At 42.6% G+C, this 107454-nt stretch overlaps 1 protein-coding gene across 1 annotated transcript; it reads right to left on the reverse strand.

Moving 5' to 3' along the window:
* Positions 1–1490: 1490 nt before the first annotated feature.
* On the reverse strand, positions 1491–92511 carry TNFSF13B (TNF superfamily member 13b). Its single transcript, XM_063950759.1, has 12 exons — positions 92497–92511; positions 92253–92414; positions 90835–90970; positions 90521–90625; positions 87301–87307; positions 47001–47352; positions 34943–34968; positions 30782–30813; positions 17735–17791; positions 4254–4369; positions 2962–3112; positions 1491–1603 (listed from the first exon to the last, which is right to left on the reverse strand). Exons 1-12 carry the CDS (start codon positions 92509–92511, stop codon positions 1491–1493), a joined length of 1272 nt encoding a protein of 423 aa, XP_063806829.1.
* Positions 92512–107454: the final 14943 nt, after the last annotated feature.

Here is a 107454-nt window from a genome sequence, read left to right on the forward strand (position 1 = left end):
TTCCGGTATGAATGGTCGACCATGTTATGGTCGACAGTCATTAGGTCGACCACTATTGGTCGACATTGACATGGTCGACATGGACACATGGTCGACACATGAAAATGGTCGACACATGAAAGGTCGACACATGAAAAGGACGACATGAGTTTTGTAACTTTTTTTTTGTGTCTTTTTTGCGTAAAGTGACTGGGAACCCCAATTAGTGCACCGCGTCCCCTCGCATGGCTCGCTTCGCTCGCCATGCTTCGGGCATGGTGCCTTCGCTCCGCTACCGCTTCGCTCGGCACAGATTACCGTTCCAATCGTAGTCCATGTGGATTGTAAAGTATGGAAAAGTTCCCCAAAAGAAAAAAAAGTAAAAAAAAAAATCATGTCGACCTTTTCATGTGTCGACCTTTCATGTGTCGACCATTTTCACGTGTCGACCATGTGCCCATGTCGACCATGTCAATGTCGACCAAAAGTGGTCGACCTAATGACTGTCGACCATAACATGGTCGACCATGTGAACGGATACCCTTCAGGGGCATGGTATCATTATTTCAGCTTGCTACCCCCGAAGTAGGGAGGCACCCAAACCTTTACACAGCTAAACCTGATCACTATGGGCGCAATATGCGCGATAACGGAGATCATTTTAGAAAGGAAATTGGGCGTGATATATCATTTGAATCCCACCCATTGACTGCATGCTGTAACTCAAGAGAAACAATTCAGTGAGACATATTGACTGCATGCTGTAACTCAAGAGAGACAATTCAGTGAGGGATACAGTTACCTCATACTGCTTTCAAATATAGGTCATTTGTGAGACATATTACTTGCAATTGAGATTGCCTGCAGCAACTCATTAGAATCTAATTTAAGTATTCGGATGCATCACCAGGAGGCTCTTTTGACACTAGGGGGTAAATAAACTAAGCAGTATTTTTGCTGGGTGTAGAAACCCCTGCAAATCGATGGCAGACTGAACCACCAAACCACTGAATTTAATATGTGTGTGTATTTTTAAAAGAGTAGCAAGAGATATCTATTTTTTGTTTATGCTAATGATGCAGACCAGATACATAATCCCATACATACTGTAGATTATTATGATTTTCCATTGAACGCAATTATTCTCTAGTGCTTAAACACTCACAATAAAAATGCATTTGAATTATTTTCTATTGATAAATTACTAGCGGTAACAAAAAATTTGAAATATCTAGTTGTATTTGAAGAATTTTCTTTTTCTCAAACTTACAATGATTTGATAATTCCAAGAAGAGTCATCCGCACAAAGAAATCATTATTCCAATAACGTCTGTAACTGTTATTTCTGCTGTTACTGTATTTCTTAAAATAACCAATTTTTCTGGTAATTCACAGGACATTACACTTATTTCCTGTTTTACGTGTCACTATTTGGTAGGTTGTGAACATGTTGCAATGATGTTTGGGAATGGAAAAAAAAGTTTTTCTTTTTCTTTTGGTTTGTTTCCATTTTACAAAAGTTTAATTGCTCCAAAGAATGTACCATCTCCACTCAAAGATATTTTAGCTTTGCCTCTTGGTATTATAAGGTGGAGTTCGTCGCCTTCTTCTAGTTTTGCAACGCCTAGAAAAAAGAATACAGTAGCAAGGAAAGAGCTAATACTGTTTGCAACATTACGATATAATCTGTTTTTTATTTAATAAACATTATGCACAATGCTCCACACATATGTAACATCATGATGTGTGACATCACATAGGGGTGGAGCTTTGTTGCAGAGTCTTTTTTTTTTTTTTTTTGCGAGGGGGGGGGGGGGGGATCTCTATTTTTTCAGTCCCGCGCCCCACAATGTCTGATGGCAGCCCTGGCCACACGTGTTGTCATATCAGCAGCATATCATTGAATCAGCCTGAAATTGCAGCATGTGGACCCAAAATTAACCCTTATTAGTAATTTAATCAAAATAAGATAAAAAAAAATTAATAAGGGCAACTCTGATGTAATTCTAACATTTTTATTTAAAAAGCTCTGTCTTGCCACACAAAATCAGGAGTGCATTTAGATTTGCCTTATGCCCATCCCATGTACAGTAGTTTATTTTAAATACTGTATCTGCATAAATCAGACAACAAAGCAGCTCTGCCAGTGTAGCCCAAATCTTTGTGCTTCCTGTGCTCACTTATTATTATAGATTTACTCTTCTGTATAATGTCATAGGGATTTTAGAGGATATACTGTACTAGCAAAAGTGGCATGATCATTGTAGGGTACAAAGTAATAAATAACTTATAAAACTAATTAAACTAAACATTTGGAAAATGGTCTTGAGTATAAATGTTGAAGACTTACTGATGAAGAGATAATGTAAATTCAATGTTTTTGTTCTTTTTTAATTGATACACCCAAGCATGGCATTTTGTCAGACATGAATATAAACCAAATGCAACCTGATATCATGAAATTCAAATATGAAAATACATATTGCAATAAAAAGAAAAAAAATGTTTTGCAAGCTGATTTGTGTTACTTCCATAAAAACTTCTGGATACTAATATGACTGTTTCATTGTCAGGATACAGTGTATGCCTAGTCAAAAGTCTAAAGAAACTGTAAAATGTATATATATGTAATGGCACTGTACTTCAAATTACCCACCAGATCTATACACAATACAAACAACTTGTGGAATAATTGTGGTACTTACAGTAGTAATATGGAGTAGATGTGGCTGCAAGAGACACAACTCTCACTTTTCCCTCTCTTTCTCTCTCTCTCTACATAGATAGATGATTAATACATATAAATATGTATAATTAATAACCCTTTGTTGTCATGTTATAATCCAATATTTATTTTGTTTGATAGCTGTGGAGGTTAACTTAATTTATAAAGTCTATTCTATTTTTAAAGCACTGACTAAAATGTATTGTACTGCAAAATTCTTTCCATTAGGTTGCTCTTCATCTCATTGTATCACTTACCAGCTGTGAAACATGAGTTATTTGAGTCAGACTGTGGCATATTCTGTATACACCTAAACAAAGTAACCAAGCCTGGATCATTTCCCACCAATTGTGCCTTTTTCCGTTGGATGAGATGGCCCATTGCAAAAACTGTATCTGTGTACCAAACCTACAACAACAAAATAATATCAATATTTATTAAATATATGAAATGTCAATGATTTCATTGTTTTTCTGTTATTTGATAAAGTAAATAAATATATTTTATTTTACAGATGTTGCAAGGCAGCCTTTATTTTCCACCCCAAAGTATTTTCCAGGTATTTAGGGGGACATTTACTAAGCAGTTATAAAAGTGGAGAAGTGAGCCAGTGGAGAAGTTGCCCATGGCAACCTATCAGCATTGACATAACATTTAAAATTTGCATACTATAAAAGTATACAGAGCAGCTGATTGGTGGCCATGAGCAACTTCTCCACTGGCTCACTTCTCCACTTTTATCACTGCTTAGTAAATGTCCCCCTTAGTTTGTTTGTTATTCCTTTTTCTACTCCTTTTTAGACAGAAACATTTGTCACATTGTTATACATTGAATTTTGTAAATATAGCCTTCCCCTATAAATTTGACAATCTGTATTGTGCTACCCTGTTAGAAAATTAAATACAATTTATTGTTCTTGTATAAAACAATGTAATATTGATGTAAGCAGTAGATAACATACACATACCTGGATTTTGTTCTAAGACTTTTATCCCGCTGTTTTAATGACTTTTAATTAAATATTTCATGGTGTTTTTTCCATGGGGTTTCAACTTTATTCTTCAAGTAACCCAAAAGGTCATGTTTTCAGGATTTCCTTAAACATGCTCATGTAATTTTCCCTATTTTGCTGGGACATTAACTATCCCTCGTTTCCTTAGACAGAAATCCTGAAAACATGCCCAGATATTGTTACTTGAAGACTGGAGATGAAAACACTTGTGTTATTTTATAAGAAAACTAAAGGACAATATTTTGGGGGGCTTACTTTATTTGGCAGGGTCAATACCTCTTACAGTCATCTTCAGTGTCTGCTTGTGTTATTGAAAGCTGGATGAGGGACCCTCCCCAAAGTACTTTTGTATGAATGGGAGAGGGATTGGTAAAGTCAGTATTAACGTGGGAAAATACTGTAAAGTCTCCTGAATGCTAACTAAATTTTATTTGTTGAAATGTGTCATTTTTTAATGAAACATATAATTTTTTAGCATATCTCTAAAAATGAAGATAAACTGAGCACATGCACTTTCATTAGATCAAACATCTTACCTGGCCATATACAAAAAATAAACCACTTTCTTTTATCAATATTTTATTTTGTTTATCATCAAAAGCAGTCCCTTGTTTAAAACTGGGGAGCCAAGGAATTATGGTATTGTCATCATCTAAAGAAAAACAAATGAAATGATAACATCACCAACACTTACTGAAAGCCACTACACATAGGGGGTAATTCAGACCTGATCGCTCGCTAGATGTTTTTTGCAGTCCTGCGTTCACATAGTCGCCGCCCACTGGGGAGTGTATTTTAGCTGTGCAAGTGTGCGATCGCATGTGCAGCCGAGCGATACAAAAACATTTTGTGCAGTTTCTGAGTAGCCCAGGACTTACTCAGCTGCTGCGATCACTTCAGCCTATCCGGGACCGGAATTGACGTCAGACACCTGCCCTGCAAACACTTGGACACGTCTGCGTTTTTCCAACCACTCCCAGAAAACGGTCAGTTAACACCCACAAACGCCTTCTTCCTATCAATCACCTTGCGATCGCCTGTGCGAATGGATTCTTCGCACAAACCCATTGCAGAGCAACGAACAGCTTTGTACCTGTGCGACGCGCCTGCGCATTGCGGTGCATACGCATGCGCAGTTCTGACCTGATTGCAGCGCTGCAAAAAACGTTAGCGAGCGATCAGTTCTGAATTACCCCCATAGTTCAGTAAATTAACAGCAGCAACTCTTCGAACTTTTAAAATTTTATGTAAATGTATGCATAATTTAAACACAAAATTATAGACAAAAAAAAAATAAGAATTTACTCACCGGTAATTCTATTTTTCGTAGTCCGTAGTGGATGCTGGGAACTCCGTAAGGACCATGGGGAATAGACGGCTCCGCAGGAGACTGGGCACATCTAATGAAAGAATTAGGACTATCTGGTGTGCACTGGCTCCTCCCCCTATGACCCTCCTCCAAGCCTCAGTTAGGACACTGTGCCCGGAAGAGCTGACACAATAAGGAAGGATTTTGAATCCCGGGTAAGACTCATACCAGCCACACCAATCACACCGTATAACTCGTGATAGGAACCCCGGTTAACAGTATGATAACAAAAGGAGCCTCTGAACAGATGGCTCGCAATAATAACCCGATTTGTGTAACAATAACTATTTACAAGTATTGCAGACAATCCGCACTTGGGATGGGCGCCCAGCATCCACTACGGACTACGAGAAATAGAATTACCGGTGAGTAAATTCTTATTTTCTCTGACGTCCTAGTGGATGCTGGGAACTCCGTAAGGACCATGGGGATTATACCAAAGCTCCCAAACGGACGGGAGAGTGCGGACGACTCTGCAACACCGAATGAGAGAACTCCAGGTCCTCCTCAGCCAGGGTATCAAATTTGTAGAATTTTGCAAACGTGTTTGCCCCTGACCAAGTAGCAGCTCGGCAAAGTTGTAAAGCCGAGACCCCTCGGGCAGCCGCCCAAGATGAGCCCACCTTCCTTGTGGAATGGGCTTTTACAGATTTAGGCTGCGGTAGTCCTACCGCAGAATGCGCCAGCTGAATAGTGCTACAAATCCAGCGCGCAATAGTCTGCTTAGAAGCAGGAGCACCCAGTTTGTTGGGTGCATACAGGATAAACAGCGAGTCAGTTTTCCTGACTCCAGCCGTCCTGGAAACACAAATTTTCAGGGCCCTGACTACGTCCAGTAACTTGGAATCCTCCAAGTTCCCAGTAGCCGCAGGCACCACAATAGGCTGGTTCAAGTGAAACGCTGATACCACCTTCGGGAGAAACTGAGGACGAGTCCTCAATTCTGCCCTATCCATATGGAAAATCAGATAAGGGCATTTATAGGACAAAGCCGCCAATTCTGACACACGCCTGGCCGAAGCCAGGGCCAACAGCATGACCACTTTCCACGTGAGATATTTCAAATCCACAGTCTTAAGTGGTTCAAACCAATGTGATTTCAGGAACTCCAAAACCACATTGAGATCCCAAGGTGCCACTGGGGGCACAAAAGGAGGCTGAATATGCAGAACTCCCTTGACAAAAGTCTGAACTTCAGGCAGGGAAGCCAGTTCTTTCTGGAAGAAAATCGACAGGGCCGAAATCTGGACCTTAATGGACCCCAATTTGAGGCCCAACGTCACCCCTGTTTGCAGGAAATGCAGGAATCGACCCAGTTGAAATTCCTCTGTTGGGGCCTTCCTGGCCTCACACCAAGCAACATATTTTCGCCAAATGCGGTGATAATGGTTTGCGGTGACATCCTTCCTGGCTTTGATCAGGGTAGGAATTACTTCCTCCGGAATACCCTTTTCCTTCAGGATCCGGTGTTCAACCGCCATGCCGTCAAACGCAGCCGCGGTAAGTCTTGGAACAGACAGGGCCCCTGCTGCAGCAGGTCCTGTCTGAGCGGCAGAGGCCAAGGGTCCTCTGAAAGCATCTCTTGAAGTTCCGGGTACCAAGCTCTTCTTGGCCAATCCGGAACCACGCGTATAGTTTTCACTCCTCACCTTCGTATTATTCTCAGTACCTTGGGAATGAGAGGCAGAGGAGGAAACACATAAACCGACTGGTACACCCACGGTGTTACTAGAGCGTCCACAGCGATCGCCTGAGGGTCCCTTGACCTGGCGCAATATCTTTTTAGCTTTTTGTTGAGGCGGGACGCCATCATGTCCACCTGTGGTCTTTCCCACCGGTTTACCAGCATTTGGAAGACTTCTGGATGAAGTCCCCATTCTCCCGGGTGGAGGTCGTGCCTGCTGAGGAAGTCTGCTTCCCAGTTGTCCACTCCCGGAATGAACACTGCTGTCAGTGCTAACACATGATTTTCCGCCCATCGGAGTATCCTTGTGGCTTCTGCCATTGCCCTCCTGCTTCTTGTGCCGCCCTGTCTGTTTACATGGGCGACCGCCGTGATGTTGTCTGATTGGATCAGTACCGACTGGTTCTGAAGCAGGGGCCTTGCTTGGCTTAGGGCATTGTAAATGGCCCTTAGCTCCAGAATATTTATGTGAAGCGAAATCTCCTGATCTGACCACAGTCCTTGGAAATTTCTTCCCTGTGTGACTGCCCCCCAGCCCCGAAGGCTGGCATCCGTGGTCACCAGGACCCAGTCCTGTATTCCGAATCTGCGGCCCTCTAGTAGATGAGCCCTCTGCAGCCACCACAGCAGCGACACCCTGGTCCTTGCCGACAGGGTTATCCGCTGTTGCATCTGGAGATGGGACCCGGACCATTTGTCCAACAGGTCCCACTGGAAAGTCCTTGCGTGGAACCTTCCGAATGGAATTGCTTCGTACGAAGCTACCATTTTTCCCAGGACTCGTGTGCATTGATGTACCGACACCTGTCCCGGTTTTAGGAGGTCCCTGACTAGAGATGACAACTCCTCGGCTTTTTCCACTGGAAGAAACACTTTTTTCTGGTCTGTGTCCAGAATCATTCCCAGGAACAGAAGACGTGTCGTCGGGACCAGCTGTGACTTTGGAATATTGAGAATCCAGCCGTGCTGTTGTAGCACTTCCCGAGAAAGTGCTACCCCCACTACCAACTGCTCTTTGGACCTCGCCTTTATCAGGAGATCGTCCAAGTACGGGATAATTAAAACTCCCTTCTTGCGAAGGAGTATCATCATTTCGGCCATTACCTTGGTAAAGACCCTAGGTGCCGTGGATAACCCAAACGGCAACGTCTGGAACTGATAGTGACAGTCCTGTACCACAAATCTGAGGTACTCCTGGTGAGGGGGGTAAATGGGGACATGTAGGTACGCATCCTTGATGTCCAGGGAGACCATGTAATCCCCCTCGTCCAGGCTCGCAATAACCGCCCTGAGCGATTCCATCTTGAACTTGAACCTTTTGATATAAGTGTTCAAGGCTTTTAAATTTAAGGTGGGTCTCACCGAACCGTCCGGTTTCGGTACCACAAACATTGTGGAATAGTAACCCTTTCCTTGCTGAAGGAGGGGTACCTTGACAATCACTTGCTGTGAATACAGTTTTTGGATAGCCACCAACACTGCCTCCCTGGCAGAGGGAGTTGCTGGTAAGGCAGATTTTAGAAAACGGCGGGGGGGGGGGGGGACGTCTCGAATTCCAGCCTGTACCCCTGAGATACTACTTGAAGGGTCCAGGGATCCACCTGTGAGAGAGCCCACTGTGTGCTGAAATTTCTGAGACGGGCCCCCACCGTACCCGGGTCCGCCTGTGAAGCCCCAGCGTCATGCTGTGGACTTACCGGACGCGGGGGAGGACTTTTGCTCTTGGGAACTGGCTGTATGCTGCAGCTTTTTCCCTCTACCTTTGCCTCTCGGCAGAAAGGACGCGCCTCGAGCCCTCTTGTGTTTTTGGGGCCGAAAGGACTGTACTTGATAATACGGTGCTTTCTTTTGCTGTGGGGTAGCTTGTGGCCAAAATGTCGATTTCCCAGCCGTAGCTGTGGAAACGAGGTCTGAAAGACCATCCCCAAACAGTTCCACCCCCTTATAAGGCAAAACTTCCATGTGCCTTTTTGAATCGGCATCACCTGACCACTGCCGAGTCCATAACCCCCTTCTGGCGGCAATGGACATTGCACTTATTTTTGATGCCAGCCGGCAAATATCCCTCTGTGCATCACGCATGTATAAGACAGCGTCTTTTATATGCTCTACTGTCAGCAAAATATTGTCCCTATCCAGGGTATCAATATTATCCAACAGGGAATCTGACCACGCAGCAGCAGCACTGCACATCCATGCTGATGCAATCGCTGGTCGCAATATAATGCCCGTGTGTGTATATATATAGCTTTTAGGGTAGCTTCCTGCTTTCTATCGGCAGGATCCTTTAGGGCGGCCGTATCCGGAGACGGTAGTGCCACCTGTTTTGATAAACGTGTAAGCGCTTTATCTACCCTAGGGGATGTTTCCCAACGTGACCTATCCTCTGGCGGGAAAGGGTACGCTGCCAATAACCGTTTTGAAGTTATCAATTTCTTATCGGGGAAGTCCAGGCTTCCGCACACACCTCATTTAATTCCTCAGATGCAGGAAAAACTACTGGGAGTTTTTTCTCACCGAACATAATACCCTTTTTTGTGGTACCTGGGGTACTATCAGAAATGTGTAATACATTTTTCATTGCCTCAATCATGTAACGGGTGGACCTATTGGAGGGTACATTAGTCTCATCGTCGTCGACACTGGAGTCGGTATTTGTGTCGACATCTGTGTCTGCCATCTGAGGTAGCGGGCGTTTTAAAGCCCCTGATGACATTTGAGACGCTGGAACAGTCACAAGCTGAGTAGCCGGCTGTCCTATGTCGTCAAACCTTTTATGTAAGGAGCTGACACTGTCACGTAATTCCTTCCATAAGTCCATCCACACAGGTGTCGACCCTTCAGGGGGTGACAACACACTTACAGGCATTTGCTCTGCCTCCACATCATTTTCCTCATCATACATGTCGACACAGCGGTACCGACACACAGCACACACACAGGGAATGCTCTGACAGAGGACAGGACCCCACAAAGCCCTTTGGGGAGACAGAGGGAGAGTATGCCAGCACACACCAGAGCGCTATATACCACAGTGATATCACCTATAAAGTGTGTTTTCCCCTTATAGCTGCATATATATTATACTGTGCCTAAATTTGTGCCCCCCCTCTCTTTTTTACCCTTTCTGTAGTGCAGGACTGCAGGGGAGAGCCAGGGAGCGATCCTTCCAGCGGAGCTGTGAGGGAAAATGGCGCCAGTGTGCTGAGGGAGATGGCTCCGCCCCTTTTTCGGCTGGCTTTCTCCCGCAATTTTAAGATTTCTGGCAGGGGTTAATATACACCTATATAGCCTCTGGGGCTATATATGGTGTCAGTTTGCCAGCCAAGGTGTTATTTATTGCTGCTCAGGGCGCCCCCCCCCAGCGCCCTGCACCCATCAGTGACCGCAGTGTGTGGTGTGCATGAGGAGCAATGGCGCACAGCTGCAGTGCTGTGCGCTACCTTGGAGAAGACAGAAGTCTTCAGCCGCCGATTTTCCGGACCTTCTTGCTTCTGGCTCTGTAAGGGGGACGGCGGCGCGGCTCCGGGAACGGACGACGAGGTCGGGTCCTGTGTGCGATCCCTCTGGAGCTAATGGTGTCCAGTAGCCTAAGAAGCCCAAGCTACCACCACTTAGGTAGGTTCGCTTCTTCTCCCCTTAGTCCCTCGGTGCAGTGAGCCTGTTGCCAGCAGGTCTCACTGTAAAATAAAAAACCTAAATTATACTTTCTTTCTAGGAGCTCAGGAGAGCCCCTAGTGTGCATCCAGCTCAGCCGGGCACAGAAATCTAACTGAGGCTTGGAGGAGGGTCATAGGGGGAGGAGCCAGTGCACACCAGATAGTCCTAATTCTTTCTTTAGATGTGCCCAGTCTCCTGCGGAGCCGTCTATTCCCCATGGTCCTTACGGAGTTCCCAGCATCCACTAGGACGTCAGAGAAATAGGGGGATATTCTGAGTGGCGCTTAATGATGCATAATCATAAAAAAATTAAAGAAACAATTTATTTTAAAAAACAACAATAGACGTCATTATATCACAGAAAACATAAACCACTAAAAACACAATACACTAAAGGGGGGTACTCACGGAGCGATATTCTAAGCAATCTGACTAGATTGCTTAGAATATCGGCAGGATCGCTCCGTGTGTAGCCCCCTCGGCGATAGCGATGCGCGGCCCCGCACATCGCTATCGCCGCTGCTAGATTGGCCTGCATGCAGGCCAATCTAGCGGGTCGCTCACTTCACCCGCTGGGTGAAGTGAGCGGCCCCCCGTCTCCCCCCGCACGCTCAGCACAGATCGCGCTGTGCTGAGCGGCAGGAGAGATGTGTGCTGAGCGGTTCGCTCAGCACGCATCTCTCCTTGATCGGCCCGTGAGTACTGGGCTTAACAGTTTCAAACTGACAAGTAACAATTACAACAACTAGTGTGCACACTAGAATAATTAATCCAATGTTCCTGCACCGGACAATGGTTGAAATGACTTGTGGGTGACTTTCTGTTCTTAGGAGTGTGACACCTGGTTATGACATCTTTGTCAAGCACCATACTCTCGGCCCATTAGTAACATGGAAAAGCAACACATTGCAGTTTCGCGGGTTAGAAGCTGCTTCATGTTACTGGAAGACATCCAGTGAGGGTTGCCAAGGTGACAGTTAACACACTGAGTAAGTGACATTACTGTATGTTGCTCATTCAAGGATTTAGATGCCCCTGGCACCCTAGGTTTGCCTACTGGCAGCGGCAGCTTCCTGGCTATCTTAATAAACGTTACCCTGTTTACATAACCAAATTTTTCTAAAAGTATTGTCACATTTGCATGACATCTTAATAGCTTGCTGTATATTCCTTTAATTAGAAACGATTACATATTTTGGCTATCTAACATGATCCAATGCTATATATGATCAATCACTTTATTTCCTTAAGTCTGAAAAGCCAGACAGACATTACCAAGAGCTACTGTGTGCAATAATTATCTGTGTTCTCATTTATACATACCCTTCATACTTGCTATTTTACTGGGGTTCCTGTGTTATACAGAATGTAACAGGGCTAAAGTACATTCATTGGTTGCTAAAATCCTCAATATTCAGCATGCTCAAATTGAAAAAAGAATACAAGAACAACCACATACACACATCAGTCATAAAGCAGCATAAGAGATAATCCAACAAAGCACTCCAATATAATAATTTAATATAATGTATCCTACACAGAGTTAATTTAATTTATTAGTGCACATATTTTATTTAATGGGCACAAATAAATCTCAAAATAATAACCTTGCAGCATGGTTTTACTAAGCCATAAAGTACCTAGCTTTATTTAACTTAAGCTGCCAATGATATATTGCAAAAGCAAATGTTATTGTTTTAAGTATTTTAAGCATGGATTTCATGACCATTTACAAATAAATGAAATGAGAATCTGGACATGATCTCACAATACCAACACTTATTTCACCTGTCTGAAACAATCTAAAACTAGCAGTTAAAAAGTTATACTGTATATAGCTATTGATAACAGAAGGTGCATAAACAACATTTAGCAGGTTTAAGCCCGACAAGTTACTATTTATATACATATAAAAAAACAGTTTGATAAATATGTAGGGATTGTACAGCCATTGATGATTCTAGAGTTACAGTATTTATATTCATCGCCTGCCACTACTCATTGTACTCTAAGGATTGGACATCACAACTAAGACAGACAAGTGTTTTTTTTAATTATCATTCTCACATTATTATCACCTTTTATTTTCATTCCTTCTCACACTCTTGGTGGTCTTTCAAGGGAGGGCCATTTTAACACACTACTTTTATCCAGTTTTTAGCACTGGGGCCTTTTGGGGTAGATCCGGAGTGTTTTAAATAGACTGCTCTCACTTCAGTTGAAGCACATATTCCAGGTTCCTTATATTTCTATATGCCTGATAAATATACATGTTGGGCAAATGGGCCATTCCTCTATCATGTACAGAACATTTGTACTAGTTTTAACATATCATTTTTGTTCAAATTTAATACAAGGAAGTTATTATTATTATTATTATTATTTTTTTTTTTTTTTAAATGGATGTAATATGATAGTGCTTAACTAGGCGTATGTTTCAGGTAGAAAAAAAAAATGTCTCCATTATACCCTACATGATATAACAAAATGTCGCTGACATTACAGGACAAGTCAAGTCCACCATCATTTCATAAAGGAAACCTACTTGATAACTCATCTAAACTCTTTGTATTAAGAGCCTGTGTTATTTTTTATGAAAACACATGAGAAAGATCTATAATTTAACTTTACAGATTTTTATTAGAGTGTCAAGTATGAGACATTTTTACTCAGTTTCATGGAATGGTCCAAATACTAAACAGGAGCCAACTAATGAGATAAAAGAGGAACTGGTAGCTGGCATATAATAAGAATTATTGTTTAAAGCAGTTTTTCACCTTCAGATGACTATAAACAGAACAAATTGAATAAGATTGTAGCATTTGTGGAGGAATAGACGTTCGCAGAGATAACATGAGGAATTGAGCAGGGTAAAGGCCATTTTTACAAAACCAAGACTCCAGGAGGGGCCAACAATGTCAAAGGTGCAGAGGGAGGGTCCACACGGCATTGCAAAGTGGAGGACAAAGCCATGATGATTCAATCACATCATTAAACCCCTGGGCTGTCCACTTCCCTTGGGAAGTGAACGGCAGGCTGGCCCATTGTCTCAGAAGTCCAGGAGAGCCCCCCAAAATTCACGACTCACTCAGACATTCAAAAAGAGGGTTTCTAAGTATAGTACAGACATTGATAATTTTGCAGAGCACTGAAGAAACATTCCATTTTGCAAAAAAATATTATTGTAATGATCCTCAAGTTAATTGGCAAGCAGTCACAACCATCATGGGAAAATGTGACTGGCTGATTGATGTAGGCATCATGGGGCCCTATTGAAGAAACTGCATTGGGGACCCCATCCTCTGATTGTCTGTGCAAAAAATGCCATCTTTTCTAAAGCAGAACTGTATTATGCAATCTGTTACCCTCGAACTGTTAGGGTACTACTAGTCACAGCATACAGACATCCTGGAGCTTGCACTGAAAGGCCAAAGATTGCATAATACTAGTCAGCTTAAACATTCAGTGTAAAATAAAACATTAGTCTCAAATTAAAGAACATACGGCTTTTAATTTCCAGATCAAAGACAGATAGACTAGGGGTTTGAATTTTTTTTGGCATGCAGGGCAGGTGAGCTAGGGGGTGTAGACATAATGTCGGCACCATAATGTTGACAGTTATGATATTGACATATTTTAAAAAGTCGACAGGGAACATATCGTCATCTGCAGAATGTTGACGTGTTCACAATGTCAACATGTGAAGTGTCAACATTCTGCATAGACTGATAGCCAGGCCCGGCCCGACACATACGCCGGCTATGCAGTGGCGTAGAGCGACGGGCCACTGAGGGCGCTGCTGAAATTAGCATCACTCTCTCTGCCGCCCGCCGCCAGCCCCTCACCGCCCGCCCTGCACAATAACACAGTTCACCGGCCGCACTGCACAATAACACCGCCCGCCGCCTGCCCTGCACAATAACAGCCAGGCTCCTCTGACAAGCGCACAGAGGAGACCTGGAACTGCCTGTTCTGCCTATCGAATGACTGCTCTGTCTCCACAGCCCTCCCCTGATGCCAGGGAACAGGGGGAGGGAGACAGTGCAGCATCTACTAATGAGGGGGAGCTGGAGCTATGACCTACAGATGGAAGGTATGTTCATGGTAGAGAAAACTCCCCCTGTACAATGTGTATGTGTTTCACTGTGCCCCTGGTCCTTTACAGTGTGTGTGTGTGTGTGTGTGTGTGTGTGTGTGTGTGTGTGTCAGTGTGCCCCTTATACAATCTATGTAATGTGTATAAGCATCTCTTCTGTGGTGTAACATTTGTAAGTGTCTCCTCTTTGGTGTAACATGTATAAGTGTCTCCTCTGTGGTGTAATGTGTATAAGCGTCTCCTCTGTGGTGTAACATGTATAAGCGTCTCCTCTGTGGCGTAATGTGTATAAGCATCTCCTCTGTGGCATAATGTGTATAAGCGTCTCCTCTGTGGTGTAACATGTATAAGGGTCTCCTCTGTGGTGCAATGTGTATAAGCGTCTCCTCTGTAGTGTAATGTGTATAAGCGTCTCTACTGGGGTGTGACCTATATAAGCAGTTCTACTGTGCTGTGTATTGTGAATTAATGCTATTCTGTGACCACACCCCTTTCCCATGAAGCCACACCCCTATATATTCTACTAAGGGGTGCCAAAATATATATTTGCTTACAAAAGAATAAGGCTCGGGCCGGCTCTACCGATAGCACAGGGTTAGAGTTGAGCCATGGGAGGGAAGGGCTAGGGATAAGCAATAGGGCGAGGTTTAGGGGTTAGGGTTAATCATACTTAGGGGTCTATTCATGTAAGAATGCGATGTTTATGTTTAACTTTTCACTAAACATCACATTCTTATTTCAGGGTTTTTTTCAGATTTCTAACGCAATTCATTAATACTTACCTGTTCCGTGATGCGATGCGGTATCCGGCTGTTCCGCGATCCCAGCTTCTCCAGTCGTCTCTCTTCATACCGCGGCTGGGGTCTTCTGCACATGCGCAGTGTCCCCCCCCTGCCTCCAGGTGTCATCTGCGCATGCGCCGGGGAAACAAGATCTCCAGCGGCGGGCAAGGGCAGCAAGGAGGAGGTGACCCGGCATATGCAAATACATATGCCCTGGGCTCCTCTGATTGGCTCTTGTCGCGGAAGGGGGCAGGGAGAAGGCAGGAGACGGACGTCTTCATTGCTCTTCTCCTGTACAAGCCTCCCCATCGCCTGTCTGAGATGGCGATGGGGTTTTGCGAAGGGTAACGGCAAGCTGGGCTTTCCGTTCCTACATGAATTGCAGTCACCATACAAACGTATGGTGATGCGATTCAGCCACAGAGCGGGGGTGCCGCTGGGGAAGTTAGGGACTTCTCCACGGTAACCCACTCTGTGAATTGCGGTAAGCAGAGAAAAGCCCTATTTAACGCAAAACAGGGCTTTTCTCTGCTGCATGAATAGACTCCTAAATGCCAAAAGCACCACGGGATCCATCTGAAGTCATCACCTTTTCAGTCTTCCTACAAAGAAAGTTTACTGTTCCTCCTTATGTGGAATACAACACTGTCTGCTGATATCAACTGGAGTCCTCAACAGAGTACTTGTGAAATGGCACTATCTAAAGGGGAAAGGTTTCCCTAAAGTTGGCGACCCCTATAAATTGACTGATTTAGTCATGTTTATATAACATTTTATGTAGTTACAGAGGATCTGTCCGGTTTGGAAAGTGTAACTGACATAAATGTGTACAATATAATTGTTGTTGGCTGCTGATACTTTATCAAATACAACAAATTTTTGGAAGGTATACCACCCTGGGCGCTTGGATTAAATAGTGAAAAAAACAATATAGTGCAGTCACTTATTCAAAAGACTTCAGTGTCGTTCCATCTGTTGACAGTATGCTTGATTTCAATTCAGAAGGATGCAGTGCATGAAATAAAGAAAAAATATAGTGTAACACAGTTTTAAGTGAACAAAACAAACGCTTATTCATTTTAAATTTGAGATATTGATTCTAAGTACGTTATTTTATAGTCATTGTGCATCCCATATGGTTTTGAAAACTCTACTACACATTGGGAAATTTGTTCTTGTTTGTTTTAGGTATACGTGGATCAAAACAATCTGGGTCGGAAGACAAGTCCCAAATCCCACAAGAAAGATACCTTGATGAGCTTCAAGCCATTCATGACATTGTGAGTGGGGTACGCCATTCTTCATTGATTAAAGATACCTTGATGTGCTTATTTTGCATCATTCACATAGTGAGTGGGGTACGCCTTGGCTAATATTGGATATAACATCACATACAGAGTTATATTACGTTATAATAATCACGAGGATTTTTTTTTGTTCACTTAAAACTGTGTTACACTATATATATTTTTTCTTTATTTCATGCACTGCATCCTTCTGAATTAAAATCAAGCATACTGTCAACAGATGGAACGACACTGAAGTCTTTTGAATAAGTGACTGCACTATATTGTTTTTTTCACTATTTAATACAAGCGCCCAGGGTGGTATACCTTCCAAAAATTTGTTGTATTTGTTTATGTATTTAAGATTTTTGGTGACATGTAGGGTGGTAAACCATCTAGGGCAGCTCTGACTTGTTTAGCGCCACATAGCAGGGATTCTCTGCTTTTTTTGTCTCATGCTGATACTTTATGTATGTTGATTCCCAATGATACTTTTTTGTTTAATATTAGCTCCAGACACAAGCTTTAGTACTTCCAGAGTTATCATTGTAATGATGGAACTGTACTGAGCCACAAGCACCATGTTCTCTTTTAAAGCAGAAACGTTTCTGATAACGTAGAGACACAGGAGGAATGATCGGTTTGCAAAAAGTAGTGACGTGTCTGTAACAATATAGTACTACATTGCTTGTTTTAGTGGGACATCCCAATACAGCTTGAACATGCCTCCCAACATGACCCTCTCCAGGAGGGACACAATGCTCTGCTTCTGGACTTTCCTCTTAATTTGTGATTGCCAGCACCTGTTTTGAACAGGTTAATGGATAAGAAAGGTGTTTCATCACAGGTGATGGCAATCATAAATTAAGAGCGAAGTCCAGGAGCAGAGCATTCTGTCCATCCAGGAGAGGGTCATGATGGGAGGTACGGCTTGAATGTAGATTACAAGTTAACTCTCATGTACAGCATGACACAGACTGTATCCTGCCAGGCTCTTTTTATGTGTCAGTAAAAACATATCCCTAGAACCTAGCTCTCTCATTACAGTGCTTTACTTGAACATTGTAACTGGAAACACCAATTTTATGTTTTCCAGGAAAACCTTGTTTTGAATAAAAGAAAAAATCCAGCATTACAAACCTTCATCTTCAACATTTCTTGATCTGTCTGCAATTAGTTGCATGCAGGAATGGAGAACTGAAAGTAAAAAAAAATACATATAAAAAAAATCAGGATTTTGGTACTTACCGATAAATCCCTTTCTCCGATTCCACAGGGGCCACTGGAGCGTAGTTACAATGGGGAAATAGTAGGCAGTAATTGGGAGCTGGCACTTTAAAATTCTCACACTGTGGCTAGCTCCTCCCCTACTATCTCCCCTCCAAGCCAGTCTACGTAAAACTGTGCCCGAGGAGAGCTGTAATAAACAAACCGTAAGGTAGAGGAGGTTAATGACGCCCTGTAACCCAGGATAACACAAACCCAACCTGGAACAGAACCTAACAAACAACCGGCTAGCCCGAACTCAACAAGCAGTCATATGGTGATCTGCAAACCATTAAGCAAAAAACAAGGAGGAACAGCGCTGGGCGGGCGTCCAGTGGCCCCTGTGGAATCGGAGAAAGGGATTTATCGGTAAGTACCAAAATCCTGATTTCTCCTTCATCCACTAGGGGCCACTGGAGCGTAGTTACAATGGGGACGTCCCAGAGCTCCCAAAACGGGTGGGAGAGCGCTGAGAGTCCTGTAAAACCGCTCGGCCAAAGTGAGATGCAGAGGCCGCAAAAGTGTCAAACTTGTAGAATTTGACAAAACGAATGTCGGTCTGACCAAGTAGCCGCGCGACATAAAGTATTCATGGAGACCCCACGGGCAGCTGCCCACGAAGGTCCCACCACGCACGTAAAGTGCGCTGAAATGGAAAACGGAGGCTCCCGAGCAACCGCCAAGAAGACTGTATCCAACAGCCCAGCATATGCTGGGACCCTGGCTATTTAGTACGGGAGCATCGTACAGAATAAAGAAGAAAAAACCCTTCGTCGAATAGCCTAAGACCTCTGTAGAGAAAGTCAGCGAGCCCTGACAACAGTCAAAGAGGACTGAAAAACACTAGTGTCAGATTTATATGAAAAACGGACATGCCCTTTGGGAGAAACGACCGCTGAGGCCGAAGCTCAGCCGGGGGAGTTGCTAATAGAGTACTCCCTGAAAGAGAGCCCGAACTTACGGGCGCCAGGCTAATTTCTTTTGGAAGAAAACCGAAAAAGGCAGGGACCGAAAATTCAGGTCAATGTGGTTTGAAGCGCAGCGGAGCAAAACCTCCCAGAGAAACCAAAGATTACGGCTGAATGGTAACTGAAAGAAGGGGAAAACCCCATTTTATCCTTATTATGTCCCATACAGCTTTCCAAAAGTGGCAAAAGCGAGAAGAGGTAACAGACTTCTGAAATCGGGGCCTAGTAGGCCTAACCGAACTAGGGAACTCCTCCCTTCTGAGGGCTCGTGAACAGTCACATGGTTAAATGAAACCAGTGTAAGATTGAACAAAGAAAAGGACCCTGTTGAAGTAGACAGTCCAGTCGAGGTAGGAGCCAAGGCTCCTCTACCGACAACAGTTGTAGCCGTATCTTCAAGTCATGGGTGGCCCAACCAGAGCCACCGAGAGGACTAGCACGCATATTCTCCTCCTGTGTTACCGAAAGTGAGGTAGAAATAGAAAAGGAGGCAGGATAGAATAACCAGAAACTCCCAGGAGCCCTAAGGGCATCCTCGGCTACTGCCACCAGAGCTCACGTCGGTGAGTAGTAAAGGGTTAAAGAGTCAGTCAGAACGCCCTGAGGTCGATTCGAAATCTCCGCCCACAGCAGACCAGCTGACAAAACTCCGGGGAATGTTCCCTCACCCAGGAGTCTGACCTGGTGGCCTGATCTGGAAAGAAGATTGTTGTCCCCCGCTCAGAGGGGAATGTAGGCGACCACTCATTGCGTCGCAGCTTGACTGAAGAAATAGAGTACCTGGTACCGAGGAAGGAAAAATCCTCCGACGGACCCTGTTGAGAAAACGTTTATGAGGAGCATAAATCGGATCTTCAGAAGCCACGTAATGTACAGAGTGGGATAGTAGCAGTAGATTGTCCCATTAGGGAACCAACGTCAACCCCTTGAAAAAGAGTTATTCTGTGATCTTCCTGAACCCTGTGGGAGCGGAAGAGAGACCGAAAGAAAAGGACTTACAGTGAAAATGAGAATCCTGTAATGCGACTGAGTAAAGCCCGATGAGGAAACCCAACGGAAATCAGTAAACAGGCATCCCTGAAGACAAGGGATGCGTAAAACTCCCTTTCTTGTTCAACTAGCAATCACAGACTGAAAGGATTCTAAGGCCAGAATAGGCCTGGCCGAGCCAACTGGCTTCGGAACGTGAAAAGAAAACAAAGGCCTGAGAACTGTCCCGATTCAAATGATATGTAAAAAACAGGGATCAACACCCTTTGCGGTTACAAGCATATGGAGCGCCGCCTGCATTATGACTCTCTTGTCATCGTAAATCGGTCGACCCCTGCCGAGTGACTCCCGAGACGGTTGTACTCCCAAATCTAGTCTGTAACCGCCCAAGCCTTCTTCCACCGACCTGCGCCTACCCTGGGACCCTCCAGGTGGTAGGAAAGTCTGACCTTTAGTGTGTGTATAGGATGATGTAAAATCAGACTGGACCGAGGATGCTGAACCTCTGCTTCAGCTTTTTTTTTTTTTTCTGAGATCCCCTGGCGACAGAGATATCGCCCGTGTGGAATCGGAAGCCTGAAAGGGCATGGTAAAAATCTAAAGGAAAGACCGGTAAAGGTCTGTCTTGGAGCTGGGGCAGAAGTAGGAGAAAGCAAAGTGGACTTACCTCCAATGGTTCAAGAAATCCTGCAGAAAGTTCCTTCCCCTGAACCATCTGCCCCGTAGGATTTCATGTTCACCTGTCACTGTCGCAGCCCCAGAGGTCGTCGGGTTAAGACAGCCCAAAGCGAAAATGCAGGTTCCGAGACTGCAGACGTGGAGACCTCCAAAGAACATAAAGCAGAATCGTGATTCTGACCCGTACCAAAGTATCAATTGATCCGGATGCGAAACATCCTGTAACCTAGAGGACAATTGTTCCACAACCTACCTGCTCCGGACAAGGTAGAACCCTGCTGCCGTATATGTCTTCGATGGATCCCTGAGCAAGGTTGCCTCAGGAAAATGGCAGCTTGTTGGACCGGCGATACATCGAGGGGTATACCCTGGAGAGGTTCTGATACCCTTTCCTGCCGTCTGCGGGGAAAGGATAGGAAAACAAACATTGTTTGATACCTGAAATTGTGTATTCGGGTGTCTGCCGGCCGTCTACCGGAGCCTGCCCAGCTCTTCCGAAACTGGGCCAGTCGCTGTCATTTCGTCATCGGCGTCGAACCCTGATGGACTTGACATGTCCGCCTCCTTTACCTGCAGTCTCAGACGAACTGCTGTATAATGCACCTGGATATTCTGAGACACAGGTTCAGACTCCACAGAAAACAGACATCATCAGTATTGTAACATGGAAGGTTAACAAGGTTCCTTTAGAAACCTGGAGAGGTGAAATGACGTACAAGGTCTCTGGTTACAAGTGACATTACCTGTATAATCTGAGCTGTTCAAACAGGAGTGTCCTGCAGGTGCGTGGAGGGCTCTGCAGATGGCTCCACCGCATACTTCACACCTAAGAGGGAATTCTTTGACTATCCCAGGTGAGACAAACGAAAGGAGAAAAGGTGGGTTAAATAAACACAGCCCTATGTAAGGTCTGCACTATAATGTGTAGTGACCGACACGATTCAAATAAACTTTCTGGAGCAGCGGAGACCTGAACCAGTAACGCTGCGCTGTGGGACAGGAGTCTTAGCCCTAGGCTATAGGAGCTCTCCTTAAAGTTTTGTTTGGATTCAAACCCCTGTTCAGATACCCGCTACTAGCGTACTGAGCCACAGCGCTATTTGTCTGATGCCTTACACACATTCCCCAATTACAAATAGCATTAGTAACTAGTGACACCAAGGAATAATAAAGGGAAGGCAACACCCCGCACTGTATGTAGTGTACCGCTAATTAAGGTGCACCCGATGTTTCTCGGAGGTTCCGCTGGCTTTACAAAATGGTGACCAGCCTGTGAGAACAGATGGGTGAAAATGTTATGTGGCAAGGTGGGGTATTCGGTTTCTAGAAAACATTGCGGAAGTGTTTGTTTTATCCCCTATATATGGTATTGTATGGATATATCTATATACATACCCACACACTTAAATATATATATACAAACATATCTATATATATCTATATACACACACCACAGTGAACCCATGCACCTAATAGGGCAGATAAATACTGTGCACCTAATAGGGTAGATAATTACTGTGCACCTAATAGGGTAGATAAATACTGTGTATTTGTAGGGTAAAGAAATACTGCACAGTAGATTTTTAATTATCCCTGCTCCTGTAATAGAGCAGGTTTCCTGATCTAAATGTCTGAAATGGGGCAGAGGACTCCCCTGCAGGAGGAATGTAGCCAAAGCAAGATGTTACAATATTTCTGCAGCACACTGCACAGAAAAGCTACAAACTCCAGAGACAGGTGTGTTGCCTAGAGACAATGAGAGCTGGGAGCCTCCACCGGGGGGAATAAGCTTCACCCCCCTTCCCCCCTCATACCTTATACATGTAAAGAATCCTCCCTGCACAGCCAGGAGAGGAAAGGAGCTTTCAGTGGCCCGGGGAGCGGGGGACTGTGGAGCGGCGTCTCGTCATGCTGCAGCGGCTGGGGAGCGGAGAAAGCCCGCCGTACAGAGCGGGAGTTAGCTCCGCCCCGGCGCCAAATTCAAATCCGCTGTATAGTACGCGGAAAGCGCCCATGCATCCCCCGGCCGCCTGTATGCTGCGGCCGGGGAGCGATGTGCGGCCGGGGAGCGGAAAGCCTGAGCCCGCCGAACGGAGCGGGAGTTAGCTCCGCCCCCCTGCTCCGGTCACTTTCAAATTAAAACCGCACTATCATCCGGCTGCCTGTGTCACAACTGAGGGCCTGAGCTGACGGGAGGCAGCCTCAGTTGTAGGGGCTGAGATGTACCGGAACCTGGGAGGTTGTATCAGACCCCTGGACATGTAAGTAACATGAATAATAACTGCCCGAAGGCGTGACCACGACAACTTGGATAAAAGTCAATGATGTTTATTATGACAACTCCGCAACACAGCAGCAGTAAAAGAAAACGTAAAAGTCAGCAAAGAATAAATACAGTTCCTGGGTACTACAGGATGGCAGGAGCCACAGGGCACTGGTAGTGTGAGATAGTTCTTATGATCTTCTAGATGGAAAGTCTTTACCAGGCCCGACTGTAGCAATGGAGATAACCCAGGATTGTGCCAGCTGGTGTTCCAGGAAAAGCTGGGTTGCTGAAGATAAAACAGCTGCTGTGGATACTGGCTGGAACCAGACTGTTGTTAGCACGGAGTGGATACTGGCTGGAACCAGTTAAATAATAAATGAACTTGGGAGCGATGAAATATGAACTGAAATGTAGAACTTGAGAGCGGAGAAATAATAATACCGGTGGAGAGTGGTAAAGTGTAGAAAGGACACCGGCCCTTTAAGGGAAGCTGTACTCTGCTGGAAGCTGAGCTGGAAGCAGGTAATGTTGTAGCTGGAAACAGATGAATCCACAATGGATTGGAGAGTCAGGCTACACCGCAGGTGGAATGCTGGTGCGGGTCTCTATGGTGGAAGTCTTGAGACAGGAGCTGGAACCTGGAAGACAATCACAGGAGAGAGACAAACAGGAACTAGGTTTGACAACCAAAGCACTGACGCCTTCCTTGCTCAGGCACAGTGTATTTATACCTGCAGCAAGGAAGGGATTGGCTAGGCAATTATGCAGATTATCAATACTGAGAACAGATTGGTGGAAATGATCAGCTGACAGAATCCAAGATGGCTGCGCCCATGCAGACACTTGGAGGGAAGTTTGGTTTGTAATCCATGTGGTAATGAAAACAGTAATGGCGGCGCCGGCCACCGGAGACAGGAGGCGCCAGGCTGACAGATGCACATCCAACCACGCGGACACAGCGGAGGCCGCGGCTGACGTAATCGCCACTCTGACACTCTGCATGCAGAAGCTCAGGGACGGCGGCGGAGGCCGCGGGAGACGCCATGCCAGATGTAATAAGGCGTTACTGTGACAGCGTCTCAGAGAGACAGGAGAGGATGCAGGAATGTGAACATTAGGATAACAGATGGGATCCGGTCCTGGAGCGCTGAGCCAGCCTTAGGAGGCATCTGATGGGTAAGAAATGGCGTCCAGATACCCGGATCGTGACAGCACCCCCCCCTTTAGGAGTGGCCCCAGGACACTTCTTTGGCTTTTGAGGAAACTTGGAATGGAATCTCCGGACCAAGGCAGGAGCATGGACATCAGAAGCATTGGTCCATGAACGTTCCTCAGGACCATAACCCTTCCAGTCAATAAGATATTGTAGTTGACCGTAACGGTGACGTGAGTCCAGGATCTTGGCCACTTCATACTCAACGCCTCGTTGAGTTTGGACTTTCGGAGTTGGAGGAAGTGAGGAATGAAACCGATTCAAGATCAGCGGTTTCAACAGGGAAACATGGAATGTCCTGGGTATTTTTAAGAAGGGAGGCAACTGGAGACTGTAAGCAACAGGATTGATGACTTGTTCAATCTTGAAAGGACCGATATAGCGAGGTGCAAACTTCATACTGGGAACTCTTAACCTCAAATTCTTCGTGGATAACCATACCCGATCACCCACCTTGAGAGCAGGAACTGCTCGACGCTTCTTATCCGCAAACTTCTTGTACCTGAACGATGCCTTGAGCAGAGCTGATCGTACGCTCTTCCAGATATTGGCAAACTGATGCAAGGTGATATCCACTGCGGGAACAGAAGTTGCTGGAAGCGGTTGGAACTCAGGGACTTTAGGATGGAATCCAATGTTAGTGAAGAATGGTGTTGAAGCAGATGAAGAATGATACTGGTTGTTATGACAGAACTCGGCCCAGGGAAGTAATTGAACCCAGTCATCTTGAGAGGAGGACACATAGATGCGGAGGAAGGCCTCCAAGTCCTGATTCACCCTCTCGGTTTGACCATTGGTCTGAGGATGGTAAGCCGTGGAAAACTTTAGCTTGACTTGGAGGACTTGACATAAACTTCGCCAGAATTTGGCTGTGAATTGAACTCCTCGATCTGATATAATTTCTTCAGGAAGACCGTGGAGTCGGAAGATCTCTTGTATGAATACTTGAGCCAACTTGGAAGCTGACGGAAGACCGGTGAGAGGAATGAAGTGTGCCATCTTGGTGAACCGGTCAACTACCACCCAGATGGTATTGAACTTGTTGCACATGGGTAAGTCTGTAATGAAATCCATCGACAAGTGGGTCCATGGTCGACGGGGAACGGATAGTGGAACCAGTTGCCCCGCAGGCGACTGGCGGGATACTTTATGTTGGGCACACTTTGGGCAAGATGCAATAAACTCCAAGACGTCCTTTTTCAGAGTTGGCCACCAATAGGACCTAGAGATAAACTCCAGGGTTTTTTGGATACCTGTATGTCCGGCAAAACGGGAAGCATGGGTCCAATGCATGAGCTTCTTCCTTAGCATCGGCTTCACAAAACTTTTCCCTGATGGGGGCGTAGAGTCCATCCCTACCGTGGAGAATGCCAACGGATTTATAATAGGATGCTTGTCTGAAGACTCTGACTCATTTTCTTGCTCCCATGAGCGGGAAAGGGCATCGGCCTTGCGATTCTGAGAGCCCGGACAGAACTGGAGTTTAAAGTCGAACCTGGAAAAGAAAAGTGCCCATCTGGCCTGACGAGGGTTGAGACATTGTGCGCCCTTCAGGTATAAAAGGTTCTTGTGGTCTGTAAGTATGGTGATTGAATGAGAAGCTCCCTCCAACAGATACCTCCACTCTTCTAGAGCGAGCTTGATGGCTAGCAACTCCTGGTCGCCAATGGCATAGTTGCGCTCAGCTGGGGAGAACTTCCGGGAGAAGAAACTGCAAGGGTGTAAATGGCCATCTTTAGCCCTCTGAGATAACACCGCTCCTACTCCAACGGAGGAGGCATCCACCTCTAAGATGAAAGGAGAGTCGATGTCAGGCTGTTTCAGAACAGGCGCAGAGATGAACCTTTGTTTTAAAAGATGAAATGCTTGCATGGCTTCTTCAGACCACTTGGACGGGTTAGCACCCTTCTTAGTGAAAGCAGTAATAGGCGCCACAATGGTGGAAAAGTCTCGTATAAACTTTCGGTAATAGTTGGCGAACCCTAAGAACCTCTGGACCCCTTTGAGGGTTAAGGGTACGGGCCAATTTTGGATTGCTTGTAGTTTCTCAGGATCCATCTCTAGTCCGGAACCGGACACAATGTACCCTAGAAACGGAATGGACTTGACTTCAAAGACGCATTTTTCTAATTTGCAATAGAGATGATTGACACGGAGACGGGACAGAACCTCTTTAACCCAAAAACGATGTTCCTCTAAATCGTTGGCAAAAATGAGGATATCGTCTAGATAGACCACGACATGACGGTATAGAATGTCTCTGAAGATCTCATTGACAAAATGCTGGAAGACAGCTGGAGCATTGCTCAATCCGAAGGGCATGACGAGGTACTCATAATGTCCGTCACGGGTGTTAAAGGCGGTCTTCCACTCGTCACCCTCACGGATCCGGATGAGATTGTATGCACCTCGCAAGTCCAGCTTTGTAAAGATGGTAGCTCCGCTAACTCTGTCAAAGAGCTCAGTAATCAGGGGTAAAGGATAACGGTTCTTGATGGTAATGTCGTTCAAACCTCTGTAGTCGATGCACGGCCGCAGACCACCATCTTTCTTTTTTACAAAAAAGAAGCCTGCGCCGGCTGGAGAAGAAGAAGGTCGAATGAACCCCTTTGCTAGGTTCTCTTTAATATATTCCTCCATAGAATGCGTCTCAGGCAGAGACAACGGATAAGTTCGGCCTCGAGGTGGAACCTTCCCTGGAACGAGATCAATCGGACAGTCCCATTCTCTATGAGGAGGAAGGATATCAGCAGAAGCTTTACTGAACACATCCGTGAAATCTTGATATGGAGGAGGTGGAACATCAGACGACCTGGGGGAGGAAGAACAGACAGGCAATACTTTAAACAAACATGTCTCAGCACAGGAGGAACCCCATGCCAGGATTTGCGTAGTCATCCAATCAATTGTAGGATTGTGAAGACGGAGCCATGGAAGGCCCAGGACCACAGGATGTGTGGCTCTTGGAATCACTAAAAAAGAAATAAGTTCGGAATGAAGAACTCCCACTCTCAGAGGAACTGGTAGAGTCCTTAAAGAAATAACTGCATCAAAAATTTTGCTGCCATCCACGGCAGTTAAAGAAATGGACGAAGGAAGTCTCTCGGTGGGTAGGGACCACCGTTTAACATAGGCTTCGGTAATAAAGTTCCCAGCTGCTCCGGAATCAAGGAGGGCAATGACGTTCCGATAACGTTGAGCAACTTGAAGCGAGACTGGGAGATTACAATCTTGAGGAGATGGAGAGGAGATCATTACTCCTAGCCGGCCCTCTCCTTGGCCAGCTAGGATTTGGAGTTTCCCGGACGTTTGGGACAGGCATTAATGGTGTGAGACGGAGCTGCACAATAGAGACAGAGAGACTCGGAGAGGCGTCTTCGGCGCTCAGCAGGAGTTAAATGGGAACGGCCAAGTTGCATGGGCTCATCTTTAGATGGTGACAGTTGACGAGGAGGAGCAGAAGATTTTGGAGCAGATGATCTTCCACGCTCAGTTGCTCTCTCTCTGAAACGTAAATCAACTTTCGTGCAGAGTGAGATTAGCTCATCTAACTTAGAAGGTAAGTCTCTGGTAGCTAACTCGTCTTTAATACGCTCAGATAAGCCATGCCAGAATGCAGCATACAGGGCCTCGTCGTTCCATGCCAGTTCGGATGCCAGGATCTGGAACTGTATCAGATATTGTCCTACAGTACGTGACCCCTGGCGTAAACGGAGAATCTCGGATGAAGCTGAGGTTACCCGGCCTGGCTCGTCGAAGATGCGCCTGAATGTTGACACGAAGGCAGTGTAGGAAGATAGCAGGGTGTCAGACCTCTCCCATAACGGTGATGCCCAATCAAGGGCTGAGCCACTGAGAAGAGAAATAATGTAGGCAATTTTTGTACGGTCACTGGGAAAATTGCCAGGTTGTAGCTCAAACTGAATCTCACACTGGTTGAGAAATCCCCTGCAGAATCTTGGAGATCCGTCAAATTTTGCTGGCGTTGGAAGATGAAGACGTGGAGCAGAAATGGGTAAGGTGGGTGGGGTTATAGCTGGAGTCACTGTGGTTGACGCACCAGACGCGCCTGATCCACGGAGAGTTGTCTGAATCCCATCCAGCCGAGTAGAGAGATCCTGGAGACAGCGGATGATGTGGCCCTGTGCAGCCTCCTGATGTTCTAGTCGGGCTGCCAGTTCTTGCATCGGCCTGGCCGCTTGATCCTGGTCTCCGGCTGGATTCATTAGGTCAGTGCTTACTGTCACAACTGAGGGCCTGAGCTGACGGGAGGCAGCCTCAGTTGTAGGGGCTGAGATGTACCGGAACCTGGGAGGTTGTATCAGACCCCTGGACATGTAAGTAACATGAATAATAACTGCCCGAAGGCGTGACCACGACAACTTGGATAAAAGTCAATGATGTTTATTATGACAACTCCGCAACACAGCAGCAGTAAAAGAAAACGTAAAAGTCAGCAAAGAATAAATACAGTTCCTGGGTACTACAGGATGGCAGGAGCCACAGGGCACTGGTAGTGTGAGATAGTTCTTATGATCTTCTAGATGGAAAGTCTTTACCAGGCCCGACTGTAGCAATGGAGATAACCCAGGATTGTGCCAGCTGGTGTTCCAGGAAAAGCTGGGTTGCTGAAGATAAAACAGCTGGTGTGGATACTGGCTGGAACCAGACTGTTGTTAGCACGGAGTGGATACTGGCTGGAACCAGTTAAATAATAAATGAACTTGGGAGCGATGAAATATGAACTGAAATGTAGAACTTGAGAGCGGAGAAATAATAATACCGGTGGAGAGTGGTAAAGTGTAGAAAGGACACCGGCCCTTTAAGGGAAGCTGTACTCTGCTGGAAGCTGAGCTGGAAGCAGGTAATGTTGTAGCTGGAAACAGATGAATCCACAATGGATTGGAGAGTCAGGCTACACCGCAGGTGGAATGCTGGTGCGGGTCTCTATGGTGGAAGTCTTGAGACAGGAGCTGGAACCTGGAAGACAATCACAGGAGAGAGACAAACAGGAACTAGGTTTGACAACCAAAGCACTGACGCCTTCCTTGCTCAGGCACAGTGTATTTATACCTGCAGCAAGGAAGGGATTGGCTAGGCAATTATGCAGATTATCAATACTGAGAACAGATTGGTGGAAATGATCAGCTGACAGAATCCAAGATGGCTGCGCCCATGCAGACACTTGGAGGGAAGTTTGGTTTGTAATCCATGTGGTAATGAAAACAGTAATGGCGGCGCCGGCCACCGGAGACAGGAGGCGCCAGGCTGACAGATGCACATCCAACCACGCGGACACAGCGGAGGCCGCGGCTGACGTAATCGCCACTCTGACACTCTGCATGCAGAAGCTCAGGGACGGCGGCGGAGGCCGCGGGAGACGCCATGCCAGATGTAATAAGGCGTTACTGTGACAGCGTCTCAGAGAGACAGGAGAGGATGCAGGAATGTGAACATTAGGATAACAGATGGGATCCGGTCCTGGAGCGCTGAGCCAGCCTTAGGAGGCATCTGATGGGTAAGAAATGGCGTCCAGATACCCGGATCGTGACAGCCTGTAAGTGTGTATGCTGCGGCCGGGGAGAGTGTGTCCTTTGCTGGAATCGAACCCTAGCTCGTGGGCATCGTAACCATAGGTGTTACCACTCTGCCATGAGAGCTATGCTAATTATTACACAGATATATGATATATGTAAATGTATCACCCGGCTGCCTGTATGCTGCAGCCGGGGAGTGAAGAGCGCTGAGCCCGCTTACAGAGCGGGCTGAAGCTCCGCCCCCCCACATAATGGCGCCAATTTCAAGTTAGTAAGCCTTTTATGCACTCCAGCCTGTCTGACTGGAGAGTATAGGGGAGCCTGTCCATCCATGTATTAAAACACTGAAACTGAAAAATGTAAAAACATACATCAGTCTGGAGGGGGAGGGGGGGAGATTGTACTCACCGCTTCCTTCCGTCAGGCGTTTCGACCCAGCGGCCCCAACACGCGCCGCACGCAGCGGTGTCCGGCCATTTTTGATACTCACCGTTGCCATGCTGCCGGAATCTTCTGCTGGATAGAGTGGCCCCGACACACGCCGCACGCAGCGGTGTCCGGCCAACTCAGGAGAGCTCAGTGTCTCCCTCAGCCGGGGCCCATCCCGAGCCGCACGCAGCTGCGATGGGACCCCGCCGGCAGCTCCCGCGGTGCAGACTGGCAGTGGCAGAGCTGCCAGTCTGTGAGTGTGTGAAAGAAAAATAAAATAATAAAGAAAAAAGAAAAAATTCTTCAGCTAAACCCAAGTGAACCAGCTACCTCGGGCACTAAACTGGCTAAAGACTGGCTTGGAGGGGAGATAGTAGGGGAGGAGCTAGCCACAGTGTGAGAATTTTAAAGTGCCAGCTCCCAATTACTGCCTACTATTTCCCCATTGTAACTACGCTCCAGTGGCCCCTAGTGGATGAAGGAGAAAAATGGATTCTTGATAAGAACCTTTAACTGAGTAAAATATTGTTCCTGACATTTGCACAGTACACATACTCTGGTGATTAGTGCTTGCAATGTACATAGGGGATCGGAGTGAAAAAAATGACACCATATTTGTGTATTTTATTGTGCAGTTATTCGACATGAAGTCTGCCAGTGTGAACAAATTAAAGCCCCATCAACCCTATGTTTATAGAATCATTTAACCCTAAAGTGTAATATTGTAGGTATAACCCATGAAAGTACAATACACAACTATTTAGTACAGTAGGGTCTATTTATCAAAGTCCCCCACCCCAATAATAATGCAGAAACAGTAAACAGCAGGTATTTGCTTACCTTTGCCTTCAGACGTATATCTTCGGGATCGACTTTTTGTAAGTAGATTGTCAATGTCTTCTTCATAGCTATCTGGTGATATTTCTCTCTGTAAATAGAAAATCAACTGACTAGAGTAATAAGGGGGCCTAGGACTAAGTTTCCTACAACAGTGTTACTTCCAATGGTACTACATGGTTAAGAGTACCCCCACCCCAAGTGGGGTCAAGCCACTGCTAATCAATCAAAGCAGCTTTCTTAAGATCTGACCAAGTAGATCGATGCTGCTGTATATTAATCTACTGGTCTATTTTATGGGCCCTGTAGTTTTCCTGTATTTCTCATTATTGCTTGCAATAATGAGAAATGTGTATACAACTGATATAACATGTAAAAACACAAAAACAACAATCTAGTGCAGCATGTTCACAACAGATGTTGATTACAAATAAAGCGGCAGATGTATTAACCTGGATAAGGCATAAGGTAGTGATAAACCAGTGATAAATGCAAGGTGATAAACGCATCAGCCAATCACCTCCTAACTGTTAATTTACATATTGGAGCTGATTGGCTGGTGCCTTTATCACCTTGCATTTATCACTGGTTTATCACTTCCTTATGCCTTCTCCAGGTAATACATCTGCCCCAAAGTGCTTTATAGGCACAATTTCCCTTGTATTGCATAAATGTTCAAATACAAGTTAAAAAGGTAATATTTAATAAAAGTTCCAAAAAATAAAGAAATGTAAAAAAATGCCATTGATGTTCACAAGTAATATATTCCAAATTGATGAGGGTGGCTTCCTACCAGATTATGGAGTGAAAATGTGCACATAGAAACCGGATACTGTTTGTACTGTATGTCCACTTTTCACTCCATATTCTCCATGGATTTATATGAATAAGATATTGGTTTAAGTGGGTTTTGTTAAGTATATATTTCAATTAAATATTTTTTCACAGTTTGTGGTTTTTCTTATATCTATGCAGCAAAGGATATGTACAGTTACATTTATTCATGTATAGCAACTTAGTACATTGATAGTTTAGCACTTAAAGATAACAGGAGAGAGGGGCAATGACTAAATTTAAAATAAATGCTGTGTTACATACATTTCAGACCTTGCCATATCATGGTATTGGTAATACAACCTCCTCACTGGCTACTTATCCCCTTCAGAATAGGAATGAAAATTGATGGGTCTAGAATCTATGGTCTTCATAAATGATTCCATCGGTGGTAGGAAACCATCAATGGTTTTCAATGGCCATAAATGCAGTAGCTGGAGGCTGGACTCAACAGGCATCTTTCCAATCAGGGAATGCAGGTTGCGCTAGGGAATAGAGCTAAACTTTGTTCCCGCAGTGATATGGGAAAAAACCTTTGCCATGCTCTCTGCAATCAGTTGATGGCCATCCCTACTTCAGAATCAAGTTCCAAATCCACATCCTTACGTATAAAGCCATGAATTTTTCCTCCCCCACATACATCTCCTGCTTCATCTCTGTCTACACTTATTCCCACCTATTCTATTCTTCACAGTGATTGGTGCTTCATCTCTGTTCTGGTCACTTCCTCCCGTCCCTATCTCCATGATTTCTCCAACAGTGCCCCCACATTCCTCCTCTGGAACGCTGTCCCTCGCCAAGTCCAACTTTCTTCCAGCCTTCCCAGCTTTAAATATTCCCTATAAACACACCTTTTCATTAAAGCCTACCAGCCCTACTCTTAACCACTCTCTCACTCCCTCTTCCTACTCATATTGTCCCTCTCCACCTATTTGCCCCACTCTTGTAGAATGCAAGCTCTCAGACAGGGCCCTCTGTCCTCTTGTTTCTCCCTTGTTTTAGATGTATTTAACATGCTTGTTCCAAGTAGCCATGTTGTCCAAACAGACGTTATAAAAGCTTACATGGGAACACTAGGTGGCACCAAATACATAAAATTAACATTACACTAACATCTTCCTTTTTTAAATATACTATATAGTATAAACTAACCACTAATGCTAACTAGGGAACTGATTCACAGATGGATGCAGATCACTGCATACGTAGCCAAATCTGCGTCCATTTCCTCCCATGCTGGCGGCCGCCCAGCACAGGGCAAGGCCAATAATGTGTAATGGACCGCCTCCCGATGTGTCCGCAATTAATTGTGGATGCATCAAACTAAGGTTGACCCTGGCAGTGTGGCAATGCTATGCTGTCAGGCGGTCGGCCACTATTTTTTTCAGAGCAGCTGCATGTGACATCACGCAGCCACCCCGAAAATAGTTATGGTGCATGCCCATTCTGCATGTCCCCCCCAATGCTGCATAGCCGCTCTGCGAACGCCCACCCCTGTCAATCACTCTGTGGACGTATCCTCCATGGATGCGGCCACAATGTGTAAGGTCGCACACTGTGGCCAGTGTGTGTGCGCAGACCAGATGGACGCGGCTGCTGCATACAGACGCGCGGCTGCGTCTATCTCTGAATCAGGCCCAATGTCCTCTATTAGTTTTTTTTAAACCATAAATGAAGTCTGTCAGGTGGCCATGACTGATGTCCATGAGTATAGACAGGATATTGTTGAGCCGAAGTTGAATTTTGTTGGGCAGGAGAATGTATAACTGTAGCAGGTGAAGAATATAAACTGCCATCTGGTATGCTTGCATGTTCCATATTCTAATTTTCTCCATATTCTTATGGTATAATGACCTGTGGCCTTTTAAATGCCATTGGTGGAACCTGTTCTATAGTCAGGCCGGGAACAATTTACATGTAGAATTGGCTGCTCAGCTACTCGTAAATCCACATGACTGCGTCTCTACAAAGTCCCAACCACATCCACAAGATATAAGCATGGTAAAAGTTTCCATACAGGAACCAATTCTCCAGCGGCCTGTGTGATCTCCAGGAATGGGCTTCTTATGAATTGGCTCCCCAATAGCAAATTTAGGTAACTTCTTAGTGAATACCCCAACTAAGAAATATGCAAAAAGAAGAGGCTTCTTAAAGTTGGCAATTAATGACTTATGACCAGTCTTCACTGTGATCATGTCCCGGCCGTATAGAAAATAATGAAAATGGAAACTAGCAAACACAAGGCTCAAGCACTCCATTTCAATTAGAGTATAATTCTGCCAGAGCCGTAACTAGGTGTGTGACAAGTGTGCTCTGCCCACAGCGCATATGCACTGAGGGCGGAGAAGTAGCACATCTTCCCCTCCGCAGCTACCCCCATCCACCACACGACACAGCTGGCAAGCACCCACGAACGCATCAATCTGCCACCGCTGTCCGCCCGCAGTTTCAGTGCTGCCACTTGCTTGTCTCCCTTGAAGGGAGTCCTTTCCAGGCTGTCAGAAACCCCACCCCGTGGCCGCCCACCCGCGTCCACCGTGGCATGCCAACACCCGCGATCACAATCTGCCGCTGCCGCTTGCCTGCCTCCCTTGAAGGGAGTCCTTTCCAGGCTGTCAGCAACCCCTTCCTGCGGCCGCCCACCCACTTCCACCGCAGCCTGCCAGCATCCGCGATCACATTAATCCGCCGCTGCCGGCCACTTCAGCGCTGCTGGCGCCGCTTGCCTGTCTCCCTGGAAGGGAGTCCTTTCCAGGCTGTCAGCAGCCCCTCCCCGCGGTCGCCCACCCGCGGCCACTGCGGCCTGCCAGCACCTGCGATCACATCAATCTGCCGCCGGCCGCTTCAGCGCTGCTGGCGTCGCTTGCCTGTCTCCATTGAAGGAGCAGTCAGCAGCGACTGTGTTAGGACTGAAGCAGATCTACAAGGCTCCACATTCCACACACACGTGAGTGTAGGAAGGAGAGTTCTGAGCAGTAGGGGGCTGAGGCAGAGGAGCAGACTGGTGAGGCACAGAGGCGAGGGGGGGTGGGGGACTTTAGAATTTAAACACAGTGGCCAGCATAATATGGCGGTAGGGTTTTTGAAAACAGTGGCCAGCATGATTTGTGGGTGAGGGGGGCTTTACATACAGAGGCCAGCTTACACACACATGGGATCAGCAGCTCCACACTAATTGTCCCTCACTGTTCCCTACAGTCATCCTCACTGCACCCTACATTCACCTTCACTGCACCGTACACTCACCATCACTGCTTCCTACTCCCACCCAGGGTCTGCCACCCCCCAACCCTTGCTGGCATCTGCTGACGTCATGCCGCCGCTAGATACCTATTGCTTGGACCCACCCCACCCTCCTCTCACACTGGGAAGCAATAATTGCAAGAAACAGCTCTGCTCCCACCCTCCCTTACTGCTCTCTATAACAACCCTAACTTACTGCTCCCTACACTCACCCACACTGCTCCCTACACTCACCCACACTGCTCCCTACACTCTCCCTCACTGCTACCTACACCCATCCTTTATGCTCCCCACCCACCCTCACTGCTCTCTACTCCTACCCTCCATTGCTATGCTCTACACCGACCATTACTCACTGCTTCCTCCACCCACCCTCATTGCTCCATACACCTAACCTCACTCACTGCTCCCTACACTCACCCTCACTCACTGCTCCCTACACTCACCCTCACTCACTGCTCTCTACAACGACCCTCACTCACTGCTATCTACACCCATCTTATGTGCTCCTCACCCACTCTCACTGCTCTCTACTCCTACCCTCCCTTGCTGTGCTCTACACCGCCTGTTACTCACTGCTCTCTCCACCTACCCTCATTACTCCCTACACTCACTGCTCCCTACACCCTTCCTCACAGTTCCCTACACTCACCTCACTCACTGCTCCCTACACTCTCCCTCACTGCTCTCTACTCCTACCCTCCCTTTCTGTGCTCTACACCAACCGTTACTCATTACTCCCTCCACCCACACTCATTGCTCCCTACACGCACCCTCACTTATTATCCCTACACCTGACCTCACTGCTCTCTCACAAATTACACACTACACACAAATAAAAACCACTACTGCGCTCCTAGATCAGACTTAGGCAGTGGGGGGAGGAGGGTGGCTATCAGAATAAACAAAGATATTAGAATATTATTAATTTATTGTTTTTCAATGTAATAGTTGAATTCTAATTCCCCTCCTTCCTAAGTCTTGCAGCACTACTAGTGTTTTAAATTGTCAATAATATTGTGTAGCATACTGTAAGGGGCACTACTGTGTGGCATAATGTGTACAAGGGGTACTACTGTGTGGCATACTGTATATAAGGGGTACTACTGTGGCATACTGTGTATAACGGGTACTACTGTGGCATACGGTGAGGGCTGGAAATTGAAAGGTTGGAGTAGACCAGCACCTGGAAAGGGAGGGAGAGAGCCAGACTTTGCACTAATAGTGACAGCAGGATACAGTCACTGCTCAGTGTTGGAGCCACTGTCCAATCAAATCTGCCTCACTGACAGGGGAGTGCTCCAAAGTGGGGTGAAGGCATGTCACTGAGGCAGATGTGTTGGTGCCTCTACTGTTTTTTTTTCAATGGGCTCTACCTGCCATAATGAGAAAAAAGGGACGTTACCTGCCATAATGTGTAAAAGGGAGCTCTGCCTGCTGTAATGTGTAAAAGGGGACACTGCCTGCCACAGTGTGTAAAAGGGGACTCTAGCTGCAGTAATGTGTAAAATGGGACTCTACCTGCCGTAATGTGTAAAATGGGTCTCTACCTGGTGTAATGTGTGACAAGGGGATCTATCTGATGTAATGTGTAAAAGGGGACTCTACCTGATGTAATGTGTGTAAGTGGAACTACTGTGCAGTGTAATTTGAATAATGGAGACTATTGTGCAGTGTAATATGACTTGGTATTATATTGTGGCCAATCCCCTTCCTCATGAAGCCATGCCCCCAATTTTTTGTCATACGCCTATGGCACGCACTGGCCCTATTTTAAATACGGGGGGGGGGGCGCGCCAATGCTGTTTCTTGCACACAGCGCTAAAATGTCTAGTTACGGAACTGAATTCTGCTCAGTTGGAGTCAATGTTTTTAACGCAAATGCAACTGGCTGTCCTTCTTGTCTGGTTTTACTGTAATCACTCTACATAGTGACTGGCTTGGTAACATAACACTTCAGCATACTGTAGGTGTAACTGTGACCACATGCTTTATTTCCTCCACTGCCTTATGCTTTGGAAGCCAGTGCCATATGATATCTCTGACCAGAAGTCTGTGCAGGGGTTCACATGGTATCCGGATGATAGATAGACAGTGTATAGTAAGACAGTCAATAGATAGACACCATATGTTAGACAGACATTAGGTCGACAGGGTCAAAAGGTGGACATGACAAAGGTTGACAGTACAAAAGATTGACAGGGTCAATAGGTCGACAGGGTCAAAAAGTCAACATAAAAAAGGTAGACACAGGTTTTTTTTATTTTACATGTTTTTGGACTTTTTCATACTTTCTCTATCCATGTTGGCATAGAGTTGGGTATAAATCTTATGGTGAGCGCAGCGAGCCACTGAGCCCGAAGCGTGGTGAGTGAAGCGAGCCCCGCGAGGGGATGCCTTTCTACAATTGGGGGTCCAAGATGACAAAACTATCCAAACAAACCACAAAAATGCAAACAAAAAATGGTGTCTACTTTTTATGTGTCGACCATTTTCATGTTGACCTTTTTACCCTGTCAACCTTTTGTACTGTCTAACTTGTTTATGTCGACCTTTTGACCCTGTCAACCTTCTGACCCTGTTGACCTAATATCTGTCTAACATGTGGTGTATGTCTATTGACTGTCTGACTAGACACTGTCCATGTATCATCCCACACCCGGTTCACACACCTCTGGAAAGTGAGGCATAAATTTGGCCAAAAATGTCACAAACCCAATTTAACATTGCACAGATTTTACATTAATGGGCTTTGGCATTTCTAATACAGCTCTAGCTTTTTCAGGGTCAACTTTCAAACCTTCAGAGGACAGAATATGATCATGAAAATGACCTCTTTCAACTTAAATTGCAGTTTCTTCACACTAAGGACCCTATTCAGTAAGGATTGCCTTGCATGCTGGGGCCACCCATCGCAGGCCACCAAGCATGCTAACCGTCGCCACCCCCGCCCACCTGCGACCCGTGCTAATTGCAGTAGCAGAAACTGGGGATGCCGTCTGGCTTCGGCAGCAGGAGGCCAGCGGCCATGTTTTTGATCAGAGTGGCAGCCGCCCCAATAAAGCCCACACCATGCCCCGTTTTCATGCCGCCGCCACCGTAATGCTCCGTCTTCACCTTGAAAACAGAGCGTTGCCACTACTACCTCCCGCCCCTGACAGGCAAAGGCATTTGCAAGTACTGCGGGGCACCCGCAGTAAATGCGGGCGCATGTGCAGGACGGGCCCTACGCATGCATCCGCCAGGCGAAAGCAGAAATTATGGTTCAATCGCGATTTGCGATCCAAACTGAATGATGTCCAAAGTCTTAATTTCACTTGTCTGCAATGATCCAACAGTGCTAGCAACTTGTGGTCATAATCAGGGTTCATTATGAATAACCGCTCGATGGCGGTTCATCCAGCTCACATTTCAGAAATAAATCACATGCATCAACCAGCGTAAAGACTTGTTTTGGGCAGCTTATATAAAACATCCTCCAATGTTGGCATAATATAATGAGATCCCCACGTGCTTGATTTAAAAATTATTGGTCAATACAGATTCTTACAGTAACTTTTCAGGCTTTGCCACAATGACCATATAGCTAATTGAGTCAGTTGGTTCATTCGCAGGTGCAATAAGCCTATCTGCTTAATACTGATCAAGTAAAACTTTCACTCTTGGCTTGAGGGTTATAGGCACATTGCATGGAGCACACTGGAATGGCAGAACACTTGGATCAAGTTCAAAATGTACTTCTCCAGGAACACACTTCACTGGCTGCTTGAACACATAATGATAGGCATTTATTGGCCTAGAATTATCAAGCCTTGGAGAGTGATAAATTGCACTGTGATAAAGTATCAGCCAATCAGCTACTAACTGCCATGCACAGGCTGGGTTTGATAAATGACAGGGGCTGATTGGCTGGTACTTGCACTGTGCAATTTATCACTCTCCGAGGCTTGATAAATCTGGGCCTTAATTTGCTCTTTCCTCAATGGTCCAGACAAATCAAGTTCCATCTTATGTAGCTCAATAGGAATAGTAAATTGCATCAACCCCAAACACTCACATGTGGAACCTAGCAATAATGGTTTCTGATGGGCCTTCACAAAGTAAGCATGTAGGTATGTCCACTAACAAAGCACTCTGTTCTGAATTGTCGCAATGATTTCATCAACTCTCCAGAATACAGCTTCAGTTTAGTGTCACTTGGCAGTAACAAAACTCCAAGTGGTAAATTTACTAAAGCTTCTAAAAGTTAAAAGAGGTGATGTTGCCCATAGCAACCAATCAGATTCTGTCTATCATTTCTTTATTGCATCCTAGAAAATGATAGACAGAATTTGATTGGTTGCTACGAGCAACAGCACCTCTTTTCACTTTTAGAAGCTACATTTACCCCTAGGAGCCAATTTCATCTAATCACTCATCACATTACATGTTGCCCATGAGTTTAACTGACATGGTTGCCTCTTATTATTCAAATTCAGATGTGCAAACCACTTTTGGCCTGTTGATCTCACAGTCCCAATAAATTCTGTTGAATAAATCACCTCAGCACTATGGGTATCAGCTCCAGGTGTTTCATCTTCTACAGTATGTGTACTTTTTCACTGCTGACTTCCACCTCTTGCTTGACAAGCATACTTTAGCAAAGTGATTGGTAATACCACATGATCTACAGATTTTCCCAAATGCTGGGCACTGATCTTTCCCACAGTGTGCATTTTACCACAGTATTTACAGCATGTATATTTGCATACCTCTCAAGTTGAGACTATTGCGCAGCCAAGTTGCGTGCGATCCAGAAAGGGGGCATGGCCTTGGATTGGAGTGGACTCACCCGAGTGGGTGTGGCCTTGCCAAATGGAGCCCATTTTTCAGCATTTTGGGGGCGTGCCTAGCGCTCCCCAAGCAACTGGGCAGCCCCCTGCTTCCCTCCAGCACTGAATAGATGCCGTCCCAGTACTGCGACACGCGGGTGGAACAGTGGGACAATGTCCGAATAGCAGACTGTCCTGCTGGAATCGGGACATTTGGGAGGTATATATTTGGCTGCTGGTGAGCTCTTTTGCTGATTTATATACTTTTTGCTATCCATCAAATCACCCCTGCTGTGCTGCTGTCTTCTGCAGCATTCACATTATTAATCTATCTGTCCATTGCTCTGATTCTCTGGTCAATGGGCTGTGATGTGTGACACATTTCAATAGCTGCTGACAGATCTAAATTCTGCTCTCTTAAGAGACAGGAACATGTGCTTTCACAATTTATGTCTAACACAAATTTATCTAGTATAAGTTCATCTTTTAATGTTCCATAATCACACATTGTTGACTTTTCTCTCAGCTGGGTAAGAACATTATCAATGGACTAGGGGTGTGCACCGGCCATTTTTCGGGTTTTGTGTTTTGGATTTAGATCTCCTTCGTGTTTTGGATCTGGTTTGGTTTTGCCTAAACCGCCCTTGTGGGTTTTGGTTTTGGATCTGGATTTTTTTCTAAAAAAATCGTCAAAACAGCTTAAATAACAGAATTTGTGGGTGTTTTTGTTCCTACAGTATTTGTAACCTCAATAACATTCATTTCCACTCATTTCCAGACTATTCTGAACACCTCACAGCTCACAATATTGGTGGTCATTCCGAGTTGTTCGCTCGCTGCCGATTTTCGCAGTGCAGCGATCAAGTGAAAAAACTGCAAAAATGCGCATGCGCATGGTATGCAGCGTGCATGCGCTAAGTACTTTCATACAAAACTTTGTAGATTTACACAAGCTCGAGCGACTTTTTTCATCGCTCGTAGTGTGATTGACAGGAAGTGGGTGTTTCTGAGCGGAAACTGTCCGTTTTCAGGGAGTGTGCTAAAAAAACGCAGGTGTGCCAGGGAAAAACGCAGGAGTGGCTGGAGAAACGGGGGAGTGGCTGGCCGAATGCAGGATCGTGTTTGTGACGTCAAACCAGGAACTAAACGGACTGAGGTGATCGCAGTCTAGGAGTAGGTCTGGAGCTACACAGAAACTGCAAGGAATTATTTAGTAGCAATTCTGCTAATCTTTTGTTCCCTCTACTGCTAAGCTAAGATACACTGCGGTGGTGGCCTAGCATTTGCAATGCTGCTAAAAGCAGCTAGCGAGCGAACAACTCGGAATGAGGGCCATTATTTTTATCCAGTTGAGGCCAAAAGTTGCACCGAGGTAGCTGGACGGAGCAGCAGCAGCCCCTGGATGTATACACTGGGAAGACAAAATATAAAAAAAAAGAATATATTTTAAAAAAGACGCATTAGTCAAGGCTCAAGATTTCAGTTCACAAAAAGATGATTAAGGCAAAGAAGAATAAAAAAATACAATATTTTAGATTTAATTTATTTAAATGTAATTTATTTAAATTTAATATATTTAATTTAATTTATTAGAATCAAATTCTTCATTTCCTCCAAGATATCTTCGATATGCAGAAAGTTCACTATATGAGTGTGGAGAGTTTATTTATATTCATTTAATTTAAGTGTATCTAATTTATAATTATTATTATTAATAATACTAATTTGAATTAATTACAATGTGGGTATAAGAAGAGTTATGAAAATAGGACAATAAATTATAATAAGAATATGAGCAACAGACACAACATCCTGAAATAGATGGAGTACACCTGGATTATTCTGGGAGGATACAGCACAAAATATAAAAAATATGTCTTTTATTTTGGTTGGATTGACAGTACACCCCAAGATGGACGGAGCAACTGCAGTCTCGGGATGGCACAGCACAAAATATTAATTTAATTAAAAAAAAATATATATATATTATTTATTATATCAAACACTGTGGTTACAGTGTCGAACAAATGAGTCAAAAATATGTAGAAGTATTTTTTATATCACACATCGGCGGTTACAGTGTCACACAAATGAATGAGATATATATATTATATTTACACACTGCTATTGACTACACTGACAGCGTTGTACAATGCGTTTATGAGTACAAAATAATATACTGCGGTCTGACCAGCAGTGTCGCAGTACTTATGAAATAAAAAAAAATTGTATAGTACACTGGAGTACAGCACAAACAAAAAAATAGGTATTTTTTTATAATTATAATTTTAGACTTTTTGTTTTTAGCTTTTATTATTTTAATTTTACACTGGGGTCGAGTCCCTGGATGGACAAACAGATCACCCCTTTCAGATACAGCAGACAGAGCACCCCTTTCAAATACATAATAGAAATATATTTATGGCTTTGGATCACACACAGAGGATATATAGCAGTAGTGTATGACAGCCACTGTACTAGTAGTCAGAGTGACGCACCAATATAAATATATTTTTTGCTCTGAATCACACACAGAGGATAAATAGCAGTAGTGTATGGCAGCCGCAGTACTAGTAGTCAGAGTGACGCACCAATAGAAATATATTTTTTGCTCTGAATCACACACAGAGGATAAATAGCAGTAGTGTATGGCAGCCATAGTACTAGTAGTCAGAGTGACACACCAATAGAAATATATTTTTTGCGCTGAATCACACACAGAGGATAAATAGCAGTAGTGTATGGCAGCCATAGTACTAGTAGTCAGAGTGACACACCAATAGAAATATATTTTTTGCTTTGGATCACATACAGAGGATATATAGCAATAATATGGCAGTACACAGCCCCTTAGACAGAGAACAACATCTGGTCCAATACACAGCCACAGTATGCTATATGCAGTGCACTGTCTACTATGCAAAGCCCTAACACAGTGACAGTCACAGCACACCTACACAAGTAGCACCCCAGGTTAACTCAACTCTCCTGCTGCAACCTCTCTGCTCTTTCCTGCCCCTTTCCATAACCTGCCTATCTGATTACAGCACAGAAGGAACATGTCCTTACTGGACACTCTCTGAGAGTGAAGATGGCGCTGATCACCGGGACTATATATAGAATCCAAAACCTGCGAGATCCGACAACAGGATGATGACGTTTTGCCTCATTTTCGGATCCCAGTTAGGCACGAAAAACAGAGCCTAACTCGGATCCGGGCTCGGATCTCAAAGTTCAAGGGGGTTCGGTTCTCAGGGAACCAAACCCGCTCATTCCTACAATGGATTCACCTTTCTCTTGTTTACTGCTGTCAAACATATACCTTTCATATAGCACATATTTTGCAAGTTTAAAACATGTTTCTAATGCATCCAGGATTGCTTTTACACCATTTTATTGCTCCTCAGAAAGATTCAGTTGTGCTTACATACATGACAACATTTACTGGCCATCACTCTTCTCAGTGTGGATGCAGAAATAAGGTAAAATATACCCTAGGGTATACGGGCGCTGTGAGACGAGATGGTTAGCTAAGCAGCAGCCAATGTTACAGGGGAGTCACTCCCAGGTCAAAGGTACAGAAAAAAGAGGGAGGCTGCGCTAGTGGAGGAAAGAACAATGTAAACAAATCAATGTGTAATTAAATTTTTTTTATTAAAATACATTAGTTCATTAAAAAGCTATAGTTCTGTGCAAGATAATGTGCCAATTAAATGCAGAAAAAAGATAGAAATATCCAATGCTATGCAAAGATAGGAATTTACCCAATGTGTTGGTACAGGAATAGAGGAGATGTTCTCTATAGTCCGTTCCTTATTTTGCCCATCAGTATAGTGTCCAGTAATATTCCGGTAAGGAAATTCCTTTTTGATGTTACTGAGGAGAGTCCATGGAGAATTTCTATATACCGCTAGAGGATTAGTGCAATGTCTCATAGATGTAGAGTACCTCATGCAATGCGGAAATAGGCTGGTGCCTCTCTCGGGCTCCTCCGGATAACTGGTCAGCAAAAAATGGGCTGGTTCGGGTCCAATTCAAATATATCCTGTTCCAACGGGTAGGTACCTGACGCGTTTCGCTGCATCAACCTTGCAGCTTTTTCAAAGGTGACACTATACTGATGGGCAAAATAAGGAACGGACTATAGAGAACATCTCCTCTATTCCTGTACCAACACATTGGGTAAATTCCTATCTTTGCATAGCATTGGATATTTCTATCTTTTTTCTGCATTTAATTGGCACATTATCTTGCACAGAACTATAGCTTTTTAATGAACTAATGTATTTTAATAAAAAATTTTAATTACACATTGATTTGTTTACATTGTTCTTTCCTCTTCTCAGTGTGGCTGACTTATCATTAAAGCCTGTGGCTAAAGAAAAATCTTCAAACTCAGCTCTAAACGTCTACCAGTTAATGCACAAATTGCCACTAATCTGCATCCCATCAGGTTAATAGTTGCCATGATAGTGTGCTCCCACACCAAAGAAAGTAGAAAAGTGTATCCCAATAGTGTTTTAATCATTCTGATATCTATGCAATCTTTATAGTTTTCTTGTTCTGATATCTGATATTTTCTGATGTTTTAATCATTCTGATATCTATGCAATCTTTATAGTTTTCTTGTTTTCTCATGACCTTGAGCGGTTGCACCACCAATAACCAGCAACATTTGTGGGCTCAGGTACTTTTGACACCATCGGACAAATGTAATAGGGTCTGAGTTTTCAAACTGTACGCGTTTAGCGCTAAACTCGTAGTGTAATAGTGTTCGAGAACATGCGAACTAGCATGGTTTTAGGACTCTCACAACTTTCATGATTTAAACTCACATCCAGATGTTTTACTGCAATATTGTAAGGTGCAGATTTTAAACTCCCACCCAAAACCTTACCAAAACGTGGCTATAAATAGACTAGTTTTATAAAGGTGAGCTTGACAGAAGCATGCACAGATCTATGAGATCCATGCACAGAATGTTTCTGTCTGAGAAAGTTTACCAATAGTTAAAAAAATATTTTAAAAAATAATGCACGGTTACCCTCCTTCCCCCCCCCCAACCCCCCCTCCAAAAAACCCAGTCCTGGGCTCTTTGATCCAGTCCTAGTTGAAAAAATACAGGGGGAAAAAAGACAGAGGTCCACCTGTATGTTAACAACCAGTAGGTTATTTTTGGAACCTTCGACCGGTCCTGGTTCCAAAAACACCGGGGGGAAAAGACATAAGGGTCCCACATATTTTTTAAACCAGCACTGGGCTCCACTAACTAGGGAGATAATGCCACAGCCCGGGGACATGTTTATATTGGTCCCAGCGGCCATAGCATTAACCCTTCCCCCAACTATTCATCCCTGGCTGGGGTACCCTGGAGGAATAAAGGGTTCCCCCCTCTAGAGCACTCAAGGCCAGGTCTGAAGCTAGAGGCTATCTTTGGCACCCCTGGGTGGTGGGTGCCGAGTTGATAGCTTTTAAGCATAAAAGTTAGAAATAATATTATCTTTTACAGTAGGACTACAGGTCCTAGCAAGCCTCCCCTGCATGCTAGTACTTGGAGAACTACAGGTAGCAGCATGCGGGGCATTAAAGAGCCTGCTCCTACCAGTATAATATATATATACTGTAAAATAAATATTCAAAAAAGACAACACACACGTAGAAAGTAAAAGTTTATTTAACACCCTTGCACACTCACATACATATTTAAACTACATCCCCTCTATCCCTTTGGTCCTCTTTTCCAGTAGAATCCAGCGTAACCTGTAAAACAAATTACAGATACTCATCCCAGTGTAGATCTGTCCTCTTCATTCCATAGTAGACATCCAGAGAGTGAAAAAAAATGGATCTATCCGGACCACACAGACGCAGGAGATATAGGTGTGTACAAATACACTGTAGATCCCATTTACCAAATGTGACTTCTGCCACAAGGAGAGCCACCAGCCAATCAGGAAGCACTGCACAGTGCTTTCCCCATACGATTCTATGGTTAGAAAGGTCCCATAGAAGTGTATGGTGGGAACCACAGCGTTATGACTTTTTGAGAAGATGGATGTTTAGAATCCCTCCCCTCTGCTGCCCACTCACTCATGAGCCTACCAACATTGACGCATGCACAGCTGGCCAAAATAAAAAGTGAAGTGATCTCAATCATGATCACTTTACTTGCACTGATCACAGGGACAGGCTCCTATCAGAGCCCCTGTCACAGTGACCTACTAATAAAACATTAAGGCAAATAAGGATTCCTTATTGCCATAAATTGCAGCGATAAGGAATCATTATTATTGGGGATTGCTACATCTTTTAATAATTATGCCCCTAATACCACTAACATTCTATTTATATTTATCAACTCAGTCAGTAAACCAAGCGCCAAAAATATGTACATAAACATAACCTATTTAATTCCATAATCTGAGAAATACACTGCAGCAGTGGCATTTGTGCAAGGTTTATCTATACAGTATAGTATAACCAGAAACAATTACCCAATCAAATCATAAGCACAAAAAAAGTTATATTAAAAATTGCTTTTGCTATTATGTATGCTTTAAATAATAAATCATGTATAATACAATAGATATAGTATTCCTTATCATGTATCAATGAAAAAAAATAATTCTAAACTATGCCAAGAAAAATCATCTACTTAATAAAACAGAAAACTGATAAAAATGAGGTCATCTCGTTGGTGCACATATGCATGTCTAACCTTAGCTGCATGGTGCACATGCTTTCTGCTGGGCTGTTTCTTTTAATCACACACACTGTATACTGCAGTAGTATATACCGCAGACACACCTAACTTCACTACACAGTACCATTGACAATATCTTGATTATCTGATGGTGTGTGCACATAACAAATGTTGAGACATATGTGCTCCCACCCAGCTGATGACAATGGTGACTGGTCGTGGCAGTGCAGCGCTTGGAGACTATTGGCCAGATAAGAGGTAGAAATAAATGAAAAAGAGGGAGGACAAAGAGACTGAGTGGCAGGCAAGACAGAGGGGCACACACAGGGAAAGGGAGACAAAGGAGAAAATAGAGAAATAAACATACAAAGCCATGGACAACTGCTAGTATAATACACAGTATGCAGGATCAATAAAGAAAGCAACAGAGGTGCCCCTGCATGAGCACAACATTATCTACTGTGTCCTTACCCATTTCTTTCCAGTGGGTGGACTCTATCCAGCATCTCTACTCTCATATTTATTTTTTTCTCCTTTCTAACCATGATAGACCAAAACCTCTAACCATTGTCTTCTTGCTTGTTCCCATTAGCTCCACTCTTGATCTGACCATATTACATTTAGTTAATACTTTAGACAAAATCTTCCACAAACTGACCTGATTGTCCTCTGCCCAGCTGGAGTGGGTCTGACTCCTTGCTCCATTGCTGTTGTTTTCCAGTACTAAAGTGGGAGATTGGCTGTCAAGTTTTCTGTATGTTCTCAGCTCAGCTTGCAGGTTTCCAAGTTCTGTTTTCAAAGCAATCACGTTATATAGAAATACAGCTGTAAGACAGGAGAAGAGAAGGATGGTGATAGGAAGGCAGGCAGCAAACAAAACTCCTTTTGGGTAGCAGTAGTGATAACAGTAATAAATCCTTTTCCGCTCAATGATGGGTGGGAAATAATTCCTTGATGTTATTTCTGAATCCATTCTGTGATTTCTTTAAAGTCCTATTTTATTGCTTGTCTTTGCCATTTGTAATCCATATCCTGAACAAGGACAGTTTGTACTTAATCCATAGTAAAGAGTATATGCAGTGGGATTTCACCCACATGACCGGTATAGTTTGTTATGCCTTTCTTTATATAATTTTTTTCCTGTTTCACTTTGTTATCTGTATTTTCATGTATTAATGTTTTGTTAGTCACCTACTAATCTATAGTAACTTCTTCTTTTTAGAAAGGAAGTAATAGATGACATTAGAGGAAGCCCACACATGTCATTTATTGTTTCACTATTAATGTAAATTTCTGGTATAGAGTTTTAGCCTGATTGTAACTTAATTATTTGTAATACTCATTGTTTAATATTTGTATTTGCATCTTGTAGCATTAAGTTGCCAAAGTGATCTCGTAAGAAGGGTAGCATATCATTATGTTAACTAAAACCTTTTGTTTTAATAGTAATATTTAGATAAAAAGCAGCTCCTCCTGTTGGATCATTCAGACAGCAACAGATCTAAAAAAACAGACATACAACAAAACAAGAAGGCGCTCGTGGTGTATTAATTAGAGTTATATTTGAATCTCAAACTGAAGTAATATACGTACTTTAAAATGTAATAAATAAGGGCTTATCTGGTAGTCTTTACATTCACCACTTCTTCAATTGTCAGGGCAATCAGATGAACAATCCAAAATATCTATGAGTGTCCATCACTAAACACACCAGACATAATCATACTGTAAAAGAAACAAAAAAAGACACAAATCTAAGGGGCATTCTGAACACACATTAATGCCAGACCATGAATCAATAAAAAATCACAATCATTTATTAATATTCATAAATAGCCATTTACAGCTCCCGGGAGTGGATAAATAAAATATCAGAAAACACATGCAGCAGACAGTGAGTATGTGGTTGCATATAATTATAATCACCAAGCACTTAAAATCAGAACTTCGCCAGAGATATCCTTAATGATATACAGTATCTCAGTCTCACTTGATTAGTAAATCTCCGTAGCTGTTAAACAGTTTAAGATAAATAAGGATCACCACTTGAATATCAGGGGGGATATTCAATTAGTGCCAAATTTTCCGATAGTCAGAAAATCAACACTAATTCGACCTATGTGTATTCAATAGCGGGCGTTTTCACACATTTATCGATCCATTATCGCCCATGCTTTTTTTTTGTCGAATCGGCATGGGTGAAAACGGACCTAAAGAGTGCAAAAACGCCCAGAAATCCTACAGGGAATTTGCCGATCCATGTAGTTTTCCACTGTGCTGGATTTTTCAACCAGTCGAAAAAACAGCATGGGCAGTGAATAAGCCAAACTGTCACGATCCGGCTATCTGGACGCCATTACTTACCCTTCAGATGCCTCCTAAGGCTGGCTCAGCGTTCCAGGACCGGATCCCGCTGTTCCTGAGTTTCCACATGCAGAATGTCAGAGTGGTGATTTCATCAGCCGCGGCCTCCGCTGTGCCCGCGTGGTTAAATGTGCGCTTGTCAGTCTGGCGTCTCCTGTCTCCTGTGGCCGGCGTCGCCATTACTGTTTCAATTCTCACATGGATTACAAACCAAACTTCCCTCCAAGTGTCTGCATGGGCGCAGCCATCTTGGATTTTGTCATCTGAGCATTTCCACCAATCTGCTGTCTGTATTGCTGATTTGCATAATTGCCTAGCCAACCCCTTCCTTGCTGCAGGTATAAGTAAGCTGTGCCTGAGCAAGGAAGGCGTCAGTGCTTTGGTTGTCTAGCCTAGTTCCAGTTTGTCTCTCTCCTGTGGTTGTCTTCCAGGTTCCAGCTCCTGTCTCCAGACTTCTGGAATAGAGACCCGCACCAGTATTCCATCTGCGGTGTAGCCTGACTCTCCGATCCATTCTGGACTCACCTGTTTCCAGTTACATCAATCACCTGCTTCCAGCCCAGCTTCCAGCAGTGTACAGCTTCTCTTAAAGGGCCGGTGTCCTTTCTGCAGTTTACCACTCTCCACCGGTATTATTATTTCACCGCTCTCAAACTCCAAACTTCATCAATCACCTGCTTCCAGACCAGCTTCCAGCAGTGTACAGCTTCTCTTAAAGGGCCGGTGTCCTTTCTGCAGTTTACCACTCTCCACCGGTATTATTATTTCACCGCTCTTAAACTCCAAACTTCATTATTATTTCATCGCTCTCAAGTTCGTTTATTATTTAACTGGTTCCAGCCAGTATCCACTCCGTACCAACAACAGTCTGGTTCCAGCCAGTATCCACAGCAGCCGTTTTATCTTCAGCAACCCAGCCTTTCCTGGAACACCAGCTGGTACGATCCTGGGTTCTCTCCATTGCTACAGTCAGGTCTGGTAAGGACTTTCCAACTAGAAGATTATAAGAACTGTCTCACTCTACCAGTGCCTGTGGCCCTTGCCACCCTGTAGTACCCAGGAATTGTATTTATCCTCTGTTGACTTTTATGTTTCCTTTACTGCTGCTGTGTTACGGAGTTTGTCATAATAAACATCATTGACTTTAATCCTGGTTGTCGTGGTCACGCCTTCGGGCAGTTATTCTACATGTTACTTACATGTCTAGGGGTCTGATACAACCTCCCAGGTTCCGTTACATCTCAGCCCCTACAACTGAGGCTGCCTCCCGTCAGCTCAGGCCCTCAGTTGTGACAGTAAGCACTGACCTAATGAATCCAGCCAGAGACCAGGATCAAGCGGCCAGGCCAATGCAAGAACTGGCAGCCCGACTTGAACATCAGGAGGCTGCACAGGGCCACATCATCCGCTGTCTCCAGGATCTCTCTACACGGCTGGATGGGATTCAAACGACCCTCCGTGGACCTGGCACGTCCGGTGCGTCCACTACAGTGACACCAGCTGTAACCCCACCCACCTTACCCATTTCCAGTCCACATCTTCATCTTCCAACGCCAGCAAAATTTGATGGATCTCCAAGGTTCTGCAGGGGATTTCTCAATCAATGTGAAATCCACTTTGAGCTTCTACCTGGCAATTTCTTCAGTGACCGTACCAAAATTGCCTATATCATCTCCCTTCTCAGTGGCTCAGCCCTTGACTGGGCATCACCTTTATGGGAGAAGTCTGATCCCCTGCTATCCTCCTATACTGACTTTGTAGCTACATTCAGGCGCATCTTCGACGAGCCAGGCCGGATAACATCTGCTTCATCTGAGATTCTCCGTTTACGCCAGGGAACACGTACTGTGGGACAGTATCTTATACAGTTTAAAATCCTGGCATCCGAACTGGCATGGAACGATGAGGCCCTGTATGCTGCATTCTGGCATGGCTTATCAGAACGCATCAAGGATGAGTTAGCTACCAGAGACTTGTCCTCTAAGTTGGATGAGCTAATTTCTCTTTGCACGATGGTTGATCTACGTTTCAGAGAGAGAGCAACTGAGCGAGGAAGATCATCTACTCCTAAATCTTCTGCTCCTCCTCCTCGTCAACCATCTCCATCCAAGGATGAGCCTATGCAAATTAGTCGTTCTCGTCTATCTCCCGCTGAGCGCCGAAGACGTCTCTCTTAGTCTCTCTGTCTCTACTGTGCAGCTCCGTCGCACACTATCAATGCCTGTCCCAAACGTCCGGGAAACTCCAGATCCTAGCTCGCCAAGGAGAGGGCCGGCTAGGCGTAATGATCTCCTCTCCATCTCCTCTTGACTGTAACCTCCCAGTGTCGCTCCAAATTGCTCAACGTTACAGGAACGTCATTGCCCTCCTTGATTCCGGAGCAGCTGGGAATTTCATAACCGAAGCTTATGTTAAACGGTGGTCCCTACCCACCGAGAGACTGTCCTCGTCCATCTCTTTGACTGCCGTGGATGGCAGCAAGATTTTTGACGCAGTCATTTCCTTAAGGACTCTTCCAGTTCGTCTGAGAGTGGGAGTTCTTCATTCTGAGTATATTTCTTTTTTAGTGATTCCAAGAGCCACACATCCAGTGGTTTTAGGCCTTCCATGGCTCCGTCTCCACAACCCATCAATTGACTGGACGACTACGCAAATACTGGCATGGGGTCCCTCCTGTGCTGAGACTTGTTTAGCCAAAGTTCTTCCTGTTTGTTCTTCCTTCCCCAGGTCATCTGATGTTCCGCCTCCTCCATATCAAGACTTCACGGACGTGTTCAGTAAAGCCTCTGCTGATATCCTTCCTCCTCATAGAGAATGGGACTGCCCAATCGACCTCATTCCAGGGAAGGTTCCACCGCGAGGCCGAACTTATCCGTTGTCTCTGCCTGAGACACACTCCATGGAAGAGTACATCAAAGAGAACCTGGCGAAGGGTTTCATCCGACCATCTTCTTCTCCAGCCGGCGCAGGCTTCTTCTTCGTTAAGAAGAAAGACGGTGGTCTGCGTCCGTGCATCGACTACAGAGGTCTGAACGACATTACCGTCAAGAACCGATACCCTTTACCCCTGATTACCGAGCTCTTTGATAGAGTTAGTGGTGCAACTATTTTCACAAAGCTGGACTTGAGGGGTGCCTACAATCTCATCCGAATCCGTGAGGGTGACGAGTGGAAGACCGCCTTTAACACCCGTGACGGACATTATGAGTACCTCGTCATGCCCTTCGGATTGAGCAATGCTCCAGCAGTCTTCCAGCACTTCGTGAATGAGATTTTCAGGGATATCTTGTACCGCCATGTCGTGGTTTATCTAGACGACATCCTCATCTTTGCTAATAATCTCGAAGATCATCGTTTCTGGGTAAAAGAGGTTCTTTCCCGTCTCCGTGTCAATCACCTCTATTGTAAATTGGAGAAGTGTGTGTTTGAAGTTAAAACCATTCCGTTTCTAGGTTACATTGTGTCCGGTTCCGGACTAGAGATGGATCCTGAGAAACTCCAAGCAATCCAGAATTGGCCTATACCCTTAAGCCTCAAAGGGGTCCAGAGGTTCTTAGGGTTCGCCAATTATTATAGAAAATTTATACGAGACTTTTCCACCATTGTGGCGCCTATCACTGCATTAACCAAGAAAGGTGCTAATCCGTCCAAGTGGTCCGAGGAAGCTACACAGGCCTTTCACCTTCTGAAGCAACGGTTCATCTCTGCACCAGTTCTGAAACAGCCCGACACCGACTCTCCTTTTATCTTAGAGGTAGATGCCTCCTCCGTTGGAGTAGGAGCAGTGTTATCCCAGAGGGCCAAAGATGGACATCTACATCCTTGCAGTTTCTTCTCCCGGAAGTTCTCCCCAGCTGAGCGCAACTATGCCATTGGCGATCAGGAGTTGCTAGCCATCAAGCTCGCTCTGGAGGAGTGGAGATACCTGTTGGAGGGAGCTTCCCACTCAATCACCATTCTTACCGACCACAAAAATCTTTTATATCTCAAAGGCGCACAATGTCTGAATCCTCGTCAGGCCAGATGGGCACTTTTCTTCTCTAGGTTTGACTTTAAACTCCAGTTCTGTCCGGGTTCTCAGAATCGTAAGGCCGAAGCCCTTTCCCGCTCATGGGAGCAAGAAAATGAGTCCGAGTCTGCAGACAAGCATCCTATTATTAATCCGTTGGCATTCTCCACGGTAGGGATGGACTCTACGCCTCCACCAGGGAAAAGTTTTGTTAAGCCAGTTCTAAGGAAGAAGCTCATGCATTGGGCCCATGCTTCCCGTTTTGCTGGACATACAGGCATTCAGAAAACCCTTGAATTTATTTCTAGGTCCTACTGGTGGCCAACTCTGAAGAAGGACGTTATGGAATTTATTGCCTCTTGCCCAAAGTGTGCCCAACACAAAGTCTCCCGCCAGTCGCCTGCGGGGCAACTGGTTCCATTATCTGTTCCCCGTCGACCTTGGACCCATTTGTCGATGGACTTTGTTTCCGATCTACCTATCTGCAACAAGTTTAATACCATCTGGGTGGTAGTTGACCGGTTCACCAAGATGGCACATTTCATCCCTCTCACTGGTCTTCCGTCAGCTTCCAAGTTGGCTCAAGTGTTTATACAAGAGATCTTCCGACTTCACGGTCTTCCTGAAGAGATCATCTCGGATCGTGGAGTACAATTTGTAGCCAAATTTTGGCGAAGTTTGTGTCAAGCCCTCCAAGTCAAGTTAAAGTTTTCCACGGCTTACCATCCTCAGACCAATGGTCAAACCGAGAGGGTGAATCAGGACTTGGAGGCCTTCCTCCGTATATATGTGTCTTCCTCTCAAGATGACTGGGTTCAACTCCTTCCTTGGGCCGAGTTCAGCCACAACAATCAATACCATTCCTCATCTTCTTCTACACCATTCTTCATTAATTATGGATTCCACCCTAAAGTCCCAGAATTCCAACCGCTTCCCGCAACTTCTGTTCCAGCAGTGGATGTCACCTTGCGTCAGTTTTCAAATAACTGGAGGAACGTCCGCGCAGCCCTGCTTAAAGCCTCATTCAGGTATAAGAAGTTTGCCGATAGAAAGCGTAGAGCGGTTCCTGCTCTCAAGGTGGGTGATCGTGTGTGGCTGTCCACGAAGAATTTGAGGTTGAGAGTTCCCAGCATGAAATTTGCACCTCGCTACATCGGACCCTTCAAGATTGAACAAGTCATCAATCCTGTTGCCTACAGGTTACAGTTACCATCCTTCTTGAAAATACCCAGGACATTTCATGTTTCTTTGTTGAAACCGCTGATCCTGAATCGGTTTCATTCCGCACTTCCTCCAGCTCCCAAAGTTCAGACTCAACGGGAAATCGAGTACGAGGTGGCCAAGATTTTGGACTCACGTTTCCGTTACGGTCAGTTACAATACCTCATTGACTGGAAGGGCTATGGTCCTGAAGAACGCTCTTGGACCAATGCCTCAGACGTCCATGCTCCTGCCTTGGTCCGAAATTTCCACGCAAAGTTTCCTTTAAAGCCTAAGAAGTGTCCTAAGGCCACTCCTAAAGGGGGAGGGTGCTGTCACGATCCGGGTATCTGGATGCCATTACTTACCCTTCAGATGCCTCCTAAGGCTGGCTCAGCGTTCCAGGACCGGATCCCGCTGTTCCTGAGTTTCCACATGCAGAATGTCAGAGTGGTGATTTCATCAGCCGCGGCCTCCGCTGTGCCCGCGTGGTTAAATGTGCGCTTGTCAGTCTGGCGTCTCCTGTCTCCTGTGGCCGGCGTCGCCATTACTGTTTCAATTCTCACATGGATTACAAACCAAACTTCCCTCCAAGTGTCTGCATGGGCGCAGCCATCTTGGATTTTGTCATTTGAGCATTTCCACCAATCTGCTGTCTGTATTGTTGATTTGCATAATTGCCTAGCCAACCCCTTCCTTGCTGCAGGTATAAGTAAGCTGTGCCTGAGCAAGGTAGGCGTCAGTGCTTTGGTTGTCTAACCTAGTTCCAATTTGTCTCTCTCCTGTGGTTGTCTTCCAGGTTCCAGCTCCTGTCTCCAGACTTCTGCTATAGAGACCCGCACCAGTATTCCATCTGCGGTGTAGCCTGACTCTCCGATCCATTCTGGACTCACCTGTTTCCAGTTACATCAATCACCTGCTTCCAGCCCAGCTTCCAGCAGTGTACAGCTTCTCTTAAAGGGCCGGTGTCCTTTCTGCAGTTTACCACTCTCCACCGGTATTATTATTTCACCGCTCTCAAACTCCAAACTTCATCAATCACCTGCTTCCAGCCCAGCTTCCAGCAGTGTACAGCTTCTCTTAAAGGGCCGGTGTCCTTTCTGCAGTTTACCACTCTCCACCGGTATTATTATTTCACCGCTCTCAAACTCCAAACTTCATCAATCACCTGCTTCCAGACCAGCTTCCAGCAGTGTACAGCTTCTCTTAAAGGGCCGGTGTCCTTTCTGCAGTTTACCACTCTCCACGGGTATTATTATTTCACCGCTCTTAAACTCCAAACTTCATTATTATTTCATCGCTCTCAAGTTCGTTTATTATTTAACTGGTTCCAGCCAGCATCCACTCCGTACCAACAACAGTCTGGTTCCAGCCAGTATCCACAGCAGCCGTTTTATCTTCAGCAACCCAGCCTTTCCTGGAACACCAGCTGGTACGATCCTGGGTTCTCTCCATTGCTACAGTCAGGTCTGGTAAGGACTTTCCAACTAGAAGATTATAAGAACTGTCTCACTCTACCAGTGCCTGTGGCCCTTGCCACCCTGTAGTACCCAGGAATTGTATTATCCTCTGTTGACTTTTATGTTTCCTTTATTGCTGCTGTGTTACGGAGTTTGTCATAATAAACATAATTGACTTTAATCCTGGTTGTCATGGTCACGCCTTCGGGCAGTTATTCTACATGTTACTTACATGTCTAGGGGTCTGATACAACCTCCCAGGTTCCGTTACATCTCAGCCCCTACAACTGAGGCTGCCTCCCGTCAGCTCAGGCCCTCAGTTGTGACACAAACATTCGACCTAAAAACTTGTGAAAAGTGTCATTTTTTCGACTGGTTGAAAAAATAGGAATTTAATTACCTACCGGTAAATCCTTTTCTCGTAGTCCGTAGAGGATGCTGGGGTCCACATTAGTACCATAGGGGTATAGACTGGTGCCTTGGGAGCCATGGGTACTTTAAGAGTTTAATAGTGTGGGCTGGCTCCTCCCTTTATGCCCCTCCTATCAGACTCAGTCTAGAAACTGTGCCCGAGGAGACGGACATCTTCGAGAGAAGGAAATACACAGATAGTGGTGAGATTCACATCAGCTCACACATTACAAGGCAAACCAGGCTAACCTGCCTGAACAACTTCAGCAACAGCTGAACAACAGTACTTAACCAAGTAATAAAGCAGTACTTAACCAAGTAACAAGGCAGTACTGAACTAAGTAACTACTGCTGGAAAACGGAGCGCTGGGCGGGCGGGCGCCCAGCATCCTCTATGGACTATGAAAAAAGGATTTACCGGTAAGTAATTAAAATCCTATTTTCTCTTACGTCCTAGAGGATGCTGGGGTCCACATTAATACCATGGGGATGTACCAAATTTCCCAGTACAGTAGGGAGAGCGTGGAGGCTCCTGCAGAACCTCAGAGGCCAAAGTATCGAACTTGTAGAACTTAGCAAACGTGTTCGACCCTGACCAAGTAGCCGTTCGGCAAAGATGTAAAGCCGAGACACCTCGGGCAGCCGCCCAAGAAGAACCCACCTCACGAGTAGAGTGGGCCTTAACAGATTTTGGACACAGCAAACCTGCTGTAGAATAAGCATGGTGAATAGTAAACCTGATCCAGTGAGAAATCGTCTGCTTAGAAGCAGGACACCCAATCTTGTTGGGATCATACAGGACAAACAGAGCGTCCGACTTCCTGTGACGCGCAGTCCTCTTCACATATATCTTTAAAGCCCTCACAACATCCAAGGACTTTGAGGGAATTGAGGAGTCAGTAGCCACTGGCACCACCAGGGCTGTTTCTAGCCAATTTGGCTCCCAGTGCGAGATTTAAAAATGCACCCCCCAATTGACATAACAAAAAAATGTGCCCCCCCCCTCATAGATATAAAAAGTAAAAGGTATGCGCGCGCCGCACTCCCGACAAAGGGTTCGTGACCTTGATAAAATGGGCGTGGTCTCTGTAAAATGGGCGTGGCCTCGTCTGAAAAGACTACCTTACACCCCAGTTTTTGACCTTGCACCGACAGATCACGGCGAGCACAGGAAACAAATAAAAAATATATATTATGCCATACACCGCAATGCCCTTGATACATTAAATCCCCATTTTCCACATTACGGCAGGCAAGAGTCCCCATTTTCCACATTGCGGCAGGCAAGAGTCCCCATTTTCCACATTGCGGCAGGCAAGAGTCCCCATTTTCCACATTGCGGCAGGCAAGATTCCCCATTTTCCACAATACGGCAGGCAAGTGTCCCCATTTTACACAGTACGGCAGGCAAGAGTCCCTATTTTACACAATACGGCAGGCAAGTGTCCTCGTTTTACACATTACGCAGGCAAGTGTCCCCATTTTACACAATACGGCAGGCAAGAGTCCCCATTTTACACATTACGGCAGGCACGTGTCCCCATTTTACACATTACGGCAGGTACATGTCCCCATTTTACATAATACGGCAGGCAAGAGTCCCCATATTACACATTACGTCAGTCAAGTGTCCACATTTTACACATTACGGCAGGCAAGTGTCCCCATTTTACACAATACGGCAGGCGAGTGTCCCCATTTTACACAATATGGCAGGCAAGAGTCCCCATTTTCCACAGCAAGAGTCCCCATTTTACACAATACGGAAGGCAAGAGTCCCCATTTTCCACAGCAAGAGTCCCCATTTTACACAATACGGCAGGCAAGTGTCCCATTTTTACACATTACGGCAGGCGAGTGTCCCCATTTTACACAATACGGCAGGCAAGAGTCCCCATTTTCCACATTATGGCAGGCAAGTGTCCCCATTTTACACAATATGGCAGGCGAGTGTCCCCATTTTACACATTACATCAGTCAACTGTCCCCATTTTACACATTACGGCAGGCGAGGGTCCCCATTTTACACAATACGGCAGGCGAGTGTCCCCATTTTACACATTACGGCAGGCAAGTGTCCCCATTTTACACATTACAGCAGGCAAGTGTCGCCATTTTACACAATACGGCAGGCGAGTGTCCCCATTAAGATCCCGACCACTTGTCCAGGAGATCCAGTTGGAAGGACCGCAGAGCCTCGTAGGAGGCAACCATCTTCCGTAGGAGGCAACCATCTTCCCCAGAAGGCGAATGCACTGATGAACCGATACCTGGGCAGGCTTCAAGACATCCCGGACCATTGTTTGTATCACCAACGCCTTCTCCACCGGTAGAAACACCATCTGCACTTCCGTGTCGAGGATCATCCCCAGGAAAGACAATCCCCTTGTCAGCTCCAAATGTGACTTTGGAAGATTCAGGATCCATCCATGATCCCTGAGCAGTTGAGTCATGAGAGCAATGGACTGAAACAACCTCTCCCTGGATGACGCCTTTATCAGCAGATCGTCCAGATATGGAATTATGTTCACTCCCCGTCTGCGGAGTAGAACTATCATCTCTGCCATCACCTTGGTGAACACCCTCGGTGCTGTGAAGAGGCCAAATGGCAGTGCCTGGAACTGATAATGGCAGTCCAGCAGTGCAAATCTTAGATAAGCCTGGTGAGGCGGCCAGATTGTAATGTGAAGGTACGCATCCTTGATATCCAGGGATACCAGGAATTCCCCCTCCTCCAGACCTGAGATCACCGCTCTCAGAGACTCCATTTTGAACTTGAATTCCCTCAAATAAGGGTTTAACGACTTCAGGTTCAAAATTGGTCTGACCGAACCATCCGGTTTTGGTACCACAAATAGGTTTGAATAGTAACCCTTGCTTTCCAGATGAGGTGGAACCGGGACAATGACATTTGCCCTTTCCAATTTTTTAATGGCTTCCTGTAGGATAGCTCTTTCTGTCAGCAAAGCTGGTAAGCCTGATTTTAAGAATCTGTGAGGTGGGAGCTCTTGAAATTCCAGTCTGTACCACTGGGACACAATTTCCTGTACCCAGGGATCCAGGCCGGATGATACCCAGATGTGGCTGAAAAGTCTGAGTCTCGCTCCCACCTGCCCGCTCTCCAGGCTGAGAGGTCCACCGTCATGCTGAGTATTTTGAGAAAACAGAGCCAGGCTTCTGTTCCTGAGAACCTGCAGGTGCAGGTTTTCTGAATTTTTCCCGACAACCTTTGAAGAAAGTGGTAGGGACTTTGGACTTCTTAACCTTTGCGGTCCGAAAGGACTGCATTGTAGATGCAGAAAAAGATTTCTTCGGTGTCTGAGTGACTGAGGGAAGAAAGGTTCACTTACCCACGGTTGCCGTGGAGATCCACGCATCCAAAGCTTCCCCAAAGAGAGCCTGACCTGTGAAGGGGAGGTTCTCCACACTTCTCTTGGATTTCGCGTCTGCAGACCATTGGCGCAGCCAGAGTCCCCTGCGTGCTGAGACAGCCATGGAAGATGTCATTGCAGTCAGATGACCCAGGTCCTTCATGGCCTCCACCATGAAACCTGCAGAATCCTGTATGTGATGTAAAAACATTTCAATGTCACTTCTATCCATAGAATCTAATCCCTCTAGTAATGTGCCTGACTACTTTACTATGGCTTTAGAAATCCATGCACAGGCAATAGTGGGCCTTACCACCACGCCTGAAGCAGTGTATATGGATTTGAGCGTAGTCTCAATTTTGCGGACTGACGGTTCTTTAAAGCGGTAGACCCAGGGACCGGTAAAACCACCTTTTCAGACAGTCTAGATACAGAAGCATCTACTATAGGGGGGTTTTCCCACTTTTTCCTATCCTCAGGAAAGGGAAAAGCCACCAGAACCCTCTTTGAGAGCTGGAATTTTTTCTCTGGGTTTTCCCAGGATTTTTCAAATAAAGTGTTCAATTCCTTAGACGCAGGAAAAGTCAGGGAGGCTTTCTTATTGTCTGTAAAGTAAGCCTCCTCAACCTGCTCAGGTGCTTTGTCTGTAATGTGTAACACATCCCTAATGGCCTCAATCATGAGCTGCACCCCCTTTGCAAGGGATGCCTCACCCCCCCGCATATCCCTCTCACCGTCTCCCGTATCAGAGTCAGGATCCGTGTCGACTTGCATAATTTGGGCATGAACGCGCTTCCTTGGGCATATACCAGGGAAGTTTGAGGCGGCTGTGGGAACAGAACCAGACAAAACCTCTACAGATTTTCTCAATACCTTCGTTTCAGTCTCATTATGAGTTATCCTAGATGAAATCTGGGATATCATTCCCTTAAGTGAAGCCACCCACAACGGTTTGGATTCAGAAGGCTGAGACATGGTATTACATTCCTGAGTACATGGAATGGATTCCTCTGGGGAAGATACATACGCTGCAGCACAAGACACTGGGGTAAATTTACTAAGATGGGAGTTCTATTTAAGATGGGAAGTTGCCCATAGCAACCAATCAGATTCCAGGTATTATCTTCTAGAAGGGTCTAGATAAATGAGAAGTAGAATCTGATTGGTTGCTATGAGCAACATCCCATCTTAAATAGAACTCCCATCTTAGTAAATTTACCCCCCAGAGTCCCTGGACATGGTAATGTGAGAAAATGTACACACACACACAGGAAAATGTCAGACACAGTTTCCCCCAAGTACCTTCAGAAAGACACAGAGTTAATGGAGCCTGGCTCTACCCCCTGCTATAACCCTCTGGTACCACACAGGATAGCTGAAGATATGTGGAGGGTCACCACTCCCTGCCAGTGTCTCTGTGTACTGATCTGCAAGGAGAAAATGGCACTGGTGAGCTGAGGAGAAGCTCCGCCCCCTGTCATGGCGCGTCTTATTACACTTTATGATTATACTGGCATGAGGTAAATTACACAGCTGGCAGTAGAACACATTCCCTGATAGCCCAGTGACCAGTTTTAACTGTGTTGCACTGGCCCAGGGCAGAACAAATCGCATGATAGATCCTTGTATTGTCCCTTTATATATTTGTAAATATTTGATTCCTAAATGAGTTGACTAGCAACTCCTCTTTTCCCATATTTTTTGCCATTCAATCTAAATTTCGTATCACCTCTAAAAACTTTTTTTAATACCTGCAGCTACGAAATTTTCATGGCAAAGTTAAACACTGCTTTGCTCTTCGCCCCCTGACTTTAGTGGAATTTCTTTGTGTCCATCAGTCTTCCACTACCAGATTGATCTAAACATTATGCTCTGAGATTTCCTTAGCCTCAGCGCCCAAACGTGATCCTCAGAAATTGGCTGTATAGTGGGACCTGGATGAGTATCTAGATTCTAAGGACTGGGCTGAGATAAGAGAGGGAGCTGTCTCTAACTGGATCTGCGTAAGGATAAAAGAGAATGTATATAAATTCCTCTATAGATGGTACTTGGTCCCCTCTCTAGGGCGTAGCTACCATAGGTGCAGGCAGTGCAGCTGCTGTGGGGCCCAGAGCTGAGAGGGTCCAGCTTCCCTGTCAAAGTTACATGTGTTATATACATTGGGTGGTACGTAGGGGACCTAATCTAGGTATGCCCTGCTCATTGTCATGTGGTATAAAATGAACTGTAGGGCATTTTAATGTTGTATAATATGATCCGGGGCACTGTAATGAGGCACAATATGAACGGGGAGCACTATATATCATAATGTGAATTGGGGGTACTGTGCGGCATAATGTGTACTGGCAGCTCTGAAATGTGACATAGGGTGAACTTAAGCACTACTACGATTCATAAAAGAAACTAGGGCACTACTATGGGGCATAACATTAAATAAGGCTCTACTATGGTTCAGAAAATGAACTAGGGCACTACTATAGGGTGTCACACGCCATAGGCGGCGTTCACCGCGCTTACCCCTGCGTGCCTGCTGGTCTGTGTTGCGGTCTCTGCCTTCGGTGGTCCACGGGCTCCGACGCCTGGCTGGCGCGGCTCCCGACGGTTCCCCGGGGCAGGGGCGCCGCCATGACACCCGGCATCACGTGGGCGGGGAGCAGGTGATATCATCGGACTGTTCCGCCAATCCAGCGGAGGCGGGAGATTCAAAGGCAGACGCCGGGCAGCTCCTCGGCGCCTGAGTATCGTCTTTTCCCCTGAAGTGGATGCCAGTGCTTCTGTCCTCGGCGGATCTCTCTGCAGCATACCCCAGTGTCTCCGGCGAGAGCCGGATTAAGGGGGGGGCCCTGGGGGTACGTACCCCGGGCCCCCCTGTCCAAAAGGGCCCCCTGCCGCACCACAGATCAGATCTTTCTTCCAATCCGATCTGCGGTGCTGCACTCCCCGGCTCCCGTCCCTACTGCAGCGGCGGCCGCACAGACAGTACACAGGACAGCTGGACAGTACACAGGACAGCGACGGCTCAGCTGTCCAATAATGTATGAATGAGGCAGGCTGCGTGCCCAGCCAATGACTGAGCGGCAGGCTGCTTCATTCATACATTATTGGACAGCTGAGCCATAACCAGGGGCGGAACTGCTGGAGATGATGGAGTCTTTTGCTGCCGGGATCCAGTCCTTAAAGGGGCACCTGACCTCCCCGTGCTGTGTCCTTCCTGCTTTTACAGAGGAGCATCAATCGTCATAGGTGGTGCTCCAATCCAATGACCTGGACTCAGTGTTCGTCACCAAACATGCGTCTGCGACCCTGACTGGGCCTGGCAAAGGAGCCAGGAGCCGGTAAACAGTGCAGTATGCGGGGCGGGTGTGCAGAGGAGAGCGGACGGGAGCCAGAAGAGCAGTAGCAGATGAATGTGGTAATACGTGAACATCTATATGTAAAACACTGCAGCCGTATAATAGTGTAGAATGCTTCCTGCACTGAAGATCGGTTGTAACAGAAATGGCAACAATGTTGCTTCTACTAAAAGTATCTAGTAATCACCCACCATCTGTCTCTGATCTCAACCTCTAGAGGAATATTCATGTTGCTGTCGAGAATATGAGTCTCTATACTTGTATTTATAGTTTGCCATGTTATTTACTGTTGTCGTATTTTTTATGTATTTGGGCTATATAAATTCATGTTATATGTTAGCTATTGTGTGTACTAAATGATTATGTTAAACACTATACCAATGTAATGTGTCTGTGATATATTTAAATACTGTTGGTATATCTCCTTAATTAAGAGTCTGAATGTCAGCGGCTGCACTGAGTTTATTGAAATGTGTATTGATTCGTTTTTAAATATTTTCTTTAAAAAATGGAGCCTTCTCAGAGCTATAATTTGTGGAATAGCATAATTAAAATTGTATGGATGCATTTTACCAGCCACTGCCCGGTTCTTAAAACCGTGTTTTAAACTGATGTAATATTGTGATTGGTCGAATGAGCTGTATAGGGTTAGGGCATACATGCCCACTTTCCGGGAGGGGGCAGCCAGGTCAGCACAAAAGGGGTTATGGTTCTGGCATGGGGTGGCGGTACGGAGGAATGGAGATGTGATCACTTCATTGCAGCCCCATTCCTCGCTCTACAATGCCCACATTACTTTTCCTCCGTATGCGCTGGCTGCGGGGGTGAGTGGGCAGCCAAGGGAGATGGTGCAGGAGACTGCGGGGGAAGGTGGTGGGTGTAAACCAAACCAGCTCCAGGAGACCTGCCTACTTTACTGTGCTGCCAGGAGTGGCACCCGATTTTCAGGAGCCTTCCGGCCATTCCGTGAGAGTAGGCAAGTACTGTATGTGTTAGGATTCGTTAAGGAGATTGTGTTAGGGCGGAGCCACGGGGGGGGGGGGGGGGCACCATCATCTCTTTTGCCTCCGGGCACCTGGTATGAAGATACACCACTGGAGCAATCGCTCAGCTCAGCTGTCCTGTCTGTGCGGCTGCCGCTGCAGTGGGGACGGGATCGCAGGGAAGGAGTTTGGCTTTGTCTGGGGAGGCAGGCTGGCTGTATAAAAAGTAAAGAGTGCCACATTATTGTCTATATATATATATATATATATATATATATGTATATGTGTGTGTATGTATATATAATACATTATATATATATATATATATATATATATATATAAATTGATATAATTCATCTGCCTTCTCTTTATTAGGGGCCCCACTGTTTTAAGTGCCCCGGGCCCCCCATGGTCTTAATCTGGCTCTGTCTCCGGCACTTCCAGGTGTCAGTTGTTGCACAGCTTCCAGCGTTCCCAGCCGCTGCTGGGTTCCACTGCGCTCTAGTCACCAGTGCTTCTTGGAGTCAGCGTGGGCTGCAGGTTAAACGTCGCTCTCAAATTATACAAGTCCTCAGAGCCTTTAACCCTCGCTCTCAAGTTATACAAGTCCTCAGTGCCTTTAACCCTCGCTCTCAAGTTATACAAGTCCTCAGTGTCTTAACCACCGCTCTCAAGTTCTTCAAATCATCAGTGTCTTTAACCACCGCTCTCAAGTTCTTCAAATCATCAGTGTCTTTAACCACCGCTCTCAAGTTCTTCAAATCATCAGTGTCTTTAACCACCGCTCTCAAGTTCTTCAAATCATCAGTGTCTTTAACCACCGCTCTCAAGTTCTTCAAATCATCAGAGTCTTAATCACCGCTCTCAAGTTCTTCAAATCATTAGTGTCTTTTAACCACTGCTCTCAAGTTCTTCAGTCACCAGTATCTTTTACCATCACTCACAAGTACTTCCTGGACATTTCTCCATACGCTCCTTCTCTGCTATGTGACATTGTGTTGCTCTCTTCCTGCAATAAAGTCCTTTAATATTTTCACCAAGCTTTACTGTCAGAGTCCTGTATGAGGAAGACCTATATCAAGCCATCCCTGTTCCGACCCAACTGTGGTACCATCGGGAGAACCCCCGAGTTCACAACACCCCCAACCTAGGTCAGTGACATAGGGCTTCAAATAAACAACTGCTGCTGAGAGCTGTCTCTCTAGAAGCATAGGGATGGGGCCCCTTTAAAATGTTGCTATGGGGCCCACAAAGTTCTGGCTACACCCCTGTCCCCTCTTGGCTGAAAAAGATGCTTCCTAATGCATCTGACAGCTGTTGGAGAGGCTGTACTTTAGAAGATATGTTTCTTCACATCTGTTGGAGCTGCCCAAAGCTTATTGTGCCTGCACGGAAATTAAGATTTGATCTCCACCATTCGCCAAATCTCAGTCCCTCTGGAACCTAAATTTTTAGCTGGCGCTACATTTTTCTCTCTGCACATGTTATATCTGCCCCACCTGCACTGCATATGGTTTTGCCCATTACATAATTTTGTAATTTGTTTATCTGTGCTACCTGATTGGAAATAGAAAAAATACACAAACTTTGCAAAAACAAAATACAGGTTGAGTATCCCATATCCAAATATTCCAAAATATGGAATATTCTGAAATACAGATTTTTTTGAGTGAGAGTGAGATAGTAAAACCTTTGTTTTCTGATGACTCAATGTGCACAAACTTTGTTTTATACACAAATATTGTATTAAATGACCTTCAGGCTGTCTGTACAAGGTGTATATAAAACATATATGAATTGTGTGTATGTGCACAAACTTTGCTTAATACACAAAGTTATTAAAAATATTGGCTAAAATAACCTTCAGGCTGTGTGTATAAGGTGTATATGAAACATAAATGCATTCTGTGCTTAGACTTGCGTCCAATCGCCATGATATCTTATGGTATGCAATTATTGCAAAATACAGAAAAGTCTGGTATCCAAATACTGTATATACTCGAGTATAAGCCGACTTTTTCAGCACTTTTTTTTGTGCTGAAAAAGCCCCCTTGGCTTATACTCGAGTCAGTGGGAAGGAGGGACACGGAGGGCACAGCGCGCACCACTTCTGTGTCCCTCCCGCGTCTCCAGCGGCAGTGGCGGGTCTATTAAATGAAGTACCCGTTCGTGAACTCTGATTGGCTCATGAACCGGTACTTCATTTAACAGACCCGCCGAGGCCGCCGGAGATGCAGGAGGGACACAGGAGAGGCGCGCGATGTGCCCTCCGTGTCCCTCCTTCACAAAACAGCGTGGCAGCGGTGGAGGGTAAGTTATACCTGGCACTGGAGGAGCATATTTGGCACTTGGGGGGGGGGGGGCATATCTGGCACTGTGGGGGCATATCTGGCACTATGAGGTATATCTGGCACTGTGGGGGCATATCTGGCAGTGTGAGGGCATATCTGGCACTGTGGGGGAATATCTGGCACTATGAGGGCATATCTGGCACTGTGGGGGCATATCTGGCACTATGAGGGCATATCTGGCACTGTGGGGGCATATCTGGCACTATGAGGGCATATCTGGCACTGTGGGGGAATATCTGGCAGTATGAGGGCATATCTGGTACTGTGGGGGCATATCTGGCACTGTGGGGGGCATATCTGCCAGTATGAGGTCATATCTGGCACTGTGGGGGCATATCTGGCACTATGAGGGCATATCTGGCACTGTGGGGGCATATCTGGCAGTGTGAGGGCTGTGTACGGCTAGAGCTGCATTTCCCACCCTAGGCTTATACTAGAGTCAATAAGTTTTCCCAGGTTTTTGTGGTAAAATTAGGTGCCTCGGCTTATATATTCGGGTCGACTTATACTCGAGTATATACGGTAATTCTGGTCCCAAGCAGTTTGGATACGGGATACTCAACCTGTACTGTGCAGTATATTTCAGTATAGTATTTCAAGCATATTAAGTTGGATGCAGCGGTGATGTCAGATGCAGTTGAGCGTTTTTTTATTCATCGCATGTTTGCAACTCGTGCTGTGCATGCATTCAGATTCTGGCCACAAGGAGGGATTACAGTAATTCATGTTTGTATGGAAGCTGCTGTGCAATTCTGTGCAACTAAAATTCAAATGTAGCAGGAGGTGTCTGTAGGAGATAGACGCCTCCTGTTAGCATTAGCGAGATCCGAGTGCTGCGTCTCATCGTGACCATCGGTTTGCAATGTTTTTAGCATCGGTCAGCCTGCATAAGCTGGAGCTCACTCAGGCTGGCCTTCGGATCCTAACACCCAGGTCACACTATAACTGTTGCTTCATGCCTGGTTGACCTTGTGTGTGAATTAGAATCTTCCAAACTCATAAAGTGAATCATTTTCATTTTTTTCTTTAAAGTGGTTTTACAGAAAATGTGTTGTTTACAATGTTTCTTCCTTTTAGCATGTGCACTAGCTGTGAAATGTACACCTGTTTCCTATTGGTAAAGACTTACACATTCATTTTCAGATGAAATTGCTTGAACACATGTAAAACACTGATCACCTAGTGCCAAATACTCAACAGGATTCACTTCAGAGGGTTTTATGGGCTGCCCGCTAACTAACAAAAGTGTTACATTAATGCCGTAAATATAATAATAAAAAAAGATAAACCTAATTAATAACATATCGGCATGTATACATACAGTATAACAAATATAACAACTAAACTGGTAGAAGCTGGGACTGCCTGTTTCTTATCAATGCACTGCTTCATCATAATTGCCCTCCTGTACTCTGCTGGAGACTCCCGCTTCAGTGTTAAGTCTCCCAGCATTGTAAGTAGGGAGGCCAATCCCGAGCCGTTTTTTCAATCCCGGGATTCGGGATTGAAAAACGGTCAATCCCGGGATTGCAGTAGGGACCAGTGAAGGTTGTATGGAGCAGCGCTGGAGGGAGGGTGTAGGTAGTGGTGCAGGAGGTAGGGAGGGTGTAGGTAGTGGTGCGGGAGGTAGGGAGGGTGTAGGTAGCGGTGCGGGAGGTAGGGAGGGGGTAGGTAGCAGTGCGGGAGGGTGGGTGTAGGTAGTGATGCGGGAGGGAGGATGTAGGTAGCGGCGCGGAAGGGTTGGTAGCGGCGCGAGAGGGAGGGTGGGTGTAAGTAATGACAGTTACTATTAGGCGGGCGGCCGCGGCAGCCATGGACTCACTGAATGAGGGAGCATTTCAAATGAAGCGCCGGCCGCCAGCCAACCAGAGCTGGCGGACCGGCAGCCGAACAGGGAAGCGGTCGCAGCAGTGGCTCCTGATTGGCTGCCGCTGCTGGGGCAGCTTCCCTGATTGGCTGCCAAGCCGCCAGCTCTGATTGGCTGGCGGCCAGCGCTACATTTGAAGTGCTGCCGCGTTCAGCTTGTCCATGGCTGCCGCGGCCGCCCGCCTAATAGTAAGTGTCATTACTTACACCCACCCTCCCGCACATGCTCACTGTAATCCCTTGAATCCCGGGATTGGAAGCTCCAATCCCGGGATTCAAATCCCGGCATTTTTGGGCCCAAATCCCGGGATCCCGCCGATCCCGGGATTGGCCTCCCTAATTGTAAGTCTACAGATTCTTTACTACAGCTCAAATCATCCTGATGGTGGACCAACAAGGAGTTTTTGGGCAAGGACAGTGATTTGCTGCAGTGATTATGATTGCTGTCGTTGCTCAGCAGCACCTGCTGACTACTCTTATTAGACCCATGTTGGTCCCCTGGCAGGAAAGAACACAGATTGCCTATTCCCTGTATAAAAGCAGTCTTCTTATCTCAGTGTCTGCTGCTGTATCCAGTGTGAGCTGTGGCTGATGGTAAGAATGTATTAGTAATCTTTAAATACACAAAAGGCTCAAAAAAATAAAGGAAACACTTAAACAACACAATGTAACTCCAAGTCAATCACACTTCTGTGAAATCAAACTGTCCACTTAGGAAGCAACACTGATTGACAATTTCACATGCTGTTGTGCAAATGGAATAGACAACAGGTGGAAATTATAGGCAATTAGCAAGACACCCCCAATAAAGGAGTTGTTCTGCAGGTGGTGACCACAAACCACTTCTCAGCTCCTATGCTTTCTGGCTGATGTTTTGGCCACTTTTGAAAGCTGGCGGTGCTTTCACTCTAGTGGTAGAATGAGACGGAGTCTACAACCCACACAAGTGGCTCAGGTAGTGCAGCTCATCCAGGATGGCACATCAATGTGAGCTGTGGCAAGAAGGTTTGCTGTGTCTGTCAGCGTAGTGTCCAGAGCTTGGAGGAGCTACCAGGAGACAGGCCAGTACATCAGGAGACATGGAGGAGGCCGTAGGAGGGCAACAACCCAGCAGCAGGGAGGAACAGGAGGAGCACTGCCAGAGCCCAGCAAAATGACCTCCAGCAAGCCACAAATGTGCATGTGGAGAAAAATGGGTAATAGATGTATATATACGTCCCTTGAAGGTGTTAACAATCGATTGTTCCTCAATTATTCACAGGATGTCCTCAATTGGTATAGACGATGACCAGTGGGTTTTTTTTGGAGTCCGAAACAGTGGTGGACTTAAAAGATACCTTTATGGGAACATCTTCACCATATATTCCGTGAGTGTGGTACGCACCTTTATCGACACAACCATATAGGAGTAAAGATACCTTTACACACCTGTCTTTCCCCACTTTAAAGTGAGTTGAGGTATGCTCTCCCATACTTACCACATGGTGAAGGACACTGTAAGAGGGTGAAGAATTTCTAAAGAAACCTTTTTGTGCACACATTCATCCCCTCTATTGTGAGTTGGGGTACGCATTCTATACCCAGTATATGGTATGGCAATTCCAAATCACAAAAAAAGGGAAAGTACCAATCAGTCCGATTGTTCTTTTTAAATTTTAATAAAAACAACCCAAAGTTGGGAAAACACAAAACATGCACATGAAATAACACTTGGTTACTCCACAAGAAGGAGCTCAAAATAGAAACATGAATTACACCGAAAAAATAATTTTTTTTTTTTTAAAAGGTCCAAAATTTCATAAAATCCATTTAAATTGTATAAAATACCTCAAAAGTTAGCTTCTTAGAGAAAACGAGGTAGCACAGTGCCCAGTGTTTGTCGACGCGTTTCGGCTCTACAGGAGGACATGTCTTGAGGAAGGCTGTTATTTCATGTGCATATAGACTCCCTCCTTATGCCACTACTTTAACTTTTTCCTATTGGGATTAGGTTAATTCTGTGTATGAAAAGAACTCTTTATGCAAAACAATACTATACATTGTATGTCTGTTTTTTTGTTTCCATACAAAAACCACTGGTCATCGTCTATACCAATTGAGGACATCCTGTGAATAATTGAGGAACAATCGATTGTTAACACCTTCAAGGGACGTATATATACATCTATTACCCATTTTTCTCCATTTTGGCGCTTATACCTAAAAAAAAATAAAAAAAAATTGTCTTTTCCTTGTGAAAATTTCTGTTTCTTTTTGGGGTGGGGTGACATCCTACTAGACATTTTTTACTGGTTAAAGCTGCCTTGCGCACATTTTAAAGAACCCAATTCCTTTGTTTACAAATGTGCATGTGTCTACTCAAACGATCAGAAACAGACTCCATGAGGGTGGTATGAGGGCCCGACGTCCACAGGTGGGGGTTGTGCTTACAGCCCAACACCGTGTAGGACGTTTGGCTTTTGGCAGAGAACACCAAGATTGGCAAATTCGCCACTGGCGCCCTGTGCTCTTCACAGATGAAATCAGGTTCTCACTGAGCACATGTGACAGACGTGACAGAGTCTGGAGATGCCAAGGAGAACGTTCTGCTGCCTGCAACATCCTCCAGCATGACCGGTTTGGCAGTGGGTCAGTAATGGTGTGGGATGGCATTTCTCTGGGGGTCCGCACAGCCCTCCATGTGCTCGCCAGAGGTAGCCTGACTGCCATTAGGTACCGAGATGAGATCCTCAGACCCCTTGTGAGACCATATGCTGGTGCGGTTGGCCCTGGGTTCCTCCTAATGCAAGACAATGCTAGACCTCATGTGGCTGGAGTGTGTCAGCAGTTCCTGCAAGATGAAGGCATTGATGCTATGGACTGGCCCGCCCGTACCCCAGACCTGAATCCAATTGAGCACATCTGGGACATCATGTCTCGCTCCATCCACCAACGCCACATTGCACCACAGACTGTCCAGGAGTTGGCGGATGCTTTAGTCCAGGTCTGGAAGGAGATCCCTCAGGAGACCATCCGCCACCTCATCAGGAGCATGCCCAGGCATTGTAGGGAGGTCATACAGGCACGTGGAGGCCACACACACTACTGAGCCTCATTTTGACTTGTTTTAAAGACATTACATCAAAGTTGGATCAGCCTGTAGTGTGTTTTTCCACTTTAATTTTGAGTGTGACTCCAAATCCAGACCTCCATGGGTTAATAAATTTGATTTCCATTGATAATTTTTGTGTGATTTTGTTGTCAGCACATTCAACTATGTAAAGAACAAAGTATTTAATAAGAATATTTCATTCATTCAGATCTAGGATGTGTTATTTTAGTGTTCCCTTTATTTTTTTGAGCAGTGTATGTATATATATATATATATATATATATTTATTAGAGATGAGCGGGTTCGGTTTTACTCGGATTTATATATATATATATATATATATATATAGAGAGAGAGAGAGAGAGAGAGAGAGTATAGAAATAGAGGAAAAATGGCACCCCAGGGGTTTACAAATACCCTTATACAAAGACTATTGCTTAACAGGATTTGCAATCAATATTTATACAGGTTTTTAAAACACATAACGGACTGTTCTTTTCATAAAAATTTATTAAAACAATTATACAAAAACATGAAGTATAGCCATCATTATTACATGTACATTACGATGTAGTTTCTCCTACAGAAATCCATCAATGGGATATGGAGGAAAGAAGGCAACCTTTCTGTTGTATCCTTATTCTTCCTCATTAAATATTCGGAGATAACATCAACAAGAAATACAGTTACCCAACGCGTTTTGTCTAGGAACTAGACTTCATCAGGGGTGCGTCTTAGATAATAATGTCTATCCAAGAGAGTGATAGGCCTAGATCATTGGCCGAATAGGTTCATACGTGGGCTTCCAAACATTAATGAGGCGTGAAATAAGGGCATAAATTCAGCCTCGTGAATCTGGTAACTCAGATTACGAAGAGCTCAAAAGGTAAGCATTCGTATGAAAAAAGAGGAATCAGCAACTTCATGCACACATGGAGGACCTCAGAAGTCACAATACAGGTGAAAAGTGCAGAAATCTATACAGAGTCCTTATGGTATCCTATGGATATGATACCTTCCAAATAGTGATCAGCAGTGAGCCAGTGATCATGCAAATCTTATATATATATATATATATATATATACTTAGGGATGAATTCTTATATATATATATATATATACATAGGGATGAATTCACACAAGGTCAAATGGCATTTGGAATTTACTGCATAGGTATCACATTTATTGTGTATATCGTGCTGAGCGAGAAGAAAAGAAATATCACAGCAAATAGTTGCAACAGGAAATCAAGTATTGAAGGCAGCAATGTTAGTATCAGTAGAGAAAGACCACCTTTCTGTCAAAGTGACAGTTGCTCCACCCCTTTCTCCTGGGTAACGCCTCCCTTAATATTAAATGATAGTGTTTGATATCGCTTTTATATAAAATGTAATATAAAATTTATAGAGCTCGATATTAAACCGTATTAAAAGATAATTGCTTTGAAAAGAGTGTCACGTAACACCAGTCGCAGAATGTCACGCAACGCAGCGTGTCAAATCAAGCGGATGAAAGATGCATATTACACAGTGTTAAAACCAGGTAGTTTTAGCGGCATTGATAAATATTATGGGTCGGTTAAAAATAAATTTAAAAGATCCGACGTAAGAAAGTGGTTACAAGAACAAGACGCATACACGTTGCACAAACTGGCAAGAAAAAACTATAAAAGGAACATGATTTGTGTATTGGGTATAAACCAATAGTGGCAATGCGATTTGGTTTTGCTGATAGATCTGTCAAAATACAACGATGGTGTTAAATACATATTAACAGTCATCGATATATTCAGTAAGAGGGTGTGGGCTGAAAGTCTGACCGCTAAGAACGCAGCAACAGTCGCTAATGCTTTTGAAAAAATATTCCAGCGGGGTGCTGTGCCGATGAAGCTACAAACCGATAATGGTAAAGAGTTTCTAAACAGAAACCTAAAAAAGGTGTTAGAAAAATACGGTATAAAGCATTTCACGACCAATAACGATGTGAAAGCGACTGTTATAGAGCGCTTCAATAGGACTTTAAAAACACGCATGTGGCGCTATTTCACGGCAAAGAATACCTACAGATATATAGACGTTTTACAAGACTTCATACGCAGCTATAATAACACATACCATAGAACGATTAAGTGCGCTCCAAACGATGTGAATGACTCTAATGCATTGAGTGTCTTCAAAACGACCTACAGTGATTACTTTAGAAGTAAGAAAGCCCCCGTTTGTTTAGGAATCGGCGACCACGTCCGTATTTCTAAATATAAGGACATATTTCAGAAAGGTTACGAACAGAGTTTTTCTGAGGAGATATTTGTTGTACATAGTGTGAACACTAAAGGGCTTAAGCCGCTTTATAAGTTGGCAGATCTGTACGGTGAAGTTATAACAGGTAGTTTTTACCCCGAAGAGCTTCAAAGCATACCAAAAAACTATAACAGGGTTTACAAAGTGGAAAAGATTTAAAAAAATAAGACGGTCAGAGGCCGAAAATACGCGTTAGTTAAGTGGTGCGGGTACCCCGCAAAATTTAACAGTTGGGTCGCAGCATCGGTGATAAAAGACATATAAAGCTCATCACTATCTAAACAAGACGAGCGATGGATGACAAGTCGTTCTACATAACCTTACCCAGCAACGCCTCGGCGGTTACTTTCCCGCAAAATAAGATTTCTAACTATACGACAAAGTAGGCTAAACCGATAGACTTAAATGGCGAATGGGAAGTAGCACTTACTGAGATACAATATCCGCAAACGTGGAATACATTGGATTTACAAGATTATAGACTGCAATTATCATGGGATGGAACGGCAGATCAGCCGGTGGCGAGAGTCGCGAGTTTGTGCATTAAACCGGGTTTTTATGAAACAATCGAAGCGTTACTGAATGTAATCAACGCTGAAATTGTACAACAGAAACTGGACGTTGGATTAAGACTAACGTACAATCCGTTTGCACGTGTTGTAACATGCGACAGTAAGCTGTTGTATCAAATCTACGCCGGTTCTAAGCTGACATGGATACTGGGTTTACAACCTAAAACTAAGATTTCTAAACCATGCGCCGACATCAAAGGCGGCCAATATATGATGTACGTTTACACAGACATTATCGAACACCAACGGGTCGGGGATAGTTATGTACCGCTACTACGCACTGTTGAAATGAAGGGTTACAACAATGAGGTGGTCACAATACGATACGAGAAGCCCGATTATGTACCATTGTGCAAAACACATTTTGACATGATAGCCATAGAGATAAAGAACGATCAGAACGAGAAGATGGCATTTAAGTATGGGAAAGCGATCGTGAAGCTACACTTCAGACGCCGCAAAACTGAATTTTATTAACTAAGCAGAAAGGTCGCTGTTAAAAATTATGGCGATCCGGGCCTCTACGCGCAATATTATAAATCTCAAGCCGGTAATGGTTTACCAGGTTTTCATGGCAGCGCGTACATGTACGGCTGCGGTTTAGGCGGTTATTTTTCGAAGTCTTTTCAGAAAAGCTGTTCCTCTTTTCCGGAGAGGTTTAGAGTTAGCTAAACCGCAGATGAAGACCGCGACACGTAATATAGCGAAAGATGTTATCGAGCAAGCCACAACGGCCGTGGTGAATAAGATACACGAGGTGAACCAAGCAAAGCAAGACGGTTCAGGACTAATATATACAAGAAAAGGCGTGTCTAAAAGAAAACGGAAGCGTATGATAGCGCTTCCGCCTTGGGACATACCCTTTTTAAATAAAAAACAGAGACGACGCAACTCAAAGAAGAAGAGAAAGCCGAAGCGCTCCGTTGGTGATATTTTTTAAACATGTCTTTCATACACCACGAGTCCGTTGAATGTGCAAAAACAGAGCTGGATCTTTTTGACGTGCCCTCGACACAAACTAGCATAGAGAAAAGTCTATACGTCGAAGTTCAACCTTTAGCGGCGTTATCCGACACAGCTCCGCTTGAATTTTATATAGCAGCCTAGAAAAAAAACACAGAGAATTGGGCGCTAATGTTTAAATTGAATGTGTAGCCGCACGTTCCTGGGGCTTGGTTCCTCTGCCACCATTTACATACAACCAGAAAAGACAAAAAATTGGAACTGCGCTTAGCATTCAATTAAATATTTTATTCATTCCCATATAAAAATGTATAAAATGTATATACCTATACAGTTACCGGCCGGATTTCTTGTATCCCACAAATCTAAACAAGAAAAATTTGAATATGCATCCAGCATTTAGTGCTACTATAGCACATAACTATTCTACATAGAGAAATTCTCTCCTAAAAACATACATTAAAACATTAGTGCACATAAGGAAACTCCACTAATTGGAATAACTGTTTTCAGGTAACTCCTATAGCATTGCAGGCGTCCCTGCAATGTAGGGTAATTAATGTACTGTCCGTTTGTTTTTATGACAGAAAGAGATTAGTGGGTTAATACTTCAGTCACTTATTCGGCACTGTCCCAAGGATCAAGGGTTAGCAAAGCAGTTTTGTTAAAGCAATATTGACAGGCTTATAATATATCCTTCCTTTTGACACTAGATTGTCACAGCTGCCTCTGATTGAGATGTCATAAACCCAGGTGTAATAGCATCCCAAAGATCGTCGGTCAGCAAAGCAGTAATGTCAGTACAATTGCATCAAGCTTATGATATGTTATTCCCTTTAGCACTAGGGTACATCTGCTGCCTCTAAATAGGATGTGATATAACTCAGATAGGGGAGCGTACTCCCTATTCCCCCTTAGCACTGGGGTCCGGATGTCCGGGTACTGAGTACCTTATATGATGATGAGACAGCATATGATTGCTTGAAGAATTGATTAGGCCGGCCGGCTGTAAACTCACTTTTATCCACATACGCATTTCTCCGCCTTAGTATGTCCTCGGCGGCTTCCTCACTGAGGAAGCCGCCGAGGACATACTAAGGCGGAGAAACGCGTATGTGGATAAAAGTAAGTTTACAGCCGGCCGGCCTAATCAATTCTTCAAGCAATCATATGCTGTCTCATCATCATATTAAGGTACTCAGTACCCGGACATCCGGACCCCAGTGCTAAGGGGGAATAGGGAGTACGCTCCCCTATCTGAGTTATATCACATCCTATTTAGAGGCAGCAGATGTACCCTAGTGCTAAAGGGAATAACATATCATAAGCTTGATGCAATTGTACTGACATTACTGCTTTGCTGACCGACGATCTTTGGGACGCTATTACACCTGGGTTTATGACATCTCACTCAGAGGCAGCTGTGACAATCTAGTGTCAAAAGGAAGGATATATTATAAGCCTGTCAATATTGCTTTAACAAAACTGCTTTGCTAACCCTTGATCCTTGGGACAGTGCCGAATAAGTGACTGAAGTATTAACCCACTAATCTCTTTCTGTCATAAAAACAAACGGACAGTACATTAATTACCCTACATTGCAGGGACGCCTGCAATGCTATAGGAGTTACCTGAAAACAGTTATTCCAATTAGTGGAGTTTCCTTATGTGCACTAATGTTTTAATGTATGTTTTTAGGAGAGAATTTCTCTATGTAGAATAGTTATGTGCTATAGTAGCACTAAATGCTGGATGCATATTCAAATTTTTCTTGTTTAGATTTGTGGGATATAAGAAATCCGGCCGGTAACTGTATAGGTATATACATTTTATACATTTTTATATGGGAATGAATAAAATATTTAATTGAATGCTAAGCGCAGTTCCAATTTTTTGTCTTTTCTGGTTATATAGCAGCCAGCGGTGAACACTACTACGATCTGAACAACACGCTGTTGTACGTGACATGCAAGATCGTACGAACCGATAACACACCGATACCGCAAGGTGCGTAGGTCACACTTATTAATTACCCAATAGCGACTTTATTCAACCAAGTGGATGTAACTTTGGGCGACAGGCTCATATCACAATCCACCAATCTTTACGCATACCGCGCGTACATTGAGACTATATTGAATTACAGCTCGGATGCATTGTCAACAAAACACACAACAGGATTATTTTACAAAGATTCGGCTGGTGAATTTAACAACACGGCGCTGGACGGTCCGAATACGGGGTTCAAAAAATGAGCAGGAGCAACAGAGCAGAGTCGCACGGTTGAATTGCTAGGACCGCTTCACTGCGACCTTTTCCATCAACATAAACTAATTTTAAACGCCGTTGATCTGAAGATTAAACTAACCAGAAACAAAGACGCATTCTGCTTAATGTCGTCTGAAGCGGATGCCTTTAAAATACAGATCACAGCGGCATCCCTGTTCGTGAAAAGAGTTCAGGTCTCACCAGCCGTGCGGATTGGGCACGCGCAGGCCCTGTTAAACGGTAACGCGAAATACGCGATTGACCGCGTTGGGATGAAAATCTACAGCGTACCAACAGGCAGTAGACTATTTAATCTAGAAAATCTATTTTTAGGTCAAGTGCCGAAAACAGTTATAGCCTGTTTTGTGGATAACGAATCATTTTCAGGAATCCATAACCGGAATCCCCTTTGCTTTGAACATAAAAATGTAAGTTTTGCGTCCCTTTATCTGGATGGAACACCGCACCCCGCCAAACCATTTCAACCCAACTTTGAACGCGGTAATGCTGTAAGAGAGTATATGTCACTCATACAGATCACAAATAAGCAGAAATCTGACAATGGTATACTGATTGACCGCGAAGAGTACCTCAGAGGCTACACGCTATTTGCTTTTGACCTTTCACCAGAACAGGAGTGTGGAGAACACCTTTCCCTGATAAGAACTGGCAATCTAAGTGCCGAATTCCGCTTTGCAGAAGCGTTGGACCGGACAGTCAATGTGATAATATACGCCCTGTTTGATAACATCATCGAGATTAATCAAAGGCGCGATGTGCTGTACGATTATCTATAAATGAAATAAACTAACACTACGCTGCTGAAAAAATTAACACATTACAGATAAACTGTATTCTGTACGCTGTGTAAAGCACACGGCATATTTTTAAAGGAACGTATCCGTGCGATATGTTACCGGTCAGTAAACTGGCGCAATACCCCTGCACGTTTGTAATCAATACGCATAGCAGCGGGCAGCCGGGTGAGCACTGGTTGGCCGCTTATTTTAACGAACCGCGTGAATGTTACTTTTTTGATTCTTACGGGTTAGCCCCTGACAGCCCCCTATTCCCAAAAGCTATAATACATTTTTTAAACTTGAATTCAAAAAGTGTTTATCATCAAAATAAGCAGTTGCAAAATTTTAACAGCACCGTTTGCGGTCAATATTGCGTATACTTTATATTTTACATGTGTAAAAAATACAAATATATGGATGTACTGGCCCGTTTTAGTGATGACACAAAACGTAATGATTGTTTTGTTTCAAATTTTGTAAGACGGCTCCCAAGAAGCCATTGTCTGAGTCATTATGCAGATAGATATATACAGAATTGTGTAACTTGTAACCAACGTTGTGTGTGAAGCGTTTTATGTACAACGCGGCATAACTATGGCACGTTGTACATAAAACGTTTCACACACAACGTTGTGTGTGAAGCGTGTTACGTACAACGCTGTATTGTTTGTGTAACTTGTAATCAACATTCTGTTTGGTACATAAAACTTTTCACACACAACGTTGTGTGTGAAGCGTGTTACGTACAACGCTGTATTGTTTGTGTAACTTGTAATCAACATTCTGTTTGATGCGTTTTATGTACAACATATCATATCTATGATGTTTTTCTAATAAACAACGTTGTTTATTAAACTTTATATCGCGTGCTTGAAATTTCTTCCGTTTACAGCAATAGAAACAAAGAACAAAACGTTGTTTTATAAATCGTAAGCATATTTTATTGATATATATATATATATATATATATATATATATATAACACGGTAAAGACACATTTAAAACATTACATAAAATATTATTGACATAAGTTAAACATTGTGGCGCAAAATGCCAACACAAAAAACAGTGTATAAAAATAGTATAAATTAGTTATATGTTATAGTTTCAGCCACTGTGAATCCTGAAATAGATTTACGGATCTTTTCCTAGGCAGTAAGTAACCGTGCGGCGTTATTAACCCTGGGGGACTTAAAACATTTATTCGACCTTTGTTAAGGGTTTGTAGCGACATGGGCGATGTCACAGCGCCATCAGAGTCCTCCTGCTTCTCAGCTTTTAAGCGTTCTAAGCACATTCTATTTGTAGCATTGGCTATGACGGTTGAGGGAATATTTCATTCAGACATAGCCCGCATAAATTCAGGCCAGCCGTTCGGTATATTACGGCTCGACACACCGTGGCTTTGCGTGATGCTTCTTATTAAATCTAACATGTTGGAACCTGGCACAGTGATGCCTTTGTACAGAAACTCCCCTTTACTGTTCCAGTCTGTGATGTGTTTAGAGCGTGTCATTTTACTCAATAGTATTTCACAGTTTTTTTTATACCGGGCATTAACACCGCTCAAAAGCTCATGATAAACAGCATCGGGCGCAACAGGTTGTGTCGTGTTATTTGATTCATCAACAGATTTTGCAACGGGGGATAAAAGAGCTAAAGTTGACATTTCACTATCAGCCTGTTTACTCAACACCAGATATCTCTGCAACAACGTTGTATATCGCTTTGCTTTTTCATATTCTGATAAATCATTATTCTGTAGTATTTTCACGATCTCTACATCTAGACCGTGCGTTGCTGTTTTACGTATGTCGTCGCTGTTCGGTTTGTTATGTAAACGGCCTATCTGATTCTGAGGCACCAGATACATTTTCTCAGCGTACTCCATCAGCGATTAGACAATAGTCCTGTAATTAGCGGTATAGCAAAACCAAGCAGCGAACCGATAAAACCACCCTACTGTTTAACCTACCTCTTCTTTTTTCCAATGGCACATTTCTTATTACAAAGTGATTTTATAAGCTCTCGCTTCTTTTTAAGGTAGTTCAACTGTCGTTGAGACAGCGGTATTTTACCTTTAAGCGGGTTGAGCGCTATCTCACAAATAGCCGTGACTAAATCGTTTGAAGCGTTGAATAAAATAGCGTTTCTTTGGGTTGGTAAATAAATAATAATAAACAAGTGCGCAACCAACAGCAGCAGGTAAGAGGAAGGTCAATTCCTCAAAAAAACTAAACAGTAAGAAAGAATGCTCCTGAGGAAGCTGGATTATACCAGTGAAACGCGTTGAGCTTACTCTACCTATCTGGACTTCACTCTCCAAACCGGCCTGCAAAGCATTTTGTCATCCTTCGCACATTTTGGACTTCTCTCCCATCACTGGACTCATTCATCAAAACGGTTTGATCCACCCCTACAGCTATAAATGGACTTATCCTAATGCTGATGCTTACCACCGTGGGGATCTGGTAACTATTTACCTATTACAGTGAATGCACATGGGGAGGTAGCCCTAGCCTTTAGGAATGGACATTGCCAATACAGGAGAATGTGAAATTTATGAAATCTTATCCAGATAAGACATTCTTACTCCACATCACCACCTTGTGGCAACAGGAATTCCTTTCTTTTAAATTGGTCTGTATGTGACGTGTGAATAAATTGTTATCATTATTTTTACATAAAGCAAACCATCCTTTTGAATTTGATCAGCCAGCGCTGGTATACATTCTTTCTTTCTTTCTTTGGGTTGGTGTTGCTTTAATTAACGTTTTTAAAAGCACCCAATTACGTCTTATCCGTCCCGACATGTTCACCGTTGTTAGAATGACAACGAATGACTAAAGGTTGTACGGTTATAGCTTTATAGAACCGCGCTTCTTAATGACAAAAGTGACAGGTGTGTCTGGTGGGAATAAGCCGCTTCGTAAACGATAATCATCAAGAGCGTCGTTTCTTAAATCAACCAGTAAATACCCATAAGGGGCCTCCGTCGCGGATTCATAGGATTCGAGAAAAAAACGATGTTTCCATGGGTATATTTGTCTAGCCAGAATGCCCACCTGCATTTTATCCCTGGGGTTTTTGAACAGGACCATATATTTTGTGTTTAAATGTATAGTTCTGCTCTTTTTACCTTGACAAAATATGTTTTGGACAAGGTACAGGATACTGAGATTACGATGGTGTACATACTTTGTGAAAGCTTTCTCAACCTCAGAATTATTACTAGCTGCGTCCATCAGATCATCAATCACTGTTAAATTAATCTTATCAGGGAGAAAAAGTTGATAATCGCTAAAAGACTCTGATAAACCCTCTATAAAACGCGTACCGGGGTATTCACACAGAAGTTGGTAGTATATAGACTGCCAACAGGTGTAAAACCAAACAACATTATCAGGTACATGAGTCATGTGTGTTGCAGCGTGCTGCAACAGCGTTTTCACAAAATAACTTTTATCCGAATTGGACGGACCCGCTAAAATACATGAGAAAAGGTGCTGAAATCTGGTGTCCATCTTAATAGCCGAACGGCAGTGTTGTAACGTTGTCCGTAAGAGACCGTTTAGTATAAACACACCTTTGCGTCTTCTGCAAAGTACGCGTCTCTATCTGCCAGCACTTTTTCACATGTACTATACCGGGTTGACGGATCACAACCTTTTTATGGTCGTCGCCTTCGGGGTTTAAAGGATAATCTAAGACCAGTTCTTTCAGGCTGTCAAAGTTAACGTGCTGCGCATTATCAACATTGAGCGTTATACCTTTAACTTTTAAACAGGTCTTTCCGTTGTTTAGTTGATAGCCGTATGACTTGGGACCGGCTGAGACAAATTCTGTTATATGGGTGCCTGTGGGTAGTTCGCTGGTCAACTCGCCTAAATAATCACCCAATGGCGGGCTCCAGTCACCGGGTCTACTGACAAAAATTACAGAATCTGTGTCGTGATAAAGACATATATCTTGTAATCTATACAGTAGTTTGTACAGTTCAACACGTGCATAAGCAGTTGTAAAGATGGCTATAGTTACATTTGAAATTGCGCCCCTGGTGTAATGGTCTTTGGCATACTTCCAATTTACCATAACGGTATCATCGTCAACAAAGTCCAAAGCGGACACATCATAGTACGGTAAGAACGCGTATTCAAAAAGTTTGTCGGGATCGGTCACTAGACACGTATTGGGCATGTTGCTACGTTGGCCAAATTTACCCCATAAGGAATTTAAAAATCAATTTTGAAATTTGTCTTTTAGCGGGGTTGATTTCTATGTAACAAGAATCTGGGCGCTGACAATAATTACTATGATGTTAATTAACACTGATTTAAGACTGCTGCTTCACCTAGAGGTCACTGCCAACCTCATAAAAATGCCAGAAAATATATATACAAAAAATGAAGCGCTGTCCAAATCAATATAAATTTAAAACATATAACATTTATTTGACAAATACAAAACAAACATATATCACACGGCCGGTGTTATTCTGATTCACTTAAAACATATATATTGGGATCACACTAAAGCACCCCTTACACCTTTTTTAAATAGTTTTAATAATAATCACTTCGGACTCACTTTCACTAGTAATTATAATTTTACTAATATTAATTATTTGGATATAGCTCTCTCTGTAGAAAATAATATATTAGTTACAGAAACCCATATCAAGGATGTAGATCAGCATAGATTTCTAAATTATCAGAGTAACCATTTGAAAAAATGGCGTGACAATATCCCGAAGGGGCAATTTATCGGTATGAAACGGAATTGCTCATCAGAATCGGGTTTTGAGAGACAAGCACAAAGATTATATATGTCCTTTATAGAGCAGGGCTACCCTAGAGAGGTGATAGATAAAGCTTATAAAGAAGTACAGGGATTGAAAAGGGAACCCATGCTAATCAGCTCACAAAATAAAAATAATAATATAAATAAAAATAATTGACAATTAGAGGATAGGGAAATTGATAGGTCATTAAATTTTATAACTCAATACAATTCACATGCTCTAGAAATCAAAAACATTATAAAAAGGAATAGTCAACTTTTGGTGCTAGATAATTATATTGGGGATTTGATTACATCAGAGGGAGGAGTTACGTTTCAAAAAGCAGGAAATATCAAAGGTAAATTAGCCCCCAGTCATTATAAAAAGGCAAGTACAAATAATGAGAACAAAGGGGAAAGTTGGTTATCTATAAAGCGGCCTATAGGTTTCCACAGATGTGGGAAAGATAGATGTGAGACCTGCAGGTTCACTGAAAAAAAGTATACCATTATAAAATCATTTGTTACGAATGAATGCTTTAATATCAAGGATTTTATCAATTGTAGCTCCAGCTACGTGATATATGTATTAACCTGTGGTTGCGGTAAACAGTATGTGGGACGCACCACAAGGACCCTACATACGAGATTTATGGAACATAAACGGAATATTACCAAAAATCTAAAATCTCATTGCTTGTCAAACCATGTATCAAATTGTACAGAGGGCTCACTAGATAAGATCAGAATTATGGGTATTGAACAAATTGGGGTGACACAGAGAGGGGGTGATCGCTTCAATATGCTATGTAGGCGCGAAGCCTTCTGGATATTCAGACTATGCACATTAAAGCCACAAGGACTAAATGATACAGTGGAATTAAATAATATATAAACAACATATGAATAAAATAATATCTAACCAAATAATATATGAATCAAAAAATAGGATATAAAGATGAAGAGAGGGTGAATTAATTAATAAATAAATAAATGAATAATTAAATGAAATAGTAATGATATATGAATTAATTGATTGGCTAATCAATGGCTAATTGTCTCTTGTTATCTCTTTGCTCTCTGTTTGGTATACGCATATGATAGTTATTTAGAGAGAACTTCTTTCTTATACATGTGAGTTATTAGTGTATCATATCATATTATATATATACATATCTTCTTCCTTCGATTAATTACTTCCATATGTGGTTGTGCATATATAGGTATATAGATACTTAGATATAGATATATATGCGCAGTCTGTATGTATGTACACATGTATTAATATTAATATGTGTCTTTAGAGACACATATCATTTATTATAGATAAAACTATGTAAGCCTCCAAGTATATTATCTTATTTATCTGTATTTTTGTTTTTGTTTTTTAATTATATATATATATAGTTTTAGGATAGGCAGGACATATCAGCGGTGCCGAGAATTACTTTGATGTTTCCTATATGGTCTAAATTATATATAGTCTTATAAGTGTTGGTATATTCATGTTTGTCCCTTTTTTTATAAATGCCACTCATAGAAGGTTAATCATAACGGGGAAATAATTGTATAAATGGCTAATCTAAACAGGAAAGGACATTATGACAACCACGGAAACCAATGATGGAACGCATGATTGAAACGCACCGAGTGCGCATGCGCAAATTACGGAAACAGGAAAGGGAAGGAGACGTTGGTTTCCTGTTAAATATCGAGCGGGGTAACCCAGTACTATTCATTCATTCTCTCTGAGGAAGCCGCCGAGTCGGTTACAGGCGGAGAAACGCGTTAGAGGAGTGCTATCCTCGGCTGGAATCATTGGCTGTCATATTGCTGTTCGCTAGCAGCACCACAAGCGTGAGGACCGGCCGTGAGCATAAGGAGTGAGACGTCACCCCGGCAAATCAACATCCAGGTCTGAAGACACGCCAGGTTGCTGTGCATTAAGCGTGGCCACGCTGGACTGCTAAGTATAATATTGCTATTCAAAGCTGTTACAGTGGATATTGGAATAAAGAGATTCCTGCATTAACCCGCTTTATACTAACAAGCTATGTGCTTTGCACTTCATCAAAATTTCCAATAGCTGAATGAGTTCTATACCTTGAACTTTCATTGATGTTTCCAAGCTTTTCATTTAAGGCATGAACAATGACTACTAACATATAGTGCACTAATTAAGCATACTAACCCCGGAGTGGCTACAATAACATTTAATATATATCTTGATTTCTATGTGATCGGGTCTTAAAGACACGCCTTAATTTTATTGATAGGCGTCTATATACTCTTGGCGTTTCACGGCGTCTGTACACCATTCGGGATAACCAGAGGCCTCTTGTTTATCCCTGAGGTGCGTTTTAATGTAACCTGAAAACAATTTGTCAGATCTCTCATCAAAATGCCACACCTCATAGATTTTACACACCATGTACCCAATTTCTACAGCCAAGTTTAGTTCCACGGTACACCATGTACCGATGAGTGCACGTTTTTCTGAATCATGAACGCACGGCTCAGTCTGTCCAGACTCGGCGCATGTGCGACATAATGGAAACATTAACTTGCCACCCATTTTAACCGGCAGAACCGGAAAGAATAGACCACGAGGCGGGTAAACTTTAACCCTGGCAAAACCAAAATACTTTGTGACATCACCAAAATCCTTATAAATGATGCGTGGGTGCTGTATAGGATACGATTTGGTTTTGTTAACAAAAGGGTATAGGCTGGTAAAGTCAAAATAGTGAATTTTTTCATCACAACCTGTTTTGTGATACAGCTTTATGGCCTTTGTGCGCCCGCCATAAAGAGCATTACGTGGCTCCAAGGGTTCAGGTAATTCTTTACCCTTCAGAAAAGCCTGTAGATCCGCATCAGACTCTAGCATAGACTTCCATTCACAACCCCAGATTTCACGTATCTGAAATCCACATCGTTTAAGGTAGTGCAACTTTACCTGCGTCTTGTGGTGTAATTGACCGTAGGTCGTTTTAGTCAGTTTGTTTTTATCATCGGCGTTGTAACAAGCACCACAGCCGTGATAAAAACAACCTTGGAATTCAAAAGCAGTGGGTGTGCCGTTAATCACGGCGTAACCATCCAGGCTGTATTTACCAACTTTCTTCTCGCCCCCTTGTAAAGCGTGTCTTATACTCACACCTTCTTTGTGCTCTATGTACATTAACCACTGTATGGCTGGCGTTGAGTAACGCTTCTGAGTCTTGTGATAGTTATCACCCGGTACAAGGGTCAGTGTCTTTTCCTGTAAAAATTTACAACGGTACATGGACATGTCGACGGATGCCAACGTGACTAATTGAAAAGCCTCGATGTGACGTTTAACCACAACCTTTTTTTTCCCCTTTGTTATTAGAAACTCCTGTTCTATCATGGCTATAACAGCCGATCTGAAAGCATCACAAGCTTTTTGTAATATTTTCACATCGTCTTTACAATATCGTATGAGCTCTTTTTGAAAGTTAAATGGTTTGTGTACACACTGTTTATACCAGGCTGTAAACTCAGATAATTCATCAGGCATCATGTATTGTGGACCAAAATACTCTATTGACGGCATAGTCCCTATGTAATTTTGGTTATCAGCTGTGTTAAAAAATGTGGGAAATAACCTTTGGTACCGTCAAACCCCATCGCCTTTGGTAACTTGCTAAGCCGCAAGGGTAAAATATTTAAAGAGTCGATAAATCTTATCTTCAAATCTTTTACCGTGATGCACATTATGTTGCCGCCTCTAGATAATAATTCCATCTTTAATTTCTCCTTAATCAGCTGGCGCAGCACAAAATACGCATCATAGCGACCTGCATTATGGGCTATGAATGTGTAATGCGCAAATTTTGGTTTCATGAACGTCTTTACAAAGTATTCGATACATGCAACACCCTTAAACTCCCAGTCTTTCTCCCCCGTTAATGTTAAAGCGTAACAGTAGTTTGGTATGTGCACACCCGTCTCCTGCATACACTCAAAATCATAAAAGATGTATTTCTTTGTGGGCTCTTCCGGCTTGATGGTTTGTATATAGCACAAATGGTTAGAAAACCCATCAACGAACACCTTACAGATGGGACACTTTAGGCCTCGGCAGCCGGTAGAGACAACACCTGTCCCAATATACATGTTCAAGACAGGATATTTTGTGATCAAGAGCTCAAGCTTTGTGTAGCTCTAAACATTCGTTTGATCGACAAAATACCCTACACACCGAACACCTTAACGCAGTCACACCGTCGTCAATACAATCCGGCCTGTGACAAGCCTTACAAAAGAAAAGACAATCGTGATTATTTCTATGATGATAAGCGCTATGACAACGGATGCAATAATATCGGGCTCCAAGAAACACTTTGATATTGAGTATCCCATAAAAGTGACAATCGTGATATAGCACAAACAGCGTGTCTTTGTAACGGCTGTCCGTACAGTAATATTTCCAATCCCCTTGATTATAATAGAGGAGATTGATCGTAACATTTAAATAATTTAAAAAAAATGCAACATCGCTAAAGCTGACCGCTTTATCAAGCGGCAGATTCAAAGCTTTATGTAGTTGGATCGCTCTCTCCTGTATTACATGGTCATTGGCATTGTTACCTTTATCCAGAAGTTTACATACGCTAGCGGCCAAACACAGGTTATTACCGATATTTCTGAAATCATATAGATGTCTTTTACGCTTGTTAATTATTAAACTATAGGGTAGGCGGTGTAAGATTCTACCGGTCAACCCCCCTCCCGCCCTGTTCCTAAAAATACTGATCACAAACCTTAAACCTGTGGATAATAAGAATTCAGCGTTACTTTGAAGCACATTTGTAATCTGGTTAAAAAAACTGGCAGCGTCTAATGTTTCTTGCGGCTTACGATGCGAATAGATGGCGTTGTGTAACCCACCACCCTCCAATCTAAGCTGAACGCGGTCGGCAGGATCCACGCCCGCAAGGACGCCATCGAGCATGGCCTGTATAGCAGTATGAACGGCTCGAACTCCCTCCACAAATGATGTAACCCTGTCCAAATTAACAAACCGATAGTGGTTGTGGTACTCAACGGCTCTGAAATTCGGTCGTTGTCGTTCATAACTGTTAATTGCTTCTAAAGTATACATGTTGCCGACCTTCGTCATTACCGGGTGACTCAACACCGCGTGCCTCATTATGTATGGGGCTTGCAATGCGCTCAATATTGTCAGGCTGTGATTCGTCAATCGGTAATGCTTGGGGTGGCGACTGATCTAAATCTACATGCATCGCGCTCTGCTCCCCGCCTTCCACATGTTCCCTGTGCCGCTTGCGCTTTCTCAATCTGGTTAATGTTGTTACAGCCTGTTTCACCTTTGCACGTCGGAATAACTGTGAGATCTTGTATGTTACACAAGGTTTAATTCGTGGATTTTTTTTTAAAGGCATTTAAATTTAAAACACGTTTCAAACCATTGCCTAACATGCCTAGTCACGGCTCAGTTTCATTTATTTCTGCAAAATGATGTATTTTGGCTTTAATAAATTCAGTTGTCTTAAATGACCGATCTATGTATTTTGACATGACATTCATATACGTCTCATCAACTTCTTTAACAATGTCTTGTTTACATTTACCACCGTGGCTCACACCTTTAATGTGTTTTAACAAATATCTGGCTTTTACGCCCATGTTCTCAACATCTTCCCGTATCTTACCCAACAACGCGTAAAATTGTATTTCAGCGTCTTGGCCTAATTGTTCTGTATTTTGACTTCCATCAACTATGTCGGGCGCTATCCCGTGCACCGGTGCACACGCATCTGCCGATGCGTGTACCACGGCGGCCGTTGTAAAAATATTGGGCATTGATGTTACCCAATCAACCGTTGTAGTATTACCAGGAATTCCTGCAACGGCTGATAATACTTCATCAGAACTATTCTGCGGTTCTTGTGTCGTTGACTCTACACAGGGTGTAATAAGCTCTTGCCCATTTATGTCATCAATATCTGAAATCACAGGATTACCAGCTATGTGTCTTGTTTCTGTTTCAGAGCAATCCTGTGTATCAGGAATAGTGATTACATCGGATTGCGACAATTGCTTAACATTACTTCTTGAGTCAACATTTGATAACACACCAATGCCTGCTATGTGTCTTGTTTCTGTTTCAGAGCAACCCTGTGTATCAGGAATTGTGATTACAGCTGATTGCGACAATTGCTTAACATTACTTCTTGAGAGACGCGATGCCCTCTTAACCTTAACAGTCTTTGTATTACCAGCGACATCCCGGTCTGCAGTGTTAAATGATGTGTGTTTTGATGTTACAGCACCATCGTTACTTACGCTTGATACAGTTTGTAACGCGATCCTTCTCCGTTGCGGCGTATCATTTTCGGAATACGACAATTTTCTTTTAAGATCGGTAAATGCTGAATTATGACTTCTCTCATTCGTTCTTGGTCGAGCCGGCCTTCGTTTGTTTGGGTTGATACAGCCGTTATGCACCCCCATAACCGATGACCTAGCATGCTCCTTTAGGCTGTTACGTACGATTGACGGCGTTGCAAATTGATGGTTCTCCGTTTCAGTGGCTGTTGTGCGTTTTGTTGTTTTCCCGCTTGTACTAGGCCTGTGTATTTGCGTGACTGTATCACGACCTACTGGTATCGTAGGATCATATCGTCTTGCTACAGCATCATCTGTAATACATATATTAGAAAATAAATATAAACATCGATGCACGTAAATCAGCATTTAAATCACTGCATAACAATATACCATATAACAGTGTTTGATTACATACCTGCTGTTGCGAATTGATGGTTCTCCGTTTCAGCGGCGGTTGTGCGTTTTGTTGTTTTCCCGCTTGTACTAGACCTGTGTATTTGCGCGACTGTATCACGACCTACTGGTATCGTAGGATCATATCGTCTTGCTACAGCATCATCTGTAATACATATATTAGAAAATAAATATAAACATTGATGCACGTAAATCAGCATTTAAATTACTGCATAACAATATACCATATAACAGTGTTTGATTACATACCTGCTGTTGCGAATTGATGGTTCTCCGTTTCAGCGGCGGTTGTGCGTTTTGTTGTTTTCCCGCTTGTACTAGACCTGTGTATTTGCGCGACTGTATCACGACCTACTGGTATCGTAGGATCATATCGTCTTGCTACAGCATCATCTGTAATACATATATTAGAAAATAAATATAAACATTGATGCACGTAAATCAGCATTTAAATTACTGCATAACAATATATAATATAACAGTGTTTGATTACACACCTGCTGTTGCGAATTGATGGTTCTCCGTTTCAGCGGCGGTTGTGCGTTTTGTTGTTTTCCCGCTTGTACTAGGCCTGTGTATTTGCGCGACTGTATCATGACCTACTGGTATCGTAGGATCATATCGTCTTGCTACAGCATCATCTGTAATACATATATTATAAAATAAATATAAACACTGATGCACGTAAATTAGCATTTAAATTACTGCATAACAATATACCATATAACAGTGTTTGATTACACACCTGCTTTATATTCGAATGTTTGAGCCCGGCCCCCTGTCGGGTGGGGAAAAAACGGTCGCTCATCAACAGCATTGCCGGTCTATATAGCTGTGTTGTGACAATATTCAGGTTTGTTCAATATGTCCCGCAGAATACTGTCAGCCATTGCATCATCCATTTTTGTGGAATCTTTAGCCGGTGAAAAAATGAAAAATAATTATTACATACGGTATAAAATTAGAATAACATGAAAAAGAGTTGTATTATTGAGAATATAAAGTGTGTACAGGTGACAACAAATCAGCACAACGGTACAAGGTTTATTTTTAATTCTTTAGCCGGTGGAAAAATAAAATAAAAAATAAATAAAAATTAAATAATTACAGGCGTTTAACATCATTTATTTTTAATTTATTTTAAAATATAAATCTTTTTAATTATTATTTTATTATTATTATTATTATTATTATAAGCTATTACATGTTACTCACAGGCAGGAGCCAATTCCAAAATATTAGTAAAATCTGGTATGATGCTGAAATCTGAACCAAACGGACTTTCTCCAACATAATCAAAATTCTCTGTGTTTGTGGTATCTGTCATTTAATTGTGAGAAATAAAAATGAGAAATTAATTTTTTAATTACTTATCAACGTTGTATCCAGACTGTTGTATGTTCATACTATTTAAACTTTTAAAAATAAGTAAAAATGAACAAATTGTAGACTTTGGCTATAATTTCGTACTATTTAAACTTTTAAAAATAAATAAAAACGTGTCAATGGTATTTATAGACTTAGCTTACCATGGTTCATTTGATAACTTGGCAAATCATCATCTTCGGATCTGGATGTGCACATGCCGTTATCTTTGTTGTTGATGTTCTGCATTGTCTGTCGCTGAACCAATAATGAAAATGAGATACGATTAATATCAGTGCTCTATTAAACGATGCACACATTAAATGTGTTTGCTTTAAAATATAACGTTTGTATAATATGAGACAGCCTATAACATTTAGATACATAATGATAATAATAATAATAATAATAATAATAATAATTAATATCAGTGCTCTATTAAACGATGCACACATTAAATGTGTTTGCTTTAAAATATAACGTTTGTATAATATGAGACAGCCTATAACATCTGTCTTCAAATGATTTACATGAAATGATACAGTGCCGGTGCATTCCCAAAATGCGCCGCTAGATGGCACTATTACCACATATTTAAACATCCTTCAGTGAGTCACAATTATACCTAATTCACAGCCATATTTGTAAAATAAAAAATATAACATTTGTATAATATGAGAGAGCCTATTGCATCTGCACTGCCTCCCTGCAACACAATCATTAGAGCCATAATGATAATAATAATAATAATAATAATAATAATTTTAACCCCATCACAGCCCAAGCATTAGATTAATAATAATAATAATAATAATAATAATAATTATTATTATTATTTTACATCCTCACAGCCCAAGCATTAGATCCATAATATATATATATATATATATATATATATACCAAAACAAAAACCAAAAACCATTTGGAAAGGTGATGAATATAGTATTAGTGGATTCATAACTTTCATACAGTCCAATGGTTTCAATTTAAAATTTACTTCTCAACATAACCCAATAAGTATTGACTTTTTGGATTTAACCTTAACAGGGGTAGAAGGTGAAAAGATAATAACGAAGACCTTCTTTAAAGATGTTGACGCCAACAGCTACATCCCCCAAACCAGTTGCCACTACCCTGCTTGGAAGAACAACGTACCATATGCGCAATTTTTACGGATAAGGCGCAACTGTACCAACATAGATGACTATTGGGAACAGGCCACTCTAATTGGCAACAGGTTTATGGAAAGGGGTTATAACCCAAACTCCATTGAGGCAGCAAAGTCTAAAGCTTCTTTGCAAAAAAGGGATTTAATGCTATGTCCCAAAAATAAAACCCAAACTGATCAAAGGTTTCGTAGACCTTTCATCACACAATTCAATCAAGAAAACGTAGCCATCAAAAAGATTCTAAATCGACATTGGGGTATACTCTTAAAAGATTCTGTTTTAGGTCCTTCCCTCCCTGAAAAACCGAATCTGGTATTTAGGAGAGCAACGAATCTAAAAAGCATAGTGGCACCAAGTAGGTTGTCAAAGTTACACTCTTGTATTAGAAAAGTTAATAATGATATCATACCCACCAAAGGGTGCTTCCCATGCTCTAGATGTATATGCTGTAAATTCATGGACCGTAAATCATTCAGTATGAAATTTGAGTCAGGGGGGTGGTATAGATTGAAACACTTGGTTAATTGCAACACAGAGTATGTTGTATACAAGATCACCTGTAGTTGTAGTTTAACCTACGTAGGAAAGACAAAAAGACCCACTAAAATAAGAATTCAGGAGCATATAAGAAATGTGAAAAACAGGTTCCTTTCTCACAGTCTTCCAAGGCATTACGCCGAGAAGCACGGTGCGACAGTGACGAGGGATAACTTTTTATTTACAGTATTAGAACATATACCAGTAGACCCAAGAGGTGGAAGTAGAGATTTGAGATTATCCAAACGTGAAACTTATTGGATTTATACGCTTAACACACTAGCCCCCAATGGCCTCAATGAAGACGTAGATATTGTTTCTTTTCTTTAAGTCCTGAATTCACCACTCTCCATGTTCTATACTTAATATGTTTCATGTTTTCAGTATGACACGCCCCATCCAATGGACCATTATACTTAAGGGGTTCAACTCTATATCACAACCATTAAATTAAGGTCATTCTAATGATATGTTACCAGATCATATGTTGAAGGTTAAAGCATGATATATTAAGATGTAAGGTTGCCAACTTGTAACAATTGTAAATGGGGGACCATGTTGATCTGAACTGCGCATATATATGGCCGTTGTTGTTGTTTTTTCATATATAAAAATTTTTTTTATGGCTGTATAGTCATTTAGCTATTATGTAATTGGATGAGGTTAGATCACATCACAAAGCACTATAATGAGGTTAAATATATTAAAATGAATTTATTAAAATATTTTTAGATTAACATATAAATATTTCAGGTACATAGATCAACAATATATAGAATATAAAATAAAATTGTGAATCACTTAATTAATTGTTTAATACTAGAATCACTGAAAGCACAAAATTGAATACTGATTATTTTAATGAAGGACTTGTATATAGTATCAGTCCCTCTATATATTTTTTTATTTTTTTATTATTATTTTTTATTATTTCATCACCAAGTAAAATAAGATGGATAAACACTTAAAAATCTATTATTCAACCAATTACCCATTAAGCAAACAGATCGCATGTGTTATTAGATTAATAGGACAATGGAGCAGCTAATGACAGACTAGTTGGGCGCTTTTAAGCTAAGATTATCCGTGTTTACAACTCTAATAGGAAGTAGCAGCCAGCAGAATGCACGCTGTAATCGTGTGGAACGCATATCGGAAACCGGAAGTAGCGTCTATGGAACGCACGCCGGAACCGGAAGTAGCGGCGGTGGAACGCACGCCGCCGGCGATGATGGAACGCAAAAGCGTTCAACATCATTTTAAAAGAATATATAAGTCCTTTTTAGTTGTTCTTTCAATCTTTAAGTGGCTGTCTTAATGCTGTTACCGTTAACAGATTGAATACTAGAAAGAAACATCTAAAAAAAGTCTAATAAGATAAATATCAAACAGGAAATGAGGTCATTGGGGAGGAGGTATAAATACCAGCCCCAGTTTCCATTTAGCACTTTAGCTGTGAATGAGAATCCTGAGAGAACACTAAGGTAAATATCATGACTAACAGACATTTGTGATATATTGGAGAGGGAATCCATATTTATGGACAAATTTCTCTTCCAGGGTATTGACTCATTTGAGTCTATCACAATATTCTTATTCTAAATTGGATTGGTCTATTTCCTACTAAAAAGGTGAGCCTAAGATGTTCCCCTATTATAAATCAATAAAATAAATTTGGTTGTAGCCTTGTTTTTGTATAGTGATAATTTTTATAAATTAAATCACTATTTAGGATTATCATTTAATGATGTGCAGTGCAACGTGAATTAAACATTGGGGCTGCCAATTGGCATGAGAATATGTAAAGATGTTGTTTGGACCTATAATGGCTGTTGAGCTTTGCCTCATTCAGATATACCAAGGCATTGTCTGAACCTATAATGGCTGTCAAAACTCTGTATCTTCATAATTTATAAAAGCACAAATTGGTATTATGAGTAATTAGGAATATATATAGAGATATAATTATGGATCAGCGATTGGGTTCAACATGGTCCCTCATAAACAGTACAATGACATTGTGTATATATAAGAATAATTGGGATTTACTCTATTTGCATAATAAATTTTATGTATAGTTAGGTTCCAATATATAATAGAATTAATAATCTGCAGTTTATAATTTATGCTGGTTAAGTTCGCATATTACTGTTTGTATTTCTAATTCATAGGTTACTGTCACAGCAATTTTTCTTCTGTTTATACACATTGGTGAACTTTTATGATAGACACCAATATTGGAATGTAAGTAGCTTTGTTTAAATATCTTTGATATAATGGAATAATTACCATCACTTCTGCATCTGAATAATGAGCAACATAGGATTGCACTCAATTTGTGATCAATTGAGTAATTATCACACCCATTGATAGAGAGTATCCTCCATTACTCTATTTTGTTTGTTCCTCCCTCCTTGATTATGTTTACAGATTTTATTGTGAATATATATGGTCACTGTAATTTAATATCAATTCTAATGGTGACATTTCCAGATCCTTTATCTGTGAGAATTTTTACATACACCTACGGCAAAAGCTGGATGTGATATCTTACAAACTTTGATCTCATTGGTATGTAAGTAGATGATCTTAATGTAGCAAGACTGTGATAAATATAATTAGTATATGGTGTATCACCTTTTTTCTAACTACCACTCAGATTGCGTCCCCTGATGAAGTCCAGTAAGGACGAAACGTGTTGGGCATTCACGCATTTGTGATTTGAACATACATCTGAACGCTTCATTGAAAAATTGATGTGGATATTACCAAAAATCATCAAGATAAATATTTGTCCATACTGTCTATTTGTAAAGTAAAGTCATGTGTATGTTTTATTGACATTTTTATATGAGTACAGTTTTTACTGTTTAGAAAATTATTTTAAAATAAACACATTTGTATGTGAAATCTGAAGTGGTTGAGCTCCCATGAGAATTTTTTAGATCTGTTCCCCATTCTTTGCCTTATCTGACAAGAGGTATTTCTCAGTGGTGCGAGCTTTATAGTTTCTTAGCGCAAAAAAAGGGGTACTTTATTTTTTGGTTTGTGTAGTAGTTTGTCAGTAAGTACCCTTATTTGCAGCTTTTCTATCTAGCTATTATGCCTATATTTAATGATAGATCAAAGAGATCTTTAAAGGTTAGAAACATCTTTGAGGAGGAGGAACAAGTATTTCAAACTGAGGATGACGATTATTATGGTTATCTTAATCTAGTAGAAAAATTAGCCATTAAGGAGTTGAAAAATTGGTATGATATTATGACACTAGAAAAATATATAGAGGTAGGGAGGATTCCGAGAGGTTTACGATTGCATAAAACCCCGACAATAGGAGGGGGAAATGAAAGTTTCATTACTAATTGGAATACTATTCTAGATGATTGTTCGGTGAAACTTATTACTCTAATTATCACTGAGAGAAAAAAGGAGTTAAGCAGGTTAGAGGAGGAGATAAAAAGAGTAGAATCACAAGCCACTAAATTTGAGGATAGTGAAGAGTTCAAGCGGGATGTGTTAGATCTACATTATAAATTAGACTCTATGGAAGAAGAAATTATATCACGTAAACAAAAGAAATTTATAAGGGACAAAAATGACTATATCTCTGGTCAAATACACCACTTACCGATCAAAGAGGAGAGATTAGATGAAAGGAATCAAATACCATCAAAAAGATATCCCCGTTGGGAGAGACCACAGCAGGAAGTCCATAGGAATTATAGAGCAAATCAAGGCAACCATAATGGCCATTATAGACCCAGGGGATCATATAGATCTCCCTATCCGAATCGGGGTTACGAACAGAGGGGATATAGGAAACAATTCCCGCCTCAACAGGGTTACCAAAGGAACAATTACATGCCACCTAAGGAATATTATAATTCCTCGTATAGGAGTAGATACAACACAGATAGATCACCTACCCCAGATAGAAATCAAAGGGGACATTTTTTAGAAGAGAGGCGAGGTTACAAATTCCCTCGTATACAGCAACAACGAGAGGAGTTACACACCAGACTGGACTCACCACAGGGTATAAAGAGGGGACATACTGGAGGAGACGAGGGTGCAGAGGGGGCAGAAAAAAGCCCCAAAAAAAGGAGAGCCCTATTCAATCAGGAGAAACCTCGTCTGGGATTGTTAACATCACAGAGAGACAATTATCATCAGCGGAATGCTCCCTATTAGATAAGGGACTAAAATTCGCACCAGATTTACATGTTGACAAATTTAATCTATTTGTCGATCTTAACAAATTTGTCCGTAAATTAACGATACAGAGACACTTTCTTAAGAATCCCCAATTGAGTGCCAGTACGAACGAAAAAACTCCATTGGTAAAGTTACCATCAAAATACTACCCGGTAGAGTCCAGGGGCAGTAATCTGGACATCTTCTATGAATCAGTCAGGGAGGATTTCAGGAAAATAAGGCTTAAAAGTAACAAATATGGGACCAACCTTAATCCATAGGAAAAGGGAGCTTTGAAATCCCTGAAAAATGACACTGATTTGGTTATTAAAGGGGCGGATAAGGGTGGAGCAGTTGTATTGCAAACCAAAACGGCTTACTTAAATGAGGCATCTAAGATACTTTTTGATGGGCAGACATATATGGAATTACCCAATAATCCCACCTCAATATACCAGGAAGAGCTATATACTTTACTTTCTAAAGCCCTGAAAGACAATTTAATATGTAAGGAAGAGTTCGACTACATGTATGTTAAACATCCAACAGTTCCAAATTTTTACCATATTCCAAAAATTCATAAGAGTAAAACTTCACCACCAGGAAGGCCCATAGTGGCAGGGATTAATTCCCTGACGGCTAATTTATCCCATTATTTGGATCTGAGATTGCAGCCCTATGTATTGAAAATGAAGTCATATCTTAGAGATTCCACCAGTGTATTGCAAAAGTTGGAAAATATAGAGTGGTCTAAAGAATACCAATGGTTAACTATAGACGTACAAGCACTATATTCATCTATACCACATAGTAAAGGTGTAGAGGCTGTAGAAATAGTTCTGTCAAATGACTCTAGTCTACCCCAAAAAGAAGTACGGTTTCTATTGGAAAGCATAATGTTCATCTTGAACCATAATTTTTTTGAATTTGAGAACAAGTATTTTTTGCAACAACAGGGCACGGCGATGGGGACTAAATTTGCCCCATCGTATGCCAACTTGCTCATGAAAGCATGGGAGGACATTTATGTATATGATTCCAAATTTGAAGCCAATATAATTTTCTATCAAAGATATATTGACGATCTCCTTTTCATTTGGAAAGGTGATGAATATAGTATTAGTGGATTCATAACTTTCATACAGTCCAATGGTTTCAATTTAAAATTTACTTCTCAACATAACCCAATAAGTATTGACTTTTTGGATTTAACCTTAACAGGGGTAGAAGGTGAAAAGATAATAACGAAGACCTTCTTTAAAGATGTTGACGCCAACAGCTACATCCCCCAAACCAGTTGCCACTACCCTGCTTGGAAGAACAACGTACCATATGCGCAATTTTTACGGATAAGGCGCAACTGTACCAACATAGATGACTATTGGGAACAGGCCACTCTAATTGGCAACAGGTTTATGGAAAGGGGTTATAACCCAAACTCCATTGAGGCAGCAAAGTCTAAAGCTTCTTTGCAAAAAAGGGATTTAATGCTATGTCCCAAAAATAAAACCCAAACTGATCAAAGGTTTCGTAGACCTTTCATCACACAATTCAATCAAGAAAACGTAGCCATCAAAAAGATTCTAAATCGACATTGGGGTATACTCTTAAAAGATTCTGTTTTAGGTCCTTCCCTCCCTGAAAAACCGAATCTGGTATTTAGGAGAGCAACGAATCTAAAAAGCATAGTGGCACCAAGTAGGTTGTCAAAGTTACACTCTTGTATTAGAAAAGTTAATAATGATATCATACCCACCAAAGGGTGCTTCCCATGCTCTAGATGTATATGCTGTAAATTCATGGACCGTAAATCATTCAGTATGAAATTTGAGTCAGGGGGGTGGTATAGATTGAAACACTTGGTTAATTGCAACACAGAGTATGTTGTATACAAGATCACCTGTAGTTGTAGTTTAACCTACGTAGGAAAGACAAAAAGACCCACTAAAATAAGAATTCAGGAGCATATAAGAAATGTGAAAAACAGGTTCCTTTCTCACAGTCTTCCAAGGCATTACGCCGAGAAGCACGGTGCGACAGTGACGAGGGATAACTTTTTATTTACAGTATTAGAACATATACCAGTAGACCCAAGAGGTGGAAGTAGAGATTTGAGATTATCCAAACGTGAAACTTATTGGATTTATACGCTTAACACACTAGCCCCCAATGGCCTCAATGAAGACGTAGATATTGTTTCTTTTCTTTAAGTCCTGAATTCACCACTCTCCATGTTCTATACTTAATATGTTTCATGTTTTCAGTATGACACGCCCCATCCAATGGACCATTATACTTAAGGGGTTCAACTCTATATCACAACCATTAAATTAAGGTCATTCTAATGATATGTTACCAGATCATATGTTGAAGGTTAAAGCATGATATATTAAGATGTAAGGTTGCCAACTTGTAACAATTGTAAATGGGGGACCATGTTGATCTGAACTGCGCATATATATGGCCGTTGTTGTTGTTTTTTCATATATAAAAAAATTTTTTATGGCTGTATAGTCATTTAGCTATTATGTAATTGGATGAGGTTAGATCACATCACAAGGCACTATAATGAGGTTAAATATATTAAAATGAATTTATTAAAATATTTTTAGATTAACATATAAATATTTCAGGTACATAGATCAACAATATATAGAATATAAAATAAAATTGTGAATCACTTAATTAATTGTTTAATACTAGAATCACTGAAAGCACAAAATTGAATACTGATTATTTTAATGAAGGACTTGTATATAGTATCAGTCCCTCTATATATTTTTTTATTTTTTTATTATTATTTTTTATTATTTCATCACCAAGTAAAATAAGATGGATAAACACTTAAAAATCTATTATTCAACCAATTACCCATTAAGCAAACAGATCGCATGTGTTATTAGATTAATAGGACAATGGAGCAGCTAATGACAGACTAGTTGGGCGCTTTTAAGCTAAGATTATCCGTGTTTACAACTCTAATAGGAAGTAGCAGCCAGCAGAATGCACGCTGTAATCGTGTGGAACGCATATCGGAAACCGGAAGTAGCGTCTATGGAACGCACGCCGGAACCGGAAGTAGCGGCGGTGGAACGCACGCCGCCGGCGATGATGGAACGCAAAAGCGTTCAACATCATTTTAAAAGAATATATAAGTCCTTTTTAGTTGTTCTTTCAATCTTTAAGTGGCTGTCTTAATGCTGTTACCGTTAACAGATTGAATACTAGAAAGAAACATCTAAAAAAAGTCTAATAAGATAAATATCAAACAGGAAATGAGGTCATTGGGGAGGAGGTATAAATACCAGCCCCAGTTTCCATTTAGCACTTTAGCTGTGAATGAGAATCCTGAGAGAACACTAAGGTAAATATCATGACTAACAGACATTTGTGATATATTGGAGAGGGAATCCATATTTATGGACAAATTTCTCTTCCAGGGTATTGACTCATTTGAGTCTATCACAATATTCTTATTCTAAATTGGATTGGTCTATTTCCTACTAAAAAGGTGAGCCTAAGATGTTCCCCTATTATAAATCAATAAAATAAATTTGGTTGTAGCCTTGTTTTTGTATAGTGATAATTTTTATAAATTAAATCACTATTTAGGATTATCATTTAATGATGTGCAGTGCAACGTGAATTAAACATTGGGGCTGCCAATTGGCATGAGAATATGTAAAGATGTTGTTTGGACCTATAATGGCTGTTGAGCTTTGCCTCATTCAGATATACCAAGGCATTGTCTGAACCTATAATAGCTGTCAAAACTCTGTATCTTCATAATTTATAAAAGCACAAATTGGTATTATGAGTAATTAGGAATATATATAGAGATATAATTATGGATCAGCGATTGGGTTCAACATGGTCCCTCATAAACAGTACAATGACATTGTGTATATATAAGAATAATTGGGATTTACTCTATTTGCATAATAAATTTTATGTATAGTTAGGTTCCAATATATAATAGAATTAATAATCTGCAGTTTATAATTTATGCTGGTTAAGTTCGCATATTACTGTTTGTATTTCTAATTCATAGGTTACTGTCACAGCAATTTTTCTTCTGTTTATACACATTGGTGAACTTTTATGATAGACACCAATATTGGAATGTAAGTAGCTTTGTTTAAATATCTTTGATATAATGGAATAATTACCATCACTTCTGCATCTGAATAATGAGCAACATAGGATTGCACTCAATTTGTGATCAATTGAGTAATTATCACACCCATTGATAGAGAGTATCCTCCATTACTCTATTTTGTTTGTTCCTCCCTCCTTGATTATGTTTACAGATTTTATTGTGAATATATATGGTCACTGTAATTTAATATCAATTCTAATGGTGACATTTCCAGATCCTTTATCTGTGAGAATTTTTACATACACCTACGGCAAAAGCTGGATGTGATATCTTACAAACTTTGATCTCATTGGTATGTAAGTAGATGATCTTAATGTAGCAAGACTGTGATAAATATAATTAGTATATGGTGTATCACCTTTTTTCTAACTACCACTCAGATTGCGTCCCCTGATGAAGTCCAGTAAGGACGAAACGCGTTGGGCATTCACGCATTTGTGATTTGAACATACATCTGAACGCTTCATTGAAAAATTGATGTGGATATTACCAAAAATCATCAAGATAAATATTTGTCCATACTGTCTATTTGTAAAGTAAAGTCATGTGTATGTTTTATTGACATTTTTATATGAGTACAGTTTTTACTGTTTAGAAAATTATTTTAAAATAAACACATTTGTATGTGAAATCTGAAGTGGTTGAGCTCCCATGAGAATTTTTTAGATATATATATATATATATAAATGTATTTCCAAAATGCGCTGCCTCCTCATTAGCATCGGCGGCTTCCTCACTGACACTGAGGAAGCCGCCGATGCTAATGAGGAGGCGGAGAAACGCATTTGTCACAAGCAGAACACCCTGGGAGAAAAAAAGCACTCCTATAGTCTTGTTTGAAAGCCGGCCGGCTCTTATTCATTCAAACACCCTAGTGCTAAAGGGTGATTTGAACGGACTCCACACAGCAGCCTTGGAGCACAGGCAAGGCTCCAAGGGAAAGAAGTGGCTGGGAGAGGTAATTGGTGCTTTGCATGGTGCACCTAAAAGAACTGCTACATATTAATCACCAGTAAATTGGTATATGGCTTACAAAGTGTTGGAAAGATCTGCCATCCAATAATATGGTATAATAACATCTTGCTATTGCCTCAGAAGATCTACCTTTTATCTATACGGCACAATACCCTGTTATTTCTTGGGACTGTCGTATACTATTGGAATCTGATTGGCACATCAGTATGTTGTACCTAAAAAGAACTGTGCTAGAAATAGCTACAGAGGGATTTCTATCTTAAAAACGTTATATGCAAATTTGTCTCCATATAGTATGGATGAATATTATAGCTAATATAGTATTGAAATTGGCAGCTCCAGAAAGTATCAAGCGGTTTTGTTGTTTTACGATTGTATAATATAAATACTGTATTGTTCTTTTTAAATAATACTGGCCGGTATATATATGTGATAATGAGAATTATTGTGTTTTAGATATAAATATAAACAATTTTGTTCAAAGTAAGAAGCGCTGTCTCATTCTCTTCTTTTTTTGCTTTTAAATCTGGGGTACTTGGAACTTAATCCCCGAGACTAGCGGCTAATTACTTTGAGGAGAGTGGCGCCAGGTGTATACATTTTTGTGGCTTTTGTTACGGCATGGTAGTCCGTAGATCTAAGGCTTTTGAAATTGTGCGGTCATGGGTAGTCCGTAGATCTAAGGATTTTGAAATTGTGCTGTCATCATTAATCATGCATGGTCATTAAAATCAATATGCTTTTTAAATCAGTGCCATGTGTGATGCTTCCGTGCATCTAAGAAAATGGACACGGTCATTAGTCATTATGCTTTTTAAACCAGTACCATGTATGACATAGTGTGATTTTTAAATAGTACCATATGTGCCATGCATGAAGTTTCAATTGCCGGAATGTGTGAACTATAACACGCTGTAAAATTTTGTTAACAAAAGTGTACAGACTTGTAAAGTCAAAATGGTGAATTTTTTCATCACAAGCTGGTTTGTGATACAGCTTTATTGCGTATTCTGCGACTAGTGTTACGTGACACTCTTTTCAAAGCAATTATCTTTTAATACGGTTTAATATCGAGCTCTATAAATTTTATATTACATTTTATATAAAAGCGATATCAAACACTATCATTTAATATTAAAGGAGGCGTTACCCAGGAGAAAGGGGTGGAGCAACTGTCACTTTGACAGAAAGGTGGTCTTTCTCTACTATTATCAATACTTTTACAATTTCTCCAAATATTTTGATACTAATGTTATATAGAAATATCTTGCAACAAGCATTTAAGCATAGATAAGCCCAGAGCTAGACATGCCCTTTGTGTAGAACATGACACGCCACCTCAACATCACATTGCACTTCGCGTGGCACATGCTACCAACTATTAGCTCCCTGAAACCAGTTTTTACAAGCAGGCAAGTATGGAACATTTGTCCCATTATTCCTGAAAGCAAGTGAGCCCAGCAATTAGAGTTATGGTAGTAGTATTTTCCTATGGGAGTGATGATGGGTACACACTAGACGATTGTGAAACAATAAAGATAAAGATTTCCCTTGAAATGTCCCCAGCAGCAGAATGAACGATATAGAGCATACACACTGAACCACATAGTGAACAATATCTGTCAGTGACGTCAAACCTCCCAGCCCTGAACATGCAGTCATGAAAGATATATAATTGGACTGCATGTTCAGTTGATAAAGATAAATGATACAAGCAAAAAAAAGAAATTAATCACATGCGCTGCCAAAGATGTATATGCAGCCAACTACTAAAACACAGGAATCTTCACAACTAATTCCACAGGGAATTTATACAACAGAATTGGAAAAGTGATCGGCGCAAAACATCATATATCGGTATGCAAAAAGTCCTTACATCTGATAATAAACAAGGGAATCCCCTTGTAGTCATCATTCCCGGCGGCGGAAGTCTACATGCGTTCCAACGGAGGCTTACAGGAAATAGTTTATGCGGTTCACCTCCGCAAATTCGGCTGGATTTTCACTTAGTTCCTTTTCCTCCAGATAGGTAAAACGGTTTAAAAACAAGTCCATAAGATCCATAAAAAGATTATTAAGAAAACAATGGTTACAATAAAATAGAACAATTATATCATCCTAACAGCAAATAATGAACAATTAAATAATCATTATAGCACCAAAAAATTCCATAGCAGCATATTCTAAGGAGACAGGGAAATATATCTAAAAACAATATTTTAAAAGATTTTATAAAAACCACTTCAATTCAAAATCGCCATTAAGTCCTCCTGGGGTCAAAGTTTTCAATGTATGAATCCACTTCATTTCAGCCCTTGCCAATCTAACATCATTATCTTTATTTTTCCAAGATGGCAAAATGGCTTTAAGTCCCCAGAAGGACTTAATGGCACATGGGTTAGAGTTATGAACCTTCTTAAAATGTGCTGATACTGTGTGGGTTTCAAGTCCTTTTTTATATTATAAGTATGCTCAGCTAAGCGGATTTTAAGATTCCTACTGGTTTTGCCAATATAAATTAGCCCGCATTTACATTCCAAACCATACACTGCATTTTTCGTGTTACACGTAATGAATTCTTTTATTGGATAGGTGACATTTTTAACACAAAAATCCTTGATTTTACTAGGTCCCTTAACCAATCTAAATATAGTGCATAAACCACATCTGTGGAAACCTATAGTTCTCGTGCTGGTTCTTTTAGTTTCATCTAGACTGCTCCTAACAAGTTTATCCTTGAGACTAGGAGCACGTCTATACACAAAGACAGGCTTATCAGGTAATTTATTTCCTATAATTGGATCCTGTTTAAGTATCTTCCAATTATTCTTAAAAATGGTCTCTATTTCTTTGTGTTGAGAGTTAAAATTACTGATAAAAGACCAACAGATATTATCCTTCTTCCGATCTTTCTTGGAGTTCACTAGCAAACTTTGTCTCTCTATTCCTAAAGCTTTCTCTCTAGCCCCTTCAATTTGTTCTTTTTGGTAACCTTTTTCTATAAAACGTTGGCTCATTTCTTTCATCTGTTCTCTGCAAGTATCTTCCTCAGTACAATTTCTTCTCACCCTCAAAAACTGGCTGTACGGAATCCCGTCTAGCCAGTTCTTATGATGGAGACTTAATCTGTCTATATATCCATTGGAATCAGTGTCCTTCCTAAAAATTTTTGTATGAAGGCACCCCTCCTTCACATAGATACACAGATCCAGAAAAGAAAGTTCCAAATTGCTACTTTTAAAGGTGATATTAATATTTAAACCATTACGGTTCAAACTGTCGAAAAAAATGAACAAATCTTGCTGTGTACCATTCCAGACTAGAAAAATGTCGTCTATATAACGACTCCAGGACACCAGACCCGCGCCCAGCTCGCCATCATGCCATACGGCACTCTCCTCCCAAAAGGCCATGAAGAGATTGGCGTAGCTGGGCGCGAATCTGGTGCCCATTGCCGTACCTACCGTCTGTAGGTAATAAATCCCATTATAAAAAAAGTAATTGTTTGTCAAGATAAATTTAATACTCTTCAAAACAAACACTTTTACCTCGGGAGACAGAGTAGATCTATCTAAAAAGAAAGAAACAGCCTGTAATCCAGAATCAATGTTAATAATTGTATATAAAGTAGCGACATCTCCGCAAATTACCTCAAATTTGTCAGCTGTTGTAGATTCGTATCTGCAACCTTTAGTTAGGGAGACAAGAGCCTTTTTAAAAGATACTGGGGATGTGCTAAGAATGTTGAGTAATTTGGAGTGGAAAGAAGATTTCCTTATGGCTAGCGGAGATGTCGCTACTTTATATACAATTATTAACATTGATTCTGGATTACAGGCTGTTTCTTTCTTTTTAGATAGATCTACTCTGTCTCCCGAGGTAAAAGTGTTTGTTTTGAAGAGTATTAAATTTATCTTGACAATTACTTTTTTTATAATGGGATTTATTACCTACAGACGGTAGGTACGGCAATGGGCACCAGATTCGCGCCCAGCTACGCCAATCTCTTCATGGCCTTTTGGGAGGAGAGTGCCGTATGGCATGATGGCGAGCTGGGCGCGGGTCTGGTGTCCTGGAGTCGTTATATAGACGACATTTTTCTAGTCTGGAATGGTACACAGCAAGATTTGTTCATTTTTTTCGACAGTTTGAACCGTAATGGTTTAAATATTAATATCACCTTTAAAAGTAGCAATTTGAAACTTTCTTTTCTGGATCTGTGTATCTATGCGAAGGAGGGGTGCCTTCATACAAAATTTTTTAGGAAGGACACTGATTCCAATGGATATATAGACAGATTAAGTCTCCATCATAAGAACTGGCTAGACGGGATTCCGTACAGCCAGTTTTTGAGGGTGAGACGAAATTGTACTGAGGAAGATACTTGCAGAGAACAGATGAAAGAAATGAGCCAACGTTTTATAGGAAAAGGTTACCAAAAAGAACAAATTGAAGGGGCTAGAGAGAAAGCTTTAGGTATAGAGAGACAAAGTTTGCTAGTGAACTCCAAGAAAGATCGGAAGGATAATATCTGTTGGTCTTTTATCAGTAATTTTAACTCTCAACACAAAGAAATAGAGACCATTTTTAAGAATAATTGGAAGATACTTAAACAGGATCCAAATATAGGAAATAAATTACCTGATAAGCCTGTCTTTGTGTATAGACGTGCTCCTAGTCTCAAGGATAAACTTGTTAGGAGCAGTCTAGATGAAACTAAAAGAACCAGCACGAGAACTATAGGTTTCCACAGATGTGGTTTATGCACTATGTGTAGATTGGTTAAGGGACCTCGTAAAATCAAGGATTTTTGTGTTAAAAATGTCACCTATCCAATAAAAGAATTCATTACGTGTAACACGAAAAATGCAGTGTATGGTTTGGAATGTAAATGCGGGCTAATTTATATTGGCAAAACCAGTAGGAATCTTAAAATCCGCTTAGCTGAGCATACTTATAATATAAAAAAAGGACTTGAAACCCACACAGTATCAGCACATTTTAAGAAGACAATAGGCAATGCACACAAACTTGCTTAATCGGGCGCTAATACAATGTTATATACTTGAAATGTACCAATTTAGTCTAGTTTGATTTTGATTAAAAAGCAGCTCCTATGTGGCAACTGGATGCCTTTTGCACTAGAGAGATAGATTAAGTTTCAATGGAAACATTAAGGAGCGCTAGTGATATATTAATAAAATTATTTTTTATTTTTTATTGATTTTGTGAATAATATTTACCATATTATAAGCAATTTACCTAGTAGCTACAAAGCAACATAAAACCACAATACAATGATTAGATATACAATATGCGTATTTTCAGCTGATTAGCTCTTTTTAAAAAAGCAGTACTGCAGTCCAAAATTGATATAGTGGAATTAGGAAGTCCTCCAATTTGGTATAGTTAGGTGTGAAATAGAAAAAACCGTCCCACAGTATTATTGTGAGTTGGTACTTTGTATTTATTGTAAGTTTCCTCGATTTACGAGGCACTGATCTCACCCGTAATGGCTGATCACCGCTGGTTCCCGTCGATGGCAGTTTTGCGGCATGGACTATGAGCGGCTGGATGTATATCTCCTTGGTATTTCGGTGGGAGATGTCACAGGTTCTCAATAGTCAGTCCGCTGACAGGGCTTCTCAAGCACAGCGGTGGAGCATATAGATGTATCGTCTCACCAAACGCCAGAAGGGGAGAAGTCTCAGGATTAGCCAAAGTATTGGAGGATAGATGAGGACTCCTTC

This window comes from Pseudophryne corroboree, chromosome 2, assembly GCF_028390025.1.
Source record: "Pseudophryne corroboree isolate aPseCor3 chromosome 2, aPseCor3.hap2, whole genome shotgun sequence".
In the NCBI taxonomy this organism is placed as follows: Eukaryota; Metazoa; Chordata; class Amphibia; order Anura; family Myobatrachidae; genus Pseudophryne; species Pseudophryne corroboree.

What these genes read in the sequence shown, in the direction of transcription:
- TNFSF13B (XM_063950759.1), bottom strand. An exon ending in AGCATGGGAAGCACCCTTTG is followed by an intron (nt 90,971 to 92,252) that starts GTGGGTATGATA and finishes ATCGTTTAATAG; the next exon opens with AGCACTGATATTAATCGTAT. An exon ending in TAACTCATGTTTCACAGCTG is followed by an intron (nt 1,604 to 2,961) that starts GTAAGTGATACA and finishes TCTTTTTTCTAG; the next exon opens with GCGTTGCAAAACTAGAAGAA.